The sequence below is a fragment of the Myripristis murdjan genome, chromosome 3, assembly GCF_902150065.1.
Source record: "Myripristis murdjan chromosome 3, fMyrMur1.1, whole genome shotgun sequence".
Taxonomy (NCBI): domain Eukaryota; kingdom Metazoa; phylum Chordata; class Actinopteri; order Holocentriformes; family Holocentridae; genus Myripristis; species Myripristis murdjan.
Genome location: NC_043982.1, coordinates 39,720,322 through 39,863,457, shown reverse-complemented (window position 1 = coordinate 39,863,457; position 143,136 = coordinate 39,720,322). Strand labels below are relative to the sequence as shown.

General features: G+C 41.1%; 8 protein-coding genes and 1 non-coding gene across 22 annotated transcripts in view; 5 read left to right on the top strand and 4 right to left on the bottom strand.

Moving 5' to 3' along the window:
- The window catches only part of shank2b (SH3 and multiple ankyrin repeat domains 2b), a 204,837-nt gene extending 204,520 nt beyond the window's left edge, over window positions 1–317 (top strand). For all 3 annotated transcript variants that reach the window (XM_030076268.1, XM_030076260.1, XM_030076253.1), the window contains one exon: window positions 1–317. This exon is cut by the window's left edge and continues 1,465 nt beyond it. The gene's annotated coding sequence lies outside the window, so the exon portion shown is untranslated.
- A 6,795-nt stretch (window positions 318–7,112) lies between these two features.
- cttn (cortactin) lies at window positions 7,113–28,551 on the bottom strand. 3 transcript variants are annotated; one of them, XM_030076278.1, is made up of 16 exons: window positions 28,393–28,551; window positions 26,310–26,418; window positions 25,685–25,758; window positions 25,402–25,531; window positions 23,323–23,433; window positions 22,125–22,179; window positions 20,801–20,911; window positions 19,153–19,263; window positions 17,246–17,356; window positions 15,512–15,622; window positions 13,499–13,554; window positions 13,291–13,360; window positions 11,855–12,111; window positions 10,451–10,586; window positions 9,840–9,908; window positions 7,113–9,226 (listed from the first exon to the last, which is right to left on the bottom strand). In XM_030076278.1, the coding sequence occupies exons 2-16, from the start codon at window positions 26,391–26,393 to the stop codon at window positions 9,090–9,092; spliced, it is 1,623 nt and encodes a 540-aa protein (XP_029932138.1). In that variant the 5' UTR covers window positions 26,394–26,418; window positions 28,393–28,551; the 3' UTR covers window positions 7,113–9,089. The 3 variants fall into 3 exon arrangements, with proteins under 3 accessions (XP_029932138.1, XP_029932156.1, XP_029932147.1); XM_030076296.1 differs by lacking the exon at window positions 20,801–20,911; XM_030076287.1 differs by lacking the exon at window positions 15,512–15,622 and having other exon boundaries at window positions 28,393–28,549.
- Window positions 28,552–31,822: 3,271 nt separating this feature from the next.
- On the top strand, window positions 31,823–37,954 carry mrpl21 (mitochondrial ribosomal protein L21). The gene is made up of 7 exons (XM_030076241.1): window positions 31,823–31,972; window positions 33,839–33,899; window positions 34,046–34,131; window positions 34,284–34,447; window positions 35,435–35,487; window positions 36,742–36,845; window positions 37,840–37,954. Exons 1-7 carry the CDS (start codon window positions 31,903–31,905, stop codon window positions 37,902–37,904), a joined length of 603 nt encoding a protein of 200 aa, XP_029932101.1. The 5' UTR covers window positions 31,823–31,902; the 3' UTR covers window positions 37,905–37,954.
- A 1,658-nt stretch (window positions 37,955–39,612) lies between these two features.
- ppfia1 (PTPRF interacting protein alpha 1) lies at window positions 39,613–95,812 on the bottom strand. Of its 9 annotated transcripts, none has more exons than XM_030077688.1 (33): window positions 94,749–95,812; window positions 89,319–89,585; window positions 75,763–75,864; window positions 74,001–74,165; window positions 73,169–73,243; window positions 68,205–68,306; window positions 67,396–67,629; window positions 66,333–66,479; window positions 65,651–65,785; window positions 62,074–62,157; window positions 61,818–61,949; window positions 60,470–60,532; window positions 60,058–60,137; window positions 59,770–59,920; window positions 59,040–59,045; window positions 58,504–58,727; window positions 57,951–58,182; window positions 55,647–55,676; window positions 54,703–54,827; window positions 54,295–54,467; window positions 54,040–54,133; window positions 52,794–52,805; window positions 51,317–51,398; window positions 50,930–51,130; window positions 50,454–50,516; window positions 49,619–49,645; window positions 47,167–47,342; window positions 46,018–46,115; window positions 44,237–44,412; window positions 42,835–42,903; window positions 42,046–42,214; window positions 41,740–41,814; window positions 39,613–41,454 (listed from the first exon to the last, which is right to left on the bottom strand). In XM_030077688.1, exons 2-32 carry the CDS (start codon window positions 89,583–89,585, stop codon window positions 41,759–41,761), a joined length of 3,750 nt encoding a protein of 1,249 aa, XP_029933548.1. In that variant the 5' UTR covers window positions 94,749–95,812; the 3' UTR covers window positions 39,613–41,454; window positions 41,740–41,758. The 9 variants fall into 9 exon arrangements, with proteins under 9 accessions (XP_029933548.1, XP_029933559.1, XP_029933538.1 ...); XM_030077699.1 differs by having other exon boundaries at window positions 39,613–41,432; XM_030077678.1 differs by lacking the exon at window positions 41,740–41,814 and having other exon boundaries at window positions 39,613–41,320; window positions 41,351–41,432.
- Window positions 95,813–98,697: 2,885 nt separating this feature from the next.
- LOC115356083 (protein C19orf12 homolog) lies at window positions 98,698–104,274 on the bottom strand. The gene is made up of 4 exons (XM_030047093.1): window positions 104,188–104,274; window positions 102,143–102,430; window positions 100,202–100,376; window positions 98,698–99,493 (listed from the first exon to the last, which is right to left on the bottom strand). The coding sequence occupies exons 3-4, from the start codon at window positions 100,359–100,361 to the stop codon at window positions 99,228–99,230; spliced, it is 426 nt and encodes a 141-aa protein (XP_029902953.1). The 5' UTR covers window positions 100,362–100,376; window positions 102,143–102,430; window positions 104,188–104,274; the 3' UTR covers window positions 98,698–99,227.
- LOC115356065 (uncharacterized protein F13E9.13, mitochondrial) lies at window positions 103,986–118,018 on the bottom strand. 2 transcript variants are annotated; one of them, XR_003927942.1, is made up of 8 exons: window positions 117,972–118,018; window positions 117,462–117,541; window positions 117,258–117,340; window positions 116,170–116,350; window positions 114,831–114,981; window positions 113,506–113,633; window positions 110,345–110,643; window positions 103,986–103,997 (listed from the first exon to the last, which is right to left on the bottom strand). XR_003927942.1 is itself a non-coding variant. In XM_030047067.1 (7 exons), exons 1-7 carry the CDS (start codon window positions 118,001–118,003, stop codon window positions 110,453–110,455), a joined length of 846 nt encoding a protein of 281 aa, XP_029902927.1. In that variant the 5' UTR covers window positions 118,004–118,018; the 3' UTR covers window positions 109,590–110,452. The 2 variants fall into 2 exon arrangements, 1 of the variants encoding a protein (XP_029902927.1); XM_030047067.1 differs by lacking the exon at window positions 103,986–103,997 and having other exon boundaries at window positions 109,590–110,643.
- Window positions 104,310–109,526, top strand: LOC115356074 (tumor protein p53-inducible nuclear protein 2). Its single transcript, XM_030047082.1, has 4 exons — window positions 104,310–104,423; window positions 107,154–107,288; window positions 107,428–107,587; window positions 108,325–109,526. Exons 2-4 carry the CDS (start codon window positions 107,174–107,176, stop codon window positions 108,551–108,553), a joined length of 504 nt encoding a protein of 167 aa, XP_029902942.1. The 5' UTR covers window positions 104,310–104,423; window positions 107,154–107,173; the 3' UTR covers window positions 108,554–109,526.
- Window positions 114,044–114,116, top strand: trnam-cau (transfer RNA methionine (anticodon CAU)). Its single transcript has one exon. It is a non-coding gene; the product is annotated as a tRNA-Met (tRNA).
- A 155-nt stretch (window positions 118,019–118,173) lies between the features above and the next one.
- Window positions 118,174–130,041, top strand: ccne1 (cyclin E1). Its single transcript, XM_030047054.1, is given in 13 exon segments — window positions 118,174–118,518; window positions 119,071–119,121; window positions 119,353–119,440; window positions 120,634–120,696; window positions 120,997–121,163; window positions 121,579–121,714; window positions 122,893–123,039; window positions 125,457–125,552; window positions 126,392–126,526; window positions 127,393–127,504; window positions 127,755–127,912; window positions 128,855–128,970; window positions 128,972–130,041. Coding segments are annotated over 12 exon segments (1,299 nt in total). The 5' UTR covers window positions 118,174–118,518; window positions 119,071–119,107; the 3' UTR covers window positions 129,039–130,041.
- Window positions 130,042–143,136: the final 13,095 nt, after the last annotated feature.

The following is a 143,136-nucleotide window of genomic DNA, read 5'->3' as shown; positions in this document are numbered from 1 at the left end:
GTAGCAGGTGCCAGTGTGTCGGGGCCACGCAGCCCCTCGCCAACCTCCACCCACCCCCGCGCCCACCCTCAGCACCTCAGCATCCAACAAGGTCAAAACACAGGACAGGACATTACTGCCACGTGGTTTAACTAGTTCAGAGAAAAACAGTAAAAATAAACAAATAACGGACCAGATTATCACAAATTCCCACCTTTGAAATGGTTGATAGCGGCTTTTCTGGCTGTCATTGCAGTGTTGTCCTCTCCCGGCTTGTTTAAAATTTTTACCCTGTTCTGTATGGAAGAGAGTATGTGTGTATGTGTGTGTGTCTGAGTGTGTGTTAGGGGTGGGAAGCGCCAGAGGCCCCGTGATATCCTCCTGAGACCCGAGGAAAAAAAGTGTCTTCCAATTTAACTTTTTTTGTGATTTCTTGTCTATTTAGAGTTAAAACAACAACTCACAATTTAGAATTTCACAAAAATATTTTTATTTTAGATTTTACAGTACGTCCACTGTGGTGGATTTTACTGTAAAAAACAGATAATTTTAAATTTAAATAAAAAACCAATCAAATAACCACAGATAATCAGTTACAGACAATCAATGCCATTAATAAGAAAATATATAATTTTCATAAGTAAAAACCAATAGCTAAACAATATTTGACTTCCTGTTTCTTTTTTCACAACGTGCATGTTTTTCTGCAGCTGCCATTTTGGCTCAATAGAAAGTGGGTGTTTCCCTCATCCCACCTTATCACATGAGATATCATTGGAAAGGCCTGGATGTCCTCTGTACACCAGGACTTGATGGGGCAGCTCAAATGAGTAAAAGGATATAGACGATCAATTAATGTCCACTACAGAGGACATAATTGAATAGGCTGGGTCTCAATATGATATTATCACGATACGATCATATTGTGATAATATCGTATCAGTGTTTGATACATTTTGCAGTATTGCGATAACATGCGTCGGGATATGTGACCTTTTTTCAACTGCAAATTATGGCTGCATAGTGTTTTATCTAATGAGGTAAATTAAGATAAGTTTAATGTCACTTCAGTCATTTTTAGTGCAGCAAAATGGGATTTTCAGTCAGAGACAGACCAACTTGGCGATACAATATCGATACTTTGCGAAATATTGCCACACAAAATATCGCAATACTATGCTGTATGGATTTCTTTCCCCACCCCTAGTGTGTGTGTGTGTGTGTGTGTGTGTGTGTGTGTGCTACCAGGCCAGTTCGCTGCGTCCTTAGCTCCACTCTGTAGGCAACAGTAGAGCTGATCTTTACTTTTGTGTCTTCGTCCTCCTCCTCTTCATCATTAGCCAGCGTTTGGCCCCACAACAATGCTAAAGTATGAGACGCCCTGTGTAAGTGGAGGTATTTTTATTTTTTTATTTTATCTTTTTTTTTTTTTTTTTTTTTTTAGAAAAGAGAGTGAGATGTGACTGCAGCAAGACGACTGAGAGATACTGTGAAGAAGCACGAGGCTTGCAGAGTCAAAATGAAGAACACTGTTTCACTGTTTCAGACCCCGGGCCTCTGCGCCTGGAGTCGTCTGCTGTGTGTGTGTGTGTGTGTGTATGTGTGTGTGAGGAAGGCCGGGGACGCCACACTGCAATAACAAAGCTGTTAGAAGGCTGACATTGGCAGGCCCTTACAAAACCAGACCGCCCGTCCTCCTGACGCCGAGCGAGATGTTTACTCGTCGATGTATTTATTTAGCTCGCCGCCGCCGGATGACACGAGGGACCTGCTGAGTGTTTGACGCTCGCAGCAGATGGAGAATCTGCCGCCGCACACGGCTTCCTCTTCAATTCTGTGTTTCCTATAAGTTTGCATGCCTTTTTCTGCCCTCCGGTCACTTTTTTTTTTTTTTTTTTTTTTTGCGAGAAATAATCAGACATCCATCAAAGTAAACTCAAAGCACAGGTGTGAGCGGGCGATGTGGCTGTCGGCATCACGACGCTCGTGAAGAGTTTTCTCCTTTTTTTCCAATATTGATATATATTTATATATTTATTTATGAGTGAGAGACAAACTGTGACTTTTTTATGGGCGAACAACATGTTTCACCTGTTGCTTCCTCAACTTCGCTCGATAAAACTCATAAACACATGCAGGTCACATGACCGGACATCACACTTTACATTTTTTCAGTGTTTCAGCATTTTTTTCAAAGGTGAATCATTTTACAAAAAAAAAAAAAACCCAAAAAACATGACAATATTCCACATTACATTTTTCAAAAATCAACACGATTAATATTACACAACATTTACACCATTTCCCATCAGTTTAACTAGTTAGTTTAAAATGATGGGAAATGGTGCAGTTTTTATAACTCTGTAATATTCATCATGTTTAATTTTAATCATGTGTACACAGAGTTACAAGATTAACACCATTTCCCATAACTAGTTTAGTTCAAATTAATTTACTTTAGTTAAAATGATGGAAATGAGGCAGTTCTTGTAATTCTGTGCAGATTAATCTTGTTGGATTTTGAAAAAATGTTGAAAAAAAGGTTGTTTCCCATAATTTAACTCAACTAAACTAAATCATGGGAAATGGCGTCTTATAATTCTGTGTAATATTTATCATGTTGTTTTGAATATTGTCATGTTTTTGTTTTGTTTTTTCGCCTTTGGAAAAAAAATGCTGAAACGCTGAAAAAATGAAAAGTGTGGTGTGTGGTCATGTGACCTGCATGTGTTTATGAGTTTTGTCGAGCGAAGCTGACGAAGCAGCAGGTGAATCGCGTCGTTCGCTCCTAAGAAACTTACATTAAAGTCATTTCAGCGCGCGGCGGCGAACTTTTATCTCCTCGCCAAAGACGAGTGCACGTGTCGGCCGTGCACGTGGAGCTCTGCTCACTGCTGAGAAATATCATGTTGATATCTAAAATCATGTCTAACAATCAAATTCACGCTCACCCCGTTGAACAGAAGAGGAAATGCAGGTGATATCAAACAAAACGCCTCAGTTTTCAAGTGATAATCCTTGAAAATTATCACGTCCAGTTCAAATTCTTTTAATGAAAATGTGTTTACCGTCTTGAGTTGTGTCCCCCATCGACATCCTCACAATCACCTGAATTATGGCCGAGGCCTTTTGCGAGCCGAGAGAGAGAGAGAGAGAGAGAGGGAAGCCATTTAATGATCCGAGGACAAACTGGACACCCATATGGAATAAAAATTAAGATAAAATCAAACAACATGAACTACTGGACGAAACACAGTGACCAAAAACACCGGCAGCTTCTCAGAGTTTGTCCAAATGACGTTGTGCTCCAGTGAGCCCAGTCACAGCAGTAGATAGAAGTCAAACGTTGTTCTCAGGATTGTGTTTTTTTGTTTTTTGTTTTTTTTTTCTTGTTCTATTTAAACCTAAATCAACATTTATAGAGACGGGAAGTTGCAAGTTGTTTGATGATATCGATTACAGGCTGAGGAGTTTGGACTGGTCTACCTTGTGCTGAAATGTGTATATATATAAGACAGATGGAGAGGATTAACAATAGTCTATTTGAGTCTATGTATAGTGCTGATAAAAAGTTTAGAGTATAAATGAATAAAATAAATTCTATGAAGGGTCTGTTCTCGTTTGCCCCGTCATCCTTTAGAGGATGCCTTAAATAGCTCACCGTTCCCCAGGAAAACGCCCCTCCTCCACTAACCTGCACCCGTGTTGGTTGTATAGATCTATATAGAGAAAAAAAAAAAAAACAATTCTATTTATGGAGAAGAGTAGATTTTCTTTCAGAGTAAACACTTCAGAGAGAAGTGTGGTAGCTGTGCGACCCGACGTCTGGACACATATCACTTTAAGAAACCCCCAGAGCGAGATCTGCATTTTTTTTTTTTTTTTTTAAAGTTCCACATCATATTCTTCATGACTTCAGGTGTAAAGCGCAGATTAAAGTCATCTGCTTATGTATTTATTTATTTATTTCGTTTATCCCCCCCCCTTTTCTCCAGGCATGTAGGTGCAGCACTGAGGAGAAAAAAAAAGAGAAACATACACAAACTCTGTGTTCTGTGAACATTAGCCGTATGTTTGCTGTAGTTAGGGAAGCCCCGTGCGATCCAGTCTGCCCCTTCATCTTCATCATCATCATCATCGCCCTGCCCCCCTCCCTCACCCCCCCTCCCTGTGTGTGGCAGTGTGCTGCTGGTGAGGATGACACAAAAAAAAGGGATCATTCAGCGTAGGAACACAGAGGGGGTGAGCCTGTTGAGGCGGGCTGCGACCGAAGGCTCGCGAGGGACAATGCTGCTATAATCTGTTCCTATTTGAACTTAAGATATTTTAAAAACGAGCAACTTGAGTGTCTGAGGGGAGTAAACAAACAAACAAACAAAAAAAAAAAAATTCAAAAAAGAAAAAAAAATTTAAAAAAGCACAGTATTTTTAAAGATTTGTATAGAGTTCTATGAAATTTTATAGAGGTTATCTGAACAGAAAAAAATGTTCAAAACTCTGATGTGTGGATTGCCAAAAAAAAATAAACAAACAAAAAAAAAAACAACAAAAAAAGAAGTATTATATAGATAAAAAGTGACTATTATTAGATTTATGGGTTATGTAAGAAGCAATATTTATTCTGAATGAATTTCCTTGGTTGTGTTTTCTTTTCTTTCCCATTATAAAGTTATATATCATGATATGATCACTTGTCAGTGTTTAATGAAGACTTGCCTACAACTGCAGTAGACGTTAAGATATTTTGGCCAATCGGAGAACAAAAACAGGGATTTTCTGACCAGTGGCCTGACGAGGATCCTCTCATTCTCTGAAATTCCTGATTCTACAGCGAGCGGCGTGTGTAAATGAGCAAAAATCGGACCTGTGTGTAAATTTTAAAACAGTACAGTATCTACAGGCCAACTTGGTAGGACACTAGACTAAACCTGCATATATATATTTAGATATATATGTAAATATAAATCCACCAAAAAGAATAGCGGCGGCTGTTGCCCGTGTGGACGGCAACAACCCGCCGAGCTATTTTCTCCGTGGAAACGTAGAGCTGAGTAGATGTAGTAGGAATCTCTGAGGAGCATCACCACGGCGTGGCTGTTCACCAGGCCGTGCTTAGGACAGGCATGGCTCACTAACCCACTCCCAATCCCAATCCCAGTCCCAATCCCAGCCCTTCTAAACACTGCTCCCACCTAATCATTGTCAAAACATTTGGGTAATTGTTCTTTTTTCTTTTTTTCCGGGAAAAAAAAATAAAATAAACAATTTTGTTGATAGATTTATTTGGTTAAGTCTTCATAGAGGCTAAGATGTTTTGGGTAATTTGTGCAAAGACTTGTGTTCATGTTTTCTATGTTGCTGTAATTTTGTGCTACTAAAAATTCATCATAGAGTCAACTAATTACTGAGATGAAAACGAGAGAGAAGTTCCTGTAACTGCACTCTTCCTTCCCCGTCCCCGCCCCCCCCCAACCCTCAAATCCACAAGATTTCTTGTATGGCAACCAAAATTCACTGTAAGAAATAAATATAATATTGCACTAGTGTCGTTTCCAGCTCCTTGCAGTTTGAGGCTGCCAGAGCCGTGTGTGTCTGTCTTTCTTGTCTTGTTGCGGTCGGTGCTTTTGGGGTTTGGTAAGTCACACCTGAGACACCACAGGACACACAGGTCAGCAGGTCAAACGGCCTCAGAGGGAGCAGGAGCTCCTTACGGTGATCAATAACCGGATCCTTCACCCCCCCACAGGGCCGGATCGCTGCATCAGGGGGCCCGCGGGTGCGAATTTCATGTGGGCCCCCCCTCCTCCACCACACTTAGTAATTGTGGAAACTGGACAGGCCTGTCAATTTTTCTAAAATTCAAAAAAAAAAAAAAAAAAACCCTAAAAGATCTTCTGCTTCTTAGGAAACAAATATAAATTAGTAGCAGAGCAGACTTTTGCCTCTTCTTGGCTGAAATCTTAAAATCCATTGGCTACTATATACTGTATATCTATCAATATCTATATCTCTATCTCTCTATATATATTTTTTAATATACAACTGTGCAAACAATCCATTATAAATGAATTACCACTGACTGCCTGGTGCTTTACAGAAGATAAAGCAGGAGTGGTTGTACAACATCCAGGTATCTGTGTCTATGATGACACATTTCTTTAATATTTGCCTTTATTTCTCCCATTTGGAGTCGAGCTCTGTGTTGTGTAGCAACAACACACTGAGATATGGCCACATACAGGCTGAGGAGACGATGAAATAAACAATTTCAGGGTCCCAAAACATCACAATGAAGTTTGAGTTAAATTTAAGATTTATACGTAACTTAAAAGTCACATAGTGACGGATCAGGCCTCAAGCCACTAAGCCTGAGTGAGCTTTATTATAGAGAACTAAAACTAAAGGTGTGAAATAACATTTTAGTTTAACTGAAATAAAAATAAAACTAGACTTTAGGGAAAAAAACTGAGCTGGAACTAACTGAAACAATAATGTATTCATACTGAAAAATATAGAGTGTCTTTAATTTTAGTTTTAATTTTATCCATGTGTGCAGTTTCAAAAAAAAAAAAAAAAAAAAAAAGATTAATGCAAAGATGTATCGTCCCTCAGGTTTCATCAGGGGTTAAGTATCCCCTGTATGTAGAAGATTAAAGTTTGTGGTTTTGCATAAAGAGCGGTGAGTTTGTGGGCTGAACACATACAGTCAGCACCAAACACACACACACACACACACACAGTCAGCTTCATGTCCCACTGGAGTGAAAGACTCTCTCAACACCTCAAATGGGATTCTTTCAGACATATGGCTACGCATAAATATTCTTCAAGGTTATCATGGCGTGCAGATGGGAAACCATTCTGTAACTCCCACATCCAAACAGCTCAACACACACGTCATCTTTACTCCAGTGTTTGTGCACACAAACATAATCAAATCCAAACTGTATTATTTACACAATATGCGCTCCACATAACTCACAGTCAGGCCCGTACTCGTGCTCTAAGTTGGAAAGTCTAGTTAACAAACTTTTTTTTATGAAGCAGGCGTTGCTTTGCTGATTTTCTGAAGTGTGTGTGCAGACTGACTGACATTGGCTGCCAGCCTTGAATCAAGACAACGCACCATCAAATAAATTTACCATCCATACGGTTTGTTTATTGAAACAATTCACTTTAAAAAAAAAAAAAAAAAAAAGAACAAGCAGGTAATGATGTGACTCAAGCAAACAGAGGTACAGATAAAAATCATTTGAAAAGGTCACTTTTTTCTTATAAAACCCCAAAAGTTCAGATGAAACTGATGAAAGCCCTCGCACGCGTTCCTGTTGAAGCTACACTACTGCATTAGATATCCACAGACAACTAAATGAGATTGTCATACTTGTCTGTTAAAAAGTACTTAGTGTTTTCGAGAATCCGTCACAACTTGTTCCCTTGGAGCCCGAGCGGCTCGCTCTATATTTTTCTACAGGTAATCGCTGCGGTGGGAGTCCTCTAGAGAGAAACAGCACTCGTTTGAAAAAGGTCACTCACTCGCCAGCGCACGCCGTTTGGTCATGATAAAGGATGTTAGTCGGGCCACCGCGCCTCGCTTCATGTGCGTAGAAAAACACGCCGTGACGTGACGGGTCGGGTTCGCCGAGGACTTCGATCCACGGCAGCAAGACACAAATACACAAGCGTCGTCCACATCCAAAAAACACAGTGACAGGGAACAAAACAATTTTTTTTTTCAGTTCAATATTATTTCTCTAAGCATCATAAATCATGATCTTTCTGTACATTGTTACAAGCATGGTGATTAGGTAGGCTATGGGATGGAGATGATTCAATCAATACTATCGGCTGTAGTGTTTGTTTTGCCACAGAGGAGATGACAGCAGAGTCCTTAGACATTTGGCCCCGTGATTCTGTAAATAATCAGCTAAAGGAAGAAGTCGTCTTATAATTGACTGATATGTGAATCAACCCTACAACTGCTGCTAGTGTTCAGAAAAATAAGAGGAACGTATTCAATTCTTAGTGAATTAAAACTAGTTTAAGGTTCATTTTTCATAAAAAAACAAACAAAAAAAAAAACAAGTGCAGCTGAAATAAGGAGGGGCATTCAAACTTCTGTGCAACTGAGCAAATTTTAAGCAGACAGACCAAGAAGCGAAGGAAGCTTTTGGCTTTTTGGTCCACACTTTCTGGGCAGTTGGTGACTACTTGATGTCCCCGAGGGGGTTTTTAATGCTTCCAGCTGTGCCTGCTAATGTTAAAATGTGAAAAGTTGAGCTACTAAACAGTGAGCACCCTGAGCCTCGTTCGTGTGCAAGACTCATTTTTGAGGACATTTCTAGCTCATTCCTGTTGTTACTCGAGTCTTTGGTGAGACAGACGTTCCTTCTTCTCCTTCTGTGTGTGTGTGTGAGCCACAAGGTTTCGATTCCGGATCGACACCTTGTGAAGGTCAACGCCTACGTAGTATCTGTAAGGAAAGCTTACAGCTACAATATGCAACTTTTCCCCCTGAGGCAGTGAGTGGCTTTGGAGCGATGAACGCTGGTCTTTCTCACAAAAACCACTTCGATTTCCTGCCCGTGCGCTTGTCACTCATCTTGATCAGCTCACTACTTTAAAAAAAACAGCATCTGGCCTGAAACAGAGGTAACTGGCATCTGGAAAGCCACCACAGGTGTTGAAGAAGCCGGCGGGTGTATGGAGCCAAACTGCATATTGTAGCTTTAACTGGTGCAAAGCAGAGTAGCGAGCAAAGCCGTTTGTGCCTTTTTAAGCCCGGGTAGTAACTTCTATATACAAGTAGTGTTTTCCTGGTACTGGATCATTCTTTGAGACAACTCTTCCTCCCTCTCTATTGCTGCACTGAGAGAAACAAAGCACACCAGAGATGAATGGGTGGAGACTTACAGAGCATGGAGGAAAAAAAAGAGAGCAAAAGAAAGCCAGCTATGAGACCTGAGGATGTCTCGCACAGTGTTGAAGCACCAAGATGAGCTGAAGAGAGAAAGAAAGAAGTGTGGAGGGGAAGGGGAGGGGGGGTAATAAATGTCGCCTTCCTCTTTTGCGTTAAGGACAGGGAGACAAGCCGTCTCGGTGCGGGGGGATCATTGCCGGACCTCCACGTAATTGGCTGGGAAAAGGCCGTAGACGCCCCTGCACACGCCTCGCCACCAGCCCTCGTCGATCATCTCGATGTTGGTGATGATGTCGTCGGGGTCGAAGGAGATCTCGTCATCACCGGCTGAAACGGGAGGACACAAACCGGTTTCAAAGAGGAGGCTGCCGGTTTCTCTGCACTCCGCACAGCATTTGCTCCAAAGCCACTGAGATACAGTGGTCCCTCGTTTATCGCGGGAGTGACGTTCTAAAAATAACCCGCAGTAGGTGAAATCCGCGAAGTAGTCAGCTTTATTTTTTACAATTATTCTAGATGTTTTAAGGCTGTAAAACCCCTCACTACACACTTAATACACTTTTCTCAGACAGGCATTAACATTTTCTCACTTTTCTCTCTTGTTTAAGCACTCAAAGCTCAAACCTTCGTAGAAAAATAAATCCAGTATTATAGAATGAAACCAAAGATCAAAACCTCCCAGTGGTCTACAGTCCCTTAGCCAATCAGGATGCAGAACACAATGTGCGGACTCTCCCTTAGCCAATCAGAACGCAGAACATAATGCGCTGTAAAAAAAAAAAAAAAAAAAAAAAAAAGCACGCAAAATTGCACTAAAAAAAATCCACGGAACTGCGAGGCCGTGAAAGGTGAACCGCGTTATAGCGAGGGACAACTGTACTTGCGACTCTGTTAGAGACTGTGAAGCAGACGTATCTGAATGGGCGGCTGTGACTCTCACCTGCTTGGTAGTCGTACAGGGCCACCGCTGTCACCCCGAGGTCCTCGCTGTACTCGTACTGCTGGCCGTCTGCAAGAAGCAGCAAAGGCCTTTTGACTGCAGGGACCGGCTTAGTTTGTGACGTCTTTCCTCTCTTGCTTTTCTTAGTTCTCCCCTCAAAATATGTGACACCTCTGACCTTGTAGCGACGCTGCTACTATCATCTCATGGTGCTCTTAACATCATCTTTTGAGAACTAAAATGCTTAAAGGAGAAGCTCCAGACAACAACACCTGAAAACGCAGCATTACTGGTGTATCTAACATTTATGGACCCAAGTGGTGGATGGTGGTGTATTTTCCCTGTGGATGACTGGTCCAATGAAGACGTGACACATAGCATTTAGAAATGTCCAGTGGAGCTTAAATTAAGAATTGCTCTTTAAAATGTCAATGTAAACATCTGGCTTTGGCACTGCTCTCTCCCTGCTTTTACTTCTTTACTAGGAAAAGAGTCAAGACCAAAACTCAGAGCAGAGAAAGTTTTTAAAAGGTCATTTTGGGAGAAACAAGGAATCACACACTGAGGGAGAAGCAGACAGGACAGGCTGGAGGTCAGGCTGACAGTCTCACCTCCGGCTTCGGTCTGCTCCGGGTTCTGGTAGAGATCGTCCTCCTGCACCTGCTGGCCGGCCGGCTCTCTGTCGTACGCCTGCTCTCCATTCTCCTCGGCCACATCGTAAGTTGGTTCCTCATGCACAGCAGTGTCCTGCAGCGGCCAACGGGAGCAAAATTCAATCTGTCAGATTAAAGGCAGCTGAACTCAGCTTGGAAAGGACATTAAAAACTTCTGGTAGGAGGAACTATGAGATCTTTTGCCACAAAGACTTTCAAAGGAAAGGTGCTGGATGGATTTCAATGGAGCCAATAAAAAGGCAAAAGGCTTTTTTTTTTTTTTGCCTCAATTAAAACCTCAGATAAAAAATTTGTAAATAACTTTCACCTTGAAAATATAATCCATTTTTATTAAATGTCAAGTTGAACTTTCGTGTAAGGACTGAACCTCTCATCTCAGCAGGTTCAACAGTTTCTGCCAGAATCTGGCCATGTTTACACCAAGAGGTCACTGATACAACCAAGGTAATCATGAAAGTAAGGCAGCTAAACACCACATCCTGCTTGTGCTGAAAACATGTTCTTTGTTGGAATTAGTACAATCCCAGTGACACTATCCTAAGCACTGAGACATGCGCAACTTGATCCAGTTTAGTCCATAAATAAAAGTAAACCCTCATGTTGTTCTGTCCACTGACAATAACCACATGTGGCATATAAACCGGATTAGTGGAGGAGTGGAGTGTCATTTCAAAGAAGCATGTAAACAGTTTAATCTCTATCTCTAACGCTGTTATCTGACTTGGATTAGTGGCAACAGTGACACTCTTGTGAGCCACTGTGTGTCTGTGAGAGGTAAACTACCTGTGCAGACTGCGTGTACGACTAGCAGTCATATCCCCACCAACAGGAAATGCTCCCCCTGATCAGTGTATAGCTGTCTGTGACACTATGCAAGTGTACATGCTCAAACTCCCTGTTTGTCTGTATTTGGTCGTTTAGTGACGTCCACAATGTTTTTGGGAGCTTGACATTTGCTGTGGTGTGACCAGCAGTGACCTGGATTACAGCTGTCAAACACGGGAAGTCACAGGAGCAAAATAAACGGCTGGAGGCAGTTACAAAAAACAACAGCAAAATGTATGAGAGGGCAAAACCTGGTTTAAAAAAAAAAAATAAAAAAAAAAAATACAGTGGACACACACATTGCTTTTGATTTAGATTTTTCAGTGCATGTTGCTGTGGCTTTACAGATGCAGGCTGCCTCCGTCTCAGATTAGCTGCTGTTTCGAGGCAGACAGCTCATCAGAATGACTGACATGTGGGAGCGGGACCTTGACCGACTGAGTGGGAGGAGGGCAGGACTCATAATTCAGTTTCTGCCTCGGCTCAAAAAGCTGCATAAATGGTGGCTTGGCTCACCTGGTACGCTGGGGCAGCGGCAGCCGGCTGGACTGGAGGGGTGGGGCTGGGGGTGGGACTGGGGGAAGGCGCGGGGGAGGGCGCGGGGGAGGGGGCCTTGGCCTGCTCCTCCATCTTACGACGTGCCTCCTCTTGCTCCTGCCTCTCCTTGGCCTGTCGACGCATTCGCTCCTCCTCAGCCTTCTTCTGGTCCTCCTCCTCCTTCTGCTTGGCGATGTTCTCGAAGCGAGCCTTGATGCTCCCTGTGCTGCTGCCAGCTGTGGAGAGAGGAGGGCTGTGTTTACACGGGACATGCTGCAGCCGTTACATCAGGGCCCGGTAATCAAAACCTGCAGACTCTCTGCCCTCCGTGGCACATGGCTCCCATCCCGCGGGTTAGAGACGAAAAGGAGGCAAGGCGGTCTAGTCACAGACGACTTTCATCAGCATTTCTGGTAAAAACCGAGGATGCCTCAGTTCTAAAACATAAACTAGGTTGGAAATATTTTTTCTTCTACTAATGATAATTCTTGAGCAAAAAGTCTGAGCGTCGTACATGAAGTCTACAACCCGTGTTAGATTCACAGACGAGTGTGTGTTAAAAGCACCCGGGTGGTTTCGCTGCTGTTTGCGTGTATTGAAACCTTTTGGGGCAAAGTGGACAAATCTCACTAGCTGACGAAGTCCATTAGCCGGTGTTTTCCAGCGCTCTGTCAAAAATGTAATTGTACCACTTTTACAGTTTTTTTTTTTTTTAAATCTAGGACTACCTGCTTTAAAAAAGGATGACACAGTTTAAACGAGCAGCAGCTGAGATTAAATATTTGACCTCCAGCTCAACTGGTGTCACAATGTTCCAACACGACTGATACGCAGCATTTGCTCTGACATTCAGCCTCAATGGTCTCTCACACGAATGTAAGTCAGAATCACCAAAGGAGAGTGATTTCTCTGTGACGGATCATATTACATCAGTTACACGTACGTTAAAGTTACACTGCGGTTAAGACAGCCTGCCTGAAATGTAGAGCACGTCCTGTATCGTCACACCAACGTGAGTCCCAAATTAGCAGGTGACCCATTTTGCGCGTCTGCTGACTGGAGATGAAGTTGATCATGACCCGGGACTGTTTCAGGGCTCCGAATGCAACTCGCTGAGGCGTTTATGGTGCCTTACGATGACAGTGGGGTTTTAGGTCAGCGTAAAAAGGGGTACTGTTCAATCAATCTGTCATCCATCAACAGATCCTAGTTAAATACGTAGGATGCTGTCCATTTTCTTGAAGTATCAAAAATGCTCATGTGAGCGCTGCATAAGACCAAAAGAGGGAAGAGGAAGAGGAAGAGAAACACAGACATAGTGGGAGAAAAATGCAGAAGCCCCAAAAGAGGTATGGGATGGATCAAAAATAAAGAACACAGAAATACACACACCGGCACTGCTCATGTTTGCTTACCAGCTTCCACAGGCTTGGTCTTCTGGTAGGATGGGGTCGGCCTCTCCACGTCCTCAAAAGTCCCTGCACTCTGATGAGCCCAAGACACAAAGCAATGAAAGAAAGTCCTGTACACATGTATACAAACACACATTATCTCTCACACACACACACACACACACACACACACACACACACACACACACACACACACAAACACACAGGGTACCTTATCCATCCGGTCCTTCTGAACGCCAAATTTTCCTCCAAATCCTTTAGAGTAATCTGGAAACAAGAAGAAGATAAGTAAAGGTCACTTTGCGTTTTACTTCAAAATTTATAAATCAACCAAAGTCAGCACTCATCTGAACTTTTTTTTTTTTAATGCAGGCCTTAAAAGATCTTCTTAGTCTGCCACTCCGTAAAGTTGAGCGATCTGACAGGAATAAAAGGACGATGCTTTGACAGTAGGTTGGTGGATCTCATTCGGTCCTTCCATTACAATTTACTGAGATTCAGAGGCAAAGTCTGTGAAGTCCTTTCTGGTCTGCAGAAGCTCAGACAAAGCTGACTGTGGTTGGACGAGTTAATAGAACTGAAACGGGGAAAAAAACAAAAAACTTCCAGAATCAAAAGATGGGCTGAGGCACATCTCATGCAAACCTGGATACGAGGAGGAACAAAACAGAAACAAGACAGCCAAACTGACAGTGACGGCAGGACGACTGACAGCAGGAGACTCTTGACATAAGCCAGACGCTTGGGCCAAATGACCGTGCACTGAGGCAAGCGGCAGCCATCTTGGCTCAAACTCTGCGTTGCAGGTTAGCCATGTCTCTGTGTTTGCAGCGGGAGGTCTTGATACAGCGCACAGTGGCTGTATGACAGTGCAGTCACCATGCACAAATAGACTGCAAAAGCAAACAGACAGCATCATGGCAGCGCTGGGGACTGCAGGGGTCGTGGGAGTCGGGGGTGGGGTGTGGGGGGGTCAAGGCGATATAGTGTGTAGTAGAGGTGATGGATTTTTGGGGCCAATGCCAAGATCGATATCTGAGTGAATGATTTGACTATAGCAAGACATCTCAACTATTTGACTATTACATTAGTAATTTAGAGCTCAGCTGAAGGTCTTAAAAAAAAAAAATGCTATAAATAATAATAATAAAAAAAACTAACAAAAACTGATTTTTTTTCTAACTCAACTATACTCTAGGTACTATAAACAATAAATTCTACTGGACAAACTAATAATAACATTGTGTTAAATTTATCTTGAGTGAACCATAATATGTAATGTATCTTTTGCATACCAGCCACCATATGTGCCAACATGTGTGGTAGAAGCTGATATCGGCCAGCTGATATGTTGTTTGGGCTCTTGTGTGTATAACTAAAGATGCCTTGCCTCCTAGCAACACCAAACTCTTAAAAGTAATGGTAATTCATGGACCATGAATTTCAATATTTTGCACCGTAATAACATGATCATATTTCCTAAAACCTGACAGGTCCAAATACCTGTCTGCCACAGCAAGACTACATGTTTTAAAACTAGATCTGGGTACTTTGTACACTACTGTGGGTTATGAACATATTATTGTACACTACTTTACATCGCCTGGCCCAAAATGAAAGCTGTCGGAGTGGGACAAGGGTAGCGGGGGAACTGTTACATCCAGGGCACTGGTATTAAATCATATAGATAACATAAAAGAGAGCTTAAGGAGTTGGGGGGTTTCAGATGTACCTCACCTCAGCAGCACGGACCTGACGTTCCTAACCAATGCACAAGTAAAACAAATACTCCACTGACATGAAAAAAGGTGAAACAGTTTTTGTAGTTTTTGACTGATGCTACATTAAACCTGTCTTTAGCACTGTAAGTGTAAATCAGAAAAAAAGAGTTGGTTCCTTTCATTTTGTACAGTGACTGTGCTGTTGATGTCGGTCGGTGCTGCAGGGGTGGGAGGGTGTGCGGTGGGGGGATCTGACAGAAGGGCATATCTGTCAAGGAGGGAAGGAAGGCGTGGCCATTGCATAAGAGGGTGTGAAGAAAGGAGTATCAGAGAAGGATAAGACGTGGCATCTGCTTTGGAAAGGTGAGGAGGGGAGGCGGAGGGTCTTTCCAGAACAGGATGGGTCGGGATGGGGAGTGTTTTTTTTTTTTTTTTTCAGATTTTGGGGGGAGGAAGAGGGTGGGAGGGAGGGGTGTTGTCAGGGGAGGAGGGAGTTTCTGTGCCTTTCTGAGACTCGTGCTTGGCCAGGCTCTCCTTGTGCTCATAGCCCAGGGCAGACTGGTCCTGCCTCTCCACCTCTACCCCATACTGCCCTCCAAACCCACGCTTATAGTCTGAAATATAACACACACACACACACATACACACACACACACACACACACACACACACACAAATATGGACAGACAGACAACAATTGACACACGCAGACAGATATACAGACATATACAGACAGTAATACACCCGGCATGCCTCTTAGTAGTCATATACATGAACTGAGATCAAATTCTCTGTAAGGATGAAAAAATGAAGGAGAATGTTATGGACTCAAAAAAGAGCTACATGACATATCCTGTGAGACTTTCAGCTCTGTATCTGACATATCAGCTTCCTTTCTTTGAGAAGCAAAAATGCAGGGGTTCAGTTTTCATCCCAACCACGGTTAAGGTCTATTTTCAGCTCTCTACCACGACCAAACGCTGACTTCTTCCTTCTTCACCTGGTCTCCTTCCTGGTTCCTGTTTGGTAGAACGACCTTCCCGCTACAGAGATAGTTCCTGTCTTAAAGAATCAAGGGAAAGCTTGCTTTTTCCAAGAAATGAATGTTTTTCCTTTTTCCTCTCATCTCGCACAGAATATGTAGAAAACGGGGGAAACACTATATCGCCAAGGCTCATCTCTACATCTAACACTCAGGGGACCAAGAGATATTCATCACATTAATGGTCTGGGTGCTGTAGTTTTAAAGCTTATACTCTTTTATATTTTACATGTGATATACTGGCAAACTTCAAATTTAAGCTTATTCTGTAATTGCCTTCTTGTAATTTGCTCCATAACACAGCATCAGCTAAATGTCTGACATGTAAATGACAATCAGAGCCGTGCTCTCTCTTGCTTCCTCTATCTGAGCCTGCGGCCGACACGTTTTCAGCAGATTGAGGAAGTTGTCGACCTTCAAATACCACAACCGAAGCCACAATGAAGCCACATCAGAGCGGCAGTGTAGGAGTGAAGAGGAAGACGGGTTTGACAGGGAATACAGACTGTTTGCAAAACTCAAAGCAGACAACTTGTGAAGGCTGAGGTTTGATGGATACGCTCCCAGATCAATGGCCTACATGTGCTGGGAGAAGTCACACAGGATGTTTTAATGAGAAGCTAAACAAAAACAAACACGTTTGGCTATCTAGTTCAAGCAAGTGAAAATGATGAAAAAGTAAATTTCATTTGTTGTGGGAAAAAAACACAAGGAAACTAACTCCCATATTCATCAACAAGAGGGCGATGGATTCAAAAATCCCCCAGTTATACTCTTTACATTTAGCCAGACAAGTTTGGTTTTCATAATAGAAAAGAGTCTCCACACAACGGCTGGTGGTAGTAAAACCTATCAGTCCAAGTTAACCAGCATTTGGCTGGCAGATGGTGTTAATTTCCAGACCATCAGTAAATCAAAACCTTCAGCTTTAGTTCACATTTGACTGATTTCTCCATTAATCTACGCCTTTGCTGTATTCCTGGAAACTAAATTCCAGTCCCTCTTTCCATCAGTTTTCCCTGTTCCATTTAGAGAAACATGTAAATATCCCATCAAAAATAACACAGACAGCAATAAGTTTAGGAAGATGGCTCTTTGTACTGGAACCCTGTAAAAACAATCGAGCTGCAAACAGATGTGCGTTCCCTTCTGCTACAGGCTGTAACACAGTTTGGCTCCGAGGCAGAAACAGTACCTTTCTGCGACTCGTGCAGCTGCAGTTTCTCCTGGTGGTCCCATCCCAACGCCGATTTATCCTGCCTGTCCGTCTGCACGCCAAACTTTCCCCCGAAGCCCTTCACATAGTCTGCACAACACAGAGAGACAGACACATGAGCATCCTGTCTGTCAAAACACACACATTCTGTGAATAAGTAAACTGATGGAAAAGTTCAATACAGTTAGTCCTAAGGCTGAACTATTACAAAATGATTAACAAGTTTAGTGGGAATGTGAGTGATAATTTTTCCGTTATAATTTTTATTTTCAATAAAAAATCTATTACAATGATGAAGGTGTAATTTATGGGGTTTGCGCCATACAAACGTGTTTTCTTACATTTGGAAAATAGAAGGTGTAGGCCAGGGTGTCTCTGAAGCACCATAATACTTTATTGACAACATTCTGACAGACATTTTACCTTTATCAAAATATTCCAGCTGCTGCAATTTGGATACTGCACTTGGCCATATTGCAATTTGATGAATTTGTTCAGCCCTGGTTAGTCCTGCCATGAACACTTGATTTAGATATTACTGAGGGCCAGATTTTAATTTAGGCAATTTATTTAGATTTTATTTTATTTCTATACCATGACGCACTTCTGATCTTTTTTAGACATTAGTGAATATTCCCTTACAAAAAATGATTAACAATATTGCATTATCTAACAGTGTTACTCTGCTGTACATCATTATGACATCAGATCTTTCAGCCTCAGTTTCCATGTTAAGAAGTGCAGTTATGACTGGTGTTTATAGTGCTAAACTTCTAAGTTAAAATATTCCTGGCTGTAGGACTGGTGTAGTTGTTTGAACACTGGCAGCACATGACCCAGTTATCAGAGCCCGCTCCACATGAGTAAATCTAGGCAGCAAACACAGCGCAGTGCATTGTGGGGAATTCCTGAGGTCACCTTTCCCTCCTGCTCAGTCTGTACCCGCATGCTGGAACTGGCCAACCAGGAAGTAAAGCCTGTCCTGGCAGAGCGAGCGTCAGACCTGCAGCTGCAGGCAGGGCCGCCTGGCGATGCTGAGGCCGAGGCCAGACGAGCCGCAGCAGAGCTGCAGCTCCGGGCGTCAGGGTGTGGTGACGTAACGCTGCTGATCACAGGTCAGCACAGCTCAAGTAGTAACTTTACACTGGCAGAAACTGTGAGCAAACTCACATGGTTCATGCTTTGTTTTGTTTTTTTTTTGTATGTCCAAAACAAAATTAATCCCTGCAATATTACTGGTGTTGCATTTATCTCATTCAGCAACAAACAATATGGGCAATAACATGTCCATATCAGCGCTGCAGCAATTAGCAATTTGCAGCAATTAATCATCTAGCAGATGGAGAAGACAGATTATGATTATGATAACAGATTTATAGTTTTACTTATTTATAAAGTGAAAATACCAAATATTTGCTAGTTACATCTTCAAGAATGCTTTCCTGTTTCATACCATTAAAAAATAGAAATCTGTTGTTTTTTTGGTTGCTGATCAGACAAAGTGAGAAACCTTAAGACATCACTTTGGCTTTAGTAAACTGAGATGTAGTGGTGGACGATACAGACTTAAAATAACATGACAATATTTCATGGTAATTTGCAGTTACAATATTAAAGAAGATATGAAAAAGAAAATTACAATAACTACTGTGTTTCACAGAATGGCACTGTAATCTGTCCTAGAGAGGCATTTAAGGTGCCATAAATGTAATGAATTTTGATATTCAGCTCTACTAATACCATATTTCAGGTTACATGTTGTTGGGGCATCTGATGGCACTGATTGGAAACTCTGAATTGGTTTAATTATATTTGGCTGGTAAAGGTGCAGAAACTTATATGATCATTCAAGTCGCTTCTCTGAGTGAATTTCTGCTGGTACCAACCTTTCTGAGACTCGTGCCTCTCCGTTTTGCCCTGGTACTCGAAGCCCACAGCGCTCTTGTCCACCTTGTCTGTCTCCACGCCAAACTTGCCGCCAAAGCCCTTGGCATAGTCTGCCGGTGGCCCGAGCAGAGAAGTGGAGAGAAGAATCCAGAGTTAGGACAGGAAGAGGCTGCGTTACAGGCAGAGTTAAACCCGGGGCACATGGGTTTTATACAGCTTTCACCAGCAGAGAGAGATTTGATCTAAATCTACTTCCTCCTGTATAACCTCATTCATTCTACGTTAAGTAACTGTTTTTTAAGACGTATTATACATGTATATGTCAGGAATCACTGTGATGTAACACGCTTCCTGGTTTCCTTCTGGTGGACAAAAAAAAAAGTGGACCTCAGGCATGCAGGTACATTTTGAAAAAAAAACCTCATCTAAAAAAAAAAAAAAAGTGTGACTAAATAAATAATGCAAATATATATAAATATAAATAAATAAATAACCATATATATCTATATCTATATCTATATCTATACATATATATATAGAGAGAGATAGATAGATATAGATATATATATATATATACATACATTTATAAAAACACATGCACACATGCAAAAGTACAAAGGTAAGAAAAAATAAAAGTAATAAAATATTTTTAAAAATATATTATCTTTAAAAAAAAACTGCATCATCATGGAAAAAGTTGTTTTGCTTTTTTTTTAAAAAAGGGAAGTTCATTTATCTTTCAAAAGGTTAACAGTGCATGCTGCACTTTTCATTTTGCAAAATCAAACTAATTTGCTCTTTTAAGTTCGCCTATGTGTGGACTGTGACGTAATGACTAAAAGTGAACCCTGAGGCTTCAACAGTTGAGTCACCAAATAACACTACATACATAGACCAAGACTGCTGAGTTACTTACATTTGTCAGTTTAAGAAGTATTTTTTCCTCATTTTTATGACCAGTAAAGTGAGATGTCAGGACACTGACATAAGAGGCAATCAGAGGTTAACTTTCCCTGGAGTTATAACAAAGCGTGTCTTTTATAGAAGATAATGTGCCAAATTAAAACATCACAGTCCCCTACATAAAGTGGTGTGTGTAATACCCAAGCCACAGACTTGAAGGCACAGACATATCCATGCCAATCATCTGGGATGGGGAGGGAACGAGGACACATTGTAGAAGGCAACAATTCAGAGTGGAATGCAACCAAAGACATCCCAAAGTAATTCAAGTTCTTCTGAGGCAGAGACGCTGTGCTACACATCAAAAACACTGTAATTAAATGTATTACTCACATAGGACACATCACAGACAGCAGCTGATACAGCTAAACTTAAAATAAAGCTACTTTGCAGCTTTACAGGAAGCAGGCAAACAGCACAGGCTGAGGAATGAAGGAAGGAAAAATACCAAATAACCTGATTTGTCTGGACCTGCAAGGGCCTGCACTCACCGAGTCAGGCCAAGTTGTTGATGTCTTTGTGTGTGTGTGTGTGTGTGTATGTGTGTGTGTGTGTGTGTGTGTGTGTGTGTGTGTGTGTGTGAGAGAGAGAGAGAGAGAGAGTGTGTGTCTGTCTCTCTGCCATGTTTTCTCCATGTTTCTCCTGGTTAATGGGGATGACGCATGGCAGGGACACTAGACAAACCTTTCTGGGACTCGTGTTTCTCAGTTTTGCCTTGGTAATCGAAGCCCATTGCACTCTGGTCCACACGATCTGACTGCACTCCGTATCGCCCCCCAAACCCAGAGGAGTAGTCTACACAGCAAAGCAGGGGGCAAGGGTCAAAGGACAGGGTCAAGCAGCATGGTGGCAGTGATCAAGAAGCAGCCCAATTCCAAATCACCCATCAACACTTTCCAGTAGTAGCCCAAGTCAGGATCAAAACAATTAGACAAAGACCTAGAAAATAATTTGACCTTCAATACTGTCATTTAGCCCTTTTCGACTGTGGGAACTCAGTGAGGTGTGCTAAAAACATGTTTATAGATGAAGCTTATTTCCCAGGTACAAGGAATTGCCTCTAAATTCATTCTGAATTTATTCCCGTGTCTGGCAACACAGCATATATTGTGTCTGGTGTTCACATGAGAGGCAAACATAATTAAAAACAAGATTACGGCACCAGCTACTTCCATCTTTTCACATGCACAACAATTAATTAAAAAAGTTGATTCTTAATAAACTGCAAACAATAAAATATTCCACCGATCTAAGGACTTCACAAGTCCCGGTTTACCCATGGTAGTCGAAAAGGGCCAATAATCACAGAATCAGTTCACTTCATGCAGTCTTTAAATTTAGCTCCAACTCAGAATCAATTGTCATAAATTTAGAAAGAAAAAAAATACAGGCTATCATGTTTGTGGTGCAAAAAGTCACATTTGCATCACACAAACTATTCAGAAACAGAATTGGAATTGGGCGAATTTTCTGCTCTTCTCTTTTTATTTCAGGGGACTCTGAAGGAGATGAGCGCAACAAAAGGGTGGAGACACTATGGAATCATGGGAATGCAGCTCATAAGCACTGAGAGCTAAAAGGCTGGAGTGTACTCCCACAGCACTGGGATCACCCTCCTTCCGATCCTTATAACTTAGAATATGCTAAGAAAAAAAAAAAACTTTCCAAGCCTGGCAGAGCTGAGATGAAGCAGCTACTGGTCGGCACAACAGGAACACAGCTTAGCAAGGCCACAAACCAGCCAAATGTTTATCCACTTTATCTGGCTGGCATGTTTGTCTATTCTATGAAATTTGGAGGGCTTACTATATTCCAAAAAAGTAGCTGGCTGGCGAAATAATGCAATTAGATTGTGAATACTGCGATTCATTCTAATGCATTCAGAAAACACAAAAAGTTGGATGAAGCTGCACATTACTGGAGGTTTGGGTGAAAAAGCTCTAAGGATATTGACTAATGATACAGGGCTAAAACAGAGGGGCAAAAAGAAACCAAAATGTCACGTCACCTTTCTGTGAAGCGTGTTTCTCTGTCTTCCCAGCGTACTCGAACCCGACAGCAGACTGCCATGAGAGAGAAGAGGCAGAAAGCAATTATTCCATTGCCTAATCCTTCTGTATGTTTGCATTCAGGTTAGAACAGTCACAATCTAATCATAATCCATCAATAACAATCAGGGTTCCAAAGTCATTTTGAAACATGCAGTGTCCCCCTAACCATGTTAAACAACAACCCTTTTTTTAATGCACATTTTGCTGTATTGAATAGAAAAATGCCTGATGGGAACAGCATTGGCCAAATAAAATCCCCCAAATATGCAACTAAAAGTTTATTCGCTTGCTTATTCAGCAAAACATGTTAGAATTTGCAATGGAAACACATTGTCCAATAAAAATGGGACATGCACGTAGGATTTCATGACAGAGCTGGCTGTCATGTCAGTAACGTCAACAGGTACAGGGGGACAGATGAAGAAATCAGGACATTCCTGTATCTCATATATGCAAAGAAAGGAACAGGGATATTAGTCGGGAAACTGCAGCACAATGCTAATTTAATTTCTCACTATGTTCATAGATCATGTCCATCCAAGTCAGCATAGCCACTGAGCTAGCATATGTTGTTGTGGTTGCCCACAGCAACGGTCAGATGATAACAGTAGTTTTATTTGATAATACAGATGTTATGGAAATGCACCTTTATTTGCTTGATTTTTTTAGGCAATAAATTATTTGCTTGCAATTAATTTGAATGTTGTCATGGGAATCAGCTACTGATAGACAAAACGTGGCAGCTTTAACTGACCCAGTGCAGAGAAACTTTTCACATGAGTCAACAGTGTGGTGCATGTGAGCCTCAGAAAGCATCTATGCAGTAAGGCAGACTGTTTTTTTCCTCAGATTCCTCTCTGAATCTGCTGATTACAAAAAAAAAAGCAATACTGTTTGTTTGGGGCTCCCATGAACTCACCCTGTGAGTAACAGTAAATAAAAACTAATGACATCTGAGTTAATAAATTATTTGCAATTGTGGTAGTTTCACACAGTTATGAGCAAACTTCTCTCACAGTTTTGTTCAGATGTGGCTTTGGAAAAACAGTCACAGCCCTGTCAGGTTTAAAATCAAGGCGATGTTATTTCCATTGTTTTCCACTCCAGTGTTGAATGTGTATAAACCACAGAGTTTTCCAGAAACAGGAGGAATACCTGGTCAACACGGTCAGCCTGCACGCCAAACTTCCCCCCGAAGCCCTTGGAGGTGTCTGTCTGCGAGCAGTGCTTGGACAGCTTGCTCTGGTAGTCGTGACCCACCGCAGACTGTGAAGACACACACACACACACATACAAAGCACTGAACGGCAGAAACATCTCACAGGGAACTGAGAAATACACACTGCCCATTGGTGGAAATGGTTAAGAAAAGTGAAGGTGGGAAAGATAAGGGGCAAAAAAAACAACAACAAACAGGTCTGAAAGCAGCAGGATGACTAGAAACACAGCTGATGGTTTGGAGTGGTGACATCTGACTCATCACATGCACAAGCACACACACAGTGTGGGGTAAACAGTGCCTCGTCATCACATTCACGCTGCAGTGACCACACAACCCAGAGAGACAAAGGTGTGGACAGAGAGAGCTGCTTGGCACGGAAGATTATCGGGTGTGAAATGCCCACTACTGACTCAGCCTGTTCACACAGACACACACACTGACACATCTTTACAGAAACTGCTGCACAGGGTCAAAAGAACTTTCCGGGATCATTTAGATTTGTGAAAACGCTGGCTTTTCTTATTTTCAAAAGACAGGATTCAAAGAGGGCTCTCTATTTAAAAATAGATATTTTTATGTACTGCAAACCAACATCAGAGCAGGGGGGCAGCTAGCTGGCTTCAAATTTAGCTTTGGTTACAGCAAAGGCCAAAACTACAAGTTTTTTTTAATCCCTGGTGTAAAGGAAAGGTAGAGCTAAAAACAGCAACGGGCATCTTTATTTTTTTCTAATAAGGATTCAACATGTTTTCTTCTACTTAAACAGCCAGAAAGCAGAGATCAGAACTTGAACACTTGGCAGCCTCAGGACACATGAAACTTTAAATGTCATAAAGCAATAGTTTCGGTATCTATCAATATCATTAGAGCATAAACCAATATACAGATTGATTTGCTGCTTGTGTTGGGTTTTCAACCGGTGACAATCCCTCATTTGTGGTTATGAGCTGCCATAAACATCATTGACCCAGAGATCCTGTAACAATCACCGCTGTACCGCTGGAGAAACCTGAGATGAAACCGACTGGCCTCATGGCTGTTAGAGATCCTTACAATGAACTGATTTTATAATACTGAGAGGGACAATAAAACAATTACCTGCTGGGCATGAATATCATAACATAAAGATAAAGCAGCAGTGATGAGGCTGAGGCTGGTGGACAAACTGCTTTCCTGCACAGTCTCATTTCTCTGTGTATAGTTTAAAGACAGGATAGACACCTGGAGTCCCACTAAAAAGGACAAAAACTAAATGTGACAATAATAAGGTTTGACCATGTACCAATTGAACAGACATTTTCTATTATTTTCAGACATTTACAGACACTCCCTATTCTACTTCACTCTTCACCTCAATGTGAACGCAAAACATCTTACACTTGACTATTAAGGCATCACCTCTTCATCAGGCAATACATCTAATACTTAGCTCTTTAAACAGACAAAATATCAATACAAAATCAAACAAAAAGTTACTTTTAACTTGGGATGTTGATGATTAATCATTAATTGATTAACTGACGTTAAAAATTAACAGATTAACAATGTATTAACCAACAATTTGTGCTTTGTGCACCATTTCTCTAAAGCTCACATATATTAACTTTTACAACAAAGGGCGTGCTTCACCTTTGCTGGTCAGAAAACCTGCTGGCACAACAAAGGAAGAGGCAGTCAGTGGGGAATGGTGATGGAAGATGAAGACGGACAAGAGCAGCCATTTCAAGCAAGAGCCTTATTGTTTTATTATTCTGTTGGTTTGAATTATTAATACTTTATGAATTAATGTTTCACATGACTAATGTGTCACTACAACTGTTTAAAATAAAATTTAAACAGAGAAAAAGTTGTGCGTTCTTTATGTCATTATTAAAGATTAACTGATCATTGATTGTTAATGTGTTCAATTAACGGTTAAGAAAAACGTGCAAAACTTGCAATCCTGCTTCTAACTTAATCCCGTAGTTTCACTGCGAGCATCACAACTGGATTAGACTTGATTTCTCTCTCACCTTGTCCATGCGGTCCTCCTGGACTCCAAATTTGCCCCCATATCCATGTGAGGCTTTGGGCATGGTCTCCATTTCCTTCTGCTTCAGGGTGGTGTGCTCCGTCGACACGTTCTCACGCAGCTGGTGGATACTGGGCCAGAGGAAGGACAAAGTTACGAGACACGTCTTGGCTTTTCTTCATTTAGATCAACTGACACAGAAGGAAGAAAAACTCTGCATATTACGGTTGAACAGGATGTCTAAGAGCCTCAGCGCTGGAATATAAAAAGATTCGATTCCTCACTTTATGTGCTCCTGATGTCCGGAGCCGGCCACCGTCTTGGCCCCCCAGCGCTGCTCCTTCTCCGTCACGTCATTCTACAAAGCCAGAAAACACAGTGCAATCAGCTGGACAGAGAACTAGAACTGAAATCATTAGTCGATTAACAGAAAATTCATCGATTAGAATTTGGATAACTGGTTGATAATTTTATTTGTTTATCAAGTAAAGACACCAAACATTTGCTGGTTATAGCTTGACAAATGCAGAGGAACACTTGATTCTGTGGATAAAAATGGAAGTTTTTCCAAGTTGCAGCATTGTGTGGGATTCCCTCCCTTCCACATAGCATTACTTTTTTCTGCCTGCTGGTCAGACTAAGGAAGCAATTTGAAGACATCACTTTGTGTGTGATTGGCATTTCCTCATTAGTCTAAACATTTGACAGATGAAATGATTACATGACAAACTGGAAAAATAACTGACATATTACTCAACAAAAAAAGGACAAAAAAGGGAGAAATGATGTTGAGAGAAAAAGATTCATAAATAATAAAGACTGGAAAATATGGGGAGGGAGGATGGAACATGGACAACGAAGAGGAGTTTGGATTTGGAGGGAGGAGGGGCTGTGGGGTCTTGTGGTTACCTCAAAGTCGGGGTCGGTCTCCCAGTCGTCCCCTCCATCGTCCACAGTCATCTGGACTGTCTGTCCTGCAGAAGCCTTCCACATCTTTATTCAGCCTACACCACACACACTGAGAGACAAAAACTGGTGAAAATTTGCTTAAAAACAACCTAGGGTTGGGCAATATTGATAAAATCAAATATCACAATATATTTAACCGCATCTCTTGATATTAACTGCTTGTTCTTTCTCAAAATATTAACACAGTGGTATTTTTGATAAAAAGTAATGTGGATATGATGACCAAGCGGGTAGAGATAAATGACAGTACAGCTAGACCATCCCATTAAGTTGCGGAAAACTGCATCCCTTTAGTGTAACACAGGCTTCAAAACAAGGAAAAGACGACACTCATACAACGTCACAATATGACAATATCCAAATCCCAGACAAAAATCCTGATATGGAGATATAATATCGATATCTTGCCCAGCCCTAAAACAAGTGAAGTCATCAGGTTCAAGCCAAGTGTCAGACAACATCCTCTCTGCTGAGGAGAACTTGATCATGACACTGAACCCCTGACAGCATTATTATAATTACTGCCTTGTATCTGCCAAACCTTTTAAAAAAAATAATTAAAATGAATGCTTCAGATGAAACATAGTGACTGTTCTTTCGGTGCCATCATGCAGCATCCGTGGTTTCTGGAGACACATCTACCCAAAACACAGTCAAATACCTGACCCAGTCCTAGGCCTGGTATGTCTCATTTGTCCACTTGTATTTTTTTTATTTAGTTATTTATCTATTTATTTTTTGGCTTCTGAGGTGATGTTTGCTCCCTCCTCGTGTAACAAAATAAGAACTTGATAACAAAGTGTACTGTAACACCCAATCAATTCATTTCAATCTATTAACCCTAGGGTTGATAGATTGAAATGATCAGATCAATGATTCAGGGTTGATGTCACCATCTTAAAGAAATCAAGTGAATTTGTCCAGGTTACAATAACTGTCAATAGATTTCTTTCATAGACTGTAGATAAAGGAAATGCTTTGCACATTCTGACTTGAGAATTAAAAAAAAAAAAAAAAAAAAAAAAAAACACAACACCAGCAAGCTGACTCACTGCCCTACTTTGAAACTAGGATGCAAGCAAGCTGAATGATGAATGGTGTCTTTTGGTCATTTGGCTGACTCTGGATGGCCTCCAGCGCTCTTTGGCGTTTCTGGAACAACAGCTTTCCTGTACTAATCCTAATTCCTGACTCAGCACAATCTGGGTGATCAAGCATCTGGGTTTAATTAGAGGCTGGGGGGAAACGTGGCTCCATGCGGCCCCTCGGCTCAGAGGAAATGTGTGAAGACGAGGAGGAAGCACCCTGGCTGGCAGGTCCCAGCTTCCAACTTTGAGTGTGTTACTGGAGTCTCTGCCACAGCTCAACCACACCCAGCTGATCACTGCCAACCCTGCACAGCTAACAACTGTGTCTGACTGACAGGCAACAAAAACACAGTTAGGTGACAGTGGGGACGAATCAAATCCAAATTTTAAAAAAAAAAAAAAAAAAGACAAGCTTGGACAACAAAGAGCATTTGTCAGAATTATCCCAGATGCATAATTTCCGCGTTGTTATCAAGCCAACCTCGGTTAATGCAGTTAATGCTGGGTTAGTTTGCTTAATATGAATAAGTCAGGGCTTAAATATTGGGACTATCACTGCCGAGCTGCAAAATGTTATATGAGATGCAATGCAATTAAAGATTTGGTGGTTTATGTCCATGGAAAAATGCATCTGGCAGGGTGTCGTAATGTAGCAGAGATATAAAACCTGTATCGTTACGACACGTGTGTGTGTGTGTTGGTGCTAAGACAATGGGCAGAAAATGTAACAATACACCAATAAGTGACCAGCAATGTGATAAAATGTGTTTTATTTTTGCTTCCTAATCGGGAATACTAGTGGTTAGCTGTGGCATTTCCTGTTCCAGTTTTTAGCTAACTAGCTAAGCTAACATGCCTGGAATAACGTTACAACCGTTGCCGCTTCACAGTTACAAATGAACATTTTATCCCCGAAGGAGCTGCTTAGTACTCACCGTGTAAGTCCAACCAGAGCTGAAAGTGAATATTTTTTTTTAAAAAAAAGAAATCCTCCTTCTTCACGAAACAAAATTTGATGGAGCAATTCTGACGTTACTACGAGGAAACTGCTCCTTCTGCTGGCTCTTCCGGCTCTCCCAGGTGTCGCTACGCCAACGACGCTGGATCAGTATTCCAAACGTCCTGCTCGGTCGGCACTGCGCATGTGCAACTGCCAGAAAGAGATCACATAGAAGTAAGATATCACACTCGTTAGCTACTTTCATTGTGGGGGTCAAAAAGCAGCTACTTTCATCAAACGATGTGCTTAACTATGTATGCCGTTTTTTTTTTTTTTATCTTTTTAAAATATTTTTAAAGGCGTATGGGTGCCGTCTAGTGTTTAAAATCAGACTAATTGTGATACATGATTTAGCGTAAATCTGTTTTAGAAAGGCTTGGAATGTTGCGCGACTTTCAAAAAGAGATGGGATGAATGCAAGATGTCTCACTCGTTAGCTACTTTCATCATCCACTCTGAAAAAAACATTAGTTTAACTATGCATGTCATTTATTAAATCTTTTTAAAATCAGTTTTTTAAGACTTCTGGGTGTAGTCTGGTGTTTAAAGACTAATAATGGTAAAAGTTTTGGCGTGAAGCTGTTTCCTGTGTGTGAATGAAAAAGGTTTAATCTGCATGTGCTGCATTCAGTCTTCAAACTGAAAACGTGATCTGTGGTTGCAATATGATCATTACAATAACACAATTATTAATGTCAAATGCATATTAAAACCTCTTCTTAGAAGACCGTAAGAAGGATACATCTCACACATCTTTTTGAAATGAGTCTCCTCTCCCTCGGGACCTACTGGGAATCAAAAGTGACTTCATATGAATTTTGATTGCATCGGATAGGATATAATAACTCTATGCCTTTGACCTTCAAGAACTGTAACTATTTTGACCGAAAACATTTTCCAAAAAGAAAAAAAAGAAAAAAAATCTTGGAGAAATACTGTATCCACATTTTTTATTTAATTATTCTATTTTTTAAATTAATTTTTACATGGAAACAGTCACATTTAAAGATGGTGAATATTGGCGTAAAACACTGTTTACTAACGGCTTCGAATCACTATTGGGCTTTAAAAAAAAAAAAGATACTGGATCACTACTGCCATGTGCCATTGCGGGCAAGAAAATTTTCATAAAATGAATCAATGCATATCCTACTGTGGTTTGATTGCTTTGAACAAACAATACCGTTGTAAGGCTATTATAGCCTATTTTATTTATTTATTCATTTTATTTTAAATTTATTTATTATTATTATTTATTATATCAAAATATTTCTGCCGACATTTTTTATCATTTACTTGCATATATAAATAATACACAGGTTGGTGCTCAGCAGTGACCGAAGTTATATCTTAGATAGATAGATAGATAGATAGATAGATAGATAGATAGATAGATAGATACTTTATTCATCCCAAAGGAAATTCACAGTTTTGAACAGTACCCACAGATTACAAGATTAAATAAATGAAAAAAATAAAGAATAAAAGATGACACTAGAGATCTAAGTACCCAATGTGCAAAAAAAACGTGTGCATAGATGTATACAATGTGCATAGATGTAGGCAATGTGCAAATTTACAGTATAAACAGATGATAAATAGCAGCAAGCAATATAGGAGGAGTTCCCAGAGTTCCCAGAGGTGTTTAGCACTTGTTGGCCCCTTTGCCTTCACTCTGCGGTCCAGCTCACCCCAAACCATCTAGATTGGGTTCAGGTCAGGTGACTGTGGAGGCCAGGTCATCTGCCGCAGCACTCCATCACTCTCCTTCTTGGTCAAATAGCCCTTACACAGCCTGGAGGTGTGTTTGGGGTCATTGTCCTGTTGAAAAATAAATGATGGTCCAACTAAACACAAAGCGGATGGGATGGCATGTCGCTGCAGGATGCTGTGGTAGCCATGCTGGTTCAGTGTGCCTTCAATTTTGAATAAATCCCCAACAGTGTCACCAGCAAAACACCCCCACACCATCACACCTCCTCCTCCATGCTTCACAGTGGGAACCAGGCATGTGGAATCCATCCGTTCACCTTTTCTGCGTCTCACAAAGACACGGCGGTTGGAACCAAAGATCTCAAATTTGGACTCATCAGACCAAAGCACAGATTTCCACTGGTCTAATGTCCATTCCTTGTGTTTCTTGGCCCAAACAAATCTCTTCTGCTTGTTGCCTCTCCTTAGCAGTGGTTTCCTAGCAGCTATTTGACCATGAAGGCCTGATTGGCGCAGTCTCCTCTTAACAGTTGTTCTAGAGATGGGTCTGCTGCTAGAACTCTGTGTGGCATTTATCTGGTCTCTGATCTGAGCTGCTGTTAACTTGCCATTTCTGAGGCTGGTGACTCGGATGAACTTGTCCTCAGAAGCAGAGGTGACTCTTGGTCTTCCTTTCCTGGGTCGGTCCTCATGTGTGCCAGTTTCGTTGTAGCGCTTGATGGTTTTTGCGACTCCACTTGGGGACACATTTAAAGTTTTTGCAATTTTCCGGACTGACTGACCTTCATTTCTTAAAGTAATGATGGCCACTCGTTTTTCTCTAGTTAGCTGATTGGTTCTTGCCATAATATGAATTTTAACAGTTGTCCAATAGGGCTGTCGGCTGTGTAGTAACCTGACTTCTGCACAACACAACTGATGGTCCCAACCCCATTGATAAAGCAAGAAATTCCACTAATTAACCCTGATAAGGCACACCTGTGAAGTGAAAACCATTTCAGGTGACTACCTCTTGAAGCTCATCGAGAGAATGCCAAGAGTGTGCAAAGCAGTAATCAGAGCAAAGGGTGGCTATTTTGAAGAAACTAGAATATAAAACATGTTTTCAGTTATTTCACCTTTTTTTGTTAAGTACATAACTCCACATGTGTTCATTCATAGTTTTGATTCCTTCAGTGAGAATCTACAATGTAAATAGTCATGAAAATAAAGAAAACGCATTGAATGAGAAGGTGTGTCCAAACTTTTGGCCTGTACTGTACACTATAAACAAGGAATATATAAAAAATAGAAATATGCCAAAAAAAAAAAAAAAAAAAAAAAATGCGTAAGGCTGCAAGAAAATTGTCTATTTTTTTTTTATTTTTTTTTTAATTATATATTATTATCATTATTATTTTTATTACCCCTGTGGTTCATATTCTCACCATAGAAATTCAATGGGTTCAAGTTCAATGATTTTAACATACGGTGCAACTCCGGAAGTAGTCGGCATTAAGCCATTTCGTTCCACTTTGTAACTTAAAACATTACATGTCTTTGTAACAACTTCTTAAAATGACATCACATTTAATTATTTATCTGACTGCAATAGAAACACTTTGGAAGAAAAAAAAAAACAACAACAGACGGTAACTTATTTTATTTATTTATTTTGTAACGTTCCCACTTGCTGTGTGTGTCCGGCGGAGGGGGGACGGAGCAGAGTGTGACACCAGCGCTTTGGGTCAACATGGCGCTGCGCAGAGGAGCCGCCGAGCTGTGGAGGACAGGGTGCAGGTTACACTCCCTCACACACACAGGTACGGGCTGAGGTGGTGTGTTTTCTCTGGATGTGTGTGTGTGTGTGTGTGTGATCAGAGTGTGACTTTTTGTCTCGAGGCCTCGTGTCGCTGTCGGCTAACCTCCTGCTAGCCGCTAGCTAACAGCTAACAGCTAACAGCTAACTAGCCACACACTGACACCACACGGACAGACAGGTTGACTTTACCGGTGTGGCGAACAGACATTTGTACCGCCAGGGCAGACTTCAATTGTTGTTTTTTTCAATTTGTCATTTTTTTTCTTATAATTTGGGTTAGTCTAATAGGGTTTCTGTCTGGAGAGTCTGCTTCTCTCTCTCTCTCTCTCTCTCTCTCTCTCTCTCTCTCTCTCTCTCTCTCTCTCTCTCTCTCTCTCTCTCACACACTCACACACGCGTCCACATCAGGACAGTGAACCCCCTTGCAGGTGCTGCCGGCTGCAGTCGGACCCTTCTCATAGAAATCCTCCCTGCTCAGAGTTGATTGGTCGCTGCCACTCAGACGACAAACACAAACAGAAACCAGAAAGCCGCTGACGCCAAACTCTTGTCCTTGCCAACAGATTCGGCATTAATATGCAGCACATCTGTGTACAGGGGTCATTCCATGTCATTTCAACAAATGGCCCACGCACTTGGGCCTCAAAAAATTCTGAAAAATTCACCAGTTGTTCCTTATGTATCCAATAGGCACACTGTAAAGTTTTAGTTTGCTCGGATGGATACTTTTTGATTTATGGCTAATTTAGTGAGGGGGGTATGTGTCGATTTTGGTATATTAGCCAGTGGTGAAATAGCCCCATATTTGGGATCAAAAATAAAAATGAAGAACTTGCATAAAGGAAAAAATGTTTTATATCCCACGAAAGAGTAAGCGTTGAACTTTAAATTAAAACAGAGATCCGATTTTTAAGACATTCCCACATGCAGTTATGGGCCAATGAAAATATGACATGAAAACTTTTTTTTTTGGATTTGGAGAAGCTGCCATCCAGAAACCGATGCATATATCTGACTAATCATTAATGCTTTGAACAGTCCATGTATGTATCTCAAAGCTCTGAAAAAATCAAGAAGCTGGGGCAAATACAAAGTTGTTTTCTGAAGGCCCAAACATGGTCGACCACGAAACCCATGTATTTTTTTTTTTTTTTCCATTTTTGAGGGGCTGGCATGCCTACCAGTTATGATGTATGACAGATGTTTTTGTACAATCTGAGAGAGTAGGTGGAGGTGTATTATCGTACCAAATTTCAGTTCCCTATGTGGTGTAGTTCTTGAGATATTGACACCTGAAGGATGGAGGAAAATGGCAGAAAAATAAGGACGCACCAAAATCGACACATACTCGCCCTCACTAAATTGGCCGTATCTCAAAAAGTATCCATCCGAGCAAACTAAAACTTTACAGTGTGCCTGTTGGATAAATAAGGAACAACTGGTGAAGTTTTCAGAATTTTTTGAGACCCAAGTGCGTGGGATGTCCTGAAAATTTGGTGAAATGACATGGAATGACCCTATACAGATGATCACAGAGCTTGTTGTTCAGTTTATAGACTTGCTTGCTGTGATGTTGGTTATTCTAAACGATGTCAGAGATACGGTTCACGAAGATATTTTTTGGGGGGGTCGGCCTCGGCCCCTCAGTTCCAGTGAAGGGAAATCTTAATGCTTCAGCTCACCGAGACATTTTGGACAATTCTCTGCTTCCAGCTTTGTGGGACCAGTTTGGGACGGCTCATTTGAATAAATGCAGCCCAACACCTAATATGAGACAGATACCCCTTTTCTAAACTCATGTATCATGTATCTCCCATCATTCTTCCATCTTTTTTATGTCTTGTTTTGTTTGTTTGTTTGTTTCCAGGTGTTCTATCTGCTGCTGCCATTCGTCATCAGAGCTCTGAGAGCGTCAGCCTGCCGTCCAGGTACAGAGTCAGCCCGGAGGAAGGAGGAGGCACTTCACATGGGAAATAAAATCATTTTAATTAAATGAGGCTCAGTAGATTTACCCACTCTGTGTGTGTGTGTGTGTGTGTGTGTGTGTGTGTTTGTTTGTTTGTTTGTGTGTCAGTGTGTTTCCTCAGACTTCTCTGTCCCGGCCGCCCTGGTCAGAGGCGACACACATCAGTCCAGAGGAGCAGCAGAGGCAGCATGCAGGTCAGATACACACACACACACACACACACACACACACACACACACACACACACACACACACACACACACACAGGCTAAGTCTGGTCTCAGGCCAGAGTCCCAGGCTAAACTCAGAGTTTTCAGAGACGTGAGTGTGTGTGTGTGTGTTGCAGCCGCGGTGCAGAAGGTGGACGCCCGGCTCGCTCAGGGGAACCTGGGCCGGCTCTTCGCTGTGGTTCACTTCGCCAGCCGGCAGTGGAAGGTGACGAACGAAGACCTGATCCTGATCGAGAACCACATCGAGGCCGAGTGTGGAGACCGCATCCGCATGGAGAAGGTTCGCACGGCGAGCTTCACCTGCCGGGTCACGGCTGGGCGGGACAGAGGTGTCATGTCGGGACAGTGTTAATAGTCCAGTAATTTTAGGCCAGAATTGGGGTCAACCTAGGACAAATTGCAAGAGAAGCAAACTCAACTGATTTTGTATCCTCAGTTTGTCCTGAGTGAGGGGGAAAAGTCCCAAAGAATCCCATTGGTGGAAAGTTTTGAAAATCACCTATTTATGACCACATATTACCAAAAACACTGTTTTTAACACACAGGGGAAAGGGATCAAAATTTTACTTTCAGATATCACTATAAAAATTCACAAGTTGATTACACACACAAAGACAAGAAAAAAAAGTCAATTACAAGTTCTTTGAATTATTCTGTTTACACATGCATATCACACATTATCTGATTTGATATGCGCTAATAAGGAATATAAGGAATAAATGCCAGAAGAGACATTTAAACAGTAAATTAAAAGGTTACTATATATATAATAACCTTTTAATTCACTGTCATATAGTAACCTTTTAATTCAATGGGATTCCTTGGGACTTTTTTTCCCCTCACTCAGGACAAACTGAGGAAACAAAATCAGTTGAGTTTGCTTCTCACAATTTGTCCTAGGTTTTTTCATAAAATGACTGGAATTTATTTAGAGTTAAACAAACCTAACTGGTGAAATAGTCAGTATAACCAATGAAAACAAAGAAACCAAATGACAGTCACTTCCCTCGCTAACTAAAATAAACACGAGAAAACAATAAAAGTGACAGTCCACCCCTGCCAGCGTTTGACATGAACATTTAATCTTGTCAGTGGTTGCAGCCTGTAAAACACAAACTGAGTCTGACTGACACAACGCTGTGAATCTGTGTCCTCTCTATACACACCTGCCTCTCAGACCAGCCAAGTCCACTGTAATAAACTTCCACCAGTACTACACTGAAAAACTTATTTTTCTCTCCATGTTTCTGTGGTTTTGTGTTTTCAGGTGCTGATGGTCGGAGCAGAGGACTTCACTCTGATTGGCCGGCCTCTGCTGGGGTAAAAACTGCTCTCTCTCTCTCTCTCCTCAACACCAACAGCTTCAGGCTCTCAAAACTAAATATTGGCTCTCCAGCAAGAGAGGTTTGACACGAGTCGAGGCGGCCCAAACGTTGTTTCATGTGACAAAGATCTTTTTTTTCTTTTTTTTTTCCTGATCAGTGTGAACAAGAAAAGCTGATCTTTTCAAATCAGATGAGCGACATTTATAAAGTTTGGTTTTTAACTTAGATGTGCCTGTTTCCTGCTGATGTGACAGCTGTATGAACACTCAGATCCCATTTCATTTACATATATATATATATATATCCATATTTTCCCACTGAGTAGGTTCACATCACTCTCTGTGTGTCATCATTCATTCATTGTTGGCAGTAACAACAACAGCGAGACATAAAAGCTGCAAATTTAATTTCAATCTGAAAAATGGAGTTTCATTCACTGTCATGGTGGACATGTTTTGTTGTTCAGCAGTAAGTCTGCTGTAAACGTGTTGATGTGAGATCTGTTAACACTGACCTCCGATACGTTCACCTCAAGGTTATTATGGTGTTGCGTTTTTCATTAGGTTTTATTTTTTTATTTTGTTTTGACTTTTTGTTTGCAGTTCCTGTTGGGTTTAAATTTGTTTTACAGTGGGCCTGGTGAGGTTTTTAGTTTTGGAAAATGCTTAGTTTTAGTTTAGTGTTAGCTTGAGTCTTTTTTGTAATATGGGGTATTGTCAGGGGCGAGATTCAGAAAGGTCAGAAAAATAAATTGTGTAATTAAAAACTCAACAAAGCATACTATTTAAAAAATACTATAAAATAAATTGACAGACAAGTTAAATTGACACCCTGCAATTCCTAGACATTTTCTCTGTTTGTTTCAGTTAATTATCTTTTTAAATATAAAGCCTTGTTTTCATTTTTATTTCAGTTAACAAAAATGTTTTTTCCACATACACAGCTTCCTAGTTTTTGTTAGTGATAATGACCTTGGTTTACAAACAAATATGGATGTGAACAGCCAAGGCAAACGTTTGGATCTGAGAAATAAAAAAAGAATCAGGTGACTTTAGGCTGCAGTGTGAACACACGGCCTCAGAGCACCTGCACCTTCGCTTCCATTATTTAGCACAGGCATTTACATTACATCAATGAATGAATGAATGACAAAACATTTCAGGCTCAAAACAACAGTTGAAAAGCTCTTTGATGTAACCGTTTCAGAAGTAACTGATAATCATGTATTTATTTTTTTTATCCTGCACAGGAAGGACTTGGTGCGGGTCGAGGCGACCGTGATCGAGAAGACGGAGTCGTGGCCCAAAGTTCACATGAGATTCTGGAAACGACACCGATATCAGCGCAAGAAAAGTACGTTCCTGCAGTAGAGCTCTGCAGCAACACACAGCAACACACAACAACACAACAACAGCACACTACAACACACAACAGCACACTACAACACACAACAGCACACTACAACACACAACAACACACAGCAACACAACTTTTAGGTTTAAGAAGCACCGAGAAAAACCTGCACCTTGTGTGTAAGAGCTGCTGATAGTAGAAAAACTGGTGGAAAAAAACAAAATATCCACAATACAGTGACTGCCTGCCTCCAGCTCTGCATTTGTCAGTCTGTTGTGATGATGATGATGGTGATCAGCTGTTTATCATCATCGCCTGCTGTTTTTACTGAATGAACACCCCTCTGTGATTGGTCAGGGCGTGTTAGACAGGAAGAGTAACTGAGCCTGAAGTTTTGAATGTGGAAGACGAAGAACATATTTAAACACAACAAATCTGATCTGGACTTTTAAATATGTATTTTAATTATTATAAATACAGTTTTTTTTTTTTAGCTAATAATTGTTTTGCTGATGTTTTTACTAATGTTCTGGTAATGTTTTTTTTGTTTTTTTCATTTGGCTTTTTTTTTTTTTTTGAAAGCCATCCAGTGAACTGGTTCAGGTTTCAAAGGGTTAATTTCACTGTAATTTAAGTTATAGTTATTATTTGAATATCACGGTCTAATCTCACCAGCTTGAATCTATTTGTGTTCATGTGCAGCACCTGAACACAAACCAAAACCCTGTTTCATATCAGGATTCGTAGAGAAAAAAATCACTTACGCTGTGGAGTCTGAGTCAACTCGGGTCCAGGATTTTAAAAAAGTCTGAAAACCCCTGAATCAAGTACAAGTCATGTTACTCATCTGATATTTGAAGTCCAAGTTCACAAAAAAGCTACTAAAATACAGGCAGTGTGGTTTTTAGTGGGTGATTTATGCCTCTTGCTGTTTTCATGATACCGTAGAGAGCAGAAATTGAAAACTGACCGCTGTTTATTTGATCTGTTGCAGTCATCGTCCAGCCACAAACTGTCCTGAGGATAAACAGCATCGAAGTCGCTCCCAGACTGACGTGATTATATTTGTGTATTTAATCTGCCATGAAAATAAACAGAAAATCCCTGTTCACGTGTCACGTGTCTTTATATCAAACTGTTTGTCCTGCATGACACGCATGAACACTTTAAAACGCTGTTAAATGTCCAGATATATCCAACAGGTTCCGTGTCACCCGTTCTGAAACAAGCAGTTTAAAAAGTGATCATGATTAAAATAGTGTATGAACGTGCAGAAAATTAAATTTGAAAAAAGTCAAGCAGCAGTTGAGATCAAATATCAGCTGGTTGTTGAGCAGAATATGATGAGTTGACGCCTCTAAACTCAGATTATTCAACATTTAGTCTAAAAGAAAATAATTTACACCTTAACAGAGTAAAAATCAGCTCTGTAAAGACAGACTGAGGTGTGGATCCGATATTTTTGCCTCGACTGTTCACCTTCATCTTCATATGTGACTCATATCTGACGTCAGTGTGAGCAGATCTGTACCATGACCCCACATTCACAACAAGCTGCTGCTGGACAACAAAAGACATCATTTGCACAGCAGCTCATCATCACAATGAATCAAACGGTGGTGCAGGAGTTTGCTGCGGTGTCAGTCCATCAGCTGTTCACACAGAGGGCAAGAAGGCAGAGACGGCTTTTCACCGAAGCATCTGCTTATAGATCTACAGTCAGTGATGACGCTCTGACAGATGTGAACATGCTCAGTCAGAGATCTGAGCGTTCACACGGCGTCACATCAGCAGGAATCAGATTCAGGACCACATATCAAAGTCGCCCAAATCAGAATTGAAAATTTCAGGTTTTTTTCCTTGCTGTTCACACTGGCATAAAAAAAAAAAAAAAAAAAAAAAAAAATCAGATCTCTGTCACATTTAGGGAGAAAAATCTGATCTAGGCCGTTTTTTACTGGCTGTTCGAACACAGCCATAGGACTGACATTTTTTTTTTTAACTTATGTTGTCCAAAAAGAGTATCCCCAAAAAGTCTGAGTTGAAGATCGCATGAAATGACATCTGACTTCCTAGATTTTGTTGTATTTCCTGTTGAAAACAGGACGTTGGGGCAGGATATGACACATGGAGGGATCGATCCAAAGAGTAAGACCTGTGTACACCAGTGCGACAAGTGTAGACCATTACAGGGCATCTGCAAGATTCAAAGGGTTAAATATAATTTTTTAAGACAGATTTTAAAGAAACTTAAGACTTTTTTGGGACAAATGTGTTTCTCACACAAATCAGCATTTCAGATCAATGTAAAGGTGAATCCCACGCTTGTGACTGAGTGCAGAGGTGGCGTTTAAGCATAAATATTGTCGTTATAAACTAGATGGCTCTATGAAATGTTTTATTCTTTTCTATGTTATATGCTTTTCTAAGTATTGTAAATTTCTTTAGGTGGTACTGAAATAAATCAACCAAAGACTCTTTTCTTTCTTTTTTTCTGGTAAGTTTAACAGCTAGATTAAAAAAAAAAAAAAAGCTGAGTTACTCTACAAGGAGTACATAGAAAAAGATGGATAACTGAAATCACATAAAAGGTTTCATGTTGAAATTAAGCTCTCACAAAATCAGACTTAAGAATATTTAATGATTTTTAAGGCCTGATATTTTCAAAATTGAATTCAAGTCTTTTTAAGGACCTGCAGACACCCTGCATTCACATCCCGGTGATGAGGCACGACAGGAAAAAAAGCAAAAGATGCTTGAAAACACGAAGACTTAGTTTTTTTTTATTTGCGGTGGAAAATAAGTTTCAGTATTTTATTGAAAGTAAGCAATAAATAATACTGTGATAAAAATAGTTCATAAGTACTCAGACTGTACATCATTTTGTTACAAGATCAGGAGAACTTCTCAATGAAAGCGGAGGGAGGGGAAAATAACAGCAACATGATTTGCATTGTGCATAAATGACTAAATCACAAAGACAGAAAAAAAAGATAACATGACTATTATACGCAGTACATGTAGGGTGAAGGAAACGTCTTCAGTTCCATGTCATTTGCCATGAAAACCAATGGTGGAACCTGTGTTTGGAGCGCAGGCGAGAAGGAAAACTTAAAACACGAACAGCTTTGCCACATATAAAGGAACAAATTGTGGTTTCTAGAAAATAAAACTGACAACACACACAAAGTGAATGAATAATAATAAATAAGGAAAAAAAAAGGACAGTAAGGAGTTAAGAAGAAACGATAAGGCTTGATATGAAGTCTTCGTACAAAGTGTTTACTTTTTTTAAAAAAAACAACAACAAAGGTTTGTGGGTGGATCACGCCGCCTTGAGGGATATCGAGTCAGAGCGGGGATCGATTGAGGCCGCAGTGAAGTTGGTCCATCGAAGGAGAGCCGCCACATTTTGAACTCATCTGTACGTTTGAGGTTCCTCGCGTACGTCTGAGCCGTCCTGTGTGTCTCCAGAGGAGGAGGAGGAGGTGGGGTTAGTGTTTTTAAAGGGCTGGTCTGGGAGGGGGAGGGGGTGTGGGGAGTCAAGTGGAAAGGTTTCCACATGCAAGGTCAACTAGTGAGAACCTGGAATTCTGTTTTCGCTTGCATCCGAAAGTAGCCCTCTTCTTCTTATTTTTTTTTCTTTTTCTTTTTTTTCTGCTACTGTTATATGGCTTTTCTTTGCGTTTATTCAAGAGTTTAATTTTGGTATCGCAGATATGAAAAATAAACATAAAGGAAGAAGAACAAGGAGAAGAAGACAAAGAAGAAGAAGAAGAAGAGAAAAGGAAATTAACCGTTTCACATGATATCTGTTGTCACCAGCGCCTGGCTTGCCAGCAGGTACTTTCCCGGTGATGGATCAACCACAGTGTTGAGCGGGTTTGTGAAACAGTCCGACGACTCCAGCAATTTTGTCTGATATTCACAAATCCATTGACCAAACAAACAAACAAACAAACAAAAAAAAACAAAAAACAAAAAAAAAAAAAAAAGGCTGCATTTACAAATATTCACAAGTGATAAGCTAAAAAAATTACAACAGTTAAAAAGGGAAAAAGGATATAGAATTAAGTTATATCACATATCAAAGTCACTTTAGCATAAATTCAATGATTAGAATTCAAATCAAAGAGAGGAAATAAAACATACATCTGGTCAATAGGATCAGGATTATAAAAAAGATTAGATAAAATGCCTGTTGATAGAAATATACAAACTCCAGACAGTTGAAACATTCAGTTACATCTGAGAGAGTTAAGCTTCATAAGGGCACAGTGGGGGGAAAAACGTTTTCAAAAAAAGGGGGTGTTGATTAAGGGGAATGGAGGCAAAATAGATTACATGGTAATTCTAAAATAAATGAAATGTCCCATTGGTTTACATAAATATATATATAACAAATGCAGATAAATCTAGAATGTGTCCTCTAGGGATAAGATTGGTGACTAATGTCTCTCTGTGATGGAAAAAAACAAAAAACAAAAAACAAAACAAAAAGAAAATAGTGTCCTTGCAGGTTAAATCAGTTCATCATCCTGGTCTTGAATGCAGGGAACTCCCCTTCATCTTCTGACCAGCGGTTACCTATAGAAATAATGAGGATAAACTGAGAAGAGAGGAGGGAGAGACAACAGACGAGAGAGAGGGGAAGCAGGACAGAAGCCAGGGAGGGGAAGAAAGAAAAAGACAAAACAAGGGGAAAGAGAAGAAAGGCGTAAACGTGCGTTATTAGAGCCCAAACCTCCTGATATAGGAAAGCTGCTTTCTGCTTGGGGGGAAAAAAAAGAGAGGAGGGAGCAGTTTTGCAGTGAGGAAAAGTGCCATTCGCATACTTTGAATGTAAATGTGCATCTGTCGGATATTTTCAGTGTACGCATGTGTGTGATCTTACCGTTGTGTTGGGTTGTGTGTTAACAAGAGTAGGTCCTGACTGTGGCAGTGTCCAGCCTCTGTATAGACTGACTCCCTGTGTTTCCACATGCAAAGACATGCCGTTAGTCACAGCAGAAACACAAACGCTGAAGCAGCAAAGCCATTCAAAAGGATTCAAAGTGCTCGAGGAGCCAGGCTTGACCGGCCAATTAAGAGAGATCTGCTGAGTAAGCGGTAGCAATGACGCTGCACATCGCCAGCCGCACAAGCACACACACACACACACACACATACATACATACACCCAAACAGCACGTGTGCTTACCGTCCATGGGGCTCCTCTTTGGCTGCGTGGAGGGAGACGCTGCGCTGCTATTGGTCACTCGGAAGTTGGCGGGCAGGGTGTCTGATGAACCCAAGGACATCCCCCTCATGTCTTTGGGCCTGAACTTTTTTCTCCATGACGGGGCCCGGCGGAAGTTCTTATCCTCATCCTAGAAGATTGACAGGGTTGGTTGTCAAGAGAGGTGAAGAAAAAAGGCGGTTGGTTTGACACACAACACTTCAAGACTTAGAGCAGCGGCTATTTTTTAAAGCAGTGACTGTTTTTTTATGGCCTGCCTCAGCGTCTGGAAATATCTCTGTGCTTTTCTGAACTTGTTTCGCTTCCCTCCACTGCCGTAGCCTGTCAGTCTACTATGGGGAAAAACGCAGGATTGATGTAGCTGCTGCATCATGTTGTTCGGTGAGTGAATTTTCCATTTTTATTGTGTTTTGAAATAGAACTAGCTCTGCTACACTGTCAGTGAAACGATGCGAGTACTGCATAAAAAACCTAAATCGATAGACTTGTTGACATCATAGAAAAGTAAAAAAAACTTCTAAAATGATTTATCCTCAAAAGCATAATGCATAATTCTTCTCTGGATCGTTCAAATGCCTTTTTTCCCGTAATAACCCAAGGTGTTTACGGTAAACTTACTGTGAAAAAACCTGTCAGCGCTGTTGGTTAAAGTCGCATAAAACAGCCGCTGCCTAAAGTCCTTATTTTCTCAGTTTGTTGTGACAGTGTTTGCAAGTAGTATACTAGTTCAGATTTGTGTTTGCGTGTCACCTCTTCCATTCTCCTGTCGGTGCCAATGGCAAGCAGGCTGTTGTATTCACGCTCCAGAGTTGCTCGGGCCTGGGGAAGAAAAAACAGGAGGAAAAAAAGGACACTGTTATTGCTTTAAAACACCCATTTGAATCAAAATGGATAATAGAATATCATCAATTTCTGTAAGAGAGAACAGTAAAGGGCTCAGCCGACAACATCCTGTGAACAGCTCCTTTCAACAGTCACATTAATCCCAACTGTACACATCACAGTTTTAGTTTCCCGGTGATGCTGGCCTCTACATTCAAAGCTGCTCGTAACATCCTGACTAACCCCTGAAACTGATCTTTGTCTGAGGCTGGTGTCAAACTGTCTTACTAAGATCTGAAAAAGCCAGTCCAATGTGATAGGAATTTATTTTTCATCCACACAGATTCATTTATTTCACAGGTTCCCCTTAATAACAAAAGTGTTCCTCCATTTGAATGCATTACTTTCACTGTGGTCTATTTAGACTGTCATTTATTTTGGAAAACATCCATTTGGAGTCCCAGTTGTATTATCGCCTGTAGCAAAAGCAGAAATACAGTAACTGCAGCACCAGAATCAGCAACAATCCGGCTTCCAAGTTGATGAACTGATGAATGAAGTTGTCTCAGTGTAGATGCATTAACTAGCTGAGCTTTGGGGCAACAAAATATTTTCCAGCAGGGAGAAAAATGTCTGCAATGTGGCAATTTTTGATCTCAGTGAAGCAAAGTGGCAGCTTTGCCGAGCCAAGATGTCTGGCAGAGTGAAGGAGAAGAGCAGCAGCAGCTCCTTCAAACTGGCCAGAAACAGTTACAACACAGGAGTGATTCTGCTCTCAAAGGAGAGAGTGAAATATATCAGAAACCTTGTCATTAAGTGTGTATTTTGTGAAATGTTGGTTAGATATATATCATGGAAGCAGGATTGCTGGAAAAACAACTACATTTTAATTCACTTCAGATTTGCCCTTAAGTATGTTCACTTAGGGCCTATGTATGAGGCACTGTAGTCTAAGTGATACAGACAAAATTAAATATCAACATGTTGACTGAATACCTTGATACTGCTTTAGCAACAATATTGTAGGGACGACTGCTGGTGCTTTCACTACATGTTTACAGAATGATATTTTTGATAAACAATCATTATTTATGTGGATATGACGATGAAGTAGGTGGAAAAACTGATTGAACTGATTAAGAGACACTGAAGAAAATAACTTAAGCAAAGCTATTATAAATAAATTTTAAAAAGATGTAATACATCATTTTTCTAATAATATTTAGGACATCAGAACTCACTGGTGAGACAGCTGATTGACAGTGCTAGACATCTCGTGTGTGTGTGTGTGTGTGTGTGTGTGTGTGTGTGTGTTTGTGTCCTTGTATACCTGTGTATTCTGCGTGGGGATCTGCAGCAGCAGGGCCAGAGCGTTGTGATCGAAGGTTTCGTCAAGGGCGAGCAGCGCTCCGTGGACTCCGCTCTCGTAAAGGTTGCTACTGTACTCCTTCAGCCCGATGGCCTGAACCCAGCTGATCACCCTCTCGTTACTCCACACCAGCACGTCTGAAACAGCGGGACAGCAGAAAATTTACACTAAAAGTTTAATTACTGTATGCATACAGCAGCCACACAGTAGGTTAGCAGTGGGTGGTATGGGCCTTTAAGATTTAAATTATAGACCACATATACTGTAAAGGCCAAATTATACTCCTGTGTTGAAATGTTGCCATATCTATGCCGTAGTTACACTGGCATATTATAGTTCAGCATTTGAGAGTCTTTGTTTACAAGGAATCAATTGCTGAAACACCAGAAAGCAGTGTCATTTTACTGAATCTGCGCAAATGAAGCACAGATTAAAAAACAAAACAAAACAAAACAAAACAGCAATTTGGTTTATATTTTCTGAAACTAACAGTTCACTCTTGGATACATTCGTGGTGTCCAAGGCATTGTTTTGGGATATTTCTCACTATGAATTTAGTTTTAATCTTGCACTCTGCAGAACAGGAGCTGTGCAGTAAGCTATGGGCGGCAGCATTTGCAGGCTATGGCATTTTGATGCAGAGGTATGAACTGACGTTCATGTGAAAAGAAAAACCAAAAAGAGGGTCTGAGGATATGTCTTGATCTGGACTTGAACCCACAATGCTGTGAATGTATGGCTAGTGACTTCTGTTGGGTTCTCACTACATGAGAGGCTAATTTTAGCCCCAATTTTACCATCCAAACTAGATTTAAAAACGGGGCTTTGTAATTTCAACAATCATACGGTAGTTGCTGCTGTTGGATGGCTTAACGAATCTTTTGTTAGGGAGGATTCAGGACTCTTGTCTCGCCTCCTCTCATGATTACATCACAGAGCAGTCAGGGCCACAGATCGTCTCTCAAACTTGATTTCCATGGAAAGACTTGTAGTGTGAAATGGAGAATGATACAAATCTCTATACTGTAGAGCACCAATCAGACTTATAGATAGATAGATAAATAGATAGATAGATAGATAGATAGATTTACTTTACTGATCCCAAACTGGGAAATTCTTATGCTACAGCAGCATCAATAGAAACATAAAAATAAAATAAAATTAAGCAGAATTATATACAATAAAGACTATATATATACAACAAGGACTAACCTAAGAATATAGGATATGAGATGTGAAATATACAGATAGTAATAAATAAATATGAAATCTACAGATGGTATGGAACAGAGTTAACATGAAACCATGAAACCAAGAAACCAAGTGGCAGAACCCGACGCCTGGTACTGGGATTCAGGAACTGTCAGACTTGGTTCGGCCCCTTATGGAATCACCACTTCCCCTCCAGTCAGTATGAAAAACAGTATGAATGTATATTAACCTAGTATGTAATAAATAGATAATAAATAAACTAGAGATGGAAAAAATACCAACAAGAAGTGAGTAAGTTGCTGTGTCGATGTTTGATGTACTGAGTCATATCATGAGCATAAATGTCAGATCCGTGTTCCTAGCGATATTTCATATTAATATAAGATTAGATATTTGCTTTCCATTTTCACAGTGTTTGGATTTTAAAGGTTGCACAATCTGTTGGCGTAACTCGCTGACCCACAGAGCACTCTGATTGCTCCCATCATGAGGCCTTTGCATTGGCTGAGAAGCAACACTGTGTTTGTTACCTTGGAGCTCCAGCTGAGCGTCTTCCCTCCTCCTCTCCAGCTCCTTCCTGTCATAGTTGAGTCTCCTCAGACACATTACTCCACACTGAAAACTGTTTCTGTTGCACAGACACACATGCAGACAAGGCAGAGCGAAAACAAGCATGAGACAAATGTGACATATTTTTTTGCTGTTTTGTCATTGCTCTGTCTGAGGACCTCGGGCTGGTTACTCACTTCAGACTCACTTGATACACTGGCTATTATGTAATGATCCTACTGACTGCCTGTAACCTTACATTTCACTGTTTTACCTTTATGTTTTTTTTTTTTCACTGACTAGGAAAGGGGGTCGCATCTCTCATTTGTTTTTGCTTCTCAATTTAAACCCATACATGGATAAAGCATGCGCAACATTAATTTGTTGTAGACACCATTTTAATTAATGGCTGATTGGTTTTCTTTTATTGGAAAATTAGAGACTATGTAAGGGGCTAGAAAGGTATGACAAGTTTTATTCTCTTGAGGCTGTCTGGGGTAAACAGTTTTAGCGCTGTGCATGATGTCACTGCCCCCATCTGGCACGGTGCCAAAGGCTGACACATCCCAGTGTGACACCAATGTGCCCATCAATGTGCACTTGTTCCCTGATGTTCCTTTGGCTGACTGACATGTGCTTTTGACTGATGACGTTTAAGCAAGCAATTCTTCCTTTTGAGGATCCTATGACAACAAGTGCATTCTTCTGTTATCAGTATTACAAATTCTTTTCCTGTTGTCACTTTAAGATGCACTTTCAGCAGATTAGGGAAATACAGTCAGAGAATTAAGAAAGGTAACCTGTTCAATGTGTTAATCCAGGTAAATGTGACTAACTTTGACTTTGGTAGCTGCGACTAATCTGTGGCTCCCATCCATCACTTTAATGTCAGCTGAGTTACCTGTGTAATGCATCTATCAGTGTAAGCCAGGCCTCCTGTCTGGTACCATAACGTGTCCAGTATGTTAAAGTAAATTTCCATTATTTTCTGGGTCGTTTGTGTCTTAACAGTGGCTGCAGTTCATTGTTTTGAGGTCAGCCAAGTCGTCTGTAGAAGTTAATCCACTATGCTAAGCTTGTCCTAGTTTCTGTTACCTTTTTAAGGTGTCTAGATGGTTTAATGTGATTACCTATGGAAGCTGTCCACCATTTTGAGCTGTCCCCTAAGGTCCTTCTTGGTGAGATGGTCGAGCATGCGGGCGTCCACCAGGGACTCCATGAAGTAGGAGCGGTACTGGGGCAGGCCCAGGCTGGGCAGCCACTCATTACCAATCCACTCGTGGTTCATGTCTCCATATGCCAGCGTCTACGGTCAGAGATGAAAAGCCTTATAAGTGTGTCTTTTTAAGTGTTGAAAAGATGGCACGGATTCATCTCGTAAAAAGAAACAAAATCTACAGCGGAATACTGATTTATTATTAATAGCATCCACTCAAATTAAAATAACAAATCAGCCTTCCCATTCTGTCTGCAGTGGGAATAATGCTAATTACTGTATATTAAACTTTAATCTAAATATGGGTCATTCTTTAGCTGTCAAGGGCTGGTGAGGATGCCAGAGTTGCTTGGCTAAGTAATGACTTGTAATATTACCCTTACCCATAAAACCACGCAATGCACAGTCATACTAAACTTAACTTGCGCTTTACACAGCTCTACAATGTTCTATTTATTTGTTATATTTATAAATCTTTGTTGTAAATCTTAAATTTGTCCAGAGTTTAACTGATACTTAAGTAATTTAACCAGTAATATAATCAGAAATAAAGGCTTTTCCAGCTGGTAATGTTTTGCATCTCTTTTTTATGACAAATTGAAATAGTCTACAAAGTTATGTGTTAATTTTGCTAGATAACCTTAACCCTAACCCAAAAGAAACCACAGAGTTAAAGAAAAAAAATACTGGAGGCTCACAGTTGTAAAGTAGTAAGTAAAGGCATGGTGGGTTTTAGGCCCGAAAAGTTCAACTACAGGAAATAGGAGGCTGACTTCAGGCACACTCACAATGAGCCAAGGATATAGTTAAATAAGTGAACTTATTTATAAAAATGCCTTTATTAAATTAGGGCACGTCACACAAGGAAGTTCAGGAGAACACAGACCGGTTTTGACTCACACTGGTTCTTCTTTGGGGTGTGGCTGGTTGACTGATTTTGTCCTTCAATATGCCCTAAATTAATTAATTTAGGCATTTTAACTACATCCTCGGCCCCATGTTATAGGTGTCTCACAACCAGATTTAGCCTTGATATGATTTAAGCGAGTTACATGTACAGCTGGCATTCTGTCTGTTTTACGCATTAAAATCAGATTGCTCATCCAGCTGCAAATCAGATGCACACTGCTAAGCATAATTTCTGGGAACACCTGGGAAATCACTATATAAGTGTCTTTATCATTTCATTTTTTTATACAATGGCACTGATAAATAAGTTGTCTGAGACATTATCATTACTACTAACTGTTTCATCAGTTTCATTAACAGCCGATACCTAATCGTGAGCATCTTGACTGTATTTTTTTGATAATTACTCAATACTCAACACTCCTTGCAAATTTTGTGCTCATATTACTTTCCCAGTTTTCATAGTTGCTGAATGAGGAAAGGATACACTACTGCAAACTGACAATGTACACTGATATAATACATTTGTTTGAACTTTAATATCTATGTGACCAAAAATGTCTCGGACCACCTTGAGAGATGGTTTAGTCTCATCAGTCCTCAGTGCTTTTTGGGTTGTTTAGGTCCATTTACATCTGATTTTTTTTTTTTTTTTTTCTTTTCAAGATTTCTTAGATTCCAACACCCAAGCAGACTTTTGTTGCTGAGTGGGGCTCATTCAAATGTTTGTAAACGAGGTATTCTATCTTCTGGTGTGATTACACTTACAGCTTGTTTTCACAACCACATTAGAAAAGCTAGCTTTTCAGATTTTTCTATTCGGTTAGTCTATGATTACACTGCCCCAATTACAAATAAACATGGCTTTGTAAAGAAAAGTCATGTGGGCGAACAAATAGCTTGTTTATTGGACAGGCCTGACAATCAGTCATCCTGCAATGTTACAGATACTGGCAGTGGGGTGAGATTCAAAACTAATTTTGGCATGATGGATGTATCTTTGCCATAATTCACTTTTGTTGCTGTTCGCACCTGTTAAGAAAATCTTTCCACTAACTAGATGTTCTGGGGTCATTATCCGCATTCTCACTCCTAACAAACCACAGCACATTTCTCTTGGAAAAGTGCCAAGATTCGTATTGCCAGGAATCTTGGAGTAGGTGCATGGTAGGCTGCTCAATTTTAATGGTGGTGTTCTCACCTGACTGACAAAAAGACAGAACAAACTGAATAAACACTCCAGAGTTCCAATAAACCTCTCCAAACATGCCTGTTGTGAACGCCCTTAGTGACAAGTGATTTGGAAGAATAAGAAAGTCGGGTAAATAAGCGGATCAAGTAAACTGAAAAGTTTCCCAGTATAAGATACTTTCACCGCTGTGAGAACCGTGCGAGTGTAAGAGTAGCGGAGGGTCAGACACAGAAATAGGGGACTGTGTGCAGGAACGTGTGCAAACCTGAGCCCAGCTACCCTCGTCATCCTCCTGGTGTTAGCATGGTTAGCGTGAGCATGGTGAGAAGAGAAGAGAGCCTGGTGTTAGTGAGGCGGCAGTGCTGGGTTAAGGCAGCTCAACATGCAAACATAAAGTCTTGGGGTAAAGTAAGAGCACCAAGCTATATGAAGAAATTGTTATGCCTGAAACAAGAAACTGAAATGTCAAGAAAACAATGATGAATGTGTTTGTGGTGATAGCAATGCCACATACTGGAAAAACTGATGGTAACTGGGTAGGGAACTAACTTTTTTTGTTTTTTGTTTTGTTAGTTTCCTTGTAATGAACATCAGTGCTGATGTGGAAGCGGGGGTGCTAATGCTTGGTTTGACTTTGAATAGCATTTCAGATGCTCACCCATTTTCCCCCACCCATACACACAATCCAAACAATAAAATAAAAAAAAAGAAAGAAAAAAGAAAGAAAATTGCATCCTCTTTCACTAGAGGATTGCAGCCATCAAATCATACACTGACACGCACACACAAACCACTAGCTAAGGAAAGAACACACAAAGCAACTACTCTAAGGTGTAACAGGACACATAACAAGACTACTAATCGCCTACTAGCAGAAAACATAAGGCCTTGTTCCAAGTTGTGCAGAGAGTCTCCCAACAGAACAAATGATAGTGATAAAATATCATGCAGATACTGAAATTGAACTGATGTGCCTTGATTAACTGGCTCTAATGTGTCAAACATACAAACATCACTGTGTGAGGTCTGGCCGTCCTGGAGACAACTTGGAACGTGCCCTGACAGTCACCACAGACTCAAACCAGTCGGAGGAGACTAACCGTGGGGGGCGTGGCTGCCAAACTTTCCATTTCTTCGTGCGTGACCCAAACGTTTCCCGTGGACTGATCGTTTGATACCCCCCAACCAATCACAAGTGAGAGAAGCGTGCAAAGGGGGTAAAGTGATGGAGGATAGAAAGAGAGAGAAAATACAGGGGAAAAGATCAAGAAGCAGTTGTTCATTTGTTTGTTATTGATGAGGTTAGCTAATAAATTAAGCAACAATCAGAAGAGGAATCCAGTCGGATCTCTTCATTAGTAAGTGTTAAATGTATAAGCAGTTTTTAGTGTTAGCTCACATAACAGTGGTCATGCCCATTCAGATGACAAGAAAGGCTAGAAAGAGGGGTAAAATGAATCCGACGGAATGAAAAGTCATTTGTTTCACTTGTCTTATCTCTACTAAGACTGCACGCAGCCATATGTGTTGTGTGTGTGTGTGTGTGTGTATCCACATTAACTGGAGAGAAAAGTACCGTTCTGGAAGTGGGAGGGGCAGAGGGGCTGGTGAGAGACATGATCTCTTGGATAGCCAAACGGAGTTTCAGACGATGCAGTGGGTTACTGATGCCAATCTCCCTCTGGATCTCTGTGTCTGATAGCGCTGACATGATGGCTCCACTCTTCACATTGGCACGGCACGCTGCCACATACCAGGCTGGCATGCCCACCCACAGCTGGCAAGAACAAGGCAGATGAAAGAAAGTGCCAGAGTGTAAGTCAGACAAATGGCAACAAATATGTCAGTAGGACAAAAAGTGGGCTGCGTTAATGGATAAGAATCAGTGGAAGAACATCAAAACTAAATTGTTAAAAAAAAAAAAGTGTTCATTCTGTATTACTGGTTAGAGTGTTTGTCTTACCTCCAGCCAGACCACAACGGTGGGGCCATCCCACTGGGCAAATGGCAGGCCCTGCCTGCGAGCCTCTTCCAGCAATTCATGCCTAGGAAACAATTTGTACATTTAGGGCAAAATCAAGAGCACCCTCATGGTGATAAATAAACACACATACATACATAACAAAACCAAATCCACAGAGCCCTTCACACACTCACAACTGGCAGATGGAGAAATTCACCTTTTGAACATCTGTACACACCCCCTGAATCAAGTCACTGACTGGCACATGCATACTTAGACAAAGAGCAAGAGTTTGAGAAAAAAAGAGAAAAACAGAAAGCCGAGAAGACTGAAAGATACTCGTGGAAAACACTGACCAAGTATCATTATTTTAAAGTACAGGCAAAATGTTGGCCTAGAAAGACCACAAGTGTTTGGCAAAGTGTCCTTAGCTTTATGAAAGACTCCCCTATATATGGTTCAATAAGAGGGGCCTTTGCCAAACCTCCGGGACTGGGAGTCAGAGCCAGTGTGTCAAGACTGAGAAACACTCTTAGTTAATGCAGCTCTATCCCAAGATCTAATGCCCTGAGATTTGTTTTGGAATGAGAGTTTAGTACAGAAACATTCCTTTACGACACCCGTATCAGTAGGGAACAGATACCATGCAAAAAAGGAGAATATTTAGGATGGGGAAAACATTGTCACTGATTTTTAAGTAAAGTACATTCACTTCATGCAGACTGTCAGTTTGTAATCCAAACACATTACTCTGCATTACTGGGATGCCATATTTGAGGTCTGTCTGGAAACTATTATTCATAAGAGAATCCCTAAGAGTTTCGGGGACGGTTACAAAGTATCTGCTGATTCAGGTCCTCAGAAAGCTTTTTAATTTGTTGGCATAAATTAGTAGGTAATAAACTCAGACTGTGTAGTAATGGGCTGAGCCAAAGATTTGCTCTTCAACACTAGATGGTGCCATGTCCCACATATTGTATCTCCCTAAAAGAATAAGCCATTTCTGATTGGCAGAGAAGCCATCACAGAAAGCATAAACGCATGTTCTAAAGTATCGTTTAGAGGCATTAAAAATCCAGAGAAATTACCTTCAAATACAATTCTACTCTAAGGAGGTTTACAGCAACAACAGTCACAGCATTAATGTGCATTATATGCTTTTGCAAACCATGTAGCTAGGGACAGTTAAACACACTCAAAATCCACCTGTCTAAATTCTTTCATTAGCTATTTTCTCTTGGGTTACAGTTCAGAGGAAAAGCCCAGAGGAAACTTTATCACTTGCTAAAAAGGCAGGGCACACACATTCCTGTTAGTTAAGCTCTTCTTTGGAAGGCAGGGTAAAGAGCAGAGTGAAAAACCATCAGGCATAGGGAGAGACGGCTCTTTGGGGTCCTTGCAGTTATTGGTGACGGCCAAGTGAAGCCAAGTTTGGGAAGGAGGTAAGGCAAAGCAGAAGCAATATGAACCAACTTACCCTGTCTTTGGACTACACATGGGATGAGAAAGAGATGACAAAAGAAGGGAGAGGTTGGCAAAACAAGAAAAAATAAAAGAATGGATTGATGTTAAAGAGCTGTCTAAAAAGAAAATACATTTACAATGTCTAAAATATGTCTACATAAAACTACTAATGAGAAAAATGTGAATAAATCTTTGTGGGGAGATGACTGGGTGTGAAATGGAGGGGAGATGAGCTGATAAGATGCATTTTTCTCCACTGAACAGCGTGAGCCAGGTGGCGGGGGGTGAGGGTGAGAGCCAGCTCTGGACTGCAGCAGGAGCACTAGCCACAGGATAATACTTATGGACTTTTAAACTTTTAAAGCACAGGGTGTTGCAAAGTCCTCCTACAGGCCTTTCTCTCAGACTGAAATCATATCTGGCACATTTAGTTCATTTCATTCACTTCATCTGAACACAAGTACATTTAATCTGCTAGCTTGGTTTGTTTGGGCTCATGAGATCTCAGGCATGGCAAGCACCAAGCAACCATGCAGAGATTCACTGATGATGTGGGTGTCAGTCTGCTTCCAGGTGGACTGTGGTGTGGTTTTGCTTGTGGTACGAGCACAGCACTGCCAAACTTAAGAATATCAAGTCCTGCCACAGTCTTGACTAATTATTTTTCAATGATTTTCTTTGTGACCTCGTAGCCGGTAAGGCGACCACAGAAAATAAAGCCTACACGCGCAGTTAAATTACATCTTATTTGTCAAGATCAATCACCACGGTCAACTTTGTTTTGATTTATTTCTGCACTGAAAATTACTACAACGTAGGATGACAAGTAATCAAAATGGTCCAGTGATTCAGAAACCTAATAATCCATATGATCTCAGTTTACAACTCTTGAATCCTTTGTAACAGAGCTCTAGTGCTCACATCAACCACAAAGTTATTTTGACCATAGCTTCCCTTTGTAGATTTTTAATGGATTTTTTAATATAGGTTTTGTTTCTCAAAAATGTAAGAAAATAAATTCACCCGCAAACAAGGGCTTGCAAAACTTGACATGTTTTGTTCAACATAATAATCTCCAAAAATAAATACACTACAAATTTCTGAACCATGTACACAATTAGTAAAGGCAGAAAGCTAACATTAGGCTAAAACTAACTACCCATGATGATGTGGCATCACCACCAGCTGTGATCACACCTATAGTCTACACAACATGGAAATAGCAAGGGGACAAGGGGAACATTTGGGAAGACACCTACTTCTTTTGTAGCTTCCTGCTCTTTTCTGCAGGGCCTCCCAGTGTGCCCATTCCCATGCCATCCTTGGGAGAGCTCTCTGCCTCAGGAGTGCCAGCTGAGAAGACAGACACAGATGTGGATCACAGCTTTGACAGGCCCAAGAACAGGGTGACTACAGGTGGTGTGGAATATAATTATATTTACACAGAAAAAGAAAAAATGCAGTCTAGTTAGTGTGTGCTAGGTGGAGTGAAAGCCCTGGGCCTGGTGTCTGACCTTGGCTGGGGGAGTCCTTCCCTGGGATGCTGGGTCGGCCCTTCTCCTTTTTACCAAAGAGGCGTCCGATGGAAGACTTGATGCTCTTCTTCTTGGCTGCTTTGTTAAGAGAATCCTGGCTGCTGTTACTGCTGCTTGGGTTACTGCCTTGGCCGTCCTGCAGACCAGCCAGACTACAAAACCAAGACCAAGAGGGAGAGAAAAGGGAGGGGAGGAATGACGTTAGAGAGACAGACCAAAGAGCTAAGGAGAGATTTTAGGCAACTTGGAAGTTGTCTGGTTCAGTAATATGACAATCTCTCTCAGTTTAAATGAAACGGCTCTTTGCTCCAGCTATGTGCGACTCCCCAACTGAAGAAGAAACAGGCGGGAAAACGCAGCTGTTCTAAGTGAAAGGCAGGATCTTACCCACGCAGGTCTCGAATGTCCTCATGGCTGGCAGCGTGTCCTGCTGTCTTGTTTAGGCGCATGGAGCGTGGAGTGGTGGGGGGTGATGTCTCACACCGGATAGTGGCCTTGTCATCCTGAGCAGACTGGGTAACAGACAGTGGATAGAAGGGCACATGATAGTGAGAGAGTACACTCCAGTTTGAGAGTGTAGAGACCAGGAAGACGGGTTGTGACAATAAACACTTAATTTTGCAAACATAGCTGTTTGACTGTGGAAACCTGGTGTGCTACTACTTACCCAACTAACAGGTGGTAAAGTAGCACACCAGAAGGAAAAACAAAAAAAAAAACTTGCTTCCCTATGCATTCAAGTCTGGCTGATGATCTCATTTCCTGTCACCGTATTTAATAAACGCCATGAAAATTTATCCTGGAAAGAAATGAGTTGTGACACAACATGTGCACAAAACATTTTATCATACGATTTCGAGAACACAATAATATTCAACACCCTTTTAATTAAAAAACGTTTGTGTCACAACAAGTACGACTTAAAAGAATCAGTGAAATCAAATGTAGACTGATGTAAAAACATGTCATCATCCATTAAATAAATAAATAGATAATCTGGCTCCAAAGAAACGGCAAAGTATCTCACATTTCCACAGCATAAAATCAGTGTAAACATGTAGAAGTTTCAATGGTAACTAGGGGTGGAAGCCCTCTAATGATTCTACTGCTCTAGGGTAATGTGTTTAGATGTCTTGGAATGGGACATGAGGGTGTATGTACAGGCCTAAGACTGGACTGGATGGTAGATGATAACCAGATGGGATGGGATGGAAAGACTCAACATTGGGGGATGCACTTGCACAGGCTGGGTGATACTGAAATGTTTTGTGGGGGGAAAATAAGGCAGCAGGTAGCAAAGAAGGGCCGGTGAGAGCAGATCTCTAGATTACCTTCCTGCGGTGCTTGCGCAGGTCACTAGGCTGAAGCGTGGCAAAAAAGGAGAGAGGAGAAAAGCCGTTAGTGAGACGTAAGACACTCCACTGGTGGAACCAAGCCATGCACAAACACTCAAAGATTAAGATTTCAGGACAAAGATACATTTACCCAAGACACACGCACACACAGAGATCTGCACACAGGCGAACATGTTTAAGAGTGAAAATGAACGCAAACTGTTGGTTCACTCCTTATGTGGCTGCAGACGTGCTGTTGTGGAAAAAAAGGGAAAAAAGGTCTGCTGACCACCACAGTGATCATATAGCACATCCCAGCCGAAGAGGAAGAAAAAGAGTCACAGCAAAAAAAACAGGACAGGAGGCTGGGGTAAAGAAGGCGTGGGCAGGGGTGGGTGCAGCCCAGGTCAAACAAATTGAGCTATAAATTATCTGTCCAAGAGAGAACGGCAGAAGGAACTTTTTGCAAAAAATAGCATTAATATGTCAGTGGAATAAAATTCAATTAAAAGTTGGTCTGAATGAGATAGTTAGTAGTTCTATGCTGAATGTATGTGACAATAGTAGGAGGTACTTAGCTAGAGTTTGGCCAAGTGATTTTGCGTCATCTGACATTATGCACATTGCCCCAGGCAGTGTGACACCTGCATTTATGAACCACATCTGTTCTACAGTCATATTTTCCACTGTGCACCTAAAGTGGGGGAGACTTTTCTCCCCTCTGCATTCCTCACAGACCTGGCATTAGCAGAGCAAATAAACCATCAGCGTGCCACATTTATATGGGAGTTTCTCCTGCCCCAGGAGAAAAATACCTAATCACTCATTTCCTTCCCTAAACTGACAAAGTGAGGCCGAGGCAGGAAGAGATTAGTGAGCTATAAAAGGGAAAACTGGGAGCAGCAAGGAGAGAATGTGGTGGTGAAAAAAAAATCATCAACAAAAACATTCCTTTTCCTTCACTGTCCTCTTGAATTAGAAATTGCAGTTTTGACTTGTTTGACTGATGTTTTGACGACAGATGTGAAAGATCAAGAGAAAAGTATAAAAACAGAAACATAGGAAATTTATAAAATCGCCAATTTTCAACAGATCCAAGCGGCTGAAGTTCTGTTTGAAGCAAGCTGAATTATTTCTTCTGACCGAGAATACTAAAATCTATGCCACACTGTTGTAAAACATGTAGCTGTAAATATAATTTGCCTTCTTTGGCAAACTTCCACTTACAAATTTTCTTCCAAACACACACTAACACATTTGAATTTAATAATATGGTTGCGCACAGCAGCGATTTTGGTTTTATGGGGTCAAGGCAGCAAGCAACATTATTGATGCAGCTGACATTACTAATGTGTAATCAGGGAAATAGATGGCTTCATTTTTTTTTACTGGTAAATATGTGGTGAGAAATATGATGCAATGTGGACTTATTTAATTATCGTCATGACAAATGGAAAATTAATGCTCTATTCTTGGCAATTCAAATTTCACACTCAAATTTAACTGGCTGATGCTTTAATCAATAAATAATACCGGGCAGTGCAACTGCTTGCTCCAATATTCTGCTATTTGCAACACTGAAATATCTTTGGAATCATCTTTTGAAAACAGATGTGACATCTGGAAAGATTAAATTAATATTCAAGTAATGTGAACCAAAATTTGTGAAATGAAGGTAGGAGGACTCACTAAATTACCAATGCTGTGTGATAATGGGTATAGCAGGAGATGACATATTTTGGGAGGCAAGAGAGAGAGGAGGCAGACTGCACCCACCCAGAGAAGGAAGGAAGGGAGTCGTGGGGAGAGGTACGGGTACCTGAAAGAAGTATGGCGCATAGCTATAGGCTTGTGGGGGGCAACTGAGGCCAGTTGCACCATAGGGCAGGTAAGTTACTGTCTGCTGGGAGAGGGAGCTCTGGATGATGTATGGGTCAAAGCAATATTGCTACAAGCAGGGGGGTAATTACATACAAAGACTGTTACATACACACACACGTTATTAGTATGCTAAACAAACCAGTGACTGAGGTTGCATTATGCTAACACATTAAACACTCTTTGACCCACACATACCAGAACACAAACATTAACAAGAAAAACAATAAGCTCTCTGAGTCAACAACTGATATGAGTGGTGCAATGACACAAACCAATATTAGTGTTTAATCTGTTTAATCTAATGCTCTTAGGAGGGGATAATGGAATCAGAATTTTCAACATGGTGGGAGGAGAAATAAGATCCTCAGAGCATGTTTTATGTTGTTGAGGGGAGAGCTTTGAGAGAAGCGGAGGTATTACCAGGGTCATGACGCCCATGCGGTCCAGCTCTCTGTTGGGGCTACGGGGGATACGTCTGGGGGTAGAGCTGCCAGAGCCTGGTGGCGAGCCCCCCAAGGAGGAGCCCGGACACAGCGACGGGGGGAGGGAGCTCATGGAGCGGAAACGTCCTCCGAGGCTGTCGCCGCTGCCCACCCGGCACTCGATCTCCTCCGCCCGCATGGCTGTGCTCTCCTTCTCCTCTTGAATCATTCTGTCGGGACAAAGGAAGGACAATTAGGGAAAGACCACAGTTAAAAACAGATAAACACTCAAAGGAGCACCATACAAGTAATTTCATGTTTAGTCAATTAGATGTCAGCTATACAGTCAACATGCTGCTGCTGTGGTGACAACCCATCACGGATGACACTTAAGTATAATCCACCTTCTTGTTTGGATCTCCTCCTCCCTTAGCCCTCTGTTTTATGCCCAAATCTGCTACATATCAGCAACTGGTGCATTAGATGGAAAAATACATCAAAACCGTAAAATTAGTGGATGGTGGCTAGGGTAGCACTGAAGCTTCTGGTACCTGATTTCATTGTTGATGGCATCCAGCTGCTCCTGCAGCATTAAGGCCAGGGTCTGTGCATCGGCCTGGCCACCAGGAGACAACAGGTCCACCGAGCTGAAAATCGTCTCGCGGTCCTCCTCCAGGTCTGAGGCCTCCATGTCGCTTTCAAAGGCCTGTGCTACATTGGCCAGCACGTTGGCCTGCTGAACACGCTCCCACTCTTGCTCATTCAAAGTCTGCACCTGGATCAACCAAAACAAGGATAAAAGGGGGGAAAGAAAATGAAGAGAAGGAGACACAGAGCAAAAGTCACAGGAGATGATTTGGATGGAGAAGAAGTGGGATTCAGGGCAGGAATAGGATAGTGTAGGGAGAAACAAGTTGAGAGTGAAATAAAGGGAAGGATGAGGAAAGAAAGAAAGCAGAGAGGAGGCATGTGAGAATGAAGGGCAACAGAGAGGTATGAGAGTCAGCCTGACACTTATGTACAAGCCACTGATGCTCTACACAGAAAACAAGTAACTGTCATTGTCATCTCCGCCATACTGACTTACATGTCGCTGAAGTCCAGAGTGGAGGCAAACAGAAAGAAATGGAAAGGAAGAAAATTATCAGAGAGAACCCAAAATTACACAGTAATGGGTTGGGGAAGGAAAAAGGCACACAATACACACATTAGTTGTTAAGGAGAAGATAACAGAAAAATAAATAAGTAATTAAATAAATGTTACCACTTCTGGCGAGAGAAAAAAAACATGAGAAAGCTCTATCATTTCTAGAATTACTAGTCAAGGAATTAGGTTTGCATAAAGAAAATTTAAAAACCTTCAAAAGTTCAAAATTATTATTACTGCTATCTGAAAAAAGAAAAAAATGACACAAGTTTAAAAAAGAAAGGAAAGAATTAGTACTTTGTTACAGTAAAGCAATATTATTACTACCCAACAATGCACACAACTACCAAATTTGGCCGCATATGATTTAAGATGACTTAAAATGATCGAGGTTCGCTCTGAAGCTGCTATAAGCTCTCATTCTTGCTTTTGAGATAGTGGTTGTCTCCTTTAAGTCAACAAAGCTTATGTTAAAGTGTTAGCATGGAACACCCAATGGTCTACTGGGGACACATGGATGCCTCTGGCGCTTGTTCCACCATCACTTATTTTCCTGTCTCCAAAACCTGTGTACTCATTCAAGATTAAACTATGGTAACAAACCTAAAATAGAACTAGAATGTCTCTCATTCAGTCAGGGAGTACATGCAAAGTTCAGCATTCATCTCACCTTGGATGGCTCGTCCCGGAGTGCTGCCACTCGGCCCTTCTGTGGCCGCCTCAGCACCAGAGCACCGCCATAGTGATCTGAGTTGCTGTCCACCATGGAGGAGGCTGACACTGGGTACCTGAAATCTGGAGTGCTGCCCAGGTGAGACCGTCTGGGGAGAAAAATCAAACAAACAAACAAACAAACAAACAAAAAAAAACACACACACACACACACACACACCAACATCAGAAAGAGTAACAGAAGTCAAAAGCTGATGCTGTGAACTGTGCTGGTTTACAAGCTTACCCATGTAGTAAGGAGTTACTCCTGCTCCTGCCCTGCTCGGTCTCTGCCCTCATGGTCTCAATCTGGATCAGGAGCTGCTCCTGAAGGAGAAGACAGTCACATCTTTATAATCTGCTGGTGAAACCCATAATCTCTTGCCCTGATCTTAGGTAACTGTTGGGTCAGTTTTCTTGGCCCAACAAAACTACTACCATTAAACCATGCAAGCATGTTTTATCCTTTGTCGTTTGTTACCCACGACTAACTCTGAAAATATTGCCGATGACACCATCAGCAGAAGTCCTTATCTGTATATTTAAACCTAGATGAGAATCCAAACAAAACTCTGGTAAAAAGAAGTCTGTTGGACCAAAATATCAGGCAAGTATATAGCAATGTTGAGGTTTTACCAATCCTGGCATTGATCCCTCACCTTCTCATGGTGTGACTCCTCAATCAGCTTCTTGGTATGTTCCAGTTCTCTGATCAAGGCGTTCTGAGGACACACAGCACCAGAAAAATCATTATGAGAGATGATAGTACTTTCAGAGGGACTGACCTACTGACTGACTGTGCATCATGCCATATGATGTCATTACTAGGGTTGAGCCGGATACTCGGCTCAAACGAGTATCCCACACACACACACACACACACACACACACACACACAGGGACAACCTCAGCTGTCAAACGCTCAGGTGTGACAGCTCACGTCATGTCTCTCTTCAGTGGCGGTCAGGTTTTTTCAGCTTGCTCTTCCTTCGGTTTGTAATCACTGATAGTCAGACTTTCTGCTAAACTTGGTTGGTAAGAGACGCGCTGCTTTTGTTAGGGCTAGGGGTTAGGTGGTTAGGGTTAGGGCTGAATGCAACTCGCGTCGCGTCTCTCACTGCCGACACACCGCGTTTTTTTTTTTTTTTTTTTTTTAACCATCTGCTCGCTCTTACCGGCTGGTTTTTGATATAAAGTCAGTTGGAAAACTTTGCTCGTACCGGACACGGTGCAGAGTCACAGTCTTAACACACACACCACTTACACACATACATTAGCTGAACACACAAAGGACTTTATTATTTGTATTTTATTTTGGCTGCATGCACTAAGAGTCTGACACTTTCTCACTGTAGTTCATAAAAAATAAATATAGTAGTAGTAGTATAAATATTACAAATTAAGCTATCTATCTATCTATCTATACATACACACACACACACACTCTCTCTCTCTAGTACTTCATAATTGCCTACTGCATGTGTGTTGTATTCATTGATGCACTTGAGAATATTCATGTTCTGTGTTTATAAAAAATTTGTTCTGTAAATAGTTCATTTACTATTGTGATCAAAAACATTGGTGTGAAGCTCAATTCTGAGGCTGTTCTGAAAATAGTTTTCCAATAAACAATAAATATAGCAACTTCTGATCAATTTCAGGCTTAAAATAACATACCGGTTAAGCCCCACCCATTTCTGGCCAAACCCGCCAACTTCCGATCTAAGCACCACCCACTTCCGGTTCCGGCCCCGCCCACTCCGAGTACGGATACAGATACGGATAAGGATAATGTAGATGGTTAAACAGATACAGATACAGATAGTGGTGTACTCGCTCATCCCTAGTCATTACCATCTAGTGACGCACCGTACGTAGAGGAGGAACTAACACTGACTGTGGAGAAGCAAACGGTGTCATCAATGTGTCACTTTTTGCTGGGCTCACTAACTTGGCAATGTGCTGTTGAATTCTAATGATAAGTCATCAATATATCATTAGTCTCACCTTATCCTCCAGGGCAGACATCCTCTCTTTGAGGTGGAGCTGGAGTCTCTCATTGGACTCGGACAGGAGTTTATCAACCGTCTCAGACAGACGCTTGTTATGCTCCTCGTTCATTTTCTCCCGCTGCCGGGCCTGCACAGCAAAAACAAAAAAAAAGGTCAATGTGTTAAGATTATCAGTAGCAGTAAAACTGCTGAGGAGAAGGACCTCATCAATGACAGCATCTCCAACTTCCCCCTCCTTCCCCTGTCCTCACCCTGAGAAGTTCCTGGTGCTTCTCCTCCAGCTGAGCCTCCATCTGCCTAAGTCTCTCCTCCACGTTGCCATGGCGCTCTTCTGCCTGGGGGAGGGGAGGAGTCAAAGGTCAGATTAAACTTTTTAGACTTTGTCCTATCATAGCCTAAAGGCTCCACATATGCCACCCTCTGAGAGCTAATGAGAGAGTCTACAGAGCAGGGCTTTGATCTCCCCTCTGACGCTCTTTGTTGTCCATCCTGGAGAAGGACCTGGCTGAACAAGGGCCAAAACTGAGCTCGGCCCTCTTAGAGGTGATAAGGATAAACCTCAAGTCCTTCAAAAGGATGGAGGAGATTCCTTTAGCCATGAACCCACATCCATAGCAGCAGCTTGGGAAGCACAAGTTAATTTGAGCCAGTGGCTGAGAAACATGCATGAGCAGGGCCAGGAGAGGACAGCATAGCAGCATGAGCCACAGTAGGACTACAACAAATGGAGCTGTAGGACGGACAGCCAATACTCCCTATAATGCAGATGAAACACAACCCATCTGCTATGCAAAGAACAAGCTGTGTTTCATTCAAGGTTTTACCAAGAACTAGGGGCTTATTTAAAACTGGTTCACATAATAGATATAGATAGATCATCAAACATTCAAACTTAGATTAAGCATGTTTAATATACATACATAAAATATTGCAGGTTTAATCAAATTCAGTTTAAAAGCACTGAACCTATAGAACCAACAGACTGGAAGACCCATTTCTGCATGACTGCCTGTACCAGCTTTTTAGTAGCTGTAATGGGCTGGGTTTCCACAAGTTTTGGAGCAAATCAGCTGGCACTTCCTGTTTGTGTTAGATCCCAAACTATGGGGTTTCTGTGTTTGAGGAAAAAAGGAGAGGTACCAGCATGAAACACAGAGCAGTACAACTACACAAGGCACACACACACAGGCAGGCAGGCAAGGAGGGCTGGGCCAGGTTACAGGCTTAAAAAGACAGATAGCATGGCATTTTGAAACTTGGTTTGGTACTGCATTTGACCAGGCATTTGTGGTATGGAGGTACTAAATTTAAGTAGGACAGAGATGAGATTTTGCTCACAGTATCACTTCATAGATCATGGATGTGTGTTATTAGCGTATATGTTTTAAAACTTGTATATATGTATTTTAGCGTCTGTCACTGGGACTGATGGTTGATCAAAGGAGCAGAAAGTTTTAGTAGCAATGCTTCTGTAAATCTAATTGCACCCTCAGTATCCAATAGCCTGGTGAAGGTCAGTAACAGAACAAAATTGCCAAAGACATCCCCATATTCCAGAAGATTAGGGACTGTAACTGTGAGTGAAGTGGGTCTACCTTCTTCTGAGTTTTAGTGCCTTTACAGCCACACAGATCAGACTAGGGGTTTGAGGAGAGCCACACAAAAACACCAGAGTAGCACAGTAAGAAAGATAAATGAGAGGGGAGAGAACAGGGGATACTTTTAGTGTGAGCCTTAGCACCATTAAAGGTAGTGGGGAGAGGGAGGGTAACAGGAAGGGATTCCAGCGTGATTATTAAGGAGGGAAAACAAAGGGAAAACAAAGATGAGACTTTGACCACCACTATCACTTTTGTGTCCAACAGTAGAGATAACGCAGGTAGATAACTAGATGGAATATAGTGATAGAGAAGGAATAATACAATTGGGGATATTAACTACAAAGATTCTGTGGGTGAAAATGGACCAAAGTAAGAAGCTGGTGATGGAGCAGTTGGATGGAAGCAAAACTGAATGCAGTTCTTTGCATTTATATGAAAGTCTTTCGCCCTTGCCTGGCACTCTTCCCATCTCCTGTACAACAACTATATGACTTTGGCTCCAGTCATAAAGGAAATGAGTCAGGATCATTAAAAATGTATGAGTGACTGGGGGAAATAGCCGAGTTGTGACGTGAGATTGAGGAGGAAAGGGAGGGGGAAAAAAGCAGGTAAAAGAAGACCATGAAAGGAGGAGCAAGACAATGAAAGGATTGCATGACTTTTTAAGAAAGGGTTGAGTTTCCTGCTTACTGACAAACTTTAGAACAAAAAGCCCAAAAGAGAAAAAAGAGAGTGGTCAGAGATTTACTAGGAGCCAGTTTTACTACTAATAAGGTGCTATGAGACCAGAGTGGTTTGAGCAGTATGTGTTGCTCAGACCAACAGTCAAGCTATAAATGGATGAACACTGAAGCCAAAAGTCTAAAAATAGGTGCCTGTGGATATTTGGAGGAACCTAAACAATGGCTTCCTCAGTGGCTCCCTACGGAAACTGCTGGCTGTTGCAATGTAAAGGAAATTACCTTACAAAAGTATGTGTGCGAGTACAGTACATTTTTATGAGTAAGTGGTAATGCATTTTTCCAGCATTAACATAACTTATTCCTACTAAATTTATGAAGGGAAAGAGCAGGCTCAGGATTTTCATAAGCTGGTCACTGACCAGTAATTGTCACTCCAAGAAGTTTTTATGCCATTAGGAAATTACAAGAAAGGTGACATTTGTCAGAATACATAGGCGAACCAAACAAATCATCTTAAAAATCAACTGAAAGCACATTGTATACCCTGACTTCTACTGAGGCAAATGGAATGAAACTGAAGTGAAACATTTTGAGTGAAATATTTTTTGTAAAATCCTTTTTGCTTGGTCCCAACTTGCCTAATTTCTTCCATCACAACAACTGAGTGCATCTAAAATTCTGTCATGAAACACATCCTTTCAGCAAAGTAACAGTCACACTCCCATTTCATAATGTCTTTAAATCACTATGACAGAAAAAAATATTAGATTGAAGATATAATAGACAATTTGGTATTTTTAGTGTCACTAACACATCTTCCTGTCTGCTGTTCTGCTGCATTCAAATAATGTCAGAAGAAGTAGAAGAACAGGATTTCATTACTTCAGCTTGATTTTTTTTTCATGTGTTTTACAGGTTATTCAAAATCATAACAGCCATAAATGAACTACAGCAGACAGTTCTCAGCTTTTGCATGTACATTTGATTGTATTTGTGTGCCAAAATACCTTGGTCTACATCAGTGGGTTCCTTTCTATGTTTACAGGCCGTATTAACACACTTTAGCTGCAATTACTGGCCCACAAAAAAATCCAACTTATGCTACTTGTAATTATCACTTCATTACATACAGTTTATATGTAAATGCAGCATCAGTGGTCTACTCGACAACTAGTTCATGCCAGTTAAAATAAAAACTGCAATGTAATTAAGTTTCAGGTAACAGATAATCAGAAATGAAAGGTAGGTAGGTTGCACTACTGTGTGTGTGTTCTTATGTTGAAAGAATGTGTTTCAATTGCTTTTTGGACTTAGATGCTGGAGGCTATTTTAGCAAGAGTGTGTATTGAAAGGCAGAGCTCCCAGCAAACTGGAGGTAAGTTAAGTTTTACAATGAAGCGTGTGATGCAAGTTTGACCACCATCACCTGGCATGGCAAAACCTACAAAACTAAGACTTAGGTTGAAAATAACTGGAATTATCCTTTAAAGGCTTGTGTGTCAGGAGATGTGCCTGCAGTAGTGGACAGGTACAGGTACTAGTACCTTTGTGAGGGCTGCTACCCTTTGTGCTAGCTCTGCTTCCACCTCTGGCAGCGTCTCTGCTTTGCGGATAGTCTGCTGCAGCTTCTGCTCAGCCAGCTCCAGCTTCTCCTGAAGCTGCCGGTTTCTGTCCTCAGTCTGCAATAAACAAACAAACAGTCATGAGTAAGGATGATAGGAAGTTGTCAGTGCTACATCCTGGCCTGGGACTTGGCTTTCAGTTCCACAAGGGGAAGTGGTTGTCAGGGCTTAAAACTGTAGGTCAGAGAGAGAAAGACATAAAGAGACAGGGAAAGGGGGTGGGTAGGGATGGGGTGGGTAGGAAGAGAGGAAGAGCGCACTCACAATGATAAAAGAAAGAGAAAACCCACAAGAGGAGAGAGATCTCCGTCTCAGTGAGCACATGTAAAGAAACACGACAATGTCTCTGAGGCTTCCCATTCATTGCCTGCTGCGCTGGTCAATGTGTGAATACAGTGGGAATTCATTAGTGGGGGGTCTGAACACTGCCAAGGAGCCTGTGGGCGATTCCTGCTGGCATACAATCCCCAGAGATGTGCATACCAAGATCCACACATGCCTTTTTCCACATTAGACTCGGCAGCTGACAAGTAATAGTGTGTCTCTGAATGCATATCCATGGATATGTAGGGTTTAAAGTTGTGTGAAGGAGTATGGGGCCTACTTGTCTGAAAAGGGACTCCTTGTTAGCCACTTCATTCTCCAGCTTGTCATTGAGGTCGTGGACGGAGGTGGCCTCCCGCTGAGCTGCCAGGTAACGCTTCTCCAGGGTGGTGATCCTCTCTTCCATGTCTTCCTTCTGAGCCATTGACTACACACACACACACACACACACACACACACACACACACACACACACACACACACACACACACACACACACACACACACACACACACACACACACACAAACAAACGCTTTGAATGTCCTCAGCCTTTGTGAGGTCCAACCTTCAACGGCCTACTCTAACCTGCCATCACAGGTTAGATTAGGCCTCTCCTAACTCTGACTATCACATCTTAAATCTAGGGATGTTCAAAACTACACAATTTCCTTCTGGATCACATGTTCTTTGTTGAGTAATCTCATCAACATAGTTTATCAAGTTAAGCTGTTTTCAGTATCTTTAAGGAAATTAAGATGTGGAACACATGCATGATTTAAACTGTGTGCAAGAAGGAGCCAAATCAATTACTGTAGGCAATATTTTCAAATGTCTTTCACAAAGAAAACTACAGCATACTGGAAAAGTTTAACAAAGAGCAGGGTTGAGCAGGGAGGATGAGCACAAATATTTCACTAAAGGAAATATGACGTTATTGTTGATAACAATGTCATATATTGTTCATACACATCATCACAAGCATTTTGAGAGTTAGGAGTGATAATTGGACTAGGGATGTCACGAGAATACTTTGTTACAAAGTTGCCGCCAATAGTCCAAAAATACGACGGTACCCATTTTTCTATGGCAGCATAGGTACTGTAGGTACTGGACGTATTTATTTAGATGTAGTATTTATTTAGATTTAGCATTCAGCGGGCCATAACATATTCTTCCAGAACTGCTGGGGGCAGTATACATACGATTTATGCGCACACTTACTATAACTGCTTCCAACTTTTCATCTGTAAACATGGGTGTAACTGGATTTGCAAACATCTTTAAAATGTATCTCGGCAGTTAAGACCTGACGAGGTCGTATGTTACAAGTAGCCTCCCTACCTCTCTCAGGTCTCTCTGTAGTCGTGTGTTCATGTCTTCAGACTTGATGAGATCTTTTCGGGCCGTGTCCAGGTCTTCCTCTAGCTCACTTATCCGTGATACCATAGCAGCCATGCGCTCCTTCATCTGGCCCAGGTCAGCTGTCTGGCGCTCCACCATGTCCTGCAGCTCACCCACCTTCCCCGGCCCAGACCCCAATTCCTCCTCCTGACTCAGCGAGCCATCTGATGACCGCTGAAGGTGACATTAACATGACTCCATTAGCCAGTTTTCACAAGACAATCAAAGTGCACAGCAAGTGTAGGATGTTACACTTTAATGTTGCAGAAATGCAGCATGACATTAACATTCATTAAGAATAAAAATCCCTAATCTAACAGGACTGACCTTCTTTCAACATGTTATGAAAGAAGAGAACGCAATGAGAAGAGCACATGTCAGAAAGACTAAAGTATAAAGCACTGAGGGAAAACGAAAACCTAATTAGAGGCAAGTCCAGTTTTAAAAGCAGACTGTGCAGTCTGCATCATGTGCATGTGACAATACATCAGCCTGACATGTGCCCACACAGCGGCATCTAACCCTCGGAGCAGCAAGATGAAGCCAGGGAGAGATGTGAGGATGGAGAATTGGAATAAAAACAGGCCAACAAGGACAATAGGAGCCAAGGAAGTTGATGACTTCTGTGCAAAGGCTTGCTGGGTGGTCTGGCTGGATATTTGTCACACACACACAGGCAAAAGCAGTCTTATCCTCTCTCTTTGCCCTCATATAAACACCACTTCACACATTCTGCTGAATAACCTCACCTTGCCATTAGTGCTTGGTGTGTTGTCAGAGTTGTGGTTGAGCTCGTTGGTTCCATCTGTCAGCCCTTTTTTCTGGCAGTTTTGCTCCCTGAGGTAAGCTAGCTGCAAAAATGACAACAAACAACTTGTTGACTCCTTGTGCAGTCATTCTGTAGCAATCCAAGTAAGTAGATAGTTAAAACAATCAGACAATCATGCTTTTGAACATTTATCATTTTCTTTTTTTCAAGTTTCTTAGGGTACTCTGGGTGTGTGTGTGTGTGTGTGTGTGTGTGTGTGTGCGTGTGTGTGCGTGCACGACAGAGAAAGATGGAAGGATAGACAGCAGCTCAAACCACTCCGTGCTGAGGGCCTCGTATTCAAACTCCAGCTATCCTGGTTACAAATTCTGCACTGCACAGAGCAGCTCTCCATGCCAAATGGCCAAAAGGCAGGAAAACAAAATGTCAAAAAGCTGTCTTGCCTAAGGAAGTAGTTACTCATAAAACTAGCATGGCGGTGGCAAGTGGTGTTTGATTTTGTGTGTGTGCGTTCCCAGGCCGACTGCCAGGAATAAAAGGGCTGTACCATGAAGCAAAGAGGAAATCTAGGCCACTTTCCCAAGATCCTCTGGGCCTTTTGTCAATCTTAATCCCATTCATTGCACAGTAGACTTGGGACACATCCTCCCTTTGAATCCATGTGTGCATGTGTGTGTACAATAGAGAAGCAAACCTCTTCATGTTAGACCCATTCAGTATGAATCTATGTAGTTTACAAGTAAATATAGCAAAGACAACTTTGGGCAGGTCAGTTATTCGATATGACTGAGCTCTTATTTGCTTTGATCCAGTATGATACAATCGGGTGCCATGTTGCATAATACAACTGGTCATCACACCATTAAATCCTACATAAAAATTTACATTGTTTGATGTTTATTTACTAGATGACCTTCTTTTGACCGTCTTTGGGACTTCTGCTAATATGGATGCACAATAATATCAGCACATCATCAGTATTGCCAAATAAAGGCTTCAAAATGAATACTGACATATTGAATATCAGCAAAAAATTCAGTATTGTTCATCCCTAAAAAGAAGTAAATATGGCGTTTCACATAACCACTTTTTTTCTCTAGTAAATTTTAAAAAGCATTGTATTTTATCTCTAATATCTGCCAGTGGGCCATCACGATAAGAGTAGGCATATTAAAATGTTAATTCCACCAGAGGATTCTATACGAGAGACTAGATGTTACTTGCAATTACACTGAACAAAAATGTGCTTATATCAGTACTGGTATCAGCCAAAAGAAAGACAATATCGGCATATCAGATGTCAGCAAAAAGTCAGGTACTGTGCATCCCTACCCGGAAATTTAACTTTTTGTACTAATCAACATTGCTCAGCTAAATGATTTAAAATGATCCAACTGACTTAAAACAACTTTGACCAGTTGCACATTTTGGTGTGACAGACAATGCACTATAATTAGATTTTTTATCTGTAGTGTCACAACATAGCACTTTTCATGTTCCCCATCAGTATATATGCTTTCAGCAATGGCAATGTGACCCAGAGGAGGATAGGGACAATCAGCCCTTATTATATAAAGCATCCAAGTAGTGACAGAGCCTCTTTAATTAAACAAAGTGTGAAAGACTGTAAGGATATTACAAAATGCAAAGATGGAAAACTTATTTTGTACTTGTGGTTGAGATTACAATGTTAGGTTTTGCTGCAAAACTTAAACTACTTTCATCACTCACTAAATGGTGAATGGATTGCATTTCTATAGCACTTTTCTAGTCGCTTTACAATGTTTTGCCTCACATTCTCCCATTCACACAGACATTCACACACACTGATGGCAGAGGCTACGATACAAGTGCTGAGCTGCCCATCAAGGATCAGTTATGGGTTTAGGTTATTGCTCAAGGACTCTTTGACAAGCTGTGTAGAGGGGCCGGGGATCGAACCAGGAACCCTCCAATTGGCAGACGACTGCTCTGCCTCCTGAGCCACACTGCCCCACTGTTTTAAGAAAAACTGAATTAGAAAATTCAGTTACACTGTCACAGCTTCGAATGAAACTGAATGGATGAACACTTCCAAGCTGTGGCTTTGAGACGTTCCAGCAAATATTTCCGCATCACATGAATGCAGCATGAACTGCAGGCTCATTCACAAACAACAGGGGGCTGAGTGAAGCATAGAGAAATCCATCAATATTGACTAGATGCCTGTGTCATGAAGCATGATTAGCAGTTTAGTAAGCTAACTTCTAGCTTCAACCTGGTTTGTCACAAACGAGGTTCACTTTAAAGCGAACTGGGTTGCCATGGTAACCAATGCCAAAGTTAACCTGATCCGGCTACCCTCTGACCAATCAGCTGTCTGGAAAAAGAGTAATCATTACTACAGGATACCAAAATGGACAAAAATGCTGTAGTCAACTGAATGTTGCGATCAAATTGCCATATAGTGCGGGCTGTTGGCAGGGTGATGCGTTTGAAAGAGCAGGAGAATCACTTTGCTTTCCATGATAATTCATTTTATCAGTGATATAAATGCATTCTCAGGAAGTACGCTCTCTGTCAGTGAAATAGGGCTTCTTATAAATAGCAGGCATCTAGCTGATTATTGAACAAGGTAATGAATTAGCTTTGCTGTTTATAATGTTCTGACAATTGTTTCAGTGTAAGGCGGCTGCACCCATAATCCATCACTGCAGCCCTGAAAAATTTGAGACCAGCTTCATGATTAGATATGTCTACATATACAGTACAGGCCAAAAGTTTGGACACACCTTCTCATTCAATGCGTTTTCTTTATTTTCATGACTATTTACATTGTAGATTCTCACTGAAGGAATCAAAACTATGAATGAACACATGTGGAGTTATGTACTTAACAAAAAAAGGTGAAATAACTGAAAACATGTTTTATATTCGAGTTTCTTCGAAATAGCCACCCTTTGCTCTGATTACTGCTTTGCACACTCTTGGCATTCTCTTGATAAGCTTCAAGAGGTAGTCACCTGAAATGGTTTTCCAACAGTCTTGAAGGAGTTCCCAGAGGTGTTTAGCACTTGTTGGCCCCTTTGCCTTCACTTGGCGGTCCAGCTCACCCCAAACCATCTCGATTGGGTTCAGGTCAGGTGACTGTGGAGGCCAGGTCATCTGCCGCAGCACTCCATCACTCTCCTTCTTGGTCAAATAGCCCTTACACAGCCTGGAGGTGTGTTTGGGGTCATTGTCCTGTTGAAAAATAAATGATGGTCCAACTAAACGCAAACCGGATGGGATGGCATGTCGCTGCAGGATGCTGTGGTAGCCATGCTGGTTCAGTGTGCCTTCAATTTTGAATAAATCCCCAACAGTGTCACCAGCAAAACACCCCCACACCATCACACCTCCTCCTCCATGCTTCACAGTGGGAACCAGGCATGTGGAATCCATCCGTTCACCTTTTCTGCATCTCACAAAGACACGGCGGTTGGAACCAAAGATCTCAAATTTGGACTCATCAGACCAAAGCACAGATTTCCACTGGTCTAATGTCCATTCCTTGTGTTTCTTGGCCCAAACAAATCTCTTCTGCTTGTTGCCTCTCCTTAGCAGTGGTTTCCTAGCAGCTATTTGACCATGAAGGCCTGATTGGCGCAGTCTCCTCTTAACAGTTGTTCTAGAGATGGGTCTGCTGCTAGAACTCTGTGTGGCATTTATCTGGTCTCTGATCTGAGCTGCTGTTAACTTGCGATTTCTGAGGCTGGTGACTCAGATGAACTTGTCCTCAGAAGCAGAGGTGACTCTTGGTCTTCCTTTCCTGGGTCGGTCCTCATGTGTGCCAGTTTCGTTGTAGCGCTTGATGGTTTTTTGAGACTCCACTTGGGGACACATTTAAAGTTTTTGCAATTTTCCAGACTGACTGACCTTCATTTCTTAAAGTAATGATGGCCACTCGTTTTTCTTTAATTAGCTGATTGGTTCTTGCCATAATATGAATTTTAACAGTTGTCCAATAGGGCTGTCGGCTGTGTAGTAACCTGACTTCTGCACAACACAACTGATGGTCCCAACCCCATTGATAAAGCAAGAAATTCCACTAATTAACCCGGATAAGGCACAGCTGTGAAGTGAAAACCATTTCAGGTGACTACCTCTTGAAGCTCATCGAGAGAATGCCAAGAGTGTGCAAAGCAGTAATCAGAGCAAAGGGTGGCTATTTTGAAGAAACTGGAATATAAAACATGTTTTCAGTTATTTCACTTTTTTTTGTTAAGGACATAACTCCACATGTGTTCATTTATAGTTTTGATTCAATCAGTGAGAATCTACAATGTAAATAGTCATGAAAATAAAGAAAACGCATTGAATGAGAAGGTGTGTCCAAACTTTTGGCCTGTACTGTATGTATAGAGCGATAAGTGTGAGAGATAAGTGTTGATACAATATTGTACCAGTGGAAAGTCTGCTCACTTCACTTCTTCCAGCATTTCTCTCTAGCAATGTTAAGTGGTGGTGTTACTTTTCGCTGCTGTGTTTTGTAATTGTGTTATTCATTATAACAGGCTTTCTTCACAGAAGAACGCAAATGTCAGGAATGCCTTTCTATTTGCATTTTTATAGATGAGGCTACTAAAACTGAAAATGTCAGCAGCATATATAATGCAGAAACAGACCTAGTTAGAGTCAAAAACTTTTATTGTGCATTTAATTATTTTCTACTATTCTCTTCTTTCTACATTCCAGTTGTGTGCATATACTAAATGTGATATTCCCTGGTGAATTACTTTTGCTGCTGCAAGGATCTCATTCCACCTTGGGGATCAATTTCATCTTATTCTAAACTGTCTGGTCTGGATCTGTCCATGTGGCATGTGATTGGCTGTTTGTTATACTGTTGTCACATTTGTAGTCAGATTTCAGCAAACGAGTGTCTGTGTGTGCATGTGTGTGGGCACGGGGATGTCTGCTTACTTCTTTATGTGAGATGGTGAGCTGTTCTTCCAGCGCGCTACATCTTTCCAAGGCCACACGAAGTCTCTCCCTTACCTAGAACAGAAGAAAAACACAAATAAACACAAACATGCCACATGCCAAATGTGCCTCAATAAGCCAACTAGGAGTTTTTTTCCCTGATATTTTAATCAGAGGAAATGTGGCCATAACAGTTAAAAACTTTCACCACCACAGATATTGTGGTGGTCAAACACGTGTATACAGATAGTGTATATAAATATGTACTGTATGCATATTTTTAGATAAAGCATCATGTGTATACACACAGACACTGCACACCATGTAAATATGAACAGATATTGCACACTGCAGTGCAGTATTTTACTTTTTATATCTTAGTTTATCTTTTATCTTTTACTTACTTTTTCATATATATAAATTAGGGAATTTGATTTTAATTACACTCCACTGTGCTGTTGGGTCACTTGAATTTCCCCTACAGGGGATCAATAAAGGTACATATTATCTTATCTAATGCCACATATTTTATTGCAATAACCTAAAGATTTTTCTCAATGTTATGTAGCTCTTCTAACTTCTAACTAAATCATTCAGTGTTACCTGTATTAACATTTCCTAATATTTGCTTTCATTGTGTCCAGGTCAACTTTACTTTTTGATCTCTGTCTCATGATGGAGAACACAGAGCTGCTCAGTTGGAAGTTTTTGTGAACTGCCAGTTCTGAAATTGTTAAAATCATCTAATCTGACCTTCGTGTAATGCAGATGTTCATTTACACAAACGCGATTTCACTTGATTCAACCATCTTCCATACAGACACACATGTACCTTCTCATCAAGGGCTTTGTGGTGTTCAAAAAGGGACTTGAGGGCTTTGAGAACCTCGACCTCACTGGAGACGCCTGCTGGTGACTGGGCTTGTCTCTTCACCACGGTCATCCTCAGACTGCGCTCGTGTCGAGACACCAGGCACTCCAAGTGCTCCAAAAGGAGCTGGACACACAACAGACACAGTTATAAACCTCATACACACCAATGTCAGATTCAAAGATGTGTGACAAGAGGAAAGCAAGCAAACGTGCACAAGCATGCAACATGATCCATGTTGTCTAGGAACCGGTGCTATAGGACACTGACATAAATATGCATGATGCCATTCAAACCAATCTCAAGCAATACAAAACTTGATACAATTATTGCTTTTCTACAATAGTATTACAGCTTTTACCAGGCTGTAGAAAGACAAGTGATGCTGGAGATCTGTTGTTTTATATTAGTAACCCTCAAGGGCACACAGCTAACCCCAGCAATAAGACATATAAATATTAACTATAACAATGTCAACCTGGATTAGCTCAGCAAGAATCCATCAAGACAGTGAAGAGATGAGCAAAAGGTAGCTCTTTGTCTTGCTCTTTTTTTTTTTTAATTGTTTTGTTTTACCTCCACCTTTTCTGCTCTCCCTTTACCATCATTTCTCCTGATACCAATGGGAGACAAATATTTTTCAATAGCCAACTCTGTTGGGTCTCAGCTGGACATAGCTTTTGCTTGTTTTAAGTTACCTCACTGCTTTTATTATTTTGTTTTATTCTTATTTTATAATGTGTGTAATTGTATCCTTGTGATGAACTAATCTGTTAATTAAAGGTTAAATCAATAAATTAAAGGCAGAATAAGTGGGATTTGTAGTTGTGGTTTGTAAACAAAACATTCAAAGTTGGCCCCTATTCCCTTGCTAAGCTGACTGTCTGTAGCAAGTTTTTGTTTCCTAGGATGGCAACAGACTGAAACAGATGCCAAAAATGTAAAACATTTCGTTGCCGTCCTAGGGTTATGGTTAGTGCGCTCAGTGTTACGCCTTGCTAGATTTCCTTTTTTCCCCACTGTTCACGTCTGCGATTTTCATATAAGATGTCGTGCAATCGGTCTGGCACTGCGCGCTGTTATCGGCTGGGAGCTACACACCCACTGCCCAAAGGCCGACACCTAGAATAGTCCTGAGCTCAGCAAAACAAGAAATCAAGGCAGAAGTCAGGGTTTCTGCAGATACACACAACAACACACACTTCTAGTCGGTCATCAGTGATGATTAAGTATTTTTGTATGAATCTATACATCGTTTTTCTGGAAAATCCTGCTCATTCTGCCTTTAATTAAAAGAAAAAAATGCAAAATACAGTAAGACAGACTAAACATTTAATACTGACTAATACTGACATGATACTGTTAACAGTTTCTTCTTTACGTTGACTCACTGTAACACAATTCACTGTCACTGCCAGAAATATTCAGATAATTCTGCAACTGTAGAGTCTGTGACTTGTGACAGTAATTTGAATTATAGGATAGAAAATTATTTGTAAGAGATTCCATGACAACCATCTACACCAAAACAAACAAAACAAAGGACCTTTATATAACAGTAGGATTCAGGAAGAAAAGGCAGACCAGAAACTCATCAGTGGGAACAGTGGAGATTGTGTCCTGTCTGTAAACAAATATACTTGTGCTTTGACATAGAGTTTCCACTACTGAGAGGTGTGTGTGTGTGTGTGTGTGGGTACGTGTGTGCATGTGTTCTACTAACCCGTGTGTTGTTCCTCTCAGCCTTCAGCTCAGCAATCTCCTCCTCCTTCTCCAGTAGCTGCTCCCGACATGCGTTCACCTCCTTCGTCAGTGCAGCAAACTCCTAAAAACAGAAATTGGACAATTACGGTAACATCTGAACTGTTACTTACAGAGTTCAAGTTTTTTCCCAAAGTCCTGAGAAAAATTTTGTTCCACACTATTTCCACATTTATGGGGAAGTAGTCTGCTTACATCTTTCTTGTCTCCGTTTTCAATAATTTATAAAATGTAAAATATCCAGTTTAAAAAAAAAACAAAACAAAACATTGTCTTCCCTTAACGAATCATGAAAATGCAGCAACAGTTTAACACTGTCTCCCACGCATGCTCCTAAATGGCTGAACCCCTACAACCAAGGACAACAGCTCACTTGTTATGTTATCACCTTGGTTATCACTTGTGATACCTAAGGTGATAACAGTGATAGTTTGTTAGGATTTCTGGAGCAGTCTGGATGAGCAGGGTTATCACTAGCCTAGATGGAGGCCAACAATGTCCAGATATTAGAAGCGAGGAATCACATACGGACAGCATCTGATGTAAAAATCAAAGCAGAGAAATTTAATGAAGAAAAACAGAACAAAACAAAATTAAAAAGCGAAAGAGAAGGCTAATACAGATTTTACCTCACAACATGTCTACAGCCTATGAAAATTACAGTGGAACAGTAGGCCGCCACTTTGTGAACACACTTATCTCAGATACATCCCTCTTTCTCACGCTTTCTCTCTCCAACAAATGTACTCGCACACACACATACATGAGCACACACTGCTTTTAGGAATTTAACGCATGGTTGGACACAGAGAATGTGCCATCCTGATTTTTCGCCCTGTAGGACAAGCACCCTGAGTAGCGAGGCTTTCTTACGTTTCCGAAAGGGGGAGGGTGGTGAAGAGGGGTGGGTGGGGGTGGGGGGCTGCTGGAACTTATCGTCCTTTTCAGTCACTACCACAACTATTCTCTCTTCCCTTCAACCCGGCCTCCGAGCTTTTCCAGTGACTGGCACGGATTCTACTCTGCTGAAGGAGTAAGAGGGAGGTGGCTATTGGCTGGGATGAAGGTCTGTGGCTCTCCCTTAGCCAATGAAAGAAGATTAGAGGCAGGCCCAGGGGTAATTACAGAGCAGATGACTTCCTACATTCCAGAGCAGAGGCTGAGGGTGAGCTGTGCTGCAACCTTAACATTTGTCTTGCCTCTCTCCTCCATTTGACCCTTTTCTTTCCGCCTATCTTGACTTCTCTCAACCTTTAGGCCTAAGCTTAATGCGGACTGAAAACTGGGGCAGTATGTGCACACAGGTTGGATGCTTGCTTGTGATCTTTACAGTGAGATATATGACAATATGGGTTAGGTTTGGATGGATTGGATTTTACTGATTCCAACTCTGACAACTGATATCTGTTTTTCATTAAATTCTGGTTCTGATTTTTGCTGTTTTGGGGGACAATAATAATAATAATAATAATAATGTTCTTTGCAAATTTAGGCAAGTTCAAACAGTTTATTTGGTGCCAGGAAGGTATTTTTTTCTATTTTGGGTAAAAAAGAAAAACAGTAACAAAGAAAACATGCTTAAAATTTGTCATCGTCAAATGTTTGCAAACTTGAAATGCCTGAATAATGGAAAAACACATAACAACCCAACAAAGTTAAACAATGACAATGTGCAAAGTCAGCACTTCTTCTGATGGAAAATCAACTATTAGCCTTCTCTGGAAGGAAGCCCGACCTCTCTGGGCTGACTGTATATCCCCACACTGGAGAAAACTCCCTCACTGGGGGTAGAGGAGGCCTGCACACAGACATGAAGAGGCTGACTGACAGAAAAGGATATGCACTCGGTGCTCATCTTCCCTTTCTCTGTAATGTGAATGGAGTCCTGGTGATTTGTCTGCATGGAAAATACTCAGTGAGCAGTAACTGCCTTCTGGAGCATAAATCCAGACAAATATAATTTTTATTATTAGATATTTTTATATTATGTAATTATTTTCACAATTACCACAAGGAACAAACCTATCACGTCTCTACGACATTAACCAATAGCTTGCTGAAAGGATGTATTCTTGGTAGTGATCTTGGGAGTCAGCAGGGAGTCAAGAGGAGGTATTATGAAGAAAAAAAATATGTTCTGCACAATAATGATTATTTCAGATACACTGACAGGTTTCACCAAGTCACACAAATTATTTCTAAAGTGGGACTTGTTGATAATGTACCCACTAGGTTCATTACATTCCAGCACCTTAACAATATGTTCCACTACACAGGTTCACCACCAGCTGAAACAACTGGCAGAAAGAAATGGCTGCCAGTTGAGACAGTCCTAGATCATTTGGCTATATTCTTGAGAAGAAATGGGGGAGGGGAAAATAGACGTCTGAGTTAATTTGTTCAGAAGTACATATAGACTGCATTGAACTCTAAAATGAGTATAGGCATACAATTTAAATATGCAGACTGAGCACAACAGAATGACAACCCTGTACACTTGCAGTAGCGGCTGTGTGTGTGTGTATGTGTATGTGTGTGTGTGTGTGTGTGTGTGTGTGTGTAGCTCTGATCCCATCTCTCCCTGCAGGGTAAACTGGCGTCAGGCTCAGTGACTGTAGATGAGTGACATGCTGGTTAGAAGTGGACTGGGCTGCCCTCTAAGCCACAGACCAGGGGAGGGGATTAAGGAAGGGGGACATGGATATGTGTGCCAACCTCTTAAAGGAACAGTGTACCAAAACACAAAGGAGCACACAAAAGCATTAAGGGGATAACAATACTCTGCACCATTGTTTTCAGTGCGCGGGTCCATGAAGAATAGACGCGCAAAACATGCTGGTAACAGAGGCTTTAAGTGGTGTCATTTTCGAAGCCATTAGCTCATTTTCATGTCCACCAGTCACACATTCTCCCGCTTTACCCAATTTCCCCTTGGGGATCAATAAAATATTGATTTCTGTTTTGGTGATCAACAGTTTTCACTCAATATAATCTCTTTTCAACATCAAATCACAAATGAATGGAATATGTGTTGAGTTACGTTATCTTAGCATTTCAAGTTAACGTAGGCCCTTTTGAACTGATTTTACAGTCTATCATAACTTATTGGAACATGGGCTATAACACAAAATAGCATGACCTTCCTCATGAAGCTCATACAAACAAATGTATGAGTTTATCGCTAGTTCCTGCTGCCTTCCAGCACCTGACGACCTGTGGCTGTGCGAGAAGTTTGCACTGATTGCACTTCCTCATGAAGCTATTGCAAAAATAGTGCACATGCAGAGGTTGAGATGAACTCTTAAACCATTTGTGCTTCTGATAAGTGGCTCAGCTTTTTTATTTCTCCTACAGTCAAAGGTACTTGTCAATAACTGTACAGCCGTTTATACAGCCATAACAAACAACAATAAACATAGCAGGAAAAAAAAAGAAATAATACAGAGAACATTACCAAGTGTTTTCCTCTATATTCATTTAGCAGTGGTGCACCATCACACCAAGGACATTACTATCGCTTCAAGAGAAAATGTGAAATTATAATAACTATAGAAATTATCATAAATTAACTTTTTCATCTTCATTAGCCTTAATTTTATGTAAAACTAAACCAAGTGCAGTCCAAGTGTTTTATAAGTAATGACACTACAACCTCAATTTGAAACATAACTTAAACCCAAAGAGCAACAGAGATGGCACAAAACTAGAATTACTGTTCCAAGCACCACCGCCACATGAATTTACCGTGGAAACAAGTCAATACCCCCCACCCCACCCGCATGCACACCTGTCCAAATGCATGATCCGTGTGTAGATTATAAAAACTGGCCAAAAACAGGCTTGCATGATGTTGTTATGAGTGAGGGCAAAGCCTTCTAAACTACAAAAACAAGAGTGAAACTTAAAATTCTCCAGTTGTCTCCAAACCCGTAACGATGCACATAATAATTCAAATTTAAATGGTGCTTTCATTATGAAAGCACCATTAGTCATCCTTACAATACGGTGACTATATTTGAGAGTTAAAACTGGTGCAGATCAAGTAGTGGACTATTTCCTTGGTAACAAGGCCACAATTAGCTTCTGGACACAGCACTGCTGCTGTTACAATATTGAAATTAGTGCTGTATTATATTATGATTAGAATTAATAATATTAATCATAACACTGAAGTACTGTATACTGTGATATTTCTGTAGAAAATAACCATACAGTGAAAAATTCATACCATTAGATCCCGACAGTACACAACGTTAATTTACTGTAATGATTTGAGGATGATAGCCAAATTAGTGCTAAGACAATTTGAGTGTGCTTTACTGCCAGAGCATCTTGTAGATGAATAAACCAGTAGGCTTTACACAATCAGGATTTCTGATCACCGATCAGTGAGTTTAAATAAACCGATCACCGATCCGATCACGAGGGAGCAATATGTCTATTTAAATAACTTGTTTATTTACTGTATATAATTATGTACCGTTTACTGAGTATTAACAATCATCTGTCATCATCAATTATCTGTCTCAGACACTTTGAAGAAGTCCCACACCACCGACATGTTTCTTTGAATCCGACCGCAAATGATTCAAGATTCAAAAAACTTTATTGTCCGTCACATAGTGACAGGGCTCAAAACTAACGTGGAGGTGGTGTGGAACTTCTTCGGAGTAAATGAGACAGATAAAACAATGCAACGGGAGCATCTGCAAAAAGTTTCAACACGGCAATGACGTCATTGATTGGATCGGCAAATTAAGACATTACAGCCGATCATACAAATTGCATAAAATGCAAAATATCGGCCGAACTGCCCTGAAAATGATGAGTTGTGTAACTCCATTATAACATAAAAGCTCAGTTTTCAAAATATACAAACAATCTTTTGTTCCTCAACTGCCCCAAAGCATGTTTTTACGTCAGATATCCACATATTTTGGTCATGTCGATATAATGTAATTTATGCACATCGCTGCAATGCTTCCACCACCTTAACTCTGGGAGTAAAATGCTAAATAAGCTACACTTACACCTTTAATTTGGTGTAGCACAGGCTTCTTACACAACTAAAACTAAAAGTGATTTTAGGTGATTGTGCTGCTAAATACTTTGATTAAGATGCTAGAATTTCCACTTTAGGAACACTGCTACTCAACAGAAAAAAAGGCGGTCATCAAAATTGGTCAATCAGGTCTCATGCTCTAATCCACTGAATTGATTCTGAGATATGCAGCTCTGGACCTAACTGCTGACTGTCCCACCAATATGGTCATGTATGCCCCCACCCCCAACACCCACTTCCTAGAGGAGCAAGAGAAAAAAATTACAAGGAACCCACTTCTTGCCACTAGCTCTTCCCTTTGCACTCTAACTGTAAATACTGGACATACACTATACAACTTTTAGGATCCTAACAGATTATGAAGACGGCACATTACACTGACTGATTTTTTTTCTATGACAGTGAAAAATTAGGGGTTACACTCTTCACAACACAAGACAAGGGATTACATACAACTTTGCAACTAACTCAAGAACTCTTGCAAAAAGACGCCAGTTGTAAAATGTTCATGGTCATGATAGTTCTTTCATCACTTCATATAAACACTTTTGTCCCTGTCACAGTTCAATTAACTTTTCTTCTAATCATCATGCAATGCAACAAGGGATTGCACCTTTCGCTGTTCATCAGTTTTCTTTCCTTATTATTTCGGGTGTTGATTCATTTTCCTCCTCCTCGATTTTCCATGGGTATTGATGGGATCTGCAACCATCCGTGTAGTTGAGGAGTACACACTACTTAATTATGTCAAGATTCTGCATATTTTAAAAAAATGTTTGATATAGCTGCAGTGGCTTGGACTCACTCTTAAGTGATTAGTCTCTGTACCCCTTATAGATTTTGATTTTTTGTGCCAACCAAGCTCTCAAACTCCCTCATATTCAGCAGACTTAAGCAGACCAACACTATGAACCCTGGCTAAAATCAGGGCAGAACCTGTATAGTGTAAACCAAATCTAAAACTAGAGCTTACAGATTCTAAAGTTTGAGGTCATCGTTATTCAACCTGACAAGACATCATCACCACACTGTGCTGAATTTGTAATTGAGATTGGCAACATAAGGCCAAGCTGCTACATAATGACTTTAACCATTCTTAAAAGCTTATGGCGTGTGCTGAAATCTGATACTGTGCAGGGGGCATCTGTTCTCTTAGAGGAGGACTCGCTGTCAGAAACTAATTAGACAGCACAATGGCGCCTATTCAGAGCTGCATAGTCTGCAGGCCAAATGAATACAGACCGAAGGAAAGTCAACCTGTAGGAGCTTGGAGAGCTGACTGCTAGACCTTTAACACCTCTTAGTGTCTCAGTTCTCAGTTATTTAAACATTATGTCACCAACTGGTTTGAAAAGATTAATTTATCACAACTTCCCATGGAGAGAAATGGCAAAAGAAGTTCAAATTTAACTTGATTACTGGACTGCGAATACATTCCATAGTATAGTAAGATACCAGAACAAAGTGGCAGTACAACATTTTCCCTCTACTCAAACTCATCAATACTGTCAAGCTACTTTGAGACGCTGGAGGTATATGTTACACACTGTGTACATAAAATTATACTAATTTGGCATGGTTCTTATAAGTGGAAGCTTGAGAAAAGCGGCCTCATTCAGATGTGTGAAAGAGTCCTTTTATTCATAGGTACACACCACTGACAAACTCTCTCTTTATCACATAAAACTGCACGACTGACAGGTGCTGAAACATGAAGTGGTCACAGAAAGAGAATAGAGAGTTCATACAGGTCTTTATCAAGCTGCATCAGTCATGTGAAGAAAAGCTGACTCCTCTGTTCTGGCTGATATGTAAACTGAGGAGCAAACACTGAGTCTTGTAATGTGGGTCTTCTGCCATGGCGAACAGAACAGAGCAGGAGCGAATCTACTCTCATAAGAGCAACAGCACATCAGATGGGTCTTGGTGTTCTACTACACTGCATGGAGCAATTAAAAAGCAAAGTGCAAGGCTCATTATTGATTATGAACATGAATTTGTCAAGAATACAGCTGCAAAAAAAAAACTGTCAATGAACTGGGAAATTAACTTTCTGCTGAAACCATACCCTAACTTTGTTAAGCAAACTGAGTGAAGCTTCAGCTCAGAGCCAGTGGTCAAATTGGAATGGAAAAGGTGTCGGTGCTCTGCACATCAGCTATTCTGTGCAACCTAGGTTGCAAGAGGCAGCATTATTGAGAGTAATCACTGCTTACAGCAAAGGACTGAGCCTTATGGCGGGTTTTAACAAATGTTGAGAAAAGCAAGTCATTTCATCAAAACAGGACCCTGACAAAGGTGAGACTTCAGAGGGTTGTAACACTGGTGTGAAGATGATGGCAGTATGTGGTTGACTTTTTAGAGAGAACTTTGCTGACAATGTGTCTTTAAGTCTGACAAGATTTTTTTTTCAGTGATACCAAAGACACGAGTAAACACACTAGAGTTTAATTCAACTGGACAAAACACAGCCAGAGTGAAAAGGAGCAAAGAAAAGAGCAGGAAGAGTGCTGGATTGCTTGTAATATTGTTAACTGTGATTCATATAGAGGAACAGTGTGTTTCAAACTGTTACTATCACTCACAGAACATAATGTGCTGCTAACAACACCATCTTTTGCTGCTTGTGAAACTAAGGACCACGATGGAAATAAGTCTTTGACTGTCTGAGTTACCTTTGATCATTTTGAGGAACTCTGATCTATAAACCATGTGATTTTTTAGTTGTTGCATAAACTAAACTAAACTGGACTAAAAAGAACTGAAAACAGGAAATTAGCTCAAGAAACACTTTCACATGTTCCAAAAGTTTCCCCTGACCTCTCTTCAACAAAATATCCAAAACCATCTCTAAAATAATGTTTAATGAACATGACTATTTTGAGCATTTGCCTAATTTGCCTTTGAGCATTGACATAATATCTCTAGTTCAGTGTCACGCACGCTTCAAATTGCTACCGGGCTACTGTTCAGCTAGAAGCATCTCACACAAGACCCCATGCAGACAACCGAAGCAAATCATTGCCAAGCAAAATAAAACAAGGCAGTCAAAGACATAGGGTTGCTAAATGTCCAATAAATACATCTTTGCATTACTCAAATATCTCCAATGTCCAATGACATAAGGAGGAGGGCTGTCCACAAAGAGGTCCTCTGTAATTAATTCAAGTTTCATTCTGTTTGATTCATATTTTGGCAGAAACGCCAATTAAAATGACTAATTAAAATGACAATGAAAAAAAGTGGAAAGGGTTTCACATGCTGCCTCAATGTAAACGTCACACATCCCATCCATGTTCGCAAGTGGGAAATATGAAGCAAGTGGTTAAAGTCTGCATTAGTCGGTTAGTCTGCAATGGCCCATGGGTATTTGGTGGGCCATTAGCACTTGAAACTGGTCCCCGATAGCCCAATCGAAGACAAGAAGTGATGATGGAAATGCAACTGGCCTTGGCAAGCACTAGCACACCAGCATTTGGTACAACAGTGGAAAGCCAGCTCGTGATACCATATAGCTTCACCTATCAGGTGTTACATAAAACAAAGCAGTTCCACCATTTAGCAAGCAAGAGAGTTGAAAACAGCATCAATAATGAACGTCAAACAACCTTGTGTTGATGTGCATTCTTAAGAACATTTTTTCAGCTGCAGGTCGAACCTGGAGGATGTATTACACTTGTATGGAAGAGAGAATAACAATATATCACTTTAACTTGAAAATTAAACCACGAGAAATGTATGTGTTGTTTGATTCTGCTACTTATGCAACCAGGGCTAGAGTCACAGCCAATATGATTAGCTACTGGTTAAACATTCTGAATGGATCCAAAATTAAGCCTGAAACGATCTAGTACCAGCACCATCTCTGACAACCAAAACAATCTTCACAGCACTTCTAGAGCAGTTGAAAATTTACTATTTAACTGACAAAATCAGACACACAGTGGGCAATATATTTGTGCCCACTTCAAGCTAAACCCATTACAAGCCTCGGCTGGCACAGGAAAATTAACTTTATTGCAACATATGCGCTGGATTAAAAACAGATCCAACTGTGCACAGTGACAGCAAAAATGACAGCAGTTAAATCTGAGATCTGTGGCACTGGTGCAAAGGAGCTGAAGATGAAATGAGCCTGTAAAACAAACAAAAAGAGAAATCATGTCCCACATTGGAAGTAATACAGTAGAAACATTTTCACATTATGTATGCTCTGGGCAGCAGAGCACCGCTGTAGTTTGAAGGAGCTGTTGACGTGTGAGCAAGCTGCCCTGGAATGTTTGTGCATTCCAGCAGAAGGTACTCGCACCGGGAGGGAGGGAACAAGGAGCGAGAAAGAGGAGCAAAAACAGCACCTCCTCTTTACCCCACTTTTCCACTTAGCCCCACTCCAAAGACACAAGCTCAATCAAGAGAAATTGTTCCATTTAAAAAGGAATTTGATTTGATGTTTTGCTAAACAACATGTTTGGGATTCTAACAAAATGACATATCTCTGTGTGGCTATGGGTCACTTTATTCTCCACTTCATTATTTAATCTGGTCTACAAAACCAATTCTGTCCAAGTTAAGGATCCACAGCCTCATTTGAACCTATTTTGATGTGCTCAGTCTAAAATGTAGCTACGCTGATTTGTCCTCTATACTTCCAAGCTGGAAAAAGGAGACAAGGGACTCACTTCAGATTGTTAAGATGATCCCAAGTGAACAGACAGAGGTGAATGTGTGAACGCCTTAGCAGTCAAGTTATAACAGTACAAAGTCTAAGAATTAAACAGGTAAAAAAAAAAGGGTATCCCAGCCAATGCCTCAGTAAGCCATGAAGGCAAGAGGAGGCCTTTCTCATTTCTCTTGGTAAAAGAGTTTTCATTATCTAATGACAGCTCAAATGTTTTAAATGCATGTACATACTGTAGAGGGTTTGAGATTTGTCTTATTTGTAAACAGTGTATCAAAAATACATTCTGAGTCACAATGTGATGAGAAAACAGTAAAACAAGTTACTAGGGATGGGCATTTTCAGTGATTTCAATATTAGAGTACTCGAATTACATTATGAACGAGTAATCGATTACTCACGAATTGTATATTTTACCGTAAAAAAATAATTACGGGAGATCCGTACTTCACTTCGGTTCCGCTAGTGTTTCCAGTCGGACACGGACATCCCCGACATGGCCTGTTGTTTACTAAAAAGCAGCTTCTGGCTGTCAGAGAACATTATTACATCATAATAAACCATTTATGTGAATAAACGGCCAACACTGTAAACCAAGTGCGTTTCCAAATGCAGTTATTGATCAACCGCAACAGGTCCGTTAATCACATTGTTGTAACATTCAGCTGCCAGACGTCACAGCGGTATGGACTTCTGTTCTGTGTTGCCTCACACGTAACTGTCAATCAACAGCCTAAATCATAAACACAAAGTTCAAATGAATCTAATCTTCTCCGCTCTGGTATCATCACATCGGCGTGTACTAATAGGGCTAGCACTTAGCTGGTGTTAACAAGAGTAGCAGAAGATGTGATGCGAGACTGCCTGTTAGCCGTCTCCGCTGTTTTCTCCTTGTGCTTTAAGCGCATGTGGTTAAGCATTGAGCTGGTATTTATGTAATATACAAGTTTAACACCACATATCTTGCACTGCAGGTTATCGTCGTCCTTTTTGTCAAAGTATTTCCAGACGTCACTCTTCCTGGTCGCGGCTGACATGGTGCATGTGACACCAAATGAGTTGCAGCCAAAACCAACACAATGCGCAGGTGCTCGAATAGTAAGACGTTACTCAAATACTAACGTCAACAGCGAGTACTCGAGTAATCGTACCCTACAAGTTACCTTCCCAACTGTAAGTGTCACAATTCACGAACCAATGTGCAACCGACAGTTAAAACTAGGGATGGATAAGCCTAATCAACACTGGTATGTCAAAAAAAAGTAATGTCTATTGTAACTGTTTCCTATATTCATTTGTCCTTCATATGCTTGCACATTAGAGGGATGAATACTGTCACTGGGAAACAGGGTCAAACTGCATAGGAGAATAAGAATAAGAACAAATTTCAAAAGTTATTCAAGCCAAAGTTATTCAGTCAGAGGTGATAAAATAATGAGCTCATCAAACCAGGTAACATCATAAATACAGACCCACATTACAATTTTCTACAAAGGTCACATGCAATGTAGAGAAAAGCATTTATCTGCCACTGTAAGCTATAAATATTTTGTCTTTTTGAAAAAAAAAAGTCAGTAGTGCACAGTAGAGAACTTGCTTATTAATAAGACTCACTGTTATGATGTTCTAAAAATAGGAAGTTGTGTTGAGTTTATTATATTAATTTATTATATTAATGAATTCCATAAATTAATTTATCAATTCATGAAATTAACCTTATGGATATTATATGAAGTTGTTCAAAATGAGTTTGGGTTTGGGGATTAACAGACAAAACGACATGTGAGAGAACACGTCACATACTATATTAATACCAGATTTCAGCACAAACAGTGCCCCCACTTTTTTCGCAGCAAAGTTTTCCTGCCTTCCAGAAACACCATGAGCAAATCCCAGGAGGCCTGGCTGACTGCCAGAGGATCAGCTGACAGCACTACAGCGGTACATGTAGCAACATGGAAATGCACAAGTACACTAATACATGCATGCACATTCTAATTCATTTGTATTAATCTGACCAAAGGCCCAAATGTCAAAAAAAGGAAGAGATCAGGACAATGCAGAGTAGATAGTTAAATACTGACAGAAACGGCATCACAGCAACAGATCATCTATAATACTGACAACAAGACAAGACTTGAAATCCAAGGCTATTTACTCAAATAACTGTGCTGCTCCTGAGCTCCTGCAGCTCTCGAGCCCTTTATTTACTGCTCTGCAAAATAATTCCAAAATCAAATTACAAAGTAGACTTGGCAACAATCACATGGATCTCTGGAAGTCTTGTAGGCTTAAGCATACCAATCAGGACTCCAATGTGCAAATGCAACCTATAATTAAACTGTGCAACCAAAAAATGTCAAAACGCAAATGTCCCCCTAACTGGACATGTTACTTTCAGAAAATGAGCCCCAACTTCACAAAATGTTTTTCTACTGTGCCCTTTGGTGCAGCTATACTATGATCACGAGCGCATTGGACAAGAAAGAATGCAAAAGCCCTGCCAGTGAAACATTAAGTTATCATATAACTTTATTTCTTTTCACAACAAGCACTAATCAAGCCAGATGAACTTTATATTCACTTGATGTTCAAGGAGAAAACAAAACATAACTGCACATTAGTATACCTCAAAGTTTTGAGGTTTGGAGTACTGGTGTTGCCATGTAAAAAAAAAAAAAAAACTATTCTGGAGGCCTTTAATCCTTCTAATTTGTAGCTCATGCTTCTTTCTGTATAGTGATCTCACTGTATCCAGAGTTTACCCCAGAAAACTTGTTGGGCATAGCAGCGAATGCAAAGGAGGCCCAACTTGTGAAACCATCCACCAGTTGACATCTGGGCCCTATAGTTACCATACACACCGAAATATGAATTACTCCATGGACGACTCATGCTCAAAACTGAATTTGAAATGTAGCACAAAAACAATTTAGGCTTTCCACTGTTTTCTCTGTTCCCTGAGAGCACAGATAAAATAGCTTCATTGCTGCTACTCATCAAGATTCACAGCCATGAAAATCCCCTGGCTGGTGTGAAAGCCAATGATGGCAAAGCTTTTTCTCCACATGTTCTTCACTATAAACATGTCAACTAATTAAATCACAAGTACTTGCAGCGTCTAGATGTCAGCATGTTTATGCTGTGGATGCACTTTACTTCGCTCTAGAGCTCAGGCTAACAAGGAAGGATCTTTCCCAATGCATCATACAATTACCTTAAACATAAATTCCAAACATCTGATGTCTCAGGAAAATAGTAAGTACAGGAAATTAGTTTCCTCCTTTAATAAATAGAATGAAAAAATATTGAGAAATGAATGGCATGCCATTATAACAAGAAAACCTGATAGACTGGATGCGGGTTCAACCAAAATTACCAGAACACTTAATAGATCACTGGCTTCTTATGCATCATTAAAACGAAGGAAACTTGATCCCTTTGTCTCCAATAGTAAGGGGCAGAAACATGATCCATTATTATAGCAGATACCAGCAGCTAATGTGTAAACCTAAAAATGTTGAAAAAGCTGTGCCTTCTAAAAGCATAAAATTAGTGCCTTTTAGTGAACAATGTTATACTTCAATGTGTCTGTGAACCATGTTTGATCCTTAAACCGTTTCTTCCTGACATGTATTTGGTTAGCTGCTACAGCAAGCTACACTCCCAGCTAAATCTGCGTAGCAGTTTTCTGATAAGTCCTGCCCCATGGTGTGTATAGCATATCAAACCACTGATGGGTTTTCTCTGAGCGATGAATAAGGTCTCTCTCACTTACCTGTGGCAGAGCAGTGTTGAGCTGCCTCTGCAGCGAGTCCCTTTCATGACTGACTTCATGCAGCTTGCCCTGGGTCAGGCCCAGGTTCTCCTGGGTCTCTCTCAGGGTGTCAAGAAGACGGTCCCTCTCCTCCAACATGGACACCATCAGCGACTCAAAGTGTCCCTCTGAGTCCGACTGCAGCGGGGAGCCAGAGCCTCGGCCACCACCACCTCCACCACCAGGTCCCTCTGCCTCGCTTATGGTGGGCATGACCTCACACATCATCTGTGACCATAATTCATGAAGGAGAGCCAAAGGAGAAAAGAGAAGAAAAAAAGCAAAGGATTATGAGGAGGGAAGAAAGGAGAGAAGAATAGAGGTATCAGCACAGAAAGTTGCTGATATGTTACAATTTGGTGTAAAAACAGATCTCAACCTTGTCACTATGGAGGCAAGTCTCCTTTCTTTTCTCTCATTCAAGCACATTCACACAACACTTATACCATAATCATTATTTTACAATATCCTAAATTCCAAATGGTTTTTAGTCTCACATCACAATATTGATATAGTATTGATATATCGCCCAGCTATCCCATATTCATGCACGCACACTCAAACACAGAAAAGGACGTTTTGTCATTGCATGTAATCTGCTCTAAATAAACAAAAGCACACCCTTCTAAATTTTTAAAAAAGCAAAATACTTGAACTTGTCAGCTGTTGAGTTTCCTCTACTGTATGCCACAGGCAGAATTTAGACACAAGTTTTCACCTCCCGTCCTCCTTGTTCAGTAATGCCATTCCAATGTATACCTTAATAGTGGATTCATAGCCTGAATTTCATTGTGGAGTAGCAGGTACTGTGCATAATTTAAATAAGTCCCACAAGTGTAGCACTTGTAATGCACAATATTCCCTTAAACATTTCAAGTGATATCTATTAACAGTTCCCAAGCCTATGTCATACAGCCAAAATTTTGCACTGCTGTGGTATACAGGACAGACATGCCAGGAGTGCCATATCAGAAGCACTGACCTCCAGTCTGGACTCCACATCTCTTTGCTCCATCACTCTATAGGCAATATATGCCCCTCTGCTGTTGCAGAATGTCTCACTAGCATATAGAGACATGGTTTCAACTAATTAAAGTAGGTACAGTTTAAACCGTGTACACAAAGTGTTAGAACAATTAACATTTAGAAAAAAACACTAAAAACACAAGCAAAGTCTTTCACCAATACACCAGAAAATATTAGGAAGCGGGCTAAGGATACCATCAACCGGGATGAGGGTGCTTTCGTGCTCTCGCACACCTGGGACTCTCTCCTCCAGAGACCATCGAGCGGCGGGGGGCATGGTCAATCTGGTGGATCTGTCAGATCCATCAGGTTGACCACACCTAGGAAAAACAGCTGATAAATGACACGTCACAGCTGCCAGGAGACACTTCTGAAGAAGACTGCAGACGCCAGTCGAAACATGTCAAGGTAAAAAATAAACATCTACTACCTTAATTTTTGTCTGAAAAAAGGAACAGGAACTCTCATGTGAAAAAAGTAGACAAAATGAACCTTTTTTGAACCAGACAATATTATATGATAGTTCATATAAAACTGAATCCTACAATCACTGCCATGAGTGAGGAAAAAATAACTAAAAGAACTATCCTGTGTTCTATGTGATGGCCCTACTCTTAATCACATTTATCTGAGTTTCAAAAAAAAAAGAAAAAAAGATCAATTTATGTTGGTATGCAGTACTGGGAACAGGGGAAGCGGCTTCCTGCCGCTGAGTCCACTGTACCATACTTGAATGTACAACATCCTTCATGGTGGCATTTTCAGCAAGAGAACATATCTATTAAGATTAGGTCAAAACAATAGCCAGGCTACTTCTAAATGTCTTAACACAGGTTCAAGCATGTTTGTGCTCAACACAGATCAGTAGTCTTTTAATCTGTTCTTGAGAGAACACTACTATCTTCCTAAAACTTTTCTGTTTCGGTTGCTCACTGTTCAGCGACTATATTGCACTAACACTAACATGTCAGCCTTTATGTAGCTGTCTAAAAAGTCGAGCTGTGGAGGCAGTCATTTCAAGAAAATATTTCCCAAGAGACTAAATAAGTTGTGATGTTTCATGATGTTCGATTTTATTCAAAAAACATGGACCACAGAATAAACAGGCAATGTCGCTTCCATGAGCTGCTGCAGGACTGATGCATCAGGTGACGGTACATAGCACTACTTCCTTAACACCAAATTTTTTCCCTCAGGATAGCTAAGTCATTTGAGTGATCATTTTGGCTTTTTGGTTAAGGTTAAGGTTAGGGCTAGATATAAACTGGATATGGCTAAGATTAGGAAAGAGCTATAGAGAGTGAATGCAAGTCAATTAGGTCATGACTTCACCATCCAAGGGAACCCAAACCCTAACCCTCCCAAAGTGTAAAAAACGTGAAGAATTTAAGGGGAGAATTCCCCCCAATGAATGAAATAAAAATGAATTCAGGCCCTGAGGTTGAGCATATTTTAAAGATTGAAAATTCAACAGTAAAATTGCCTAAACAATAGGACACTCCCCAAAATAATAGCATCTAACAGTTTGGAGATTATGTGACCACTAAAAGTTAAACAGATGGTCAGGTTGGACATTGGGGTTGTGCTGCCTGGTCTCTACCTTTAGAGGTAAGTTATTCATGTTACAGACAAAGAGGAAACTGTGCACCCTCACTTGTACCAAAATAACGCTCAGAGATTCAAGAGAGTTGCCAATATGCAAGGCTAAAAGTGCACTTACAATGTAATCTTGTCTACTGTATATGCTTCACAGGGCATTGGCTGTTACAACTCACTGACTATGAAGAAGGGAAAGCAAAGCCAAATCAGCAGAAACTACTTACTGCTGAAATACTTTGTGAAATGGTTTTTAAACACACTTGCCCAGAGGAGACAGTGACATTAGCCTACATGGCCTAATAGGTACCAATCAATGGAGGCAACAAAGAAAATGTAAGTGCAGGTCCTAAATGTATCACATTTTACGTCACAGTGTAGACTGAAGGCTGCTTGAGTAATGCAGCACCTAACAAAAGCTGGACAGGAAGGCCTGGGGAATTAGAACCACTCTGCCCACTGAGGGGCTTAGGCCCTGTACACAGACTGCTAGACGGAAAAGCCGAGAATCATGTGAGCTGGATTTAACATACCTACAAGAAAAGACAACTTACAAATTGGAACAAATCAAGTATGAACTGAACGGTAGCCAGAGCCACCCCCTCCTCTTATTTCACAAGGCATCTGCTTAGAAAAATCACTGTGTTCTGTTGAACCATCCAACACTCAACAGTATCTTCAGTAAAAATTGTGCCCAAGAGCTGGACCATGTTTCTTACATGCCAAATACCCAGGCAAAGCCAACATGACATCTTCTATCCCCTACCATCAATACTCACTGTTTAAGATGATAAACATCATTAGTACTGGAGGGAGCTGAATTTAACCCAATTTAGCAGAGGCAAAATAAAAACCAGTGCTCCATAATGAGGTCAAGCCACTCAAGCCCAACAATGTTTATGAGGGGGAGGGGACACTCAACATCTATGAGAGGGCCTGACAGATGGCATATCTAGTGTAACTTAGAAAGGTCATCCCATACATCAAAAGGTAAAGATAAACAACCAGGGTCTGGAAACTGAACAAGACTTTAACAAGTGCACTAAAATGCTGTTTGACCACTTGTTGTGGTGAGAAGTTTCGAAGTCTTGCATCGAGTGACGGTGAAAAGTTTTAAAACAGGAACAGATGGGGACCAGGCCAGAGCTGACGATGAATGAAGACATCAACGCTGGTTATTTGATAAGAGCTGTCCTGTGGTACTGAGATGAATGCCTGTGCAAGTGGCAAGCCAAATGAATGGCAGCACTACCGCTTTAAATGAGCTTGACCTTCTGCCATTCTGCACTCCTAGCTGCTGTAATAGAGAATTCAGTTGTCATGTGGCAGAGTCTCAGGGAGTCAGTACAGTGTTACATATATGTGTATATTATATATATACACACATTTGACTAAATACTAATCAACTGGGAGTAGGGGGGAAAAAAAGACTTAAGTATTGTGATTCTTTCTTCTTATGATTTTTAATAGTGTTTTTTTTATTTTTTATTAATGCATTGATTTAAAGTAAGATTTTGGCATCATATGAAACTAGATGACCTAAGGAATCCGATGTTACCAAGCATGCCGTGCTATGTTGTTGGCAAAGTATCTGGATGAAAATGGGTTCTCTGGGTACCCATGGGTCTCCCCTTTGCAGACATGCCCACCTTATGCTCATCCAAAGCAGTTTGGGGCAAAAGTCATGCAGTTTTTTGCATGCAGTACAAATATGTTATTTTCTCCTATTCCAAAATAGAGTATTTCTGCATATTGGGACCTAAACAGTCTTGGTGTTGCATAAATTGGGTTTGACTGTAAAGCTGAGACTCTTGTGGATTCAGTGAGCTCAATCTATTGATGTGTGAAGATGTTAGCCCCCACAGTAGCCATTTCATTGTCATGAGAATGTTTTTTGAAACTTCACATCATTGTATAAACCTTTTGTGACCTTTCAGATAATCACAGCCTCATGAAACTTTACGTCCACAAACTACAGCCTAATTCAGAAAGTAAAAATCAAAAAAAACTCCCAATATCAATTCACAATAGTTGCAGAACTGTAATAAATAAGAATTGCAATACATATCAAATCAGCAGCCAAATATCATGATAGTATCGAATTGGGAGATAAACATATCTTCCTGGCCATACAATCCACCTCCACCATATTAAAGATGCATTGGTAGCTGCCACACAACAAGTTTAACAGCACAGAAGGCTGCTGCAAAGCTAAAGATCAGAATCAGAAATACCTCATTGATCCCCAAGGGGACATTGGGCAATAATAACCAGATTGTATGTTTCTGCATAGCTCACCTTCACAGAGTAGTTCAAATTCCTCTGTAGCTAATGCCCACTTTATTTTGTGGTGCCAAATAAAAGTAAACAAACTCAAGGTTCTCCAAAGATAAAATACTGCAATGAATCCAGCTGCACAAACATCCAAAGTCATTCAAAACATATGGGTTTGTGGAGTCTGAGACTGAAAGGGATCCTAAGTTAGTTATGCCAAAAAAACATGTTCAGAGTAATGTGCCACTCTTACACACTTAACCACTTTACAGCTTCAGCACTCAGTCCATAATACTGAATTATTAATGTTGATTATTAGGGCTAGGGAGATATGTTTATCTCCCTATTGGCCACAATCACGATACTTGGGTGATGATTGTGATTATCCTAAAGGTCACAATAGGTATATACATTGACATCAACTTCCAAAAGTCTCACCACAATGAAAAGACCACATGGTATGTTCATACATATATATACATACATACATCTCACCTTTGCAAAGTAGTTCAAATTCCACTGTAGCTAGTGTCCACTTTATTTTGTAGTGCCAGATAAAAGTCGACGAACGCCAGGTTCTCCGATGATAAAATATTGCGATGGATCCTGTTTCACAAACATCCAGTCATTCAAAACATATTCAAATCCACTCGGGCGCTGGAATCCATTAAGGCTGTGAAAAAGGGGTCTTTTCAGCAATAAAGGGAGGAATTTCCAAAAGGCCTCGAAGCTAGACCCACATCAAGTGAGCAAGGAGGGCAGTATTCCAAGTTTAGCCGGCTAACGTTAGCACGCTAGCATTAAGTAAGCTGGTGATTCGATGATTGCATAGCTAGATTCGGAAAAGTGGATATCTTTGCTTTTCAAAACAAACCAATCGCCATCTTCGTCAATTCAACTTCAAACTCATAGCAAATAACCATTCCTAACAAGCAGCCAGGTGATTACACAGTTAGCTGACGTGGAAACAGCTTGTAGCCCACTACTTGCTAACGTTAGCTAATTTGAAGCAGAATTCTTTGGCTTGAAGTCAGTTTTAAAGTACACAGCTACGCTAGCTAACGGTTAGCTACTAGCCTGCTAGGTAGCTATCGCCTGCTACTTTCATATACCAAGTTAGTTCACAAAGTATATACTCTATTTCGGTCAAAAATAGACAACATGTTTAAATATCTTGCCTTAAGTTAGTTTACATATAAAAAGACTACAAACAACTGAAAAAAGATCTCCAAAACCCCTGGTGTAATGGTTAATCTATCGGGTAACGTTAGCGCTCCGGCTAACGTTAGCTTCCCGTCGTTTTGTGTTGAGCCGCGTCACCACATCATCACGGCTTGACGAGGAAACTTCAAGCTAACATTTAACGTTAGCGAGCTCTTCTTCCGTCTGGAAAATCCAAACCATAGGTTAGAAAAACTCGTATTCTCCTCGTTTCTGTCAAAGTTTCTCGGGTTCCTTCGTTATTTCCAACAGAAGGGCCGTCGTTCCCGGTGCTTCCCTGTCGCCACTGCCTGCCTCTCTCGGCAGTCGGGACAGCCAATGGTCGGGTCAGGCTAGCACGGCATTCACTTTTCATTAGCCTGCTAATCTGAGGCTTTTCCACGGGGAGAGAGGCTGAGCCTCTCAGGTTGGCAACAGGAGGAAAAGGAAAAGGCACCGCCAGTCCCAGTGGATAGTGCAGTGTTCCACTACTGGTATCCCAGTATCAGTGTAGCTACAAATTAACCAGCAAAACAACAACAGCAATAATACCAATGATATGTGTTAGGGTTTTTATTATTATTTTTAATATTATACCTAGTGATGCTGCTGTTAATAGATGAGCATGTGTGTGGAGTCTGTTAGGGGTGGGGAGAAATCGATTCACTTCGGTATCACAATTTTTTTAAATTATTATTTATTTATTTATTTTTAGGATTTTTAAATTGATTTTTTTTTTTTTTTTTTTTTTAATTACTGAATCGTTTTAAAGGAAAGTTATCATATAAAACTATACCACCTAAGGAATCCATTATTGTCATGCATACAGTACAAATGTGTTGGCCTATTCTTCAGATGCTCTGCAGACTGGAGCCTAAACAGTCTTGGAGTTGCATAAATTGGGTTTGACTGGAAAGCTGAGACTCTTGTGGATTCAGTGAGCCCAGTTTTATTCATGTGAGAAGATGTTAGCCCCCACAGGAGCCATTTCATAGTGGTGAGAACATCTTTTGGAACTTGACATCACTGTATAAAATGACCTGTAGTGACCTCTAGGATAATCACAGCCTCATGAAACTTGACATCCACAAACTAGAGGGTAATTAAAAAAAAAAAAAAAAAGCAATTAATCCTAATATTAAGTTGCAATACTCGCAATATATATCAAATCGGCCTCCAAGTATCTTCATAGTATAGAAGATACTTGGGAGATAAACAAATCATCCCAGCCCTAGTAAAGTAAAGTATAGAGTCTGTAGCACTGAAAAGCATCCTATGTTAGTTATGCCAATAAAATATGGTAAAATATGTACCTTTTATACCCTTAACCACTTTGATACTTAAACACTCAGTCCCTTATATTATTAGTTTTCTATCTGTATTTGGCTTTTTAAATTCTCTTTATTGCTTCCATGCTGGTCAAGAGCTATGGCCACAGCTTTTCACAAAAATACACTGGATATTTATAGTAGATCATATTTGTGTTATGTCACTACAGAATCATATTCCCACTGATGTTTCTACTGTTGTGTATTTGGAACCAAATTCACTTTATTTCTTTTTATTTGCCTTTTTGGGGGGGTTGGCAATTGACTTTTTTTTTTTTTTTTTTTGTCTGTTTTACATTTGGGGGGTAATTTTCTGATCATTTTACTCTAATTTTACTTGGAATATAATTTAAGTAATTTTCATGTTCTTGTATGTTTTTCTTTTTCTTTCTTTTTTTTTTTTTTTGCTATTTTCAGATTATTTTCTTGTTTGTTTTATTCTTTAATTTCTAATTTTTGGATCTTTTTACTGCTATTTTGCTCATATTTTGTCCATGTTTTTGGTTAATATGTTAGGTGAACAATGGATCTGCTAGTGAATAATGACTAAAATAAATGAGATTAGGTATAGATAGATGGATAGCACAAATACAAATTAAAATAATGACATTGTAGTCAGATAGACACATTTTACTGCCCAATTCCAGGCATCTCCATGTAAGAATAAACTTGAGGAATGATCCAGGATCACAGTGGGAAGGGTGACATTTGCTCTTATCATAAAGTGCACTGATGAGGTGAATCCAGATAAAAGTCATTATCCTTTTTCAATTCCCTCCATTTAATTTAAACCAATCACAAAGGAAGGAATGGGCTATAAAAAGACGTTGGTGAGTCAGATGAGGATTTTAAGATTTGAGAGAATAGAGATATGAATTGTGAAAAGTGGCTGCACACCATTCTGAAGATGTCTCAAATATTTTGTATATGAAGGGTACAATTTTTTTGTACATGACCCTCCAGATTTCCTCCTTCCTGTTAGTTAGCAGAATGCAGAAATGGGAATCACACAAGCATGGGGGGAAGTGGCTCTCTGAATAACAATGCTGCCGTCAACATGGTAGAAATGTCAGCATTTTTTGTTTTGACAAATTAAGCTTTTCCTCCATTTTTTTTCTCTGCTCTTTCTTTGAGCTGGTATACATTGGTTTAGTTGTACACGCCTCCTTTTTTCTTGTTCTGTTGTGTTTCATAAAAGATGGTGTGTAGTGGATTTATCACCTGTTACCAATGAATAATACACAGGGAAGGTTAGTAAATATGTGATAATCTGCATAATCTATGTCGTAAAATGTGGATGCATTTTTACACTTGTCGGAGCTAATCTTGGTTCTTTTAGTGCAATTTGTATGTAAATTATCACTTATTCTTGATTATGTTTTATTTTTTTTCTCTGTTTACTGTTATTTTTGCCTATTTTCTAGGAATTTCCCCCCTAATATTTATATTTAAGAAATGTCATCATCTGAAAGTTGTTTGACTGAAAAAAACAAAAAAACACCTGATTGACTTCATACAGTTCTTTCTCTGCTGCTGGCCCAGAAACCGGTCTTACATGAGGCTTGGCGCAAAATGCCGAGCCAAAATGCCTAGAAATGATACACCCGGCTGCTTAGCCTGTGTTTCGCTTCTTGTTACCACCACCTGAGAACTGGCTCTTCTGTCAGTGGTAATTATGATCAGCGTCATCATTTAATTTCCTTCCAGAACCAGTGCAGTTCCTCATTCTGCGCAATCACCACTGACATATAATAAACGTTTTATTAGAGATCTGTTGCAGTCACATTGTTGCTACGATTCTTATTTCTAGTGTGAGTGTGCGTGTAACTTTCAGAATATGCCCTTGTGCTCATGATCAACTAATCTAAAGCATTTAGAGATTAGAAGTTCCAGCAGCAAGTAATCAGAGTCAAACATGCAGCAGCTTTAACACTTTTAATTTCCAATTCATAACCAAAGTGGTTGCAGCATGAGGTATGACAAGACAGTACACATTCTTATCCAAAACAGCTTATTTTCCAGGGACAATATCTACCAGGATAAAAATAGACAGCTGATTGTGATGATGACATTTGCCTGTGATGATAAGGAGAGTTTTGCGGCTCAGGTCACTAAGAACTTGTAATGTGTAACACAGACACAATATAAGTCCTTACAAAGAAACTTGCAGTGATTGGTCATCATAAAAGAGACACATTAAGCCATGGGAAACTATAAATCATGTCAGTTGTATATCAAATGGTCTTGAAAGTGAAACATTCACATATTTTAGGCACTTCTGGTTCATGAAAACTAACTTTGGTGAATAAAAAAGTTGCAAAAGTTCAACCATAAATAGGCTCTGTGCAGCTGTCAGTCTCACTGTAAGTCAGTTAAGGACTGGACAAATTGCAGCGGCAGGTGTTAGCAAAGATGCACTTCCTCCTGTCAGTAAGACAAACTCCTGTCAGTCTCCGTAACGCACCTCAGCCCTCAGCTCCTTGGTGACGTAGTTTAGCAACGCAGCAGTGACCTGCTGCTGCAGCGTGGCATTGCCCATCACCAGGGCGATGAGCTGGGCCACGTCGGTCCAGTCCAGGTTGCCCAAGATGGCCATGATGTCTGAGTAGAGCTTCTGCTGCTGGCTGGGCGGCAGCTCCATCAGGATCTGAGGCAGAGGTTTGAACTGGCCGCTGGTCAGCCAGCTGCCCAGCAGACCGCCCACCGCACCGCCTGCGAGAGAGAGAGGGGGGGGGGGGGCTTATCCACTGTATGTGTGTAAGCAGCACATAACTGCATCAGGTGAATCAAACTTAAGGAAAGGGAAACGGTGCCACCTTGTGGTATAAATTAGGAAATGCAGATCTTACACTCTCCTCCCTTAAAGCCCCACTCCAGTGATTTCAAGACCTCAGCTGTTGCCAAAACTCTTCCTTAGACAACATATCTGAGAAAGTGATGTATGAATTTCTCAGCAATCACAGAGACATGTGCAGCAGTTTAACAAGAGCTTGCTCAGTTGTGTTAACTGTCTATAATTAGTTGCTATTCCCCTTTAAACAGGTAAACCAAAGATTTCCTTGCATGGCTTGTTTGAAACCCCTAGAAGGAGGGCTGTTACACTGGTTGTGCAGGTTCAAGTTTAAAGTTTAAGGTCACTGTTATAGTTTTTATAGAAAACAAGACATCAAAAACATCATCACATAAGTATAGTGTGGTAAAAAGGTAAATATTTCCCCCATAAATACAGTGCAGTAAAAGTATAATGTCTCACTAATTGGGAACACTCAAGTAAAATTCCAGTACCTTAAAATTCTGCTTAGCTGTAGTTCTTTAGGAAATGGTTTGAGTTACTTTTTGCATTTGGGTTTTATGTAATTTACACCTCTAAAGGGAAATAATCTTGTGTCCCCTGTTGGGATATCAGCCTCTGATTCTTACCGACAGCGATTCCTGGAGGCCCGCCGAGCAGCCCGCCTACGAATGCCGTCCCTCCTGCCACCATGGCTCCTTTGGCCGAGCTCTTCACTGCAGCCTTTATCTGGTGGTGAGCCGATATGTCACAGCACAGACGCATGACATCATCCATCCGAGGAGGCATCGCTGCATCAAGGTGCTGGGGAGGCAGGACAACAGACAGTTAACTACGATGAATGACCTAAACGTCTTCCGTCCTGTTAGGAGAGTGTTCACAAAAGATTGCAAACGTCCAGAACTGTAAAGACGATGACAAAGAGGTATTCTGTTGTGTCTTGTTTCCATGTTGGTGAAACAACAGTTTAGAAATGGCATTATTACAAGGATCGCTGGATATGCATTTAAATTTGCATCTAATTTGTGTTTTGGCGTAACCAAAGGCCTGGTGGCGCATTTTTTCAGTTCTTCCAGCACATTCATTTCTAACTCTTGTGGGTTATTATTGAACAGCCAGTCATCCTTTTACTTTCTGTGTGTCAGTCACTCTACATCTACACCACTCAACACGACGTAAGCACACAAGCATTTCGAGATGGCACGCTTGATGTTCATTTGACACCTAGTTACACCCAAATGGAAACTTGGAAACTTCATTACACCACTTCCTATGCTTTGGTGCAAGATGTAGGCTATAACAGCTATTCTTTTTTTTTTTTTGTATAATTATTTTTATTGTTATCCAGATATGCCACAGTTAGTTTTTTGCCTATAAGAGTGATTCTAAAGATATAGCATCTCTGTTACAAGCCAAAAAAAAACAAACAAAAAAAAACAACAATATATAAAACTCAAAATAGCAAAATAAAGTAGTAATAAAATGCGTATGATATGAAAGACCAAAAATAATCAAACAAACAACTAAATAACTCTCCAACCACTAGATAAAAAGTAAATGAATGGTTAAGAGTGCAAGATAAAATAATAAAATAGTAAAAGGAGTACATGTATAGAAGTGAGTGAAACCAGAGTACCGGGGTAATAAAACGAAACAATCAAGAAAACAAAGGGACTAACCAAGAGGCCAAACAGGCTAAATCTAAATAACTAAAATTCAATTAAAAGCCAGGCTAAAACATACAACCAGAAAGTGAAAGGATGACTGACAGCCCAATAATAACCCACAAGAGCGGAGGAGTTAAAAATGAATGTGCTGGAAGAACTGAAAGAAACATCTGCAATCAGAAAAATGCGCCATCAGGCCTTTGGTTACACCAAAACACAAATCAGACGCCAATGTACACTTAGATGCAAATAATTTAAATGCATCTTTAATTATTACGTGCCCACTATGGTTCAGTGATTACGCCATAAAAATCTCACAGTGACATCAGCAGAGATATGTTAAGAAAAACAGAGTGAGCACAAGTTTAGTTCCACTTTCTGTTATGGAGAGACCTCAGCAGCAATACTACAATCCAACTTTTACCACTTTTACTCAGTTTTCTTTCACCAAAACCCAACAAGGCACAGGAACAACAGAGTTTTACAGTTTGTTGTTCTTACTTTTTTCAGCCATGCAATGTTATAAAGAAGCTGTTCAGGTCTGTACAGTTCTGATACAGGGCTAAAGACATTTTAGGTCATAATAACATTATTGAAATAGCTGTTGTTTTACTTCATTTGTTCAGTTAAATCATACGAGGATTTATGTCTGCCAGCAGAAGGGCCAGATTGCCCAATTTAGTGTGGATGTTGGTCTGCCTCAGAGAGGAGAGGACGGAGTGTATCAGTGCAAAAGGTCACCCTTAACTCTCTATGGAGGAGCAGAAACACATGTGACGGCAGGAGTAAGACTTTTGTTACATCTTCACGGCTTTTCTCCGTTTCATTAGCACTGTTTTTTTTTTTTTTTTTTTTTTTTTTCATAAATATCAAACCACATGTGTGGTAAAGCGGGTCTCCCACCTGTGCGGATCTCTGCGCGGTGCTGACCGGGACTTCAGGCGGGGGGCTGCGGGCGTCCCTCGGTGCTGATGCTGCTGATGCTCCGATGTTTCTTCCACACGGGTTTTATCGTCAGCCGCCTCGACTGAACTTAAAACAAAAGATAGTTTCGTTTCCACATCCTGAACAGACCCGTCCGATGAGTTAGGGCTCGGTCGCAAAGAACGACGGGAGGACGGTACTTCCTGTTCAACGGGCTGGAATCAGAGAGTCTCTACGACACGAGATGGTTCACTCCTGCGGTCCAACCTGACACAAAACCACAATAAATGTCAGAATGTCACTGTCAAAAATAAATGAAAAAGAAAAAGGATGATAGATAGATAGATAGATAGATAGATAGATAGATAGATAGATAGAAACACTGAAAGACAGAAAGAAAGAAGGCCAGACAGAAAGAAAGACAGCAAGGAAGACAAAGCGAAAGAAAGAAAGAAAGAAAGAAAGAAAAAGAAAGACAGAAAGGAAGAAAGAAAGACAGAAAGAAAGTCACAAATAAAGAAAGAAAGACAGAAGGAAGACAAAGAAAGTCTTGAAAAACAAAAACAGCTTCATATCACCTCACTTTAGGCTATTAGGTGAATAGGAGGATTTTCCACACAATAAAAACAGGTTAATGTTTGTTTGTCACCTTCACCTAAGTGCAGCAGTAGCCACATCACACGATTTTTTATTGTTTGTTTTTGTTTACATCTACTATAAACTGTCAGAGTCATAATGTTGAAATTCCGGTTACTAAAACTTGTGTCTCCCTCTTTCCTCCTGTCACACACAGGAGATTACATAAACACACAACTACTGATGTTTAAAATGAGGAGTAAAATATTGATCATAATCTAAATTAGGACTAGGTATGTGTAATGTGTGTAGTTCAGGCAAGATGTTGCACATTAGAGGTTTCAAAAAAAGAAAAGAAAAGAAAAGAAAGAAAAGTAGGACAAAATTGTAGTCTAGTGCCATCTGCTGGTGAAACTATGGAAATGTCTCGATTCAACCAGAGCTTTTACCTTGAAAATGTCAGAGGAAACCATAAGTTATCTACTCCTTAAAATGTTGGTCTGTACCAGTATAATTAGTGCCAAACCAGAATGCAGTAATATAAAAAACACACATTACAAATGAGAAACAAAACAGTATCAGTGATGGTTCATCACAATGTACAGAAATGTAGCGACATCAATACACCAGCAGATGGCGCTCACATTGATTTTGAATAAGGATGGAAGGTTTTCTGCTAGTCTTCTAAACTTTAAGTCTGAACTGGTGTAAATTTCCATTTGGGCTGCGGAGAGATATGAGAAGAACAATACCTGTCGACAATTTCCTCCTCAAAGAACAAAAAAGTTACCAATACCATGAACTTATGCAATATTTTGTGTTTAAGTGTTTAAGTGAGTTTATTGTACCTCTTTCTATTTTTCCTTTCTTGTGTTAGATTTGCTTTGTTTTTGCTGCAGTTCCCTCTTTTACTTTGTTTTATTGTCTTAATGCTTCATCAGTTTTTAAGAAATGTTAATCTTCTTTGTTCATGACTTGAAATAAAGATAAAAAAAAAAAACACAACTAAATCTTTTACAACTTTTAAATTCAAGCAATTTCCCTTGACGTCTGTCACACATTTTGTTATAGATAGATAGATAGATAGATAGATAGATAGATAGATAGATAGATAGATAGATTGGCCAAAACTTATTTTTGACTAGCATATGCAGGTCCACTAAAACCCAAGCATTAATCCAGTAAAATTATATAACGCTTACACAGATATTTTGCCATTTAAGTTTCTATTTCTGTAAGTGAACGAAAATATCAGCAGCTTTTTGACCTTTTCCCAACTGGACTCTGCGTATCTGTAACGTCAACTTGTTATTATTTTGTCAAAACTGAATTAAAACATTTTTGTGGCCATCCAGAGCCCTGATGGACAAAACCAACCAGCAAACAAACAAACAAACAGATAAACAAACAAACAAACAAACAAACAAACAAAGAACACACAAAAACACCTCTTATGTTTACGTCCTGCGCTTCCTCCGGTTCCGGGTTGGAATTTCAGCCACACACGCCCCGCCTCATTGGTTAAAACGCGGTGACGTCACGAAACGAGGGCGGGACTCCTGATGAAAAACAACTTTGAGATCAAAACAAACCCCGAGGAGCAGAAACCGAGCTGGATCCAGTTTGTGAAAACGGTCTGAGCCGAGGAAGGAAAAACACTGCCAGATATTTTCTGTCGCGTCAGGTAAGACCCAACCCGAACCTGTCTCTCTTTCTCTCTGCTGTCTCAACACGGAGCGACCAGCGCTGCTGCTTTTGTGCGCCGCTCAGTTTCCTCTCTGCCTTTTGTTCTGACTCAGTTTCTGTGGGACGGCAGCTCGCCAGACAGCCTTCTGTCGGCTTATAACCTGACAAGGATGTTCAACTTATCAGGATGCACTTTACAACAAGCTTGCAGTTTCATCTCAGAAAAAAAAAATCTGATAATTCAGTGTAAACAACAGCGTGTATATGGAATGAAGTCACAGCAGCAATTTTCTGTTTTCCTGAAACTCGATTCTTAAAGCAGTCCAAGATGTAATAGCCTGCCCTGCAAGTTTTTTTTTGTCCCAGTCAGAGGACAGTACAGTATGTCTGTTGGCAGGGAGCGGTGTTTTCATTTTGGACTGACAACAGACACCGACCAGTAGCCATGGAGGCATCCAGGAGGGGATAACTGTGAATATATTTACATAAGTACACCTCTCTATTAATGGATCACTTTGGTTTTGTCTGAAATATCCACAATAAATAACTGATAACAACCATGTGAATATTAACTCTACTACTACTAGACTATTATTAGCTCTTACCACTAAAAATAATAAAATTAAGAAATAAATGACCAAATAGGATATACTATCTTATATTTTGTTTCCAGATGTACAAAAAAGCAAAAGATGTATTTGCATGACATTTTCTTAAAATAAAAAAAAAATCAGAGTACAGTGCATGTTTGTCTGTATATAAAATAACTAAAAACAATTTGAATATGAATATTATCACTATTCAACTAGTATACTATTACTAGGTACTGCCACTACTAATAATAATGACTAAATATGAAATACTTACCTATACTGAACAGTATGTATCAGTGTGTTTCCAAACATACAAAAATAAGCAGAAAGTTGTATTTGCACATGACATTTTCTTAAAATAAAAATGCATGCACAAACTCCTGAGGCTGAAATGTGTACATATAGAATGAACATGATCAGTGTGTACAGTACATGATGTTGTTGTTGTTGTTTTTGAACGTGGGGTGTGATGACTTCCAGCTGACGCGCAGGCTGCAGCACGTCAGCTGGGAGTCCCTGCGGGTTTCAGGGCTTCACGATCAGCTGATTTGACAGATCAGTGTCTATTTACTAGTCACATGCCTCCGTTTACAGGATGTAGGCCCGATAATGGCTGTCAGGTGTTTTTTTAGGTGGTCAAAGAGAAGAAAGTTGGATGACACTCTAATGTGGGTAGATTTGTGGCCTATTGTTACTTTATTGTGACCTTCAAAAGTATAAATTTAGCTTGACACTGGAGAAGGGGGTTACATGGCGTCCCGGGTGGGCCGGTCCCAGCCTGGATATGGTCATGAACTCGGCACAAAAGGACAGTCAGCTGCAGCCTGGGATCACTGCTGCATCATCCAGCTGGAGCTTGTTTACCTCATGCCAGGAAGTAACATGAGCCAGTTTTACAGATTATATAATACTGCTGTTATCAGTGGAATTTCAGCCTCCTGTAGCATGCTGGTCTCTCAATGGCTGGAGTGGCCAGTTTGACCCCAGGTCACTCTGTCCACTAACAGCTTCACTCTGCTCTGATTTCTTATCTGACGTAATGGAGAGAGCGGACCTGCAGCTGACTCTGACGCCTAAATTCTGGCTTTAGACGCACTTGGAGGAAACTGTGCCAAGGGGCAACATGGTAGGTCTTTGAGCTGATAGGGACGGCCACCAGGGGGCGCTGAGCCATCTGGAGAGCAAGGTGTGGAGGCAGCGGGGACAGCTGAGAGTGTGATCTATATGTGGCAGTGCGTTGGCCTTTCTGCTGGCAAAAGACAGGTTTGGGATTAGGGTTCAGCCAGTATGGATTTTCACAGGGCAGATAAGGCTGATATTTTTAGACTGAAGTCACAGATAGCTGCGATTTCTTCACTTATTTTTCTATTTCATGACGGTATTTCTGCAGAATCTCAAGTCTCATCCTAGAGGAAGAGCTTTTGAGAAGTGTTGAGGCCATGGGGGGCATTGAAACTCTCAAATTAAACTTAGACTGATTTGATTCTTAAAGGGGGCACAGCTCTTTAAGGCAGGAGACACACCAAACCTATGCAGTGGAAGCTTGTAGGGAACTTGAGTTGTAGAAGCAGCAAAAGCGATTGAGTCCGGCAGTGGAAAAACAACCACAAATAACTTACCGACTAACTAAATAAATAAATGAATTAACAAATAAATATTAGATGGATAACTAGATAGATAACATAAAATACAATGTCAAATAAACAATAAAATCAGTTCTGGTAATAAAAAAAAATGGAAGTATAGGTAAAACATTATACTATCAATAGTAGTTAACTAAGCTCTTAGTCTATGAGTGGGAGGTAGTATTATTATACAAATAGTGATTTACAGTTTTTACAGCACTTTCTCACAGCTGCGACACCCAGATGTTGCTGGCAGTCACTGTTGCTTACTTAAATATGGATTACTAATTGTAAGTGTGCAAGTACTGTCTCATAATATCTCATAAAATCCCATTTCAGTTCACCAGACAAACCAACCCAGCCTCACTCTCTGCCAAAACCCCCCCCAAAAAACTATCGTAATAATAATTCTGTTTGGATTGCAAAGTATGAATGACTTCCCAACCTGTTTGCTCCTCAGTGCGGTTGTGTTTCAGCTGTCCTTCACACCGACCCGCTGTTCCTTTTCAGATTGCAGTTGAGGTGAAAAGATGATCGGAAAGATCCTTTCCCATCTGCTCGGCAACACCGAGGTTGCAGATGATGACACTTATGAGGAGCTGATGGAGTTTGAAGAAGGAGGATGGGTCATTGTCAATCTTCCAGGTGAGAAATACAAAGCAAATTGAGATTATGTTCCAGTGGATAAAGTCCGACAGTGATAATAATTCATAAGTGATTGGTGTGATTAGACTTATAAAGCTTACAAGTACTGAGCCGGTTGTCCTGGGTCACTCCCCTGCAGAGAGCGGGCCGCTGTCGGCTCCTGAGGTTGACCCTCTGGAGAACCTGCTGATCGAGCATCCCAGCATGTCTGTGTACCAGATGAGACGCAGGATGAGCAGAGAGGAAGAGGAGGAGGAGGAAGAGCTGGGTTCTGATGAAGATGAGGAGCTCTCAGCAAGGTTCGTTTACATGCACAGTGTTGTTTTACTAAACTTGGTTTAGTTTTGTTTGTTGTTATTGCATGTAAAAAAGACACATAATACAAAAAGTATACAAAATAAATCCAGAGCATAGTGACTGGGGAGATGAAAAACAAAAAAAAAAAAAACCAGATGTACAGGAGGAGCCAAAAAACCCATAAGCTTTACTAATGAGAAATACAACATAAAAGCGAATACAAACAAATACATGAAATCTAAGGGATAATGTCATAACTAAAGTCTTACCAGTATCCAGGAAAGATGACTATATTACAGGCTCAACAAATTTATACTAAGACAGTGGGATGGTTATGATGTTGCATTGCTTAATTGATCGAAAAAGAAAAATATAGTTAGTTTCTTAAATGAGTTCAGAGTAGTAGAATCTGATGTGATTTGGAAAGAGGTCCTGAAGAGATTGTCCTGAAGAAAGCAGGTTGGCTCTTGTGAGGCCTAACCAGTTCATACCCCACCACTATCATAATCACAACAGTAGTTTTATACTTAAAACAGAATCGTAAGCCAAAACTAACCCTTCATGGACGTCCAAAACAACATCACCAAACAAAAATGTCCTCACTTCGAACTGATTCTTGCAACGATCGAAGTACAAATGCCACTCACACAGAGCTATCAATCTTTCCTTCAAAGTTGGCTCTATTCCTTGTTGTCCGTTTTATCAGCTCACGTTTTACTGCCTTCCTGTGTCTATCCAGGCCAGCAGCGGTGAGGCAGCATGTCTCCTGGCGCCTGGCGGCCTGGGGAATCCCTCTGCCCTGCCACGTCCAGCTGCTGGCCGTGCAGCGGGCGAGGAGCCAGGCTGAGCGCAAGAAGCTGAGCCGCGGCGCCCTCCACAGGCAGAACCTGGCCAAGACGCGTTTCTCCGCCGCGGAGAAACGCTACGGCCACTTCAAGCAGCCCTGCCAGCGCCTCTACAGCTACTGAGCGGCGTGCACGACTCTCCTCGTGCGGGTGCGCTCCAGGTTGCCTCCATTAGCGGTCGAATGTGCTGCACATAGTCTGAGGGTTTTTTTTCCTGCACTGTTTATCTTGTATATCAGTGCAGTTGAAATCATACTGAGCAAACCAAACAGCATTTCAAAACAAAGTGGAAACTGAATGTTAACCTTGCAGACTTTCTTCTGCATTGCACGACAGGAGCTAGTGCACGTTCAGGTTATCAACAGACAGTGTTCAAGATTTACCACTTCCTCTGACAGTAATCACTGTGTGCAGCCCGGTGTTAGTGTAGGCAACCTGCAGTGTAACCCTCACTCTGTGTGAAACCACTGAACGACGACCCTTGATCTCCTGATATCTCGAACGAAACAGTCTGTCCCTCCGGTTTGATAAGAATGAGCAACACGTGTTGCTCTCGAGTAAAAGCCTTTGTGCAGTATCAAACGAGAACAGTGGAGCTTGTTTGAGCTGTCCAGATTCAGTACTGTAGCTGAAAGTAGAGGTAGGGCTAGCAAGCTGGAAGTGTGTGAAAGGTATTCTGATGTTGTTGTTACTGTTACAAGATGCCGGCGCTGATCAAAATTCGCAAAAGCAAGGATACTTTATTCTACACGAGGATGCAGTTGGTTTGCAGCACAATTTGACAGGATGTTTCTCAGCTGTATCTGGTTTGTTTTGTACGTTGTGCCTTAGATTTAGACTTTGTTGTGACTTGTGTTTGACAGGTTAAAAGCTAATTTCATGAGCTGTACAGTCATCAATGCCATGTGAAAGCACTATATTCTGTGAGTTACTGTGATTGCCTAAGAAAAATTGCTCCTTTGATTTTGAAATGGATTTTCTGCATAACAAATGATGACAAAACCACTGTTAATGTTTTGTATTCATATCATTTTATACTTTGCAGTGGGTACTCCCTTTTCCATGTTCCAACAGTTGTTAATTTTAGAGACATGCTTGTAAATACATTGGAATACTATGTTTTTGTATTTGTATTTATAAAATGTACAAAAAAATTGCAAATAAACCTTGTTTTCTTAACCTGTTGGCTATATGTATTTCATTCGGTGTTATAATTATATTGCAGTACTTGAATGATGAGTTAGTCAACAGAAGATTTATAATTGCATTGATTTAGTTATTTATAAAGTGAAAATCCAAAGCATTTGTGTATTCTGCCTTCACAAAGATGCAAACATTTGCTTATTTTCTAATTTCATATCATAAAATTAATACTTGGGGTTTTCTTGACTGGAAGCAATTTGAAAACATCACCACGGCCACTGCTAACTGCGCATGAGCATTTGAAATTATTTCTGACACTTCTGATTACATGATTAATTGATTAATTGAAAACTGTCAGTGAAAATAATCTATAGTTGCAACACTATCATACAGCTTAGCCAGATGACAAATCATAATATGATGTTTCTGTTAGAGGTTGACCGATTAACTGATCAGCTGATTAATCGGCCGATATCTGACATTTTGGGATAACTGGCTCACAAGACCAATAAACAAAAAACGTCTTATTTATTTTTCATTTCTATGTGTTTTTGGTGTGTTTGTTAGTTTGTTTTCCCAAAATTCAGTTTTTTGAAATTACCTCTGGACATTTAGTTATGTGATTATTCTTTTTTTTTTTATTTAAACAAGTGCACTGCAGACAGAGTGCGGATCTACTTAAGCAAACAATTGTTGAAATTTATCGTGCAAAAACACAACAACATGGTATCGTTATTGTATAAAAGTAATCAGCAGCCTTGATCTCTAAACTGGCCATTGAAAAACCCTATCGGTCAACCACTAGTTTCTACAGGGCGTAATGTGACAGATTTCAACCCACAGAACGAGCCGTCGGTCAACAGCAGACAGGTTCCTCCCTCATTTTCGCAGTTTATGCATCTTGCCCATGAACCTCTGGACTTGCTCGGAGTCGACCGCATTGGCCCAGTGGCCGCCTTTCTTGAAGTGAGAGCCGATGATCATGGCGTTTGCATCAAGGTAACGCTCCACGTTGTCGTAGGTCACTCCCGAGCCGATCAGCACTGGGATTCTCACAGACTGGGACACGTCTGTCAAAGCAAAGACACAGGCATGTACAGAGTAAGAGTTAAATAATCCTAACACACATTTTATTTGCAGAATAGAGTTTCACACCTTTTTAGGGAGATGTAATGCAAATATTTAGAGGACAAACTCAAGGTGAAACATATCAAACTGATATGAATATTAGGGGTACAGCGGTTCACACTTTTCATGGTTTGGTGTATACCTCAGTGTTTATCACAGTTTATATCACGGTTGGGCTTAAAAATTTGAACTGACTCAGAATTTAAGCGTAGCAGCAGAAAGTCTTGTATCTTGTGTTAAAGTAGAAGCAATAGTGAAACAAGGGAAAGTCAGTAATTGGGCCTAATATTATTATTAGTCAAAAGCAGAACAAAATATTGTACATTTGGGGTGGTGAACCTCAGGCCCAGTGGCTGTCTATAGCAAGCTTTTACATTTATCACAGCCCACTGCACTGTGCTAGTAAACACAAGGAGATGAATTTCTATTCTTTTTTTTTTTTTTTAATATTAATAGCAACATTTATCCATTTAGATATACTTTTTGTATTGCACTTATACAGAAGTCCAACCTATCAAATGCAATGTACAATGAGTTGTGGGCAAGGTTCAATAATGATTTAAGGTCAGTTTTTGCTTTTACACATGCTGTGTTTTTCCTTACTTTATTTTAACATTGCATTAGCATTGCATAGAGCCACAGTTTTCGACATCAGTTTCAGTAAAAAAAAAAAAAAAAAAAAAAAAATCAACTGATTTCTCTCTATACAGGTTTGTTTGGTTTGATGATGATCACCAACAAGCTGCACTTGAAGACTAATCTGTGACGGCAATCTTCACAAATCAAGACTTCATTCACTACATATCCAGATGATCCTATATATTGTGATGCTAATCTCAGATTTATGCCCCTGTTGGTGTGTGCTGTTGTTAAATATAAATGCAAAATCTGCATAACTGTATGCCACCGACGTGTCTGAAGGAGGTAAGTGAAACCAGGCTGTCGCTGACTGATACACCCAGTAACCCTTGGACACTTCACAGGAAAATGTCCAAACTGGCAAGTGAGCTCAAGTATCATTTTGTCTGGCCTGTGCCGGCATGTTCAGAAAGAGAGAGAGAGGGGGGGTAGGGGTGCATGTTTGTTTACAAATGTATTCACGTGTGTGTGTGCAGCATGTACAAAATCAAGGCCGTGTGCCTATTTCGCTCTGTGTTTATGGCCTTGTCTGGCTTGCTGGAAACATCTTGCTTAAAATAGCAGCAGTGGTGTGTGTATTAGTAGCCTGTCTGTTAGAGGGATAGGGTCCAGGACGCAGACGCATGAACCCTCCAGTGTGAGGGTGGACCTGGAGACACAGTCATCCTTAACTTAGGTGCCTCTTATCGAGCATGCAGCCAGTCTCACAGCCTCTATGGACTCATCACAAAAGTTCTCGTTAAAGAGTAAACCAAACCCCCAAACTGAAACCTCTGTGAGGCCTGGCATTTAACAGTGAAAAGTAGGGCACTGGACTGGCCATCTGCTTTTGGCTGGCAGGTGATGTCCCTACTTGTTGTATAAACTATGACATCACCAGGCACCAAAGACCAGCCACTAGCACATGGCCAGTTCAGTATCTTACTTTTTACCATTAAATATCAGGCTTTCGATACTGTTTAAAGACAGTCACCAACAACGGATGATTCACAGGTAAGAGCATAAAAGCAGTAACTTCTGCCCAAGTGTGCAAGTATTTGCAAAGTCCCTCAAGAAGAGACTGAATCCTTCAATGGTAAAGGGGCAATACATCAGGATTTTCTCTCCTTTACAACAAAATGACCGTAATACTATACATCTGCACGGACTGGTAGGATTATTGATCAATACTAATGGGTTAATGACTAATCAGTCAGGGTAAGACCAAGGTTTATTGAGTGAAACCATGGGCGTAATACAGTGCATCTCCATGCAAATACAGTATGTGGCTGTCACTGTTGCTTGCATATATTACTGATTGCATGTGCTAATGTGTGTGTGTGTGTGTGTGCGTGTGTGTGCATGCAATTGAGAAAAGGAGTGCCGAGAGAGTAACTGTATAGGCTCTGGGCTGTTTGTGTGTGTGTGTGTGTGTGTGTGTGTGTGTGTGTGTGTGTGTGTGTGTGTGTGTGGTGTTATGTGTCATGTCTGTAAAGTTAAGTAAATGCTAAGCGTTCCCAAACAGCGCACCCAGGCTTCAGACGGGTGCCATATTGGGTGCCTGCTGAACGCTGGTATGAATGTAAAGCAGCCAGCCAATAGACGATCAGTGAACACTGCTGACAGAAACTTTTCCATCAAGCTTTCATATGGAGGAGGGTGCCCCCTGCTGAACAGACAGGGGACTGACTCTATGATAAAGAGGAATGGGTTACCCCACTTTACCCTCTTTCACACTGAGTGCATATCGAAAATGGCTCAAATACTCAGAGCTAATTACATGAATGGAAATCTGTCAGCCTAGCAGCCCTTCTGTCTTTGAGTCAAAACATAACCATCAGTTCTCTCTACACATAACCACTTCGGTTAATATCTAAATTAATTGAACTTTCCCTCATTAATATGCAAATTTATGCAGCAAAATGGCCCCAAATCTAACTCAGATCATTGGACACTTGTGGTGTAAGTGTTAAGTTTTTATCATGTAATGTTCTTTGGTTCTGGCACAGTTCAGTATTATAAAAACTGGATACACATATCACATACAGTAAACAGTTTTAGAATCAAAACAATAGGTTTTTTATATAATTGCTATCCCTGGTGTGTGGAGCTGCATGTGTGTCAAGCAGCAGACAATCAGGGATTTATGGTTTGCAGTTGTGTGTATGGGGTTGCTGCGGCAGCACCTCTGAGCTCCGTCGGGTCGGCCTGCAGCCCGGTGGCCGTTCCTGTGATGATGAGCCCGTCTGAGAGGAAGAACTCGGCGGCTCGGGCCGTCTCCACAATGCTCACGTCTGACGTCACGGCATGAGAACTGCAAAAACACACACATACCAAAACAATGCATTCCACACACAGACAGAGACTCACACAGAGGCGAACGGAGACTGATCTTGTGTCAGAGCAGTGGGCTGAAACCATGGTAGAATTAACATGTTAGGAACACATGATATTGTTCACTCAATTCACGAATTAATTCATTTTTTAATATATGAGTCGTTTAGAATTTTGTGTTATGTTCAATGTGCCCTACAGTCACAACCTATCAAGTGTAATTCCTCACATATACTGTATATATGCACACTTCCTTGGCCAGTAACTCAGACTCTGATTCTGATAACAAACTGTTCACCAAACTCTCAGTTTAAAGACTGTTTTCTTTTTTCAACATTTCTGCTTTACTAGACTGGACGGTATAACCGAACAGGAAATACATGTATATAAGCCTCGTTGGCGTAGTAGGCAGCGCGTCAGTCTCATAATCTGAAGGTCGTGAGTTCAAGTCTCACACGGGGCAGATCTTTACCCAATTTCCCTTTGGGGGATCAATAAAGGATTCTGATTCTGAAAGAGAGGGGATGTCACACGGTAAAAGGCGTGAGCTGGAATCAACGTGGACCTTTGTTAATAACAATATATGGCATGAACCCTCCGGTGTGAGGGGGGGGACCTGCACTCTAACCAGTGAGCCACTGGACCGCACCGAAACTATCAGCATAGAGGAAACATTAGCTGCAAATTCTCCCCTGAAGTGATAATTTTGTATTCATGACTCCCAAAAAAAATGTCTGGCAGATTTTGCTTTAACAATAATAATAAGACGAATACTAATAATGATAATGATAATAATGAGAAGAAGCAGAAGAAGAAGAGGAGGGAGGAGAGGAAGAAGAAAACAACTTCAAGATAAAATCTGCACTTGCTATACTCTGCCAGGCCCAACTGGCACCCATGGTCAAACACTGTGATTTTGCACATAATACAACTTTGGATCTTTTTCACAGAGAAAAGTCTAAAACCATATTGAGAATCTTTGTCCCCAGACCCCAAACTAATGGTATGAATCTTCATTACATGACAGATATGAAGGATTCGTTTAGTAATGAATAGAATTAGTCCTAAATGCCAATAGCGCTGGTATCGGCTCGGCCAGAGAAACATTAATGGTGTTCGTGGATCTCTACAACTATTGTGGTACCAGCTGATCACGGTGCACGGATGAAGATCTCACCTGTGCTTCTTTTTGATATCGGTGAAGATCTGAACATGCTCAGCACCGATCTGCTTGCGGTATCTCAGCAGGTCTCCAGCACACGCATCCAGAAGGCCTTCATCAGCCACGTGGGAGAAGACGTAGCCCTCAGCCCTGATGAAATCCAGACCTTCAACAGTACAACACAATACAGAGCTGGGCTTCACTTAACTGATTAGGACGTGAAAACTGACTGTGGTCACTAGCCACTGAGTCACATGACTGTTTCTTAAGGCTATGTCTGACAGTTCTGTAAGATATTTTGATAGGTAGCCAGCGTTTGTTCAGTCAGTCATTTCTATAACAGACAAAACTATTCTGTTTCATGTAGTTTTTCAATCATGGAGTGTGTTCAGTCCAAAGCACTGATTAGTTTCCTCTCTCCAGCTGAAGTTGGATTAAGTTGAAAATACAGCCGCTGTGGTGTTTTGCTGAGGTGAAACACTGCAGACTCTTGGGCCAAAATAGCAAATGCATGAGGAGCTCTGTTCTGTTTTGTTCTAAAAAAGTACCCACTAAAAAAAGAGCATCCCTCTTATGACAATAATAATAATGATAAATGATAAACTTCATTTTTATAGCACCTTTAAAGCATCCCTGTTATCTCACTCTGCTGGTTTGGTTTCATTTATCATCATATACAGTAGCCCTATTATGGTGATTTAACTACTGCAAAACCTTTAACCCTCCTATTATCTTTGGGGTCAATTTGACCTCATTCAATGTTTAACGGCTCTAAATACATGATTAACATGAAGGTTTTTTTTTTTTGCTTCAGATTTCAAGACATTTTCTAATGTAATGGGGACAAGAAAGTAAACATGAAATTAACATGATGATATGTTTTCAAGACCTGGACACAATTTGCACACATTGGTGTTTCTTTGAGGTCTATTTGAGCCCAGGCTTTTTAGTTATGGAAAACATCAACATTTTATACACATTTGCTTTAGTTGTTTTGGATGACACTGAGATACTATAACATGCCATTTATAATCTTCAAAAACTTCCCTCTGCTTTAAGGTCTCACTGAACATATCATACCTGTAGTAGTGTGAGAAACAGACAGTTAATGTGACATTGTGGGAGGGAAAACATGATTCCCACACGTACTTTGATGCATATGGGGGGTGAGTGGAGGAGATTATGTTTTATTTAAAGGGCTATTTAGGCAGTCAACAAGACACTCAAAGTACCTGACATATAAACTTGGGCAACATTTTTGTGATATCATTTTCTGTAAGTTTAAATTACTTTGGCCAAATTGACCCCAATTGATGAAAAGCAACTTTGAAGGTAACAGGTGGGTTAACTGAACCTGAAGCCAGAGCGACGGCCAGTGCAGGCTGGTTGGCAGCTGACAGTATTTGCACGCCCAGAGGCAGGGATGGACAGAGGCGCCTCACTGCAGCACACACTGCTGTCATACTGGCACAGACCTCAGGGCCCACAGAGAACGAGTAAGGGATATCATGCATGTTCTCAATGATCAGACCATCCTGAAAGAGGTGCACACAAACAATGGTTAGTGGCTTTGACTGTTTGCAGTTTTTTTTCTGAATACTAACAGTGATCCTTGAAGCTCTGTCTCTGAAACCATGAACACCTGTAGCCGATGCATTTACCAAGTGTGTCAAACTGAAAGCATGTTCTCTGCTTTACACTCAGTTTGTCATTTTATAACACACTTCTAAACACTGATCTCTGTATTGTTAAACTATTTTGCCAATTGCCTTTCCACATTTAGCCATGTGAAAACACTTTTATGTGGATAAAGAGTTCACTTAAATATCAGAGCTTGAGCCACAGGTAAACATTTGGTTTGTACAACAACGGAGGCCAATATTGGACAGAGAGGAAGAGGGGTGAGAAGTAGAGGAGGATGAGGAGGAGGAAGAAGTAAGATGAATTCTTATGCCCAGACCCACATAGATGGTGAGATTTTGGCTATTTTTTCTGTTCTATTCTGTAGCACAAATGTTGTTTGTTTCTTTCTATTGTGCTTTTATTTGAGGAGTGTTACAGTAGAACATTTTGAGGGAAAAAAAAAACTTTGTGCCCTTATTTGCCCTTTTGTTCAGAATACACATCCATACTTTACACACAGAGTGTGTTTACTACAAGTCTGACAAAACTTTATTGCAAACTGCTGCCCTGCATAGAGAAAAAGCTAAAGCCACAAGTGGTTTTCATTTATACTATCAGTGTTTAGTTGGTGCTTCATGTGCTTATTCAAATGACGGTGTGTGTGGAGCATTGCTGCTGGTGAGAGTTTTTGCGGTGAGTGTGTAGAGTTTTGCAAAAACAGCAAACAGTTTCAAAGATAGTGCCTAAGCAATCAGAAAAGGCTGTACATGGCTGAGGGATGTAGAGCTGCCAGGCATGCCTGGTTGTGCAGTCACTTACAATGCCTGCGTTATGGTAGATCTCAGCCTCTCTGCATGCTTCTTCAGTGATCTGAGACATTTTCATGCAACCTAAAGGCGTGCCTGGGAAAACAGAAACTTGTTGGTCACATCTGGGATGAGCAGACCATCACAAATGATGGCCTCTGAATCCCACGTTGAGAAAAACACTGGAGAGACAAGACTCACTACAATGTTAGTTTACCTGGGAGAGCTTGGACATGGATCATTCCAATAACTACAGACTTCAGGCGCCCAAAAAGGTCCAGAAATTTCATGACGTTCCTGTTTTGCAAATCAACAGTTCATCAGAAAAAAAAAAAAAAACAAGTCTTGATGTGTTTTGCCTTAACTTAGCACGGGGATCACGTGACCGGCCAAAGGTCAAGTTTGCTCGACTAAACTGTTTTTCATGAAAAAAAAAAAAATCACCCTCACAATCAAGATCAAAATCAAACCTTCATGAAGAAAGTACCTAAAACATCCGTCATTGGACCTGAAAACACATTAGGCAGTGTATCAACTTTTATTAGAAAAGTGGTTTCGTGGATGATGTGGGAGGGAAAATGAGCGGATATGGCAACCCACGGGGGACCGACTCAGAGAGGAAGCCCCGGTAGAAGCACCCGCCGGCTAACATAGTCAAATTATTGACTAAATAATACACGCGTCTAGGATGACAACGAACGCGAACAATCATCAAAGTCCACAGTACCTAAATCCTACGCTATCTCCGAATAATCCCATCGCTGTATTTTGATTAGTTGCCGATTTACAGGCGATGCAGCTCTTTTGTTTACATCTGACAGACTAGCCACGCGGTTCCCGGCTACTTCCTATTCCAAAGCCCCGCCCCCTACAGCTGTCACCCCCCAGCTGTCACGCCTCCTCGTTACCGGGTAATGTTTAAAAACTTCACTTTTCCTTTCGAGGAGCGACAAAGTGCACCGACATAGTTAAGCGTCTATATCTCGACTTTTGTATTTGTATGAGAAATTCAGGCGCATGGCGTTTAAACGCGGCCGTGAAGCGGAATCGCCGTCGGTAATTTAGCGCCAAGTTAAATCACCTCCTCCCTTGACGTTGATGCCTCAAGTCATCTGTTCCCTAAGAAGGCGCCAGCTCGGAGGAGCCTGCAGTCTGTCGGACACACTCACCGCCTCCGTATCACAACAATTACCCGGCAGATAACTAACACACATCGTCATATTTATTTCTTAACCCGCGGATAAGAGTGAACTTCAAGGGCGGAGAGTCTTGAGGTGAGTGCATCGGGGTTGGAAAATAACCAGCGCGCACACTTTGTTTTACGCGGCTGTCCCAGCAAAGCAAAGCTGCTAATGCTAACTAATGTTAAGATACAATCACCTAGACTAACTTCAGTGTTAGCAAGCATGTTCGGGGTTGTATTTTTGGGTGTATTGTTGCTTTGCTGAGGAAAATGTGGCTGAAGAGAAAAAAAAATAGGCGCCCCAGCTGTGCCGGCGGTTCGGCCATTATCCGGCCGGTCAGCTGTCCAAAGTTTGAGGGTGAAAAATAATCATGTTCTCAATGATAATATGTCGAGCTAAATGGCATGGCAGGTAATATAGAGTCGGATGTTTGTCGCCGAGAAATTTCACGACTGTTGGTGCTGTATTTCTTAACTTTTTATCGACTTTTAACATCGCGTCCCGTCTCCCATTTCCCCGCGCCCGGCTGAGCCTGGCTTTGTCAGAGGGGAGGGAGCTGCGAGTGTGGGGGTTGGGAGTGTGTGAAATGTGTTGTTAAAACTCACAATAAGACTTAACACACAGCACATCTCTGCTCCACAGGTTTGCTCCGAGTTTGAGAGATAAGCCTTCCAGTATAATGCTAGGAAAAAGGTGAGTTTGACGCTTTATTTTCCTGGGTCTAGCAAGCGTGTCAATCAAGTGTGTGTGTGTGTGACGAGGAGAAAAAGTGGAGTTGATGCAGCTAGCCATCCGGCTACTGGTTAGCTTTGCTGCTACAGGACAAAGTTTTGACTGCATTCACATATCTGAGGCGGCTTGTTAAGGTTAAAATGTGGTTGTTTACATAAGGTGAATGTGTTCTGCTACTCTGATATTTTTCAGGCAAGAGACCGAATCGAAGTCTGTTGCTCCTGAGGCTCCCAAGGAAAATGCAGCACGATCGAGAAAAAGGAAGGCAGATGTTGCTATTGTAAGTAGTTTGCACTGGTGCCAAGCTGGCTACTGGGGGGCTAATGTCCATGACCGGCCTAAGACATAACCTCAGTCAACTCAGTTCTCAATACAGCCCTTATTGAGGGACCACAGCATGGAACTGATGCCATTTTGATTCATCCATGCTTGCAAAGTAGCAAGCAGTGTCTTAAGCCCTCCTTGATATATTTTTTTTTAACCACTGGTTTGATCCAGCTGGAGCTGCATTGTATATTGTAGCACAGGTATCTCAAGTGCTGCATTGCTTACACTGCAAAAAGCGTTAAAGTACATGCCCCAGTTTCCACTGATCATCAACAACTCTCAACGGCCCTGGAGAAAGTGCAAGTGAAAATGATTTAGATGTGATTTCACTGGGCTGTCAGTGGCCACATGGCTGTGAACTGAAACACGTTCAAAATAGGACTGTGTGATACTGACGAAATCTTTTTATCAAGATATTGATAATTTAGTATCTTGATAATGTATATCGATAGACATCGAGATATAGTATGTTTTCTGTAAATTTGATGAAAATAATTGACCATACAAGATAACCACAAGACCTCACGACTGCTTTTCAACAATTCTGCCGACTGAATACTAACAGCTACTTTCTCTTTTGTCCTTTTTTATTTGGACGATATTTTGAACAGAGCTGAGTTTTGCTTTTGCTTTCAACACCTGTCTTTCATTGGCTTGCATCTTTTGGTTCTCCCTGTTCTACCTTTCATGGCTCTTCTGCAAGTGGAAGAGGATGTTTGTTTTTGTTGGAAACTGACATGGGAACTCTTCTCTTGTTAAGTACCGTTTTCTGGTCGGTGTCATATTCCTTCTACCTAAACCACGTCCAAATGACAGACGTACTCCCCTTTTCAAGGTACAAGTTCCCCATCTGGTGTTGGTTGGGCTGAACCCTGTTCTGTATCGGCGTGTTGCAGGGAGTTTTGTTCTTTGTCACACTCCACGATGGTTGTTTGTTATTGGAGTCAATGTGTAGTAATGCTGTGTCCAAAGACGTCTAGGACTCAATAATACAACATTAAAATACTGCCATAAAGCGGCTGTTATGACACCAGTGATAGAAACGATGGAAGATCTGCAAAGATACACATTCTTCTGTGTATACATGTATAGTCATATTGCACAACCCTATTTCAAAATAACCTTGTCTCCTTGTTCATTCCCTAGTTTTTACAAGATCCTGACGAGGAGGTGGCAGAGATGACGAAGAAGAAGCAGCGTGACCATGAGGTAGTTCTCTCTCACATGTTTTTCGCACATATCTCAGATCAGTCAGTGCCTCTGCTGGTCATAAAGTACAGTCTCTGACTTTAATCACTCCTGGCTGTACTGGATCATATGCATCACGGCTGGCAGGTTACACAAAATAGTACTTCTGACTGGGTGGTAGGGCTAAAAAATGAAATGTCACAGACACATAGGCCCTCTTTATTTTGTTTTTAAAGGCATATTTTCCTGCATATTTCTCCTGTTCTCACCCCACCCTCTCATTTTGCTTGTTTTTCATCCCTCTCTGTCTCTCCTGTGCAGCTGGGCTGGAGTCCTGATGCCGGTTACACAAGTCCACACAGGTGGATCCCCACGCCTGATCAGGAAGAGGACCAACCGGTTGCCTTTATCAGCACAGGCTTCCCGCACTATGCCTTAAACAACATATTTGTCACCCCTGTGCGCTCCTCCCCGCTCCCTGCACTGTGGTGGGTACTGGTGATGTGTGGTCAGTTGTCTCAGATTAGCTTTAGTATGCTAATACCACCTCGATAGTGTCTTGTGTGTTTTGCTTTCTAAGCATATAGTTTTCAAGGCTGCAGACCTATGCTTATCTTGAGAATCTCTCCAAGACTATATTGAGTTTTCTGTGGTTGCAGCAGCTACTCTTGCTGCACAGGTCCCTTGAAAACATGCTGGGATATTTTGTTCATCTTATGCCGTACGCTTGTAAATGATACTTGTGAGTAATTGATACAATCTTGCACACAACTAGTGAAACAGACAAAATACAATACTGTTTGAGGTCCTGTCATCTGACTCCTGTGTGTTTGAGAAATTCAGCAATCTTTTTGAATGTTGAGATAAAGTGACTTGTATATCCATCTCTGTATTCCCTTGTAGCTGGGCAAGTAAGGATGTGGTGTGGAACAACATGTTGGAGAAGGATAAGAGTTACACCCGAGATGTCCACGTGATGGAGAAGCACCCCCATCTCCAGCCCAAGATGAGGGCCATTCTCCTGGACTGGCTCATGGAGGTCTGTGGCACACCATTTAGTCCCCTGGACCCACAATTCAGAAGCAGCATTTTTTTTTTTCACAAAGCCTAAATGGGGTCTCACTTAGTCCATTTAAGCTATTCAGTTGAAATTGAAATGATTAGACAGTGTTCTACATGTAACCCAATTATTTTCTGAAACGAACTCAATACAGCCCTGAAAGGGAGAGTGTGCATTTAAGTCTGCAGTTGTCCTCATCTGCATATGTCAATTTTCAAGTCAAGTCAGTTTGATTTGTATAGCCCGATATCACAAATTACAAATTTTCCATAAGGGTCTTTACAGTAATACAACATCCTCTGTCGGTAGAACCTCACCAGATTAAAAAAAATAGTAATAATAAATATGGCTGACACCAAGCTCTCTCAGTTTATTTCTGAGACACATTCAGCTGCTGGTTATTGATAAAATGTAACTGCAACTCAGGTAAAACTACCAGCAAATTTATTGTGGTATGGTTTTTCCTTTAAAATAGCTGTGCAGTGTTGAGTTGTATCGTGGTAGGCAGTGGAATCACATTCAACGAAAGGCCTGTCTACTTTAGACTTATGATGTTGAGTTTTTGGAGTAATGGCTACATGCACTCCTCCTTTCAGGTAGCACAGATTGTCTTGGTGTGTTGGCATAATCGCAGCCAGTTGAGCAACATCAGTTCAGTCAGACTCCAGTGAGAACTTTGTGCAATTATTGGCAGTTTTTATGAATCTGTCTTTGTTCAGTACTGCAGAAACTCGTTTTTCCTCTTTGGTTTTGAAAGGAAGGGCCTTAATAGCTTAGATGTTCACTCTCTTAGCAGCAGAATGTGCCATTGCCAGTTCATCAGGTGTGTTTTTAAAAAAAAAAAAAGAGAGAGAGGGAAGGAAAGGCCTGCTTTCTTTATGCCACAGAACCTTCTGTGTCAGCTGTAGCACATAAACCAGCAGACGTTACATAGCATCCTTGTGGTCCGTACAGAATTTTAATGTGATGGCGGTCTATCATCAGCGTGAGTAACGGCCTAACACAATTTTATGTCCATAGTCCACTCACATAAATCTACTTGCTGAATACATGCCTGTGTCCTTGTGGTTTCACTGTCATGTGAGTGGACCTGCTAGTTGGAAGGCCACTTCAGCAATGTGACCTTGTTTGTGTGTGTGTGTGCGTGCATCCATTAGGTGTGTGAGGTCTACAAACTGCACAGAGAGACATACCACCTGGCCCAGGACTACTTTGATCGCTTCATGGCTACGCAGAGCAACCTCTTCAAATCAGCCCTGCAGCTCATAGGGATCACCTGCCTCTTCATCGCTGCCAAAGTGGAGGTAGGAACAGTTTCTGCCCACAGTAGATGGATAGATAAATAGATACTTTATTGATTTCAAAGGAAATTTAGGCATCCAGCAGCGTAATATGATGCACGATTAAATAAATACAATAAAATTTATCAGTGCTTACAATAAAAATGAGCCTGTATAGAGTAACTTCACTTAACAGGAACATAATGCTACAAGATCCTGTGCATATGGAGACTGTTGTTGATGTGGGTAAATATTTCCACAGTGCAAAATGATTGTGCTGTGACATTGAATAAAGTGAGTGGAAGTGCATATTAATCAGGGCTAAAATAGCAATTGAAATAAAACCAAAGAGTGCAGAGCATCAGGTTCAGTACTCATCTTTTCCCCCACCCTGTTGGGAAGAGATGAAGAGCCAAAGGGGACAAAAGATATAAGTCTGTCCATTGAGAAGTTCTGTGACAGCAACCTGCCACTGAACATGCTCCTCTGCTTCGTTATGGTGATGTGCAGTGGGTGACTGTCATAACGCTGCCTCCCAAATATCGAAAACAATGCTGGCAACCACAGACTGGTAAAACAGCTGAAGGACCTCAGCCTCTCTGGAAATGGAGTCGGTTCCTGTATAGAATATCCATGTTCACTGACCAGTCCAGTTTGTCATCCAGCTGTAGCCAAAGATATTTATAGGTCCTGACCACCTTCACATCAACCCCATCTATGGTACAGACCTATGATAATCCACCATCTCCTTCATCTTGGATGTTTTTACTGGCACTGTGCAACAAATTCTACCAGGCCCCTGTCACCTGCTCCTGTCCATCCCCAATATGCCACACAGTGGCAGTGTTGTCCAAGAACCTCAGCATTTAGCACGTGTCTGAGTTGCACCTAAGGTCTGATGTGTGTAGGGAGAAGAGGACAGAGCAGAGTGCAGTCCCTTGTGGTGCTCCTGTTACAGTACTACAGTCTCTGATTCTGTGATCCAGGTCACAGGATGTGAGTCCACTCGCATTCTGCCCAGCTTTTCTCTCAGTGGGAGAGGCTGTATGTGTGGTGTTGAAGGTGGTAGTGAAATCAAACATAATTCTCACAGCGCCACCTCCTTTGTCCAGGTGTGAGAGTGGGCCCAGTGGAGGAGGTAGAGGATGGCAGCTTCTCCACCATCTTCTACACCATCTTCTCCTGGTGGGCAAACTGCAGGGGGTCCAGTGTGTGTCATTGCCACTGAGCCCACTAGGGCACCCCATCTTGGGAACAGTGATGAGGCATTAAGTCTTCTACATTGTAGGGACCTTCCTCAGTCACAGGCTCAGGTTAAAGATGTGCTGGAGGTGTTCCCCCAGCTCAGTGGCACAGGCCTTTAGTCGTCTTGGGCACACTGTATCTGTGCTGGCTGCTTTACTGGGGCAGTGTCTCATCAGCTCAGTGCGGTGTCGGCATGTCACTACATGCCTCTGCTGCCTGCCCATTTGGGCTGATCACTGGCTTATGTGATTGGCCACCGCAGTGTGATGTCAGGTTTCATTCAGGCAAAAGTTGATTAAAAAATTGCTGGGTCAACTTATTTCCAGACGGCTGCTGTGTTTTTTGCCACAACAACCTACAGCATCTACTGCTGGCGTCTGCTGGACTACTTCAGGCTGGTGGCAGTTTGTGTTTTTGCTGGATTTTGTGTGAATTCAGCCGAAGTTGTAGCAGCAGGAGCCGGGCAGGGGGGAGGTGGGGGGATGAATAACAGTATGTTGAATAAAAGAATTAGAAAGTCTGTTGTTGTACATTGTGCTGGCTGAGCCAGCTATTGTCAGTGCTTTATTCTTTGTGTGTTTGTGACCTTTGTCACATGTCCTGCCTTGTTCAGTAACTGAATGTTGTCGGGGAGAAATGTCATCCATTGTTTATTTTAAGAGTCTTGCTAAGAATGCAGACAACAGGAATACGATGTGACGCCAAGGAATAAAACTGACAAGGCAAGATGATGTTCTCATATTGTCTATGCATAGTCAAAAAATGTGAAACGGTAGCACATCCCACATTTTCAAGTCAAGGCGGACAAAATATTCACATTTCACCTGTCTATTTGGCTCACATCACACATTGTCTATCCATACTTATTTCTAGTGGGAGTGGCTATGTTGGCCTTTATTGGCAACCAGTAGGAACTGCAGCAACAGTGATAGAAAAAATTTGCACCTCATGTTTCCTATCCCCTTGAGTAATGGTGGCTTGTAATCAAATTAGGACTCACCTCCTTGTATCAATGCTGTGCTTAAAGGCAGCTTGATGGTCACTTTGGAATGACAGCACCATGTACACATAGATTATTATTTTTTCCCCAGCTGGTCTATGGGATTTAAACCAGTTAGTCTTGGGCCAGATCACAGCCAACTGGTCTTTTGATCCTAATGCTGGTTTCTCTTGTTGTTGGTTCTCCTTCCTTCCAGGAGATGTATCCTCCCAAGGTTCACCAGTTTGCGTACGTGACAGACGAAGCTTGCACTGAGGATGAGATTCTCAGTATGGAAATCATCATAATGAAGGTAAAGGACACACTAACACACCTGTTGTACCCATGATGCAGGTGCATCTCACCTTTTTTCCTGGTCAAAAATCAAATGGTTCAGACACATCATAATGGATTGGTGTCTCTCTGTTTTCTCACTTGTTCATGTGTCACACACAGTATCTCAGACTGTTGATCAGATTTTGACTTAACGTGGGTATCAGGCATCTCAGACTGCTTTCTGGCATTTATTAAAATACTCTAATTGGCCCAGTGGGAAGATGCTGTAACTACAGGTCAACACGAGTCTTTGTTGTCTGTCTTTTGTTATTTTTCAATATTACTGATCGGCTCAGAGGGGGACTGCACCATCTGCACAGCATGTTTGCCGTTTCCTTGTTTTGATGTATACTTCTGGAAATGCCATATACCTTACCTAATAAAACTAACAGCCACCGTCTGACATGGATTATGGCTGACATTTTCATTTTCACAGCAAGTTTGTGTCATAGCTCGCAACTCCACAAATGCTACTTCTGAAAATGGCTGGCCAGCTCTCACATGATTAATGAATATTCTTTTTTTAATTTATAAACATACTCCACTAATGCACATCATACAGGCCTTCTTAAGTGGTGTGCCCTTCTCTTCTTAAATACACAAATGTGCCATAGGACTGAATATGTTTTGATTTAAGTTGATTTGTGGGGTGAAAACCATTCCTCTTTGTCATCAATCCATAGTACAACTGTATAGATAGGAGTGTTTAGCCAGTGTGTCAAATTAATAACTGTTTAAAATAAAGGTGTTACTGCTGGTCCTACAGTTATTTGTGTGTTTGCTCTAACCATGCGATCTCTGTCTCTGCTGATTCAGGAGCTGAATTGGAGTCTGAGCCCCCAGACTCCAGTCTCCTGGTTGAATATTTACATGCAGGTGGCCTATCTGAAAGAGAAAGATGAGCTACTCATCCCCAGATATCCCCAGGCTACATTCATACAGATCGCTGAGGTGCGCCCTATTTTCTTAACTTTTTGTTCTTTCTTTGAAATGTAAAAGGAAAATTCTACATCTGTCCACATCTTTTTTTTACTGACGCTGGACAGGAATGAAACAAAATTCAAAAGTAGGCCTGCTTGCTCACCCAAAAAATGTTTACTATGACAAGTTTCCAAACATGTTGGGTCTTCGTTAGATGTGACAAGACCTTTTTTTTTTTTTTTTTTTTTTTAATGTTAATCGCCAAAAAAATGTGTCAGCACAAGAATGTTGTGTGAACCAACTTAGTTCTTTTTTTTCTTTTCTTTTCTCCCCTGGGAGTTGTCAGAAGTCTTGACAGTTACAGATGGAATTCCTTCTAGCATTAAATATATACATGTACATACAGGTGCACACATGGGAATTCGAGCTTCAACGCATAAACACGCTCTCCCGAGTTGCCAGAGCTGTTTTTTTTTTTTCTTGTTTGTTTTTGTTTTTGTTTTTTTTTTGCTAAAGAGAAACCTGCAGTTTATTTCATGTTCTTGAGGGGAGTTCTGGGTTTCACCCCTGGAAGCAGGTGGAAGCAGATGTTTTTTTGTTGCTATGTACTTTCATCGGACAAAATGTTGACATAAAATCATCAAGCGTTCTTCATTGAATGGGGAACATAGTCTTCACTCTCCTGAATTTTTTTTTTTTTTTTTTATAGTGGGTGTTTGTGTTTATTGCATTTGCCCAGTTATTAAAGTACATGTGAATGCTGTGAGTGATGCCATATTGGGTTGTGTTTTAGTTTAAATTAATTCCAGTTTAGTCCAGAAATGAACCTTGTGGCTTTACTTCCAGGTCATGTTCTGATGTCTTATTTCAAGTTGTGTTTTCTTACGGTTCCCCAGCTGCTGGACCTGTGTATGCTCGACGTACGTGGCCTTGAATTCTCCAATGGTGTCCTTGCTGCTTCGGCCCTGTTCCACTTCTCCTCCTTGGAGCTGGTGGAGAACGTCTCAGGTAAAACAGCAGCTGCCTTGCATTTTTAGTCAAACTAGAAAAGCATTATTCTTTTCCAGGCGACTAAAACCACCAATAATTATGAACAAATAATGGTTCGTAACATACTTTTTCCTTGAAGCCAGGTTTTTAAATGTTAAAAGTGGGATTTGTTTCCTCTGTGGCTCCATGTTAGGTTATGTTGTTCTGCATTACTGTGGTCTTTGCGCCCTTACTGATAATCCTTGTCTGTTCCTCTGCCTGCATGCAGCTCTGAAGAGGGTGGAGGTCGAGGAGTGTGTGAGGTGGATGGTGCCCTTTGCCATGGCGCTGCGGGAGGTTGGCGGGTCGCCTTTGAAAACGTTCCTAGGAATCCCTGCAGATAACACGCACAACATCCAGACACATGCCCCCTACCTGACATGGCTGGTAAGGAACTCTAACATTTCGGGCTTCCTATATAGAAAATACAGGAAAACATGAAAAACAAATTTCAGCAAGGAAAGCCATCACCAGAAACGAAGTTCTTTGATCCCCAAAAACTACAGTGTAAAATATTGTGCAGTGGTTTCTGAAACCCTGGAAATGCCGGACTTTTAATTTGAAAACATGTAGCAAACCTCACCCTACAATGTTTACACCAAAGCAACAAAGCTTTACGTTGCCTTTCCAGCTAAGCACTTTTAGACAGTGAGAATACACCATTTTTACAAACACAATTATCATGAACAGAGACCGGAATGACATTTGTAAAATTTAGGCGAAACTGAAGAATAAAGTGATGTGATAATGTGAGCTCACATGCAACAAAGATTGCATCAGAATGAGATTTTCATCCATGAGACAGTTGTCGTCCACCGACCAGCTCAGTAAATGGACCCACCATGTTTTAACCTCCTCCAGAAACTCACCGTCAACACTTCATCTAAATGCCTAAATATGCACAGAAGTACTCTTTTGTATCCCAGAGAGACAAAGAAAATAGGTGGTTTAAACATTTACACAGCTATTAGTTGCCAATACACTCCGATGAACAAAGGATTATTCCATGCCTTTCAAAGCGAATAAAGTTTAATTGCAAATGCACTCATATTTTCCGCTTGTGGTGGTTACATGAGGCTTTTCCTTTCTGATTAGGCTGTTAACTCCAATTGGTAATAAAACAGCAATGAGTATCTTAAGGTCCAGTTGTGGAACTTTTACGAAAAGTTCATATGGAGTTCAGATCTTGATTATTAAATGTTGTTAGTAAAAAAAAAAATAACTAAATAAAAAAATAAAAAACTTTGAATGCATTGTTCCATTGGTCATTCTTGTGTTTCCATTGGTGGTCTTAATTAAGTATTGTTTCTTGTGTGCTTATGTTTGCAGGACAAGGCCTATTCCTACCAGGAAGCAGAATTGGAGCGCCACGGCAACTGCCCCGTCCCCTCGGGCGTCCTGACCCCTCCTCTCAGCAGTGAGAAAACGGAAGATGCTCTCAACGGACGCGGCTGCACCTAAAATCAGACCAAGGATCAGCACGGCTTCCCTGCAACCGCACATTCAGGAATAACGAAAACAAAAACGCTGAAACTTCACCAGAGCAGCAAAATCCCTAATCTCTACTCTCTGGCTGTAAAGGGGGGAAAAGGAAGTTTTCTGTATCCAATATCAGGAGCTGCGCCTTTCTGTGCAGAATCTCCACACGTCTGCACAGTGGGTCGGAAAAGACCGATAGAAGCTGTTATGTTGCTCTGATTTTTAAGGCCTGACTACACTGATCCAAATGTTTGAAGTGTCTGGGCAGGCGGTGCATGGATGTGCACCAACTGGCGGAATCGTGGGTGGGGGGGGTGCAGAAAATAAGGAAATAGCTTGGATGCCCCCAAAAACCACAGACTTTTCCTTTAACCCCCCCAGTTTGGGTGATAAGAGGAGGTGGAGGGATATTTGGGTGGGAGCGCCCAACAGGATAATTTTTTTTTGATGGCATTGCACCCACATGCTTGCATAATTATCAACTGCACACACATATGTTGGTTGATGAATAATTTTGTTTTCTGTGCAGAGGCTGATTGAATGGACTATTTAGAGTCTCTGTGTGAAATTTCCTTTTTTTTCCTCAAGTTTTTTTTTTTTTTTTAGCTCAGATTGATGTCTTAAATTACCAGCAAGACCCACTTGCCCAAAAACTATTCCTAGGGTCGTCTTTGGCTCTATGTGCTGCTACAAAAAGTGGGCTTTGCATTGCGTAGGGGAAAACAGGTGTGTGTGCGTGTGCTTGTGTGTGTAAATGTGTGTTTGGTTGCATGTGCCTCTTCTGTTGACATTTTATTGGACACGTCGTGGCCATGTTTTTGCTTAGGGACCAGTAGCTGGGCTACCTAAACAAGAGAACCAGCTAAGCTTCAGAAGCAAACATTTTGATTGTATTTATCTGTTTTGTTTTTACACTTCCCAACAGTTTTTACCCCACCACCAAAATGTAAGATTTATATTTGACTTTTTTTTTTTTTAAATGAAATGCTGCTACATATATTTTACAATAAAGACAGTGTCTCACAACTGTTTTTTAAAACTGAGTTGTCCCTTGTATTATGTGTCGGTGCTTTTTAGTGAAGTTTTTTTTTTTTTAAGCCTATCTCCTGTGAACTGAATGTGTGATTCACTCATTTTTGCAAGCAAACTTGATCTGCTGAAAGTCAGGATACCCTTGGATTTTAATTTCTATAGCAAACTGATATGGAACAGAGTGAGAAAGCAAAACGCAAATCAAAACACGAAACAAATTAAGTTAATAAAATAAGATGATAGTTATAAAAGTAAATTGATAAAAACAAATTGAAAAGATTAGCTTCACTTTAAGTTTTAAAAAGAAGCATTGTGGCACATGAGAGGAGGTTACGGTTTTCATGCAAAAGGAATGGACTTGTACAAAATGGAGAAGTGTGACAGATGTCCTGTAGCATCATATGGTGGCTGTTTTTAAAAAGAAAAGAAATGTGATGCACCTAGGCTTTATCCCACTAGATGTCAGTGTGATGCTGTCAGTTTTCACCCTGAGAACACTGAATAAAATCTAGTCAGATAGAGCAAAGGGGAAACATTTAAGTAATACAGCTCATTAAAGGACTACAGTACCTAGATCAGATGCAGTTCAAAATAAGAGCCTGATGTGCAAGAGGTGCTGAGAAACATTGAGCTATCTGACTGCATTTTATAGAAGCTATTTATTAGATTGTGACAGAATCTACATCCAAAATTAAAGTCAAAACATTTGAGGTCAAACTAACAGCAATCAGCAACTGTGCTCAAGCTGTTTCTGAACCGCCATGCAGAACCTAGATCAGTCCTCATTCAATTAATGAACACTAATCAAATTCCAGGTCTCTAAATATAAAGTGTAGGAATTGAAATTTCTGCGTATCGATACAGAAACTAGAACAGGGATCAATCTCTGAAGCGCCTTCCTGAGCAGCCATATTAAAACCAGATCAGCAATCAAACTCAAGGACTTGGTCTGAATAGCCACACAGAAACTAGATCAGCAACCACACCGAGAGGTTCACACATCTCGATTTGTTTGTCTCTGGTGGTTACTTTTCTTCTCAGTGTGTTGACGCAGTCGACGGCGTTGTTTGCGCTCGCAGAGCGGAGTCAGAACCAGGCCAGACCTCCCTGAGGGCCTTGCCACCATCCCATGTAAACAAGTTGCTTCAGTGTACATTAGCAGATGCTTTGATGTCACCGGCTGACTTAGTTTCTCTTCACTTACTTTTCAATATTTCATCGACTTCATTCATAATGGTGACGTGAGATATATAGGTTAGCTGGGAGGATCTGGGATATAACAAGGGTTGTTGTTTTTCCAAAAACTGGAAGGGGTGCTGTGCAGATCACACATCCAGCAACACATGATGCCCTCCAGTGCACAGCAGGCAAACTGGGTACAATTTCCAGTTGATCAGTTTGATTTGCTGAGGGGCCGCTTGTTGTTTCTTGGCCTGTACGGGCCCTGAAGAGCCCTTAAAACTCTGACAAACATGTCTGTGTGGAAATGCTCGGGGACTGTAATGTACATGCTGGGCTCTCTGTCATGCTGTTTAAATGTGTGTCTGCCTCCCTCTTGTGGCTACTCTAATTAAATACAGGACCACTTGATGAACCACACATCCTCTCACAGGAGCCTCGCTGTCCTTTCTGATGGCAGAGGGGAGGAAAAGAAGGAAAATTGCAGGGAATTGATTAACTTCTGTTCTTAGAGGAATCTGCAAATTTGTGTTTGCAAACGCTTTTTCTTGTCTTGTCTTGTCTTTCAATAAGCTTTTCGGGCAAATCCAAGGGGAGACAGGGGCTGGTTAGCTGGCATTTTTTCCCACATTAAGACACGCTCAAGTTGACCAAAACTGAATTTTACTCCTGCAAACGTAGATGTGAAAACCAAGAGACTGAGGTATTCGCTTGAGAAATGTGTTGTTACCATATTCAGGTTAAGCTGATTTGGGTGGATGGCTAATATGCTGGAGATTAAATATGGAATAAGGACTATTACTTTAATAAGATGGCAGTAAGATAACATAGTCATAAGAAAATAATGCAAATGTTCAATAAATCAGTGATATTCATGGCAATAATGAGCACCTCAGTTAACTGTTATGCAGGGGATTCATAACAACTTTTACTAAGCCAATCACAATTAAAAAACATGAGTATTTATTTTCAGATTTTTTTTTTCATTCATTCTCACTTTAATGTTAGTAGCTGACCAACTCCGGATATGGTATACTTATGTATTAGCATGGTGTCAAGGTCCTAAGCTCCCATCAAATTGCAATAAATAAATAAAAAAATACAAAAATAAATACAAAATAATAAAAAAATAAATAAATGAAGCTCCCTCAATCAATATTTTTTTTCCAATGTGAAAAACAGCCCCTTGTACCCATGACAGTTAAGAATAATAATGTACAGCTCGCATATTAACAAGCAAACAAACAACATGGGGTTGCTACGCAGTTGCTATGGTTTTCCTGATGATTGCTGAAGAGTTTCAAGGCGGTTGCTAGGTGTTCCTGAAGGTTGCTAAGGTACTGACTTTCTTAACAAGGCATTATGTGGTGGTGGCACAAAATGGATTCAAATACATGCTGGTAACAAGACAGTTTGGTTAAGGTTAGGGTAAGATCATGGTTTATGTTTGCATGATGACGTTATGGGAAACAAACACACTGGCCTCGCCTCAAACTGGGTCCAAGCCAGGGCTTTACTTTGCATTGGCATTGTTTTCATGGCACTGGCACATTTTTTTTAACCCACTTGGCGCCACCACCATGTTATGAGCTGTGAAGAAAGTCGTGCTGCAGTACTTTTAGCTTGTACAACATCTGAGTCCGTTTTGCTGCCACAAAGAGCTGCTATAAAAGCGGTTTACGCAAAATAAGACCCTCGTGCTTCACTACTTTTAACTTGGAACTTGGAGGAGACACGGTGAGGACGTGTGGATGAGCAAGGAAAGGAGAGAGGAGAAGCAGAGAAGGACAGGAGGGTAAAACTGGAGGCGTTCCAGTGTCTGACCATCATCAGGTGAAACTAAACTTGCGCCAGAGGATGTCCTCCTGAAGTCATATCAAAAATAAAACTTGTCATCAGCCGGTTTCTGGATGGAACGAGGAAGTTGTGCAGGAAAAGGTGAGAATGAGTGACACTGGGGATTTGGCCAAAGGTATGTTATTGCTGCATGGGGTTAGCAACAAACACACACCTGCCATTTTACAGATGCTCATGTTATTGCCAACCACTAATGGGGCCTACAGCTCTGCTGACGGGATAATTGTTTCCCTGAGCAACTATTACCAACGGCACGCTTGTGCAAGTGTGCTGAAAATATCATTGGTTGTTTAACTCTGTTATTACCGCCGCCTTACTGTGACCTTCATCTACATGGTATCTGCAATGTGTCCGCCTATGACGTTCAATCCAGGCTAAATTTACTGACCATAGAAGTGACTGTAACTGAATCAGTTATTAAGAGTTTTTTCCTCTCTAAGGAATTTGCCAGGCAGGCAGACTGCTCTGTAGGGCCCGGTCGTATTTTCTTAATTTTTTAATTTGCTTATTCAATCTGCGACACTGTTTATGCTCAAAACAATTGTCAGTCACTTTGGAGTCATGGTTGTGCTGATAATTTTCATTCAACTTGCCTTTTGTTTCCCACAGACATCACTTAGCGCTTCCTGGAAAAACAAAGCATTGTCTTTCTGCAAATCCCTTTCAGTCACACCAGCACCGTCTTGAGAAGTTATGGGAAATGAGCACAGACAGATAGCCTAATGCTGTGGACATAAACAATGTGACAATTACCCTCCTGCATCACAGGATCTACAAATGTGACAACAGTTGAATTGGGCCTCATTTTCACAGTTAAGTTCAAGCAATGGAAAAAAAAAAACTTTGATTAAGTTAATGGTAGGCTTTAGGGAACTGACGTTTAGGGAATTGAAAATACCCTTTTTCCAACTTTTCTTGTCCAGTGTCTTCTCTGAAATAACTCAAAATGAGCTCAAAATCTGATGCAGTGAGTAGGTTTATCACATCACCTTAATCTGAGTACAATAAACCGAGCTGGTCCATGGAGAAGCTTCATCAGGTTTGTGTTGTTCTTGCCTTTGTACTGTTCATTAACTCCTCCTGTTGTGGAGCGAAGACTACGATCCCTCCTGCATTTTTATTTTTTACAACCAGTATGAGTTTGTTACACCATTAACCCTCCTGTCGTGTTCGCGGTCAAATCTGACCGGTGTACAAGTTTTCTCTCCAAAAAATGCAGTTAATTTCATCTGTTTGTCATGAGGTTCCATGACTTTGTTCACACATGGCATCTGAACACATAAAATAAATTTGGAGAATTTTTATTAATTTTTGAATGTTTTATTTAACTTGTATACACCCATCGTGTTCCCGGTCACAAATGACCGGTCATTAGAAATGAATGGGTAAGACTACAATTAGTGTATAAAATAGAGTTAAACACATTCCCACACTCCTTTCCCACACCCCAACATGCAGGTGTCTTTGAGCAGACACAGATGTGTGTGAACACACACACACATACACACACACACACACACACACACACACACACACACACACACACACACACACCTTATACCCCTTTCTGGCTTCCATGGCAACCCCCACGGGAAAGTATCTTTCAGACTTCTTTCCCACACCCCAACATGTAGGTGTCTTTGAGCAGGCACACACACACACACACACACACACACACACACACACACACACCTTTTAACCCTTTCTGGCTTCCATGGCAACCCCCACGGGAAAGTATCTCTCAGACTTCTTTCCCACACCCCAACATGTAGGTGTCTTTGAGCAGGCACACACACACACACACACACACACACCTTATACCCCTTTCTGGCTTCCATGGCAACCCCCACGGCAAAGTATCTCTCAGACTTCTTTCCCACACCCCAATATGTAGGTGTCTTTGAGCAGGCGCACACACACACACACACACACACACACACACACACACACACACCTTATACCCCTTTCTGGCTTCCATGGCAACCCTCACGGGAAAGTATCTCTCAGACTTCTTTCCCACGCCCCAACATGTAGGTGTCTTTGAGCAGGCACACACACACACACACACACAAACACACACACACACACACACTCACACACATGGACACAGACCCACACATACACACACAACTTTGCCCCTTTTTGGCTTCCATGGCAACCCTCACGGGAACCTACCACGGGAAATGCCAACACCTGTCACCTGACACCTGACACCTGTCAGGTGTCAGGTGTCAGGAAGAAGACCCAGCTGAAGTTGTGGTCACCTTTCGGTCCAAAAATGGTAATTTTTCCTGGACCTCATCCCCACCTGAGAGGAACGGTCAGCTTCCATGTGAAAATGTCATGAGGATGACTAACTAAATCATACTGGTCAATGCTGACGGGAACACAAAAGATGCTATTTTTTTGCCGCTATTTAGAAAATTGAAATGTTTTCAAAACAGTGTCCTTGGAAAACATTGAAATGAAGTACTCTGTGATAAATATTACAATATGTTTCATCTGAGTATTTGTTATAGTCAAAATAATATCTATATAATGTTTTTTTCCCTAAAAAACGAATGGTATGATCTCAGGTAAATTAGGCCTACAGCACACACACAGCAAATAGAAGTTCAAAACTTGTCATTTTCACAAGAGCAGAAGTTGATAAAAAGATCTAACACAACATTAGGTGATAATATGTATCATAGTGGATTTATAATCAAATACAATGTTACCGGTCACATGTGACCGGGAACCTCATGAGTGTTAGCCCAAAATGAACAGAATAGGAGGGTTAAAACTACTTAACCAACATTCGCCTCATATAATTCCTGAATCACATAAACAGTTATGTAATGGTGACTAAATGTACATCCCTAAATAAATATATATATATATTTCATAAAATGTTTACATCTTCAGATTACATATCATGTCTGAGTAACTGCATACTTCAGTAAAAATATGTCCCGCACATTTCATGTTAGCTTAGCATAAAGACTTGAAGTCTATGGGAGTCATTAGCCTGCTTCCATTAAATTGAAAAACTAAACCTTACTGCAGCTCTCAAGCGGTCTTATTTACACAATGGACATACACTTCTTGGAATTAAAAAAAAACAAACAAATGAGATTTGTTTTCAGAGAAGTTAATTTGTGCCAGATTTTCCTCTACCTCCAGTGGTGCTTGGATCAATGTGATAGATGGAGGGATAAATCTGCTGAGCGGTTAAACTTCCACCATCTAATTTCTCCTGAAACGACTACCATTTAAAAAAAAAACAAAACAAAACAAACAACAACAACAAAAAAACAATCAATCACGTGTATTTCAAATAAACATGATCCACTGTGTAAATAAGACCGCTTTGGGGCTGCTGTAAGGTTTATTTTTTCACCTTTTTGGAGCCAGGCTAACGACTTCCATAGACTTCAAGTTTTTATGCTAAGCTAAGACAAAATGCTACCCATAGGAACCGAACCACTGGAAGTAGAATGGTATCGAACATCTTGTCTCAGTCTGGATAAATCAGAAAAACAGGGTATTTTGGCCAAAACAATGAAGTATTCCATATTACATGTATCTGCCCATGCACATTTACTTTGCACTGCACTATTTCTACGCCACACTCCTTCTTTGTAGTCATGTTTCCTCCTTGTTTTCCTTTCATGACTGGAAACCACATTTCTCTCACTTTTGGCATGCTGAGCGTTTTATTTCATCATGCACAACCCATGGAAATCCATTTGATTAGGCTGAGTTGTGCACACACACACGACGACACGACGACAGTACACTGTACTTGGAATATTCTGCATCTCCTGTAGCACAGTGTGTCTGGGTGCCTTGCTCAAGGGCACTTCGGTCCTCAGTGTGATGATGGAAAGCGTAGCTGTGACACCGGCCACCTCAAAGCTGGAGTACCCCAGTCATGACAGACACTGCACAGGCAATCTTTGAACCAGCAACCTCCTGGATCATTAGTCGGTCTCTTCACCTTCAACCTGTCACCCTCAGCTCTTTACCTCATAATTAAAAAGAACAGTAAAAAAAAAAAAAAAAGATTTTTGAGTAAATAAACAGTGATTGTCGGATGCTTTCTCGTGGTTTCTGGAATTCACCTACAGTGGGCAGGAAAGATATGCAAATTATTTAGTCTTACCGGGCCAAAAATGAATAGCACAGGGTCAGATGTTTGGAATTAGTCCTTTTATTGCAGTAAACATTCGGGTAAGAGACGTGTGTGATTTGGTTCTGGCTGTGGAGGCGCCTGAGACGAGACCCCGAGCTACAAGTCTGCTAAGAGAAATCCCTGTACTCCCAAAGTGCCTCCTTCTCATGTCACTTAATAAAAGCCTAGCTGCTCATATTACTTTTATTCCTTTTCCTTTTATTATGATGGGCGATTAACCCGCCGTTAATTTTGTTGTCCTTGCCGAATCAAGGCTAATATCTTACTAAATTGCGTTTAAGAGATCTTTCTTTCTGCAAAACATATTTGCTTTTGCCTTTCAGAGGGCGTCCTGCGCCCATGTGGGCACGGCAAAGTATCTGTGTCTTCTCCTTATAATGTCGACTGAAGGGGACATATTTGGCGTAAATCGTAGAGCTGTACAGTACAATAGAGCATGTGTGGATTAGCCCTGTGTAATAATGGGAACACAAAGACACTCTGTTCTTTTAAGTCTTTATGGGATTTCATAATATGTGTTTGTGTGCGCGCGTGTGCGTATGTGTATGTGTGTGTGTGTCTGTGTGTGTCAAACACGAGGGGCCGTTTCCTGTCGATTCTACTCCACACATCCCCGGTTCCTTTTCCATTGTAAGTCCTTTAATTAAAGTGATTTTATTCACAGGCACACAGCTGGCACCGGCTACTTTCCATTAGGCATCTGAGTGGACGCCTCGTTCAGTGGGAGGACCCGCACTGGGGCTGCTTCCTATGGAGCGCACAATACTATTTTCCTCTCCCAGCTGAGTTTGTTGTGTGTTTTGAATTTATTAATCATTGATTTTAATGTGCCGCCTCTTGACAGTGGCAGCTACCCACGCATTAATTAATTCCTGCTTCCCAGCCTTACAAAATGGCATTTAAAAAACAATGAGAGGTCGGCTGGTGTTTCCTCTGACCTATAAAGGGAAGGCGTCAAAAAGCAAAATGTCAAAATTTGCTTTTATTTGTTCTTCTCTTGGCAGATTTTATTGCCTCCTTTTATTTGATAGAGCAAGATAGAAATGAGGTTATTTTAGGCCTATTGAAACGATGTGTAAATACAGTTGTGTCACCTTTAATATTCCGCTCGTCTTTTTGGGAGGTTGTGAAATGCAATAATGTCTCTTTTGTCGGGCATGTTTCCCTCAATGCACCTGCTTTGCATACGGCATCTGCCAGGAGCACTCTCAAAGGAACTGTGGGTCTTAAGTTGAGGATAAAGGTGCATTGCCATCAACAATAGGTAGTCTGTGTTTATCCTTTGAGGTCTTAAACAACTATGTGTACAAAGATTTGCCTTCCGTGAATTGGTGGAAATAGAAAAGGGGAGATTAGATCTTAAATTAAGCATATGGTGTTGGAATTTGAATGGAGTTGGGATTTGAATGTATTTATGGAAGTATATTCTTTTTTTTATTTATTGAGCAGACCTGAATTGTTCATCCATTTAAATGAGTGACTGGTCTGTGTGTTCGAAGAGATAAAAGCTCGCTCTCATAATCCTTATTGACACTCCGGGATGCGTAAAGACAGCTATTGCTAAGTCCCCGCAGTGCCCTGCCCCATGGAAAGGGCCTCATCCCTATTCACACTGGGTTGCTTAATGCTAAAGATTTCCTGACAGATTGCTTTCAACAGATTGATTAGCACATGTTGTTAGAGAGCGAACTTCCCAAAGTGTGTGTGTTTGTGTGCATGTGTGTGTGTTGCTGCATGTTCGTACGTCAGTGTGTGTTGGTGTGTGTGCACCCCGGAGTGAGTGGGAGTCATGGAGCGCTTATCGCATGCTTCAAAAAGCATTCCTGCTAAAATAAAAAAAAAAAAAAAAAAAAAAAAGCAAACAAACCGCAGTCGTAACCTGATGGCATTTAGTTGGCGCCCTGCGGAGCTGCTGCACAAAAACACCAACAGTGCTGACAACAGCAAAAGATAATACAGCAGTTCCTCTCAGCTCACCTCCATCACGCCATAAACGGCTGCTAGGCTGCGTCGGAAGCGGTAAGCAGATACGCACACGCGCTCGCAGTGTGTGTACCTGCCTCACAAGCCCACGTGCTTGTACTCGCATGCTGTTTCCAGCGCAGAGACCACCGTGTCACACGCCCTGATTTGTGAGGTCACAAACTATATTTAGAAGTAGCTGCAAAATAATCTGCCATATTCGCTTGATAAGGAGCCCGTGATGAACTGTGGACTCGGTTCAGGTCCGTGCACATCCTCGAATCATCCGCTCGGCCCAGAGAGTGTAAAGTTCACAGCGGATATTCTTCGGTGCAGACGCAGAGGCCTCGGGCTCAGCCTCAGTACAAAGTAAAAAATAATCGTTCCCATGCAAATGCACTGTTTGACACGTTCAATTAGACCCTTGTGAAGAAAACGATTGGCGCTTTGAAGAGAGACAGTTCCCACTGTTAGTGCACCTATGAAGCCCTAAAGCTGCTTGGCCTTTTCCCCCCGCCTCTGTTGCCCTCCCTCCCTCTTGCAGTCTTCCTTCCCTGCCTGCCTGGCCTCTGAAGAGAGAGAGGGAGAGAGAGAGAGAGGGAGAGAGAAAGAGAGAGAGAGATCCATCGATCAGTGGCGATCGTTGAGCGCCCGCCCCGCCTCCTGCCTCCTGCCTCCTGCCTCGCATTGTTTTTATCTCGTCTCTCAACCCTGTTGCCATGGCACTGAAGATGGCACTTCAACCCTTGTGCTTAATGATCTCTTGGATGATAGCCTACTTGTCAGGCATTCATGCCCTGTTCTGTTGAGATGCAAGACAGGGGGGAGGAGGAGAGGAGGGGAGGTGTGTGTGGGGGGGGTGTATTTGAACATTTTATGCTAAGCTTAACTGGTAGAGAACGTGGGGTTATGGGGCTACTTTCCAAACAAGCGTTTTTTTTTTTGGTTTTTTTTTGGAAGGGGGGGTGTAATTTTAGAAAAAAAAAAAAAAAAAAAGGTTCATTTTTCCTCTCCTCCTGGCCGGCTGGACACGCTCTCAAAGACGGACATTCTGAAAGAGGGAGAAACCAATTTGCATTCATTTAGTGTCTCCTTTGTTTTGCGGCATTACTTTAAAAGCCATCCTTCTCTTCTGGCAGTTCAGTGCTGGGTGAGGGATTACCGCTCATATAAATAGCTGCCATTGATTTGACTAAGAGACTACTCTGTGTCATTATGAAGGCAGAAAATCCTAATTTAGGAATCGGAACAAAAAAAAAAAAAAAAAAAAAAAAAAAAAGAGAGAGAGAAGGAGCTGAGCGTTCAATTCAATTCAGTAATCCGCCATATTGCATGAAATCAGGGGTGTCGCGTTACAATGCTTGATTTTAGTCATTGCTGTGATGGAGACAAAGGTAGCGCCTGGAGCCATCATGGCGGAGCCGCTCAGTAAGGGAATGTGTCATTTTATTATGCCATATCTGGCAACCTCCCTCTGCGTTACGCTGTGTGGAAGGCCTGTTGTGCGCCTGTCTGCTGGGTGTGCAGGGCTTGTGCTCTTTGAGGACACGGGTTACAGGCACGCACAACTATTAGGTGCTGCTGAAAAGTGAATAATCACCGATGAGGGCGCGCTTGAATGTATTCCCGTGCAAACGTATTGCAGCCTCACTCTGTTTTCATCCAGGTATTTTACACATCTGTGCCACTGACTATGATTTGTTTAATGCAGTCGCCCCCACCACCCTCCTCCCCCATTTTTTTTTCCATTGGGTGTAGCAGTCGTGCCTAATCACATATGACTTCAGGGAGATGATGTGAGCTGCAATGCCCCAACCCCCCGTTATTTAAATATGGAATCAGGCGTTTCACTCAGTCGGAGACATTACTGACTGCTTATTGATTGAGATTCCCGGAAAAAAGGAGAGATATGTCGGCATACCAACGCCAGAGCCGGAGCTGTTCGATCACATCTGACCTATTATTTATGTGTGGCAAAAAAAAAAAAAAAAAAAGAGAGAAAGGATTCATGGTTGGGAGGGAGCGGGGGGCGCAGGAGGAGCGAAGTTTGATTGTGAGGGGAGAGAGAGAGTTGATGCTTTTGTCTTGGTATGATTCCCTCCATGATTTAGGGATCACACTCATCAGAGTGGCGCTTTGAGTGGCTTTCTGAGTGTTGGCTCTAAAGGATGATTTTCAAAACATGGCCTTTACATGCTCTTAGATAAAAGAGCGGGGTGAGGGGGGTTGGCTGTTGTTTTGGGTATTTAGAACTTGTCATAGTCCCTCGCTCAAATGGCATTTCCCTCGTTTTATCTCCACAACAGTTCTTGATCCCGGGATTTGTGAGCCTCTCTAGGTGCAGCGTTCATCTCCGATGTGTGCAGGTTTTGCGAGGCGTGAAGGGAAGCCGTCCAAAAATTTAGCCCCGGCCTAAGTTTAGTTAAACGTGTCGGCTTGTGTTTCGTCTCCTGAGCGCAGACAGGCACGGCAACAGGAAGCGACTTAATCCTCTCCCGCCTCACGGAACAGAACACAATGAAAAACACACTCCTCTTTTTATCTGCTTTTATCTCCCCTCGTGCCGCCGAGCTTTAAAGAATCAACGTCTTTATCTCTCCCCCACTCCCCATAATGCAATAGGGCGAATGCTTCCTGTGTGTCATAAATAAGGTATTGAAAGGTCCAATTGAATTAAACTAAAAGAGATCTGGGAAGAAATGGGAAGTACTCTCACTTTTTCCCTCTCATTTTTGACGGCGGGAATTGCTGTAAATTGACACTGAAATGGTCCGTCTCGCCTCAGACGCCCCCCCCCGCCCCTCCACCGACACCCGCCCCCTCCCTCCCCCGGCCCGCTCCATACGCCCCCTCAGCACAGTCGGATAACGTGCATATTAACGGGCTCTTGGCAAATTGTGTTGAAATGGGACAGAAATGCCGTAAATGAGATATCCATCGTCTAGCAGATAGCATTTCCCCTCATCAGAGCGGCTAGCTTGATTTCCTCCCCTACTGACGCCTGATGGGTTTATGACGTAGCCGGCCAAATTAACTGACCTTGGCCGGGCTGCCCAACCCCCCCTCCCCGCCGCCCCCACCCCCCCTCTGCACCACTGGCAAAGAAAATACTTGAAATCCATACAATCAAACTGTTTGTTTCATTGCACACATGCATGATATAGATAAGGCAACAAAGGGTCCTGCTAATTTTTTTTTTCTTGCTTTGAGTCACAAATGACCATAAGCTAAAGTTAAGACCAATGCAACTGCAATGGAAAGCAATGGATATTTCATTTTTTTTTTTTTTTTAATGAAATGTCTCTTTATCGCTGGAAAATGACAAAATGGGTGAATTGTCACAGCTGGGAGTTATCAGTGGCTGCCGTTATAACCGTTTAATGCCAGTTTCATGTGTGTCCAGGAGACCGGACCGTGCCATTGAGCACCAGTTACCGTGCCGCTTTGACTTTGGCGGCTGGATGTAAAGATGAAATGCCACTTAAGTTTGCTGAGGTGAAGAAAGTGCAGCGAGCGCTCATGAATTTCCCATTGATACCTGTGAAATGTAGGTTAGCTGTTTCGTGGAACTTGCATCAGTGTTTAGTGGGTGTTATTTCTGCTTTAGCACGGCATTATGGGGATTCTCTTCCTTCGAGTGGCAACTGTCAGGGAATATTTTGGAGCGTCTGAAAAAAGAGAGATGCCTTGAATATACATGCTATTAATAATTAACTCCGTGCTTTATTCCCCTTTGAAAGTTATTATGCAAAATTAATATTTCATACGGGTACAGGCCTTACATGACAACTGTGCTAAGACAAAGGATAGTAATGGCACAAAGTTTGACAAGTCTGTCTGGGCTTGCCCTAAAATCATTGGCCTTCATCTTATATTTAGCATTCAAGAGACGCCATGAGATGAATCTCTATTTTTGTTCAATTTC

Excerpts from the sequence above, each read along its gene's own strand:
- cttn (XM_030076278.1), bottom strand. The coding sequence starts at position 26,393 with ATGTGGAAGGCTTCTGCAGGACAGACAGTCCAGATGACTGTGGACGAT. Across the intron at positions 10,587-11,854 it reads CCGCTGCCCCAGCGTACCAG|GACACTGCTGTGCATGAGGA; the intron begins GTGAGCCAAGCC and ends TGGCCGCTGCAG. Across the intron at positions 9,227-9,839 it reads CCTGTACGACTACCAAGCAG|CCGGTGATGACGAGATCTCC; the intron begins GTGAGAGTCACA and ends CTCCCGTTTCAG.
- mrpl21 (XM_030076241.1), top strand. The coding sequence starts at position 31,903 with ATGGCGCTGCGCAGAGGAGCCGCCGAGCTGTGGAGGACAGGGTGCAGG. Across the intron at positions 31,973-33,838 it reads ACACTCCCTCACACACACAG|GTGTTCTATCTGCTGCTGCC; the intron begins GTACGGGCTGAG and ends GTTTGTTTCCAG. Across the intron at positions 34,448-35,434 it reads ACCGCATCCGCATGGAGAAG|GTGCTGATGGTCGGAGCAGA; the intron begins GTTCGCACGGCG and ends TTGTGTTTTCAG.
- ppfia1 (XM_030077678.1), bottom strand. The coding sequence starts at position 89,585 with ATGATGTGTGAGGTCATGCCCACCATAAGCGAGGCAGAGGGACCTGGT. Across the intron at positions 66,480-67,395 it reads TACAGAGAGACCTGAGAGAG|TCAATGGCTCAGAAGGAAGA; the intron begins GTAGGGAGGCTA and ends GTGTGTGTGTAG. Across the intron at positions 42,904-44,236 it reads TCCCCACGCAGAATACACAG|GCCCGAGCAACTCTGGAGCG; the intron begins GTATACAAGGAC and ends TTTCTTCCCCAG.
- LOC115356083 (XM_030047093.1), bottom strand. The coding sequence starts at position 100,361 with ATGCCTCCTCGGATGGATGATGTCATGCGTCTGTGCTGTGACATATCG. Across the intron at positions 99,494-100,201 it reads GCCTCCAGGAATCGCTGTCG|GCGGTGCGGTGGGCGGTCTG; the intron begins GTAAGAATCAGA and ends TCTCTCTCGCAG.
- LOC115356074 (XM_030047082.1), top strand. The coding sequence starts at position 107,174 with ATGATCGGAAAGATCCTTTCCCATCTGCTCGGCAACACCGAGGTTGCA. Across the intron at positions 107,289-107,427 it reads GGTCATTGTCAATCTTCCAG|AGAGCGGGCCGCTGTCGGCT; the intron begins GTGAGAAATACA and ends ACTCCCCTGCAG. Across the intron at positions 107,588-108,324 it reads GATGAGGAGCTCTCAGCAAG|GCCAGCAGCGGTGAGGCAGC; the intron begins GTTCGTTTACAT and ends GTGTCTATCCAG.
- LOC115356065 (XM_030047067.1), bottom strand. The coding sequence starts at position 118,003 with ATGGGATTATTCGGAGATAGCGTAGGATTTAG. Across the intron at positions 117,341-117,461 it reads CCATGTCCAAGCTCTCCCAG|GCACGCCTTTAGGTTGCATG; the intron begins GTAAACTAACAT and ends CTGTTTTCCCAG. Across the intron at positions 110,644-113,505 it reads CGACCCGACGGAGCTCAGAG|ACGTGTCCCAGTCTGTGAGA; the intron begins GTGCTGCCGCAG and ends TTGCTTTGACAG.